Below are 127,642 nucleotides of genomic sequence, written 5' to 3'. Positions count from 1 at the left end.
AAATAAGCTTCTTTAAGATGAAAACTTCCCTAGAGAGTAAAAAAAAGGTTGTTGTTTGTGTTTGATTATTTCAGGGATAACGAAGAAAGGTTTATATGACAAAAGAACAGATCCTGTCCTATTACAGAAAAAAGGAAAAACAGATACAATTACAGTTACAGAACACTGACACTGGAGACTCCTTCCATACATTATAAATAAATATAAACATAAAACACCACAATATCAGGCATTATGCTTTTTATTGTTATTAATTATTTTCTGGAGGCCTAGTGGCGCAGGTTAGCACTGTTGCCTTGCATCTCTAGGGACAAGGGTTCTAGTCCCGCCTGGGGGCTGTGCATGTTTTCCCCATGTTTCCTCTGGGTACTCTGGTTTCCTTCCACAGTCCAAAAACATACATGGTAGACTTATTGGCAATTCCAAATTCCAGTACTTGTGTGCCCTGCAATGAATTGGCACCCTGTCCTGGGTGTACCCCATCTAGTGCCCTGAGTCCCCTGAGACAGGCTCCATATATTTTTTTTGACATTGCATACTTTTCAGTTTTCCTCGGAAAATCTTTAAATCAATAACAAAATGCAAGTTCGTTCCCGCCTTTCCGCTTCTGTTAGTCATCAAATAATAAATCATATATAGATTATACACGTCAACGAAAAATAATAGTCATTTGTCATAATAACTATAATTGTAAAAGACAATAATAGTATTAATAATTAACATTAAAAAGCAAAAGACAGCAAGTGCGTACAAAATCATCATAGTTTACTTGATGTCCAGCCAAGCAAGTTGTAGCTAAATGCTTAATCACAAACAGCGTAAACCACAGCGAAGAATCCTGTTCAGTGAATCACGGACGATTAAATCAAAACAAAGTGTCACCCAGCTGGTCGAACTGGTCTATTAGGATAAAAAAATGTATAAATATATTTTTTCCATGTAATAGGTGTCCCGTGACCCTTTTTTGATCCCTGTCTCTCTCTCTCTTTCTCTCTCTCTCTCTCACGCACACACACTCACACATGTAGATACACACACAACTTTGATAACTGTCTTGATAGTCAGCGTCTGTATGGGAATCTTGATGTGCCATTCAAATGTGTTCTCGTCCGCGGCTTTTCCTCATCCAGCCGTCTGTCATAACAAGTAGCACAAGCGCCTTTTTCACTGCTCCCCTCCGCTGCTCTTTATGCAAATGACATTTGCATGAAACCCTGTAGCCTCGCGGGCCCTTCCTGTCCTGAGGAACACTTGGCAGTTTATGAGGCTACACACACACACACACACTGAGGCTACAGATTGGACGCAGGCCTAAATACTGAGAGTGAATGGGAGCTGCGACCGCTGCTGGAAATGAATCCCACATGTCCGGTTTGTCATCTCAAACCCGAGCAAATCGCATGTCATCATTATTCGTGTTATAGCAGGAATAATGTGATGATAAGTTGGGGTAAAAAAAGGTTAACCTAACTCCAATTCTTGTCCATATGATTTTATCAATATAGTGCCGAACAACTGATCAACATGAGACCTGGACTGTACTGTTGTTTACATCGCAATCTCTCTTCACTGTTTCTGTTTCTTAGCACCAGATATCGCAAATTTAATCACTGTCTTTAAACAGGAACAAAGAAGTCTGGCGAAGGAATCATACTTATCGGGTCTTTTGTGAGAATCATACAAGGATGTAGTGTATAGACAATGCAGTTAGGAGAAAATGTCAAGAAATGAGGACGTTTAAGTGTCAAGGGGTTCGAGAAAATTTGTGAATAAGTGAAATATTATATCTGGTATCTCTTAAGCAGCTGACTAAAAGATCGAGCATCTTCCCTGAACCAGACTAAATACAATACCATTCCTCCTCCCGACATTAATCTGCCACTAAGGTGACTGTGCGTGGCAAGAAATGTGATTTAAAAGCCTACGGTGGAAAAAATAACATCCAATTTAATATGATAATAAAAGAGCAGGGCATAGCATTGAAAGATAAGATAATGCTGCAAGGTCTAGACAAATCTGTGTCTGTAAAAGCAAGCTTTAGTTCATTTAGATAAACCTTACGTCAGTGCAGCAGTGACTGCATCGAAGTGACATGACATATATGGAAGATTTTACAGCTAAGAAGCAGACTGGCCAAACATTAATCTCCTTCTCTCTCTCTCTCTCTCTCTCTGGCATGTCCGCTTCTGAGTCAGAATGCTTAATCCCTGAAGTGCTACAGTGGAGCATGTTTGTCTGTCTGTGTGTGTGTGCGCGTGTGTGTGTGTGTGTGCATGTAGCTTCTTGATGGCTTTTAAAGTTAACACAGACAGTAATACCGGAATGAAGAAAGTCCAGGAGGCTTCACTCTAAATAACTCCAGCACCGGTTTGAAGACGACATACTTCATACTTCATCATATACTCCCCAATATGATTTCCTGCTCTGTTCTACTTGACAAGTTGGAGTTTGTTAAATGCAACTCACATGGCAAGGCTAATACAGTGAAAAAATAAATATTTACAGTACATTAAGCCTTCATAACTTCATAACAACATTCATGATTTTACACAATAGTATTGATTATGTAATGCTGAAAAAGTTATTAAGATAAGTGCTGGTTTATTATGAATAGACGGGAGTTAATATCTAATATCGCTCTATGATTCGATAGTAAAACTATTATATTAGACTTGAGCAATGTGTTGTATGCGTATGTAGCTCTCATTAGAAATGTAATAAAAATAACACAGAGTTTTATACACACACACACACACACACACAGATGCCTTTATCACGAGCATACCTCATTATACAGGTACATCTGAACAGTTGATGATTGACGGCCTTGCTAAAGGGCCCATCAGTGGCAACTTGGTGGTGCTGGGGTTTGACAACAAGTTAACCCCTGTGCTATGTACACAGGCACACGCATACAATTTTCCTAAATAGACAGCTTTTATTATTAGTTGTACTAGTTGTACTTTTATTGTAAAGTGTGCACCTAGAATATTTTTAAAGGCATTCTAGGAGAAAAAGAAATAATGGATCAAATAACCCACTTTATTCATGCTATTTAGGAAATAAAATCATTCTAGCCCATTTCTACCAGCCACTCTAACTTATGTCAAAACTTGTGACATGAACTGTCTTCAATAGGAAAAGAAACCAAAATTTTAATTTCCATTTATTACCAAGGTGAAACGGTGGCTTAGTGGTTAGCACTGTTGCCTTGCACCTCCAGGTTCTGGGTTTGATTTCCACCTCAGGTTTGTGTGCATGGAGTTTGCATGTTCTCCCCGTGCTTGTTGGGTTTCCTCACACAGTCCAAAGACATGCAGATTAAGCTACTCTAATTGCCATTCCCAAACTCTAATTGCCATTTCCTGTAGTGTGTGTCCTGCGATCAACCTGTCCAGGGTGTACCCCACCTTGAAAGTGAATACCCCACCAGAAAGTGAATACAGTGGAACCGTGGATTACAAGCATAACTTGTTCCAGAAGCAGGATCGTATTCCTTGTATATACTCGTAAATCAAAGCAAATTTTCCCATTAGAAATAATGAAAACTCAAATTATTCGTTCCACAGCCCCCCAAAAAATTTATATATAAAAATAATTAATACAAAATATAAAGGAAAAATAAAACAAATTAACCTGCACTTTACCTTAAAGTAAATTAAACCCGACAGATAAGTGTTACTGTTTATGCGCGCAGGTGCTGTGTGTGTGTTTGTGTATGTGTGATGTGAGAAAGAAATAGCCCCCCCTGTCTCTTCCTTCTCATCTTACACAGTTAACCCTTCTTCTTTTTTATTTGAATTTCACACACACACACACACACACACATTAACAGAAAGACTGTTTTGTCGGAAAATTGACACTCGTGTGAGTGCATACTAATGGAATCACTGCTGTAAAGTAAAACAAACAAACAAATGAACCTGCACTTTATCTTCAAAAAAAATCGCGACAGAGCAGCGTTTCTGTGTAGAGCAGAGAGAGTGTGTGTGTGGTTGTCTGAAGCCGGTGGGGGGGGGGGGGGGGGGGGGGGGGGGGGACGGGTGTATAGGCGAGAGTGTGTGTGTGAAGGGGCACGGTGTCAAATTAGGCGCGCGTGCACACATAACAGAGAGGGAGAAAATGGATCTTTAAACGCTCTAATGAGACTTTCTTTTGCTTTACACCACGCACATGTGTTATAAGAAACAGTACACGCACACACATGGCCACAGTGTTATAGTAAACAATACACGCGTGCGCGGATGTTGGTTATACCAGTAAGAGACGCGCATATAGAAGATGGTGGCCCGGTTTGATGAATTATGTTTCGTTTCAATCATGCAGATGTCTATGCGTGTGTGCATGCTATAAATACGTTTAATTAATCCAGTGCATGCAATTTTGTGTATGGTACCGTATTTGTACCATATTGTGCTATACATGCCTGGTGAAGGTCAATTTTAAATAAAGTGTTACTTAAAAACCTTTGTCACTGTGTGAGTGACCAATAGAGTGACTGAATATAAATGTCATTTTGTAATGTTTTAAATTATTGTAAGAAAATTGTCTAAAGCATAATCTGAGTTTTTCCTGCAAAAACTTTAAATTATAACACTATCAAAATCTTGATACGACTGTTTGTTATAAGAAACAAACATGTTAGTGGGACTAGAGATTTGAAACTGAATGAAATGATATGTGCATCCTGATTGCTTGAAGAGTTGCAGCTTGAGGGGTTCATTTACTTTACAACAAAGCATGCTCTGACAGTGTCTGAGATCTTCTGCGGGAGATATTACTTCTCATTATTAGTTTGTAATTGTGTAGTTATGGGTCATACAGTAAAAAAATATGATGATATACTTGCAGCACAAATTGATGAAAAAGAAGTAAATGCTGTTTATCTTAGCATGGTATCAGGACACACTGCAATAAAGTTTGCTGTGTATTTGGTTTAGCAGGCAAAGAGTTCAAGGTTGGTGACTCAGCCTTCAAATTCCCCAGAACTCAATCCGATCGAGCATCCATGGAATGTGCTGGACAAACAAGTCTCATCCATTGAGGCCACACCTTGCAACTTAAAGGATCTGCTGATAATGTCCTGGTGCCAGTTCACACAGCACACCATCAGAAGTCTTGTGGAGTCATGCCTTAAGGGGTCGGAGCTGTTTTGGTGACACAATGGGAACCTACACAATCCTGGGTTTAAGTTTTTTTTTTTTTTAATGGTTTTAATGTTATGGCTGATTGTGTATTTTGTGCCCCGTCCTGTTCCTATTTCTGCTCATGCCCAGTTCAGACTTACATGATTTTTTCTATGAATTGGTTTACATTTCATGGATTGCTGTGGCTCTGACATGCTCTGACATCATTAGCTATGGAATACCATGGCTATGAAAGAGTGCTACAGCAGAGCTAAGGTGAAATAAAGTGGCATCATGGAAAAGCACAAAAAAGGCAAGAATTAGTTATGGAAATACCATGGATAAAGGATTAACTTTAACATGTGCTATGATAGTGCTATGGCTCTCTGTGGCAAGACCTACAATAACAGATTAAATGTGTATTTGTCACAATCCTGGCACTTCACTGTAACATAAGAGCCAATTTATAGCACTCTGTAGCTGTTGCTTACCCTAGCTAATCGTAGTATGCTGTAGGTGCTACTGTAGCTCCCATAATTGCGACCACGATTACACCGCAGCTCTGCCTTCACCCTGCCATAGGTCTCTGTGGGTTTCTGTAACCGTTTGGCTGTCTACGAATGCCTATGTCTGGTTATAGAAGGCCATAAATGACCATGAATAGGCCTATAGAAACATATACTGGACCTATTCCTCGCATGGAGGCCTCTGGCTTGCTCCAGAGGATTCCCCTCCATGTGTTCTGCTTGAGATGTGTGTGGTTACTGGGGACGGTTCCACTTGACCATAAAGATAGTCTCGACTGATGCAGGCAGTTTTTCTGCAATTGCTTAATAGTTTAGGGCTGAAATCCCCAACAGCAATTTGGACCTGAGCCTCTATATTAATATAAACACTTTTCCTGTTATACTGAAAATGTATGAACTTCCACCCTAACACACAGTATGACTGCAGATCAATCCCTGCTATCTGTTATCACTTAAATAAAAATAGTTCCCTGTTGAGTCTGGTTCCTCTCAAGGTTTCTTACTATTGCCATCTCAGGAAGTTTTTCCTTGCCACTGTCACAACTTGCTTGTTTATCAGGGACAAGATGATAATTATAATTTATACATATTTCCTCAAGGTTGGCACGATTCCTGCCTTGGGTCTGTGTGCATGGAGTTTGCATGTTCCATGTTGGTGCATGTTGGTGGGTTTCCTCCAGGTATTCAGGTTTCTTTCAACAGTCCAAAGACATGCAGATTAGACTAAGTGGCATTCTCAAAATTGTCTGCAGGTGTGCGCATGTGTGCCCTGTGATAGATTGGCACCCTATCCAGGGTGTACCCTACCATGTGCCTAAAGTTTCCTGGGATAGAGATAGGCTCCAGGCTTTCTGTGACCATGAATGAATAAATGTTAAAAAAGATAAACTTATTTCCTTACACTTTTAGAATGACTATTGTTTAAAAGCACTATATAAATAAAATTGAATTAAATATAAGAGTTATAAAAAGTTGTAGCTGTGCAACAAAATTTTTGAGCATGCAAAAAAAAAAAAAAAAAGTAGACCAAGCTGCCAAGCTACGAAGCTTCCAAGACTTAAAGCTGACACACCCAGGGAAGCCATAAACATGCTGTATGACTAACCATAACTTGTTCATTTGTTGCGAGTCATAGCAAAAATTATGAAATTGGTAACTGGGCATCATGTCTAGTTTTCCTGGGATCCCCTGCCACCTTGGACAGGATAAAGTGTTTGCCAAAATGAATAAATTTTATTTTGCTTGCATCACTTTTAATGTGTTGAAACCAGTTAAAACCAGTGCTGAATTAGTGCTTTCTAACATTTTTAGATGGGAGTTTAATATAGCAGTCCAAAACTGTGTGCGTGTTCATTAAACGTTTCAGTAGATTATTCAGTTTTACAGAATGCTTTTCAAACCGTGCACGCACTTCGCTGTGTGGATTCATTTTGATTATTCCCTCTTTGGTTGAACAGGACACTGACTGGCTGTGGAAGAAACTTCCCTCCTCTACAGCTTGTTGAGAACTCATGAATAATGAAGCAGCTCATTAGCATATTCAGCAGCTCGTGCGTAGCAGGCTGTCCCGAGCAGAGAGAGAGAGAGAGCGAGCGAGCGAGCGAGCAGAAAGCGGGGCAGGCGCGCGCGGGTGCTGCACGAGCCCACGGGAGGAGGATATCGCGCGACTGGGTTTTTCTATGGAAACGCGTTGAAAACACCACCAGCAACAATTCACCTTCACCACCAGCAGCAACACCAGCACCAGCACGGAGGCGCTTGTCTTTAATTCCTCGTCGTTTTGTCACCTTGTTCGGGGAACGTTCGGGAAGCGCGGCTCGGTGTGCGGTCTTGTTTTGGTTGGAGAAAAACAAAAGCGGAAAACCCACGGGGAAAGGTGCTCGGCGCGGTCGAGGCAGCGCGGCATGAACGCGCCCGCTCGCCGGCCCTGCTGTGGGTGAGAGCGGAGCGCGCGTTCCGATTTTTGCGCCGATAAACAAAGACGCGGATACCTACTCTAGTTTCGTGTCCGTTAACTCGCCCCCAGATTGAACTCTTAAAAAAAAAAAACGGAAGGATACGGATACGGTGGGAGCGGTTTAGTCTCCGGAGCTGCCCTGCAGCAACCGTAAACATAACAAAAATAAATAAAAAGCCACGATGATGATGATGATAATGATGCACGCGCTCGCCGTCCGGATCCTCGTTCTCGGCTTGTGCGTGCGCGGCGCCGCGGCTCAAGCAGCGTCCACTCCGGCCGTGTGCGCGCCCGCGTGCCGCTGCGACGGAGACGGCGGCGCTGACTGCTCCGGGAGAGGGCTGAGCTCCGTGCCGAGCGGCCTCAGCGCCTTCACCTACTACCTGTGAGTCACCGCTCTCTCTCTCTCTCTCTCTCTCTCTCTCCGCTTCATGTGTCATGGTCCGGTTAAAGTTTTACACACTTAACCCCAAATCTCACGGATGACCACCGAGTTAAAATAAAGTGTCCGGTGCAGAATGTTACAGTCGGCTGAACTACAGCAGGCTTGATAGACTTATTAATTAATTCTTAGTCGTGGGTTCACTCTGTTACAGTCGAGAATGAACCAAAGCTCTGTTAAACTTAAATTAACTCTCAATACTTGCATTAAGTTTTGCATTAACTTCTTACCGTCTTGAATTAACTCTAGTAATTAATTAACTCAGAGTTTAGAAATGACCTTAATACTAGTGAATTAGTTGCACTTTTAAATGTACTCTTTAGCAGTGGATTCAACTTTCTTATAGTCTTTCTTGTGAATCTTATTATGAATAAACATTTAGGTGGGAATTAAACCTCCATACACTCACGGATTAACTCTTACAGTGTTGGATTAACTCTGTTACCATCATAAGGTAAAATTTAATAAGGAATTAAACCATTGTACTCATGCGGATTAACTCTTTAGTGGGAAATTAACACAGTTATGGGGTTAAATTAACACTTGGTTGTGAATGAATGTTGTTAATGTTTAGAAGTAACTCTATAGTGCTGAATTAAACCTTCCTTGATACCCTTGTGAATTTACTCTTAGTGGCGAATTATTAATTAACAGTTCTACAGTCTTAAACGAATACTTAGTTGTAAATAAAATCGGCCTGCTCTTGAATTAACTCTATATAGTCTTAATTACCCTTTAGTTAATTGATTAACGTTTAGTAAAGGATTAACAGTGGTAAACTCTGCAGTGGCGAATTAACACAGTTCCGGTGTCGGATTAACACTTAGTTGTGAATTAATTTAGTTGAAGAGCTGAATTAACCCTGTTACAGTTTAGAATGAACTATATGAAGCTTAATTAAAGCTTAATACACATGTGAGTTAACTCCAGTAACAGTGCTGGATTAGTTATTTAGTTCTGAATTAGCTCTGCCACAGTCTTGAATTACACCTGATGATGAATTAAGTTTGTTATAGTGTATAATAAATTCTTCAGTGCTGAATTAAACCTTCCTTGATACTCTTGTGAATTTACTCTTAGTGGCAAATTACCTCTAGTGCTTTATTAACAGTACCACAGTGTTAAATTAGCACTTAGTTGTAAATAAACTTGGCATGCTCTTGAATTAACCAGTAGAGTTAAATTAACATTTGGTAAGGAATTCAACCATGACACTGTTGCGATGCTGAATTAACAGTTAAATTAACACTTAGTTGTAAATGCATTTTGTTACAGTGTAGAATTAACTCTATACTGCTGAATTAAACCTTGATAGACAAGTAAATTTACTCTCTTAGTGGGAAATTATTTCTAGTGCTTAATTAACTGTTACTGTGTTGAATTAATATTTAGTTGTAAATGAACTCGGCATGCTCCTAAATCAGCTCTGTAGAGGTGAAATAACTCTGTTACAGTTTGGAATGAACTCTATGGTGCTGAATTAAACCTTAATACACTTGTTAGTTGGTAATTAATTTTGTTACAGTGTTGAATTATGTATATAACACAATAACAGGCTGGATTGAGTCTATAATCCATATGAGCTTTGTATCAGCACTGAATTAACATATGGTGATGAATTTAGTTTTGTTATACCTGTAATGTTGAATTAACTCTATAGTCCTGAATCAAACCTTCCTTTGGTTCACTTGTGATTTTCCTCTTAGTGGCAAATTACCTTTAGGGCCTAATTAACTGTGCTATAGTGTGTAATTAGCATAAACTCATCAGACTCACAAATTAACTCTTAGTGGTGAATTAACGATGTTAAGCCTATATTGACAGATTAATTTGTTTACAGTCGTCGGATTAACTCTGTAGTTGTGCATTACCTCTGTCACAGTTTTAAACTTAAGATAACAGCGGTGAATTATCCTGTACAGTATTTTAGTAACTTTCAGAGATAAAGTAACTCAGTGTTAAATTAAACTAAATTAAAGTCTTATGGTTGTGCATTCAAGTTTGCTGTTTCCCTAGTTGATGGTTAATATGAAACATATTGCTCGTCCTAAATGTCACACATTAAAACTAAACACCTCCTGCATGCAGCACAGCCTGAAGCACCATGTCATGTTTCTGTGACAGGACCAGTGTTTTCTTTGGACAGAAACTGGAACGAGTGACTCCCCTGGCCAATAACCAGTGCAAACAGCCATTTCCCTAAGTGGAGCAGGGGTGTGTGTGTGTGTGTGTTTTGTGTGGAGGGGAGGGATGGGGGGTGGTGGGTGAACCAAAGTGTGCAGTACTATTCCCGCTTTATTAAACACCTCTCAGACTGGCTGCTGAACTTGAGCAACCCGAGACAGGGCTTTTTATGTGCCTCGGACCGATTCTCAACTTTTTTTTCCTTTTTTTTTTCTTTTCTTTTTTCTTTTCCCAGAGCATTCCACACACTCGCGCAGGAGGGGATTGTTGCACCGTTGGGTGTCGGGGTTACACAAGACCCGTAGTGTAAAAGGTTTTCTCCTGCTTGTCCTAGTATACGTTTTGTTTAAAATTACGGGTTTTTAGCTCGGCTCGGGTACGAGACAAAAAGCCTTTGCTTTATCTAAAACCATCAATTTTGAAATGACTACAGTTAAAGTTTATAACCTTTTTACAAGTGCATGCAAGGAGGGACTGAGTTAGAGATCGATAAGCATGTTAAAGTCAATTGGTGCAGCTTGTTAAAAAGCACCCCTGATGATGATGATGATGCAACTGGTCAACATTCATGCAGTTAAAATGTTTTTTGTTTTTATTTTGTTTTGTAGTTAAATGACGGGATTCCTGCAGTAACATTAAACTGACATGAATTTCTCAGTACATATAATATTCTAGGGGAGTGTGCCTGATTTTCATACAACAAGCTGTAAAATGAGGATAACCCCCAAACTCGTCTTCTTCATGAAAGCCACCAGTCATAACCATTTTTAAATATGAGGTTACAAAAAGGACACAACTCTCCTTGTGTAGCTTAGCAGAAAAACAATTAACATAATTAATAAAGTGGCTTATTATCAATAACAGCATGTCCCGAAGTGTTTTATTCCTCTTATACCATAGCAATTTGCCAAATATTGCAGTGATCAAATTTTTTAAAGCCCTGCGCTTGGTGGTTTACCTTCAGGTACTCAAGTTTCTGAAAACATGCAGTGTAGGCCGATTGACATTTTTAAAATTGCTTGTAGCATATGAACTGGTATTATGAGTGTGTGTGCGTGTTTGTGCCCCGCAGTGCTTTGGCGCCCTTCAACAGGGTGTACGTAAGTTCCCTGGGCTAGGCTCCAGGCCCTGGCGACCCTACCCAGAATAAGCGCTATAGATGATGGATGGGTGGATCGGGTTACGTCCACAATACAATTTAGTCCCCCCTGTGTCACTTATCAAATTATAGCAGGGATTAACTGTTGTTCCCTCACGAGCTTCTCTCTCCTTTAAGAATGTGATAAGACAAAAAATGTAAGATTGTCATATTAACAGAAAAAAGCAGAAATTTTTCTGTAGCAGTTAAAACCTAGTTACCTGTTTGAGTCGAGTGTCAATAGCAGCATTCAATATTATTGGAACATGACCACCTTTGCTTTTTTCTTTCTTTCTAAGAGTTACTAGATGACATTTGACTCATATTTTCACACACTTCTCTCCTGTCAAGCCGACGGTCTTGCATATCACCAAAGCCCCCCTGCTCGTTAAAGCCCACTTCTCTTTATTACCTCCCCACTCCACTTCCATGAAGTAGCTCTGCTCTGCGTCTTTCCCAGCCTGGCTGTTTTGAAAGCAGCCTGTCTAAGCTCTAGAAATATCTATGCCAAGCAGCCGAGTGTAACCCAACGCCAGGCTAAGTCCAGTTAGCGGAAGTGATAAGGCCAGAAATAAATAAGCCAAAGTGTTAACACTCACCCCGGCAGTGGCCATCTTAGATATAGCAGCGTGATACCGAGTGGCCGTGCACTCGGGTGACCTGTGCAGACCAAGCAGCGTTAGTTTCAGCCAATTCAGCTGGGCTTGGCATGCTACCTGAACCACATTTTACCAGAGCTGACTCGGACACGTTTACCTATCAGAAAGGAGTAATGATCGGTTTCAGTTTTGTTGCCGCTTGGCGCAATTGATTTGTACGGTGCCCAGGAATGATTGCGCCACCCCACACCCTCCTACCCCCTTTCCCGCTCTTTCACTGCCCGTCGTTCACATTGTTATTGGTCTTCATTTCAGGTATGCTTACGTATTTACACTCTCCGATATAGCAGGTGGCACCTACTTGGTTTGTGAGCCGCCACTGTAGATCAGAGGATGGAATTGGAGCATGCTATGCACACACTGAGATTTCGGAGGAGACAGACAAGCACTTCTATTCCCAGGAACAGTCTGCTTTCATATCTGATTTAATCCAAGCACGGAACGATTGTGTTCTCATTGACCAAAAACGAACCAGACTTTGTGGTCAAGTTTTTTTTCGGAAACTTATTTTGGAAAAAAAAAAAAAAAAAACGCCCTAAAAGCCAACAGGCCCTATAAGGTTTGGCTTACTTTTTGACTCATGCATGAGGCACATGACTAATCCGACAATACTCAGACTTGTGAATATGGTATAACTTCCATGCCGTATATTTTCAGTTTCAGTTACGGCAGCTCTAGTGTTTCTCCAAACTTTTCAAATACAAGTGTGTAGGTGGATTGGTTATGGTAAACCGCTCCTAGGTTGTGAATGAGTGTCTGGTATTATAGTGTATTGTGCCCTGTAATAGCCTGGTTAACGCTTGATTCCCACATTCCAGCCAGCCATTATTCCTGGAGCGATTTCAGAATAGTTTGACTTACATTCTGCCACCTAGTTATTATAATTACCTCTATGAAAAAAGGTATTGATTTTGATCAGCAATATATTTGCAGTCATTACCAACTTTCCTGATTTAGTTTTACAAATCCATACATACGGTTTAATAATACTGACTGAAAACAAAATAAAAGCAGTTAAAAAAATATTGCTGTATTGCTTAAGTGTCAGCCAAAAAAAAAAAAAAAAAAATACAGTCATGGCAGGGTTTGTCATGATTTGAGAAATGCCCTGGTGCACAGCCGGCTCGCTTGCGCTGCATGCCTTATTGCATTTCTGGTATTTATTTATGTAATTGATAATAGTAGGGCACCTCTCGGTGTCTCCGTGCCGAATTGCCTGCTGTTGCCGCCATTGTGTCTGTCCGTGCAAAGAGAACTGGATACGATCGGAGCAGAAAAATGAAACAGGAGAACAGAAAGGAAAGAGTCAGGTTCATGCAACAGGGAAAGTAAAAGGAGATAAGTGCATATGAGTGTGTGTGTGTGTGTGTGTGAATCTATTTGATGATTACCACCCCCCCCCCGTCCCACTGTGCAGATAGCAGCTCCCAGGCTTGTGTAGTTAATAAAGTTTGCACAGTTTCAACAGGTCGTTGCGCAACGCCTCAGGTTAATGATCCACCACGCGAGGCAGGGCAGCAACGGCCGCGGCTCACTGACGCAGAACTCCTCCAGCTTCAAGGAGCAAATATGCACAGCCGTCACCTCGGCACACAATCGAAAACCTTGACCTTGAACTCGGATAAAAAAAGGCCGTAACCTATTACAGAGCATGTGTGACCTGCCCTCTGCAGATAACGCGTACAAAGCATGCATTGTGCGCTCAGAACGTGATATATGGAGTTTTACTGATACAGATACAGTGGATTCATTTCCAAGAAGATTGGTCCCAAGATTATATGAATTATATTGCTGTAGCGGTTCACTTCGATTTCAAGCCGTTTGACCCTCACCGCTTTGATGCCATCTTATCTTTTTCCTTCTCGTCCTTTTTAGCGCAGACTGTCTGGACTGCGTTAAGCCGAGACGTCCCCTCCCTCATCGGTCTGTCCACGTGCCATTAGCAGCCCCTTGTTTTCAGACTCACTTGAGCAATTCCTCATCCAGAGTGAGGAATGCGTCTTTGTATCGCGTAAGCAAACAGAGGCGCCACTTCTTTCTCCGTGTCTTAAGCGCACAAAGTATGGGATTGTGGTTGCGTCCAACCAGACAGAACACACACCTTGCATGCATGCACGCAGGGCTTTCAGGGGACTTCTCATAGAAGACTTGGGGACAAAAGTGTGTTTATGCACGAATCACAGCCAAGACTGCAGGACTAATGCACTTTTATGAGGACTTACAGGAGTTGCGATAGGAACGAGTCTGAAGGTCAGAGAAGTGAAGCGTTGAGGTTTTCTAACCAGTTTCCTCAAACCTTGGGCTTGGTTTTATACAGGATGTATAGTTTATGGTCTGCTTTATTGATTCCTCAGAAATTCAGGATTGGGTCCAAGCATCGGGGACCAGTGGTGGGGGTGGAAGTGTGACTTTCCAGGCGCTAGTTTGATTTGTACCATTACTGTGGAACACACAGGAAAACGGGTGTTCAGTTCTCAATTACAGAACGGTCTTTCTTTTGGTCTTTCAAACTGCTTAAGTATTTACTTTTGTTTATAAATATAAATAAAATAGCGGGGATTCGGAACCATCAGGGACCAGGTAATACGATATTATCGCGATACCCACATGTCGATTAGATTTTTATTGTGACGATCACGATTTTATAAATGATACTAACTATTATTATTTATTTATTTATTTTATGTTGTTATTATTTTTTATTTTGTTTCAATTATAAATAAACAGCAAAAATTCCCTCCTAACACACATTTTGCCGCCTCAAATGCAAACATGTATGAATTACCTTTTTTTTTTTTTTTTTATCGATTCATGAGTCAATGTGGCGATGCACGAATTGCAACAATAAAGAATCATAAAACATTTCTGAATCTATATTTTTTTTATCGTTTCTAGTGGTATTTATAAACAGGAAAAAATCACAAACATGAACGATCAGTATCCCAGGACAAGAGGTGTCACGTCGGCTGTCAGGTCGGGATCAGAGTGCAGTGAGTGGATTTGGAGGGAGGACCTGAGCTTTATCTAACCTTTGGCAAAATGCTTCATCTTTAACAATTCTGTTGAAATGTTCTTACTCCTAGCCACTGACACTGGAGTCTTCTTTCATGAAGAGTAAATAAATGTTCTCGTAACTGAAAAGGAAAAAATCACCTTAATAAAAATTTGTTACCTATTAACACTTAAAAAAAAAATGTGACCATGCATGTCCATGTGAAACATTGTTACTATAGAGATGATAACAATAACAGTGAGATTGAAATAAACCTGTGAATTGCCTCGCAGCCATAACTGCAGTTATACAGATTTAATCAGACTTAATCTCCTAGCCAATCACAATCAACAATCTAATCATGTAGTGGTATGAAAAGAATGTCACTTTTACAATGGCAGTATTTTATGATAATTATGTTTTATTATCTTTGTATTATCAGTTGTATTATACCGGGATCTCTTTTTTTTTATTATCTACACCAACGGCTGCTGCACAGGTACAAGTTTGTAGGAAATTTACACATTCTGGATTTCTTTTCTCTGCTTAAAGATATAGGTTTTTTTTTTTTTGAACAACTGCTTTTAGCGCGGCTGCCCAGAAGTCTGGATCCAGAGGCAAACCAGCAAATTCTGTTAAATTGAGCAGCACAGTCTCTTCCTGAAAAATCCTCTCGTGCGACCTGGACGAGGACGAGCAAATTATAATTAATGCGACTTTTTGCCCTTTGTGCATCTGTAGGGCGTTGACGTCATCAGTCAGTCCCGCCAGCAACAAGATTTCATATCAGTGCTAGTAATATCTGCTTACACAGCTAAATCGATGTGTCTGGCTTTCTTCCTTCTTCCTTCCTTCTGGACATCAATCAACAAATACAAGATTGAAGATTCCAAGGTGCTTTATTGGCATGACAAATATTAACATTCTTAGACGCGCCCTGTACACACAGACACATACAGACACAAAATAAAATACATTTTACCTGCACACACGTGGTCACAGTATTATAGTAAACAGTACACGCGTGCACGGTTGTTAATTATACCAGTAAGAGACGAGCACTAAGACCCAGCAGGGGAAATGATTACCCACAATTACGCAGCACAAGAAAGAGAAAAAACATTGGCTCAAAACAAGAAGCGCATGTGTGATACGTGATACTCGTAAACCAAGACTTGTTCGTTTTTCAAGTCAAAATTGATTAAAAATCTTTGCTCATCTTGCGGAACACTCGCAACACTCGTTATTCGCAATCTGAGGTTTCACTGTAAAAATAAAAAGCATATATATATTAATAGTAGTAGTAACAATAATAATAGTTATAATGATAATAATGGTACTAGTAATATTCAATTTGATTTGATTTATATAGCGCTTAATGGTCATTGTCTCAAAGCAGCTTCACAAAATGAAAAGAAAATGTATAGAAGTGTGTATGAGTGAGAGAAAAAAATGTGTTTAGATAATAATAAGATGAGCAAGCCGAAGGTGTTGGCGACGGTGGAAGGGAAAACTCCCTGAGATGGCAATAGGAAGAAACCTTGAGAAGAACCAGACTCTACAGGGAACCCATCCTCATTTGGGTGATAACGAATAGCAGGAATTATATACCGACATCATGGGTGTTAGGCTGCTTGAAGTTCAATATAACAGAAGTTCAATATAACAGAAGTTGTCTAAGTTATCATGTAGTCCAGTTCAGCACAGGGATGATCCAGCAGGTGCAGAGGGCAGGATCAATGGGAGCTCAGGAGCAGCATGTGTGGATCCTTCTCTGGATGCCTAAAGACCCTCGCAGAGTTGGCCTCTGCCTACTGGAGCAGGCATAATCTCCAAATGCCTTGGGATGGGTAGAGAAATAAAGAAAGAAAATTTATATTAATTAGGGCTGGGCGATATGGCTGAAAACTGTATCACGATATCAGTGTTTCATATCGGTCGATATCGATAATTATTGATATTTTATGACCCATTAAAATAAGGACCAGGAGAAAAATATATTACATTTAAACATTTTTATTTTAAACTCAACCTTCCTCTGATCATAGTCCTCTCAGTTAACAAGACAGAAATGTCAATAACCATGGAAAACTCAAATAATTAAAATTTAAACATAAGTCTAAAGTCACAATGAACACTTAACAATTATCTCTTAACATTTAAGGTGCAAAATAAAAGAAAATGTAAGAAATGCTTAATAAAGTGTAATAAAATAAGTGCATTTTCTGCTTTTGAAGAGGAATCCAGCAGACTAGCATGAGACAACGACATGGCGCAACCCAACCCTGTTACATGATTAACGTTAGTGTATCACTCCCTACGTTGCTAGGTTACCAGGGAGCGAGTGCCTTTTTTAATCCAACTGTCAAGTGGCAACCGGAAGCAGACCAGAAGACGAGCAGTTAGCCCTTGTACCGTGGACGGTAAATCCAACCGCGGAAATAGCGCGAACAGGCAGGATAACCACGCGAGTCGTTGTAAAAACTCTCTCACGCCGAGAGCAAGAGTTTACACAATTATACCCATTTTTGCGGGAGAGAAGTTGATTCTACGGCAGCTGTTTACGGGCGTGTAGTCCAGTGCAGGCAATGCTTTGTGGGTAATGCAGTCCAATGTGCGTAAACGCGGAAATGTGAGATGAGCTGGAATATAGAGCCTGAACCGGTTTTCTTTTAGTAGTTTTTGGTTTGATTTAAGTACGGAATCCACCCGGAAGTTTGTAATATCGCCTGACATCGCAAAAATAAAAGAATGGACATGCATCGACTCGTTTGTCTTTCCCATCACTGCATGGGCATGAATCAACAGGCTGTTGCGCTGCCGCGAGAAACGACAAAATAAAGGGGAGAAGCTAGCACCGCATTCTAGCAACACACATTCAATCAGGAATTGGACCCCAAATCACATAAGATCCGGCGAAGCGTCGGAAACGGCATGGGCAGACGCAATGACTGAGCAATGTGAAGCGCCATCTTGTCTCTTTTTATACTTCCTGAATTGCGACCGTACTACTCTAGGGTCCTAGTGCCGGTCGCGGAGGGAGTGCGCATGACAGCAACCAAACTAGCTTCGCGACCTCTGTTTTCTTCCGACAAACAATAAAAATTATTGAACGTTTTATCGAACACATTTTTTATTGATATCGATCACATGTCTATCGTGATACATATCGTTATTGTTTTATCGCCCAGCCCTAATAGTAATAATAATAATAATAATAGTAATAATAGTAATGATAAAAGTACTACTAATAATAACAGTGATCAGTGTGTATTTGTTTGTGTGTGTGTGTACGCGATAAGGTGGTGTGGTGTGGTCACTCTCTGCCCCTTACTTGGTGACAGATGTGTGTGTGTGTGTGTGTGAATGTGTGTGTGTGTTTGTGTGGTGAGCTGCTAGTGTGCAGCTCTCCCTGTGCTTCCCAAGTATATGAGGCAGTTTGATTTTATTGAATTTGGTGAAGAATTGTGGTGAAGAATGTGGTGACATTTCAGGAACTCAGCTCTGTCTCTGTCGTATCGAGCCTGCAGCCGAATAACTTCTTGTCGTGCTTTAGAGCAAAATCTCATGCGTTTTTTCTCACCAAAATTGCATCAATTGTTTAAAATGAATGAGCACTCTTACAACTCAAATGTGACACATTTTATCCCAGGTGGCGTTGTTTGAGACTTGGGAATAAAAAATTTAAATACAGCTGTGTCTACATTAGAGTAAGATAAATGGTTACTTGTTATAAATGATAAATGCAAATCGTGATGACATGATTATTTAATCTGACCAGAAAAACAGAATTAAACAATGTGGCTTGTAATGTGAGCGTAGCCGTGTTTAAAACTGTGGAACAAAAACATGAGGATAACCTTGTAAGATATAGTTATAAGACAAGCAAACGATGCTGCTCGTCAGTGGCGGCAATTCGGAGAGAGAGTATGATGAGAGACTGGCACAGAAGTCCTGGTCTGATGTTTGAGCCTATAATCATTTAGAAACAGTAATTACTGCTGCACTTTTTACCTTTTAAATTCATGTTCAACCCTTGTAAATGCTTGATTTGTTGCGATTACTTTAATCGCTCGTGGAGTCTAATTGTAGGACTCATTAAAGTCGCCCAAACCTCATTTTTTGCATTGGAAAAGCGTTCGTAATCTTCTTTTTTATGTTTTGTTAGGGTCTGGTGCAAAATATTAAAAATGATCTAATGCTTTTTTTTTCCTTAACACACCAAATCCCAGAGTTAAATAAAAACGTGAAATTGGATTTCATTGTAATTACTCAGATTACTGATGCGATGTTCATTTGTAAGCAGAACCAGCTGTAAGGTTTGCGAAAGAAACATTAGCTTTTTTTTTTTTTTTTAAAGTAGTTTTATAAAACTTCCCAGATTGCCACATCAAAAAAAACTAACAGAATAAAAAAACATTCAGTCTGGGGAGATGATTTGGAAAGTTTCTGATTATCTCGGGATTACTCTTAGCCTTTTAAAAAAAAAACCTAAATGCTTTAGGTAATCTAAGAATAAACCTGTGTCTCAGTGTGATGAATTCTTTAGGACAGACACTGTAGAATCAGCACTTTCATTTTCCAGCGCATGAGAGCCGTGAAAGCATGAGGTGTGGTGCAAAACCAGTTGGGCGTAACAAACCACAGTGTACGTTAACACAGCCATAAATCACAAAGCAGGTTTTAATTATAGACGTTTCCTTGTTGTTGATTAGATAAAACCGGCGAACCGCTTAATACTTAAGACTCAAACTTGCCCTTTAATATCGTCATTTTGTCTCTTAGTTCAGTTTGATTTGAAGCTTTTAAAATTAACTTTAATATGAACATTAATATTTTAAACAATAAATACATTTTAGGAAAAAAGTGGAGTGTCACAAATGCATGATTTTTACCAGAATGTAAATCAGGATTTTTCTTCATGGGAATTGAGATCACGATTCTCTCACACAATTCCCATTTTTATAACCAAAACATTTATTGCACTCAAAAAAACAAACAAAAAAACAGGACTTTCTGGACAACTAAATATTTCCTTATTTTAGAACCGTAAAGTAAATAACTTAAAAAGGTATGAAATAGTGATAAAGGTTTACAATAATAAATAAAAATAACTTTTTTAATTAATTACAGTACTTTATTATCACATTATCATTAGTTTATATAATTATTATTTTTATCAGCATAAAGTGTCACAGAGTTTGTTAGGTAGTTTGTAATTAAACACATAGTTTCCTCTAGCTTTAGTCTGTTCTCTGTCTAACATCTAGAATCAAAATTTCAAGTTTAATTAACGATTACAGTAAGCTAGAACTGTATGTAACAGTATGTTTGTTTTGTGTGCGTATTGTCCCTCCTCTGGTCTCTAATTGCCTGGAATTAATTGGAAAATATTGGAACGCTGTAAACGAGGAAGAAGGAGAGAATTGATTGAGTTTTGTCGCTAATCTCTGGTGTGATTGGGGAATTAATAGTGTTTCGAGTTAAACTGTGTGAGTGACTGTTACAGCCCTCATCCCCCTAAAAAAACATCCATTTATACTAGGGATGCACCGAAATTTCGGCCACCGAAACGTAAGAAAGCGCCGAAAATAAAAGCCGAAATTGTCGCCACGCCTCTCCCATCTTCCCGTCTCGTTCGCGCTGTCATTACGCATCAAACACGGAGTATGTCGGCAGTTTGGAAGCACTTCAAAGTTTCAGATGAGGACAGCAAAGTTGCAATATGCAACATTTTTTTAATACAAACAAAAAGAAAATATTTTAAACATGTTTTTTAATGAAGCCATTTTCGGTTTCGGTATCGGTTTTCGGCCAAGTGCATCCAAAAATTTCGGTTTCGTTTTCGGCCCAGAATTTTCATTTCGGTGCATCCCTAATTTATACAACAAGAAGTTTCTAACAGGGTTTAGAATTCCCGATCGGAGACTGTGACGGATATAAGATCTTCCTGCACACAACGCTTGTATCTCAATTCCTTAGAATTAAGAAACATAACTGTGAGTTGCGTCTTACTGCCCAGATTACTTTACTGTTTATTAACTAGTGCCAACAGCATGTGGTCCAGTGGTGATCACATACTGTAGTGACTGGGGTTCGAGCCCTGCTCAAGACATCATTTTGGAATTAATGTTGTTTTGAAGTAATTGTGTCTGGGGCATTCATTCAAGGTTATCCTATCATGATGTAGTCATCAGAGTAACTCTAACTTTTAAAAACAACCTAATACCAACATTGGGAAACCAAAGTGAACCCACCAGGCAAAGGTACATAGATCATACAAACTCCACGCACACCGACCCCAAGGCACAAAACGACTCCTCGACCCTGGAGTCCGCGGTGCTAACCGCTACGCCGGCGTGCTGCGCTGTGCCGCTCCCTTTTTATAAACCCTCGCCAGAAAATCAGAAGACATTCAAATGTTTAGGACGTCCTTGTATGCTGTAGGCGTAATAATTTCCTTTCGCTGGAGCGAAGAGGCCCAAATGCGTTCCAGCATGACAGTGTGCTCTTATGCACAGTGTGAGCTCCATGAAGACACAGTTTGCCAAAGTTGGAATAAAGGTTCTGCACAGACCCATGATCTCACCCACAGTTTTGGGATAAACTGGAACATCGACCGCACCCCAGATATCCTGACCTCACAAATCCCCACAGCCCAGCTCCAAAGCCTTATCAGAAGACTGGAGGTTATCATAACAGTAAAAGGAAAGGGGGTGAGGGTGGAGGGGTGGTGGTGGTACGACTAAATATCTAGAGAGGCACAGGACGGAAATCAAAATGATGATTTATGTTAAGTTACAGTAACAGCTTCACGTTCTAAATCTAAAAACAGCACAGCCCTAAATGGACTGCCGTAAGAGTGGACCATGTGTATGAAAGGGTTATTGTCTGCTTTATGAGAACTGTGTTGCACTAATGAGTAAGGCTTTACGAGGTCACGGAGAGACCGCAAGCGTCACTACGAGGCGCCTGTCGTCCCTGCTGTCGTCTCTGCTACCAGACCGGGGGAGAGCGCAGTGGAGTGCAGTGCAGTGCACGCATGGTGTGTGTAGAGTGGATTAATGGACTCACTGTGTTAAAGTGAGCCTCCGGGCTGTTCTGACGCCCTGACATGTTATCAGCATTGTAATGGGCCCGGTCTTGACAGTTTTTAGGATATAATCCTAAACCGTTAATCATAGCTCTCTGTTCAGGTGCTCCATAATAAATCCTAAACATAAGACAGTTGGTGTCTGGAAAATATTTTTCTCCTTCTGCGTCAGTTCGTACACGGACAATTTCTTACCCAAGACCCTCTTCAGCTTATCGATACTGCCAGCTCGAGAAGGATTCCAACCGCGATTCATGGGAAATGCCTGGGCTCCGAGTATTTCATCATCACCAAAGAAAGGCGGCCTTTCTTTGGCTTAAAAGCTTAATGACAGTTAGGATACACCTCAATAACTCTCAGCAGTATCAGTTTTCTCCTGCTAGCTGTTGCACAAGCCCAGCGTCCCCGCACCAGGTGCTTACATGCACTCGACGAGAAGAGCGTCTTCTCTTAATCAACTACACACTCGATGATTAACGACCGAACATGCCGAGAAATGATAAACGAGGCTCATATTCGCACCAGAGCCCTCACGAAATTCCACAGTCTCGGTAAACCAGGTCATAAAAACCCAGCACGCTTGCATCTATATCACAGCGCTACTGAATTCTAATAATAAAAAGTATCGATTAACATCTCATCTCCTCTTCATATCGAATAACAGGACTGTGTTAACACACTCGTTTTAATAAGTTGACCCGCCGTGTGCTGTCCTTTATTTAAGTGCAGCCTCTTAGCACAGCTGTAAATCATTGGTAGACTGTTGATTTAATACAATTTTTAGGAATTGCGCTCATTATTACAGCTAGTCTCTGACTTATGAACATTCGAGTTACAAATTATTGCAGACCTCAATGCTACGAACATTCGTAGATGCGAACAAATCACAAAAGTAGCTCGTGTATTGTACAAAAAATATACACTGCAGTGGACCAGACATCAATATTTATTATTATATACAATATTGTCAGTGTCTGTAAGTGAATGTATAAAATGTCTAAAGTCCGGTATAATGTGTGTGTGTGTGTGTGTGTGTGTGAGACAAATGAGTCGACCTCACCCGTTTCAATGAATCAGCCCGGGAACACGCGATGGAAAATATTTGTCCTGTAAAGCTGTCCTGATGGTAAATAATCCTAATTTTGAGAAATCCTCAACAAAACAGAGTTCACAGCCCAATACAGTGGAAAACAGTTCTGAGACAAAATGGTGTCCGGGATTCCCCTCACGATATTAAGGCGCAGAAACAACACTGTTAGATTTTATTTCCTTAGGCACGGTTACGGTGGTATACTTTTGATTGTGTATCCGTGTCAATGGCATGTCTTACTTAAGAACAAATCCGACTTATGAACATCCTCCTATAACGGAACTCGTTTGTAAGTCGGGGACTACCTGTGTTTTAATTTTATCTTCTGCTTCACACTCCAGTCCTGTAGGTGGCAGTATTACATCAAAGGTCCATGAAATAAATAGAAGAAGCAAAAACTGTTTTTTTATGCACAAGCTGTGGTATAATATTAAGGAATTTATTAATCAGTTTTACATTTTAACAGTTTAGACCCTTTAACATTCATCTAAACAATTTAAAAACTTTTAATTGAAAACTGACAGACAAAAGAAGGACTGAATCACACAGCTCTACTAGCTAACTTACTGGAGAAGTATGTTGTAGTGATGGGAAGTTTAAATCATTTTAGTGACTCAGTTCTTTGAGTCATTTAGTTCATTTCATTCTTTTGATCAGAAATAAAATGAAATGTTAAGATTTTAGTAGACAGACCCACAACGTGTCTACAGACATAAAATTTTGGCTATAGTTCCATTAATAAAAATATCACAATGCAGCTAAGGACATATTATAATAAACAGAATGAGCAGCTCACCTCTCATATCTTCTGGTCTGAATCCTTCGTTCTTTTGTCACGTGACTCCCATAGACGCTATGCACTGCATTACACAGGAAACTGAATCAGGCGGTTCTTCTCATATGAGTCTTCTAGTCCGAATCGTTCGTTCTTTTGAATCTATTGCACTGCATAGTGTCTATGGGAGTCACGTGACAAAAGAACGAACGATTCAGACCAAAAGACTCAACAGTAAATACTCGTTTTTGTTTCCTGTACATAACCTACGTGGGTTTTGCAATGCTTTGCGCATGCGCGCCCAGTAAAAAAATGAACAAATCACTCTCTGGGACTACTCGTTCTTCTGGGTCACGTTAAAGACTTGTTCAAAAAGAACGAATAGATTTATGAGCGACTCATTACTAGTATGTTGGATTTAATACCTGGGAATGCATTTGGTTTTAAATTGACTCGAATATAGGAAGTTTAGTTAACATCCATCCATAATTTTTTTTTATGAATACATTTTTTTTTAAACGTTACTCTATAACTTTAAACGATAAAGAATGTTGTCACGTTTCACGTTCTAGCAGCACCAGATATCTTCCCGCTTCCCAGACACAAAATGCCACTAAAGTTCAGCTTGCTTCCTGGCTTCCTAGCTTCGTGTTCGAAACTAAAACGTGTAGTGAGGCATTTGAGAAGCAGCCTGCTTTGGTTCCTGCGACAGGACTTCATTAAGGCAGGAAATAACAGTGATCTGAGACGGAAACGTCTCTTCAGAGTGCACGGCTCAGTGAGCAGTGTTTAGCGGAGTGTCCTGCTGGGGACACAGAGTCTCCACAACTCAAACACACTGCCACAGGAGACTGCGTGTGCTGGAGAGCTCAGCTATTCATTTTTACCCCAAGCTTGTGAATATGTGTGTGTGTTTGTGTGTGTGTGTGTGTGTGTGTGTGGGGAATGGACAGTTGGGGCTCTTTGGATAGCCATAACAGGTTTTACTTTCCGTGGCTTTCAATAGAGCTCTGTGTGGCACCTTTACACTTCCTGTACATGCAGACGTGTGTGTGTTTGTGTGTGTGTGTGTGTGTGTGTGTGTCTGTGTTTGTGTTTGCATGTGTACAGTGGAGGGTTGTGTTTTGGGAAGATGTACAGGCGGTCTTCCCAGTATTTGATTTGTCTTATATATATATATATATATATGTGTATATAAATGTGTGTGTGTGTGTGTGTGTGTACGTGAGTGTGTATGTGTGTGGTCTTACGTAGTGCCACTTGTCTGGCATTTCCTGTCTGTCCACTGTGTATGATACACAGAGACTCTGCACCATGTCATGGCACGAAACACACACAACTCCCAAGACCTTTTGCGTTTGTGCGTGTGTGTGTGTGTGTGTGTTGGATTTATTTAAATTACACTGAAAGGCACACTGTTAAATAAACAGTCTCTCCTAGTTCATCTTTTTCTTCCACTCACTCATTGCAGGTTTCCACAGTGAGGTTTATTTAACTTTCATGCCTCATCTTTCCTGAGCTTCCTAAAGAAGACTTGACAGACAGAACGAGCTGGTGTGTGTGTGTGTGTGTAAGTAACTTTGGTAAAGTTATAGGTAAAGCCATGTCACAAGGTTTATTTTATGATTATTTACTTAAAACTGGCGTTCATGTTGTTTTGGTGTTAAATAGCTTTCATTATAGGCTCATGAGTTTTTTTTTGTTGTTGCTTTTGTTTTTTTGTGTTTTACCCAGAATGCCACGTACATCCTTCTGGTTTTACGCTCTTGATCCCCCACAGTATTTATTACGTAGGGGTGGATAAATCATTAGCCCGGGTGCCAGGGACAAGCAGATTACACATCTGGGTGGTCAGATTTTTTTCTTTCCTTTTTCTGGATGGACTCAGGTGACCCTGGTGGTCTCCAACCTTTTTTTTTTTTTTCAAGGGAACCATGCTCTGATTAAAGAAGATGAACCTTGTAAAAAATATATATAGCTAAACAAGTCAGGATTAAAGTTTTTTATATTTTTTATTTTTGTCTTGACTCACCCAGTATGATTTGGTTTACAACTAGCGGTATTTACACAGACTTGGAATACTAATCTTACAAAAATAAGCTCACACTTTGGCAACCACTTTATTATATGTTTTTAACGGACAATAGTACAGAAATTAAACTTGGTTATACTTTAGATTAGTCAATGTGCAGCTTGTATAGCAGTACAGATTAACTGTCCTCTAAAAATAACTCAACACGCAGACTTTATTGTCTAAATAACTGGCAACGGAAATAAGTACTCCCTAGGTGAACATGTCAAAACTGTGTCCAAAGTGTCAGTGTTTTGTCTATGGTTATCTAGTATGGCTTTAATCCTCCTGGGCCTGGGATTCACCAGAGCTGCACATGTTGTTGCTGGGATCCTCTTCCACTTCTCCATAATGATGTCACGGAGCTGCTGGATGTCAGACACGTGGCGCTTCGCTACCTTACGCTTGAGGAAATGCTGATGGAGTAACTCGTCCTGTACTGTATACACAGGTACAGTACAACTCAACATACACTACCAGTCAAAAGTTTGGACAAACCTTCTAACTCTATGGTCTTTAATCCGAGCTGCTGTTTGTTAATTGGTGATTTCCAAGAATCCTGATGGATCGGTTCTGAGAACACTCAACCCCAAACTCTGATTTATTTTGATCAGTGGGAACACAATCATTCCGCACTTGGGAACCGTGCCCAAGTCTGCTGGAAACAGGTGGAATACAGCATACCTGCGCACGGATCGAATCAGATACGAAAGCCGAACCGTACCTTAAAAGGGGAGTGGACGCGACTTCATTAGATTGTTCATTAGCATGTGACAATCTCATCCTCTGTCTTACACAGCCATAGCTGATAAAGTAGAAAGACACATGAGAAAAATGTCTTCGCCTTTTTTTCCCCCAAAATATTAGCACCAAAGTTAACTTCCTTGTTACAGTATCTTCCCCTTTGGTGTTTATTGGCGGCTCAAAAACCAAGACGGTGCATACTGTCTTCAAGTAAGAACTGATTGTTGTTGTTTTTTAAAATCTCTAGTATTAATGAAAAAAAAAAGAAAACATTGAATTAGAAGGTGTGTGCAAACTTTTGACCGGTACTGTACAAGACAGGAAGAACGCCAAAACTGAGGGAAAAAAAAAATATATATATATATATATATATATATATATATATTTATCAGTTTCAGCGTTCTTCCTGAGATGGCACATATTTCATCACAGTATTTTGTGTATGCTGTAAAGACCCCTTTATCATTCATACGAGCACTGAAATGCACTCAAGGTCAGCGTGAATCAGTGCACTAGCTCTCAATGAAGCCCAAAGAGTTGCAGTGAGTTCCCTAATACTTGGCTTTTTTCCTCATGCAGTGTTTGCCTTAGAGAGAAAAAGAGAGAGAGACAGAGAGAGAGAGATTTATATGATCGATTGTAAATAGTGTTGTTGTGTCTCGGCCCTGTTGCCATGGCTCGTAATGAGGTTAGAGAATACAAGCTTCTTGGCGACGTTGTGAGCAAAGCAAGTCGGAATATTAACACAGCCTGCCATGTCCCATCACACCGACTTTTACTAACACACACCAGGCCAAGCAGCGGCCCGAGAGATGGGCCCTGAAATCAGAACGGCAGAATGAAAAGCGAGAGAGCGAGAGAGAGAGATAGGCTGACTATCAAGGACAGGAAAAACACTATAAGACATACATGCCGACGCTCATCTACATAAATGGGTGCAGGTTTGCCACAGACATGTCTCTATACAGCCACACACACACACACACACACACACATACACAACACAAACACACACACACTCTTACTGGAAGGTGGTGAGACTCTCAGCTTTTGGTGGAATGTGAAACAGCTTCCCAGAAAACCGGGTTTGTTTGGGTTCAATACACACTGAATGCCAGTGTGACACACACACACACACACACACACACACACACAGTGTACTGAAAATTTTGTGAAATAGGACTTATTAGTATGTTTATTAATATTACTAATAATATTGAGGATAAATCCTCGTGTCTAAGCACACTTTTAATTGTCTGCCCCTAGTGGCCAGATTATATATATATTTTTTTTGCGAAGCCACAACGCTTTAGATTATTACAAGGATGATAAATAAACATGGGGTGCGTTCTGATCAGCCTAACGTACTCTAGGAAGTACACTACAGCCGCGTTATGTGTGATTCCAAATCTTAGGGAGGGAAAATGTTCAGTTCAAAGGTAACTGCGCAGGGTGTAGGGAACAAGTAAACAATAGGTCTTCACTTCATCGGAAAAGTAATTTTGGAACAATTTTTTTGGAACAACTCTCGCTGGAGAGTGAAAAAAATGGAGCTCAAAAAAGGATTTATTTAATTTATTATCGAGGACGACATCATATTAAAAGGATAAAATTTTTTTTATTTTAAAGTAATCAATAAATCCTTAGTATTATGAAGACTAGTAATTTGTAAAAAAAAAAATAATAATAAATCTGAGTGCGTCTTTAATCAATTATTATTATTATTATTATTATTATTATTAATTAATAAATTATTATATTTGTTTCAATTATTAAAAAAATTATAACGGTATCAGTTTTTGTTTTAATGAATATTCAACATTTAAGTCTGTAGTGTGAAATTTCCACAGCAGCAGCGACATGTATCCGAGTTGTTTATGTTACCATGGTAACTTCACAGCGTGTTCCGAATGGTGGAGTTTTGTCGAGGGAAGTTTCCCTCAAGGAGCAGGGCGTAGGGAGCACCCTGTGAAGTCCGCTTCGGAATGGAACGCAGCTCTAGCGTTTAGGTTTTGTAACAACGGCTCACTGGTACCCCTGTGAATGTCACAGCCATATCTTATATATTTTTTGTTTTATAACAATCCGGTCCTCGTTTGGCAAAAGGTTGGGAAGCGTGTTATTCATTATCATCTAATGATGCGATCCACGCGTCAAGAATTCTAACCCGTATACTGGAAAACCATCATACCCATCATTGTTAACTCCAAACACACCCAGGTTAATGACACACGAAGCAGAGTCCAGAGTATTAGAAGATTATCATCTATCTATCTATCTATCTATCTATCTATCTATCTATCTATCTATCTATCTATCGATCTCGCTTGCCGAAGGTAACTTTACAATAAGCAATGCCAACGCATGGCACACAATAAAATACTCAGCTTGTCAGGAACCTGTTCTGAAATGTATCACTGTGGAATGTGCCAACACCCATAAATGTGCGCGGTTACTATACGCAGATGAGATACAAGACGGTGCGTGCCGTGCAGCACACGAGACGTGCAGGTTAGCGTTCATGATTAATTGAAGCTCTTGACACCGAGGTATGTGAAACCCCAGTCACGTAGCATAAACTAATCGAGAAATAGATCGATCTACTCCAGTGTGAAGCGATCACGTTGCCGCTCTCTAAACTTGAAGTGTTTTATTCCTCTTATACAACATATTTGATCTCGAATTACCCGTTTGATTTTACAGTGAGCGTTGTGCGTTTTAAACCATTTAACAAGCATGAAAAGGCAACTCGGGTTCCTTTTATCACTTATGTTATAGCAGCCGTACCTCTCGTCTCATGACGGTAATACACAGCTTGTCATGACGTGTTATGAGTATAGGCCGGTCCTGTTAATGTTAAACATGTACTAACAGAAATCTTCACTATTTCTCTTTGTTGAATTTAATTACATTCATTATCAGGTAGAGATTATGTGGAGGATGTGCTGTAAAAGGCTTTGGGGTTAGCTCGGTCACCTCGCTGCTCCAGGGTTCAGGGTTTCCTCCAGGTATTTCCAGTTTCCTCCGACAGTCCGAAGACAAGTGTATAATAGAGGATGTGTGGTTGTGCATCCTGTGATGACTTGGCACCAGATACAGGGTGTAGTTCCTTAAAGATAGGCTCCAGGCTCGACAACATTACACGGGATAAACAATATGAAATTAAAAAAATCTTAAATAAGTAGAAAAGAATAAGTCTTGACTCCCCCTCTTTTCCCTCCAAAGAGCCAGACTTTCTTGTATTTTTACTCCAGACTTTAGGAATCAATCACCAGACTTTTATTTTCAGTCCAGTCCCTGTAATTGAGCGGTTTCAGAGGAATGATTTTTGTTTGTTAACCCACACAGTGAACTATGAATCATTGAAAAAAAAAAAAAACATTAAAAAACTAATATACCTTAAGGCATGAGCCAGTGTAAAACAGGTGCAGATAATCAGGACGGTGATAAGTACAGTAAATAAACCTTGGATCGAGAGCATAATTTGTTCTTGTATATCAAAGCACTCATCTATCAAAGAAATACTGGAAACTCAGATGATTTGTTCCACAAGCTAAAAATATTTATATAAAAATAATTAACATATAGTAAAAATAAGACGAATTAACCTGCACTTTACCTTTACAAGGAATCGTGTGAGTGAAAGGAAAGGGTGGAGGAGGGTTTCTCATGTAGGACGACTTTCTCTCTCTCTCTCTCTCACACACACACTTGTCTCTCTGCTGGAATTTTTTTCGTGTGACTTTAACAGGGAACCTTTACAATAACACTTTATTTTGCTTCCTTTTGAGAACTCCACGGAAATTTAGTGTTGCGTTGTCGTTAAACAGATTCCCCTCCCACACTGCTACAGCTTTTTTAACCTTTTTTGTTTTTTTTATCATGGAGGCCGTTGTTGCAGTACAGTTACTAAAAAACAATCAGTACACTTGGACACACATTAATAAAAAAAAATGCTTTACATGTGCGCACACGCTTGTTATAGTAAACATTGTGACAACCAAGGTATGGTGACGACGGTATGTGTGACGCACACGCACTGAGACTAAGCACGGGAGACGATTACCAACAATCCCACAGTGTGAGAGCGAAAGAACGAGAGAGAGGAACTATCGGCTCAGTTGTGTTGTGATCGCTTGACGCTCGGCGGATACAGCATATGCATATTGCAAGACCTTGCTCGTTTATTAAGTTAAAATTTATTAATCTTTTTATTAAAATTTATTAATGTTAAAATTGTTCATCTTGCAAAACACTCACAATCCAAGGTTCCACTGTATACTGGTGGTGCTGAAAGCTGAACGCTCAGTGATAGATAGGGGCAATTCAAAATAAGAAAAAGAGACGAAATGTGCAAATTGTCAGCGTATGTACAGTATGTGTGCGTAAGGTGACAGTGAGTATTGTCATTGGAATAGATGAGAAAGGAAATGAGGTTGCTGCTGAAGTTGTTACATAACAAACTTTTTTTTGGTATTTTAGGCACTTTGCAGCCTGGCGCAGTAAAATATTTGTTCATGTCTCTTTATACTAATCAACACCATTTCATTTAATTCAATACGGAAAAGCAAAGGAGGGGTCAAAACTTTTGTGCAGTACCGTATGTGATAGTAAACGAGACGTCACTATAATAACACAATGCATCAGAGTGATACTGTATATGCACACTCATGAGTGTTGTTCTTGGCAGAGGGTTTTATGTTTACTTGCAACCCCGAACTCGCTGAACCTGCTCAGCATTCGTGTTTCTGCCCGAGTGAAATAAATCATAAATCTGAAAACAAACAAAAAAAAAAAAACAGCATGGCCAATGTCATGGAAAATGCGATGCAGTAAAATATAATCGAGGTTCATGGAGTAAGAAAGGGAGGTGGAGCGACAGCAGATTCCTTCAAACTTAGGCGAAGACTAAACTCCATCTGTTTCTTTTTCGTTTTTAAAGTCTGTCAGACCTGTTTGAGGCACCGCACCACCATCATTGTCCGTTTGATAAAACAGTTTATTTAGACAATTTGTTCTGTGGTTTGTTTAATTGCATTGAAATTGTTTATGTTTGTTTTTATTATTTATAAAAAAAAATTGTTGTATTAAACTTGTTTAAACCAGTTAGTATGAAGACTTTTCTGCACTTGTGTTTTAAATCGCGTTAGCATGAACGTGTGCACATCTGGGTACGCACTGCGATATTTAATGTTTCTTTCCAAAATGTAGATATTTGTGATTAAAAATTGCTTGCTTTATTGCTTTTTATCCCTGGCTTTATTGTCCATGGTAGCATTAATGTGTGTGTGAGTGTGTGTGTGTGTGTGTGTGTGTGTGTTTATCCTGCTTGTGTCAGGTGGCAGTGTGTCTGGCCTTGTTTCTTATCTCAATTAAGATACTGTATCTACAGAACCAGAACACTGTGTGTATGTGTGTGTGTATGTGTGTGTGAGATCACAAAAAGTAACCTCATAGCAGTTCGTCTTGGTCTCTTTCTGCTTCTTTTTCTTTTCTTCAAACACTCAGACTCAGCACATGTTTCAATAACACTTTTGTTCTTGGCCACTGGCGGGTTAAAATGCCTGTCTGTCTCTTTCTGTTTCTCTCATTTTCTCTCTGTGTCTCACACTGTAACTGCTTTCTCTGATTTCTTCCGATTCTTGCGGTTTGTCTTGTAAAGTCTTGGACGCCTGTACTGTATATCTCACCTCCTGTCTTACTCCAGACACTTGTCTACTGCCGTTTTTGCTTTTTGCTCATACAGATGTTAAATACTGCAGCGTCGGGAGCTGATTGATGCTGGAATGTGCTGGGGTGAACTTCTAGACTCGGGCCCAATTTGCGGTGTGTGATGTGTTGATAAGTTCACTCACCGTAATCTCACTGCCATGCTCCTCCCAGGCATCTCCCGGACGCTGGCGAACACAGCTGAAGCTTCTGACTCATTCGTTGAGCTCCTGCTCGGAAATGTTTTAATTTCATCGTAACGCTTTTTATTCTCCGCGCATCTGTCAGCACGTCCGCTTTAGGCAGCTTGTCAATCATCCAACTGTTGGCACTCCGACCGGTGGGCGTTTTGTGGGCAGCGGCGAGTGGCGCGAGTCCCTGCCGTGGTCACGCTGGGGTCCCTTTGGGTTTCGCGGGCAGACGCCAGAAGGAAACACAAAAGCCCTGCCAATTTCTAGAGCAGTTGTATTTGAGAAAAGCCGCATTTTAATGTTTCCCCTTAACATGCCATTTAAACTATTAAAAAGAAGCCGTGTAATAAAATATCCTGATTAGTACGTAGAGTTACGTGACGTTCTGTTATAAGCAAATAATCCTCAACAGGGTGGTCCCAACATGAAGTCACTCTGAAACAGCATGTCTCGAGTGTTTTACTCTCCAATGACACAGCTATCTTCCTTATGTATTTTATTAACCGAAACATGACATGTCAAACATTTTTGTCTGTTAATAGTAGCTCGTGAAACAAGCTGTTTTTTCTCACAAGCCGTGTTTGTTTACTCTCCTGATGTTATTAAAGCTAAATAGCTGCAGGCGAGAAACCCTACAGTGCGAACTCGTCCATCCTAAAGACTTCCTGGTGTTAAAGAAAATAAATGTATTTGCAGACTGTAAGAAAAGGTGAGACTGGAGGCTCCTTCCAAAATAAACTTTTAAATATCATTATGTCAAATATTACAGTACATGCAGGTAGTCCCGGGCATAACTGATTAACTAATTAACATTCGAGTTATTCATTTTTGCAAATATGAACCGACCGCGGTTCTACTCCCGGATCAATCACAGAAGCAACTTATGTGTGTTGTACAAAAAATAGACACGGCAGTGCACCAGAAACCAATATTTACAATTATATACAAAATTCTCAGTGTCTGTAAGTAAATGTATAAATGTATAGAGTCCGGTATATTGTATGTGTGTGTATCTCTGTGTGTGTGTGTGTGTGTGTGTGGGAAAAATTAGTTGACCTTACCGGTTTCAATGAATCAGTCCTGGAGCACGATGATAGAAAATATTTGTCCTGTAAAGCTGTCCTGATGGTAAATAATCCTAATTTTGGGATATCCTTAACTAAACAGAGTTCACAGTGGAAAACAGCTCTGAGACAAAGTGGCGTTCGGGATTCCCCTTAAGATTTAAAGGCGCAGAGACAAAATTTCACTATGAGATTTATTTCCTTAGGCGCAGTTACGGTTGTGGGGAAAGGAGACAGAGGTTTAGTCGAATGGATTGGTATGCTTTAGATTGTATATTCATGTCAAAGGCGTATTAAACTCACTTTGTCGGATTTAAGAACAAATCCGACTTACGAACATGCTCCCGAAACGGAACTTGTTTGCAAGTCAGGGACTAAATGTATTTTAAAATCATTAGGAGCTGCACTTTGGTGTAGTGTTTGGCCTCACACCTCCAGGTTCCCCTTCCCGTGCTTGGTGTGGGTACTCTGAGTACTCTGGTTTCCTTTCACAGTCCAAAGACATGCAGGTTAGGTTAATTTGTGTTGTCTGTGTTAGTGCCCTGCAAGGGATCTGCACCCTGTCCATGATGTACTTCTTGCCCTAAGTCTCATGGGATAGGCTTCATCCCTCGTACACAGGATATCAGTATAAAAAAAAATTAGGTATAAATTACACTTATGTGAAGTGTAATTTTTTACGTTGTGTGTGTTTATGTGAGGATCAAGTCTATTAATATAAAGATTTAATTTCAGTTACAGGAGACATCACTGTCTGAGCTTCCTGTTATAGAGAATTAGGCAAAACCTTGGCAACAAGAAAAGCCAAACACACAGGCACGGAAAGGTTGAAGAACAAACATCGATATTTATTCGAAGAGTCTTTTTCCATTCATCATTACACAGAATGACTTCCTTTTAAATCTTTTAATCTCCCTTAAACTTTTTTTTCACTTTCTTGGTTGTAATTATGCCTTTCTTTACCTTCTCAGGTTTATGTAGGTCTATTCTTTAGGATGGAAGCGAGACTTCTTATCTCTCGGGCTAGAGAACCTGCAGCGGTGTGTAAAGGCTTTGTCGAGACTTGATGTGGTCTTGCTCTTAGACTAACAGAAGGATTTTCTTATTGTCTGTGTGTCAGCAGTGTGTTCTGGCTTTGGAGACAGCCTGTCTGTAACACTTAGGGTGGTCCTTGCTCATCTCGTGAAGGTAGTCATTTAAAGATAAAGCTGTGACACGGTGTCATTTCTTTCACAGAGCTCTCAGCACCTTGACGTGTAGCTCGCTCGACTAACACAAGGTGTTATTTGTTAGGGATTTAAGGGCAGTTCGTCAGGACCCGAGGACCGTTTAAAGGCCTGCTGACACCGTCAGCACGCAGCTGCTTCTTCTCTCGCGTGCACTGGGACTTGTATTTATTTTTATTTTTTAATGAGGAAGCAGAGTTTTTAATTTTGTCTACTGTTTGTTAGAGAAGTGATCGTTTTCCTGATGAGCTTTGACAGCTCGCAACGCTTTCTCCCATTATCTCAGTGCCGAGGTCTTCAGCTCTTGATTGCATTTGTTTCCAGGCCATGACAAACGAGGGCCTGAAGAGTCGTGTGTTTACAGCTGTAATCAGCGCATTTAAGGACTGTTATGGGTTCATTCAGTTGGATTCAGTGGATCGTGCATACGGCTTCATCTGGAATTTGTTGCTCAAGCCCATGATTATAACACAGGAGTAAGATTTCATAATCATATGAAAAAGTCTAAAGTTTGGACACAATTTTGGACATTCTTAAACAACACTGGTTTTTCCCTCCCAAAACTACTGTAGGAAATAACAAAAATGGCACTAGATAATTAAGTAACAGTCAGTTGTTACTTTAAGACATAAAGGTGCATTTACAAAAACCCATCAAACACTATGACAAGACCATCACAGAAACGCAAGCCCCAAACGTACCTCTGCTGCAGAGGAGAAGTTCATTTAGAGTTACCAGCCTCAGAAATCACCAATTAACCTCAAACAGCACCTCAGATTAGATCTGTTATGAAGGATTTACAGTTCAAAAGCAGCAGACACATCTCAATATCAACTGTTTAAAGGAGATAAAAGCATCTTTTGGATGCCTTCAGTATTGTTTTACAATGCAGAAAGAAATATAAATCAGGAAACACCCCGGAATTAAAATGTGTGTCCAAATTTTTGACTGGTAGTGTATACACAGAGAAGCCTTAAATATGTACACAAACTTCTAAAGTTGTTATCTCTACCCTTTTTATAGATTTAAGTTGAGTTATAGCAGCCGTGTGTGGTATTATTTTTCCTCTAAAGATGTTAGTAGTCGCACTACTATTGATGCGATCGTGATTGTGAGAGGAGAAGTACTGTATATACTGTATTTTACATGCTGGATGGGAATCATGCCATCAAGTCATGCCATAAAATGCATTTACGTTGCATTTCTGCGTTCGGTACAGAATCATTGATTGGTCATGGCCAATTAGACTGAAAACTAGTTAATTCTGGTCATCTTTAATACATATACAGAACCATGTGTACCTTAACCAGAATCCTTATTTCAAGATCTTACTGTAAGCTTTTCTGAAAAGTTGGCAGCCCTGTTTTTATTATTATTGCTATTATTATTATGGTTATTATTATGATATTTTATTGTAATTGTTTCCTTAAGCACTACTAATCCGTATATGGAAAATAAATATAAAATAAACACGAAGGAGAGATCATGAGTCGGTGCATGGCCTTTACATCTACTCCCTTTTGAGTGACTGATGCAGCCCAAAGTCCCTGATGAGGAAAACGGCTTTAGGTGTCCAGATATCGCATTCACAGACTCTCTATCTTACACACACACACACACACACACACACACGTGAATGCATGCACAGCTAGAAACAGGTTCTTCACATCTTGCCCCGGGCATCTCCGCCAGCTTGGTAATAACAGTGATAGCAGTCTGGCCCCGGGCTGCGGGTTTAGAAGTGTGTGTCTGTGTGTGTGTGTGTGTGGGTGTGTGGGTGAGGGACGAAGTGTTGGGGGGGGGTACACAAATTGTGTATAACACATAATGTATCCAATGGACCACCAGGAGTGCAGCACAAATAAGGGCCCAGGGAAGCCACCAAGAGAAAGAAGGGAAACGGAGGGAAAGAGATGAGGAGGAGAAGAGATAAACCCAATGCCACATGGTCCACTGAAGGTTTATTATTGTGGACCTGTGTGTGTGAAGAAAAGGACAGGGAGCCTGAGCAGGGGTCATGCCTCTGAGGGGGATGGGGAGGCCCCTTTCAGCAGCCACGTTTTGTGTTCATGTGAGTGTGTGTGAGTGAGTGAGTGAGTGTGTGTAGGGGGTAGGGGGGGTAACCTGATCCTCAGTGGGGTCCAGAGGCCCCTTGTGCACATACACACTTTCAAAACCTTAAGAGAGGCCTGTCAGGGAAATCCAAGATGGCGACTCGCCTCTTTTCCTCTCGTCTCTGTTTTCTTCCTGCAGTCCATTCAGCAGGGGATTCGGCTCATTAGCTATCGTAGGATGTTTGTTCAGGTCTGTTGTGCCCCGGTTTCCACGTCTACAGTCCGGCGTTTGTGCTGAATGGATTCGTAATCAAGATCTAGGGCCCAGCAGTGCACAGCGCCGCTGAGATCTCTTCAATGCGCCCACATTGTTAGATTGTTAGAGTGTACAGGAAGCTGATGGAAAATGATGTCATTTTTTTAATTTTTTTTTTTTTTTCAAATGTAACAATGTACGAATCAACAGTGTGGACATAGAAACTGCGATAACAAACAGCATGTTTTTGTTTTGTTTAACTGTCTTTCCCTGATGTTATTGTTCTCATTGGTAATGTTTACATGCACAAGATTTTGATCAGTTGAAATAAATGTATTTATGCTGGGTGTATACTAACTTCAGATGAGACAAAAGTATTTGGAATATCAACATTTACCTCTGACGTGTTGGGAAATTGTTACGAAAAGACACTATATGTGTAGGAACTGTTAAAGCTAGCAGTACATGATCTGCAAAACTTCCAAATTAGTGGGATTTAAAAAAAAAATATATATATATATTTACTTTAAACACAGATATATTATAAATTATATTTGCATTTATTGATATTTATTTTCTATATTTTATTTCCTATTTAATTACATATTTATTTCCTATTAATAATCTTTTTATTTTTAAGATCACGGGCGGTCATTTAAACATTTCCCTGCATGTATGACTTGTGTATGTGACAAATAAAATTTGTATTTGAATTTGAGATCTGTTTAAACACATTACCGGTTCTCAAGTTAATACCCAAACCCATGTCTTGTCAGAGTGTAGCTAATGGCTAGTTTTAGTTATGGCTAGCATGTTACCTGATGTTGTTGTACAATTTTATAATATTTTAATTTAAAGGCGATTAAAGGGGAGTCTCTTAATGTTAAAGTTAAAGTCCATTGCTTACAGCAGCACACAAATAGAATAGTATGATGGATGATGAAGACATGCTGCAGGTTTCCTGCTCCCGTATTGCTATTATCAGAACAAATCATGAAAGTTCATGGTTTTTCTCCAGTGAGTGTTAAGTCAGGCATCATGTTATTTAAAACTCCTGGCCCTGACACATCATCACTCAACCCAGGACATCTGTAGGGGAGTTGAAGTCTGCCTTATTTATAATATTAACCTCGTTTTTTCCCCCAAGCCGCATTTCTGTGACCATGCCTCGCAGCTGCAGTTTACATGTAACTGTTAATTACTTTTTCGTTCTTTCTGTTTTTTTTAAGAATGATCTGATTGTGATTAGAAAGACTGCTGTGAGTAATAAAAAGTGAACTTACCAGTATCCATTCCAGGCTATTATTATAGCATATATATATATATATATATATATAAATATGTTCACATCCAGCCCTCCAGCTTGTTCCACCTGCTTATATAGCTAAGCAGAAAAGCGAAGTGGCACTAAAAGAAACTAAGAGAAATTGTAGACTCAGTGTAAAGTGACACAGGATGATTGAAGTAAGATAAAGGACACAGTCTGGAGAAAAAGTGATGCTACGGATAGAAAAAAGAATAATAAAAAATAAATCGATATTACTCATGTATCTTAGTGCTGGGATTGTACGAAATGTTTGTGTTATGTGTCTAATACTGTTTGTTAGATTGCTGATCTTTTATGGATAAAGGGTCTTCAACTAAAGCCGTATGTTAACAGGACAAAGTTATGAGAGTTTAAAACTCCCTTTATTTCTCTATATAATCCCCTGCTACACTAATGCACTTATTCTAATGTTTCATTATTAATAATAATAATAATAATAATAATAATAATACATTTTATTTATAATTCACTTTATTTCTACAGAAAATTGCAAAGTGCTACAAATTATTTCTACTTAAAAGCTCTGATAAAAAGAATAAGTTTAAAGACCAGTGGTTGAATATCATTAGTTCTTGGATATCATCAAGATAAAAAGTTTTCTCAGTAAAGTTTACTTCCTGTTTCACGTCTGAAACCCCGGCCTCCCAGGAACTCCTTTAATCCCGGCTTCCTAGGAACTCCTTTTAACATGTAAAAATGGTTTAAAGTAATGTCAGGGATGTATGGGGGATGAGGGGCAATAACTCCCAGCATGCGTGATACATGATACTCAGTACTCGTAAACCAAGACTTGTTCGTTTTACAAGTCAAAATTTCTTTAAAATCTTTGCTTGTCTTGCGGGACACTCGCAAATCGTGTTACTCCCAATCCGAGGTTTCACTGTTCCTTTTATTTTGTCTGAGTCTGTATTTGTTTTAAATTTGTCAATATTAGAGGAAGCAAAATCAACAGGGAGACATTAAATGAAACCGAAATGTGGGTGGAAAATCAGAGAGATGAACAGAAGAGATGCATGAATAATAGAGAGACAAACAATAAGAATATATATAAAACTGTAGGGGGAAAAGTTCATAAGTTAAAAGGATAGCAAGACGGGGGACGAGCAGTCCTGTTTTAAAGAAGGAGAAAGACTTTGAGAGAGAAAATTGTAGGGAAACAGATACAAACGTAAACCATGGGAAATAGAAAGTTTAAAAAAAAGAGAATAGAAATAGAGGAAGAGAGTAATTAGCAGTTATAAGAAAGAGAGAGAGAGAGAGAATGCGAAAAGGAAAGACACCTCTACATTTTTGTCATGCTGCTACATGCTGTACCACCTACAAGCTGTGCGTCTCTTCTCAGAGCCTCAAAGAGAGAAAGAGTTACAAAGAGAGAGAGAGAAGGAGATGGGGGAGGTGCATGTGGATCTCACGGCCTTTGTCAGGGGTGTATTTTTGGTTTGTGTAGACCCTCGAGTTAGTGCAGGCTCTTTTGAAACGCGTGAGCTGCATTCGAAACGGACAGAGGGAAACCAGAGCGATGTGTAACGCCTGAGCACTTCTGATGTCATACTTGCATGACAAGAAAAAGTAGATGATCGTGGTACAGTATCACGGAGCAGCTCAGTGCCAGCGATCACGTCTCCGATAAGCTCTCGTTTAGGATTCCTTTCTATTATTGTGGCATGGCTTCTTCATCTCAGCCGCTGATCTGGAATCAGGACTTATCTGTGCTTCCGAGCATAACCCTCTTCAACATGTGAATCAGCTACATCAGCTTGAGGAGGCAGGCTGGCCTGGAGCTGTATCTGATACAAATGGATCAGATGGGATGGGAGTGGGGGATAGAGCATGCACACCCACACACACACACACAAAAAAAAACATGATTGAAGCAGTGATTAGACATATGCACATCGGTGTCAAATGTTATGCTTGAGATTTACCGAGAGGTGTGAAAGAGCAGAGAGTAGACCTTAAACATGCCTATCCTAGTTTTCTTGCTTAGAGCGACCGCCATCTGATTTTACTCACATATCTGATCTTTTGCTTGACGTCTAAACACCAAAGCAATTACATCTAACTTGTTTTTTTTCCCTGCTGGATTTGGAAGAGAATCAAATACAGATGCAAGCATGTAAACAAGACATTGCCTACTGAATGTTACATTAAACAAGTGGAAAAAATAAATTGTTGAGTTGCAGTAAATACTGTACATACATAAATACTGTGTTACATGAGTAAACTTTTACAGACAACTGACCATTACAACTGTAGGTTTTTTCCCCCCCAGATTATATTCTTTGTATGATGTAGACATTACAAATTTCCGGCACTGGAACTTAGAGGCCCGAGGTTGCTCCATAATGTCAGTGACCCTGTGCATGAAGTGAGCTGCACAAAGACATAACTTGTCAAGGCTGGAGTGGAAAAGCTCCGCAGAACACCATTGAGATGACCTGAAACATTGACTATTCTTCTCATCTAACATAAGTGCCTGACTTCAATAATGCTCTTGAGAATTTAAATGGACAGAAATTCCCAAATCCACTAGTTGGGAAAAAAAAAACTAGTGGAAAGTCTTATTAGAGAAGCAGAGCTTGTTATAACAGCAACTGGAAAAGAATGTTTAAAAAGCTCATACGTATGTAACAGTCATGTGGCCATATAAAGGTAGTCCCCGACCTACGGGCATTTAAGTTACGAATTTCGGCAAATATGGACAGACCGTGGTTCTACTTCTGGTCCAATCACTAAGGTAGCTCACGTGTATTGTACAAAAAAACGACACTGCAGTGCACCAGATACCGATATTTACAAATATACACAATATTTTTGGTGTATGAAATGTCCAAAGTCCGGTATATTGTATGTATGTGCGTGTGGGGGTGATGATTGTTATAGAAAATGACTGTCTTATAAAGCTGTTCTGATACTGAATAATTTCTAATTTCAGAAAATTCAGTAAGAGTTTACAGTCCAACACAGTGGAAAACAGCTTAAAATAAAGAGAAAACAAAATGGAAAACAGAGATGAAATGGCATTTGGGATTCCCAAATAGAATTACATTCTATATTTATGTCATAAGTCACTTACCAGACATAAGAACGAATCCGACTTATGAACATGCTCCCAGAACAGAACTTGTTTGTAAGTCAGGGTCTATCTGTAGTGTGTTAATTTCAAAGCACTGGTAAAGTCTTGATTCTGATTAGTCAGATACTATTTAAGTTCTACAACATGATATGATTGATAATTTAGCTATGTTGAGAATCTGGGTTAGGCCTAGTATCAGTGCGTGAATGATAATGGCACATTCATTCATTTTTTATACCGCCTCTTCTGTGTAGGTTCGTAGGAAGAACATGTAAGTCCACACACGCTGGGATTTGACCCTCGACCCTGGATAATGAGACAATAAAGAAATAACCCCTTGTTCTGTGGCATTTATTTACTAGACCTTTATATTCAAGAATTTTCCTCCTACAGAAAATATACTGTGGTATGATAATTATCTAAAACTTTTTGTATCATGTAAATATTGCTTTATATAAAAATATAGATTTTTATATAAGTCACGAGGGGAATCCCAAATGCCACTTTATCTCTGTTTTCCATTTTGTTTTCTCTTTATTTTGAGCTGTTTTCCACTGTATTGGACTGTAAACTCTGGATTTTCTGAAATTAGAAATTATTCACCATCAGGACAAGACAGCTTTATAAGACAGCCATTTTCTATCATCATCATCATCATCATCGCCACCATACACATGTACATACAATATACCAGACTTGGGACATTTCATACATTTACTTCACACACTGAAAATAGGTATGTTGCAGTTAAATTTGAGACATTTGTTTGTTTGACATTTGTTGAGCTTTAAAACCAATGAGGAAACTTTGAGACCTGTCCCAAGGCAATGCTTTATAAATAAAGGGCACCTATTATGCAAAATTCACATTTTATGATAAATTTTAGACATTTAGATGGATCCCCAGTGCGCACGTAGAAGCAAAAAATAATAAATTAGACAAATAATCTCTGCTTTTTGTCTTTTTTCTATTTTTGGGTAGGCCTGCAGCCTAAACAAGTCAGTTACATTTGTCCCCTACTGTGACCTCATACGAGAACTGTGACCCCTCCCTCTGATTCGTTGGTCATCTCTTTTGTTCTCTTCAGTGGGCGTGGCTCATTTACATCATCACTGAAACAATTAATTTGGTGGAGTGTAGTGTAGTGGTGAATTTGAAGTATGAAAAAATATGGGGTATTTAAGCAGGAGCATTAACACACACACACACACACACACACACACACACACTTTAGGGAGCTCTAAGACCTGTGGTAACTTTAAAGTAATTGTAAAAAAATTGAGAATCATAAGAGTTTTGTCTGAAATTAAATCATAACTTGAAATTCCAGACGAGCTTAAAATGAGTTAAAGTGTCTGAGTATTAAAATAGATTAAATAATTATCTTTGTTTTTTTTGTAAATGGATCTAAAAAGTTTTTACTTGTCAAGGAATTATACAGTATTTAGAGCAGTGTAGCTCTCTCAGGTCTCCACCGTCCTCAAATTATAATCCCCAGGTTGCGATCAGTAAATGGAAACAACTGCAGTTCTGCAACTAAGTGTTTTTTTCTTTTTTTCCCCTTCCTGTAGTGACCTCAGCATGAACAACATCACTGAGCTGCCTGTGAATGTATTTAAGAACCTGCCGTACCTAGAGGAACTGTAAGTTCATCATGAAATATGTTTTTCCATCTTTCTTTTCTCTTTATCACGTGGAATTAAAAACCTTATTTAGTTTATTTTAATATATCAATAATAAAAATCTATTATTTTATTCTTTTACTATACTCATACTATTGTTATATATAAACATGAGAAATATTTCGATATGTAATATACAGTATGTAATAATAATCTGTATATAATAATATAATATTAGTTTAAATGTTTGCATTCTCTTTGTTAGGGGCAAATAAACACATATCAGAGATTTCTATTTAATTTTATTTATTTAATTTAGCATAAAGTTTTGGACTGTGTCTAGTTACCAGACACTCTCATTTTTGCATGGAGCTTAGAATGCATTTAATTTAGGATTTAAAAAAAATAGTGGCATAGATCAAGTTTTTAAACACAATGGGAATGCAAACCTTTGCATTCAGCTGTATTTGTTATCTGGTTACTATGGTAACTGTAAACAAAATGAACAGTAAGCTCTTGAAGTGTTTACATCTGAATGGCTTTGACATGGGCTACATTGTGACGTCTAAACAACTGGATCAGAGCGTTTCCACAAAGGAGGAAGCTCTTGCGGTGTGTCCCTGGGATGCACCAGTCAGGAACAACCAAAAGTGTCCTAAAGAAAGGACAGCAGGTGAAACAGAGACAGGGTTATCCATCTGGGATAAGGCTATCTGGCCCAGGGACTACAGTATCTGACCATTTTAATTCGAAGACCCTCACTTTCTATACAAACTTAAATAATTCTTTTGATTGTGTAAAGCTGCTTTGCAACAACGACGATTGTTAAAAGCGCTATACAAATTAAATTGAGAATAATTACTGTAGCAAGTACGACATCATGGCAGCGGTATTCCCTGATTTCACTGCCCTCCTTCAGTAGGATAATGCACTCTGACATGCTGCAACAACTGTTTAAGGACATGATAAAGAACTCACTTGGCCTCCAAACTCCCCAGATATCAAGCCAATCGAGCATCTGCAGGATGTGCTGGACAAACAAGTCTGATCACAACGTAGGTTATGCTGCTAATGTTTTGGAGCCAAAGACCAAAGTGCACAATAATACATGCAATCACTCAAAGGGGGCCTGAAGCCTATCCCAGGAGATACTCTGGACGCACACTCATAAACTCATTCACACACTACAGGCAATTAGGGAACGCCAGGTAGCCTAATCTGCATGTCTTCGAACTGTGGGAGGAAACCAGAGTACCTGGAGGAAAAACCCACCACTTTCATGCGCACAGGGCGGGGAATTGAACCTGGACCCTGGAGGTGCAAGGCGACAGTGCTAAACACTAAACCACAATAATACAAATAAAGTAAAATTGTCTATGATATAATAAAAGGTTTTATGAAAGAAAAAGTTGATATTTTAAGAATAAATGTTTTTAAATAAAAGATTGTAATAGCAAAAAGAACAAAAACTGCAATAATGATAATCCATTTTAATAATATGAGAAAATTTTTAAATAATGCCATTCTAAAAAGAAAACAGAAATTGTGTATTTTACGGTTGTCGAGAAGTGCAAAACAAAATAACAAAACTGAAAACAAAATAACTAGACCGAAAAACAAAACAACAAATCAGAAAACAGATCGACATAACATCTGTTACTCAAAATATATAGGAAGTACTGCAGCCTCACGGACATTTAAATGTATTTTTATTTATGGATTAATTTCAGTATTTTGGGATTATACAGCACTTTGGTCAACTAAACAGTGTTAAATGTGCTTTAAAAATAAATTTGACTTCCCTTGACAGTACTTATCGTATGTTTTGAGTGATGTCTCTTCCAATCAGCGCTAAGAATTTATTTTGTGAATTATACCTACCTTTTTCCGGTTTGAGTGTATCGTCGTTGTGTTTTCTAATTTGGTATTTTGTTTCTGGATATGACTTGTTATATTGTTTCCGGTTTTGTTGTTTTGTTTTCAGTTTTGTTATTTCTTTTTTTAATTTGTTACTTTGTTTTCGGTATTGTTATTTTATTTTTGAATTCGTTTAGGTTTAGTTTTTTTTTTTTTTGGTTTCGTTATTTTGTTTTTCGCTTCTTGGCCACCATAGTATTTACTTAAGAGAAAGTATTTTTAGATAAGCATTTGCTGAATTACTGATATTTGTAAAAGAACGCTTTCTCACTTTGTGATAAAATGTTTAAAATATAACTGGTTTATTTAAGCGAATTTTTCCCCTACTTGAATGATACCCCCCCCCCCCCCCCAAAAAAAACAACAACATTAATTCTAAAGTTTTTTTTTTCTCCCCACGTGTATGCTCTGACGCACACTCGTGAACTTTGCACTGATGTGTGTGTTTGTTGAGAGCATGTGCTGATGCGTCTGAAAGTGCACCGGCTAGATGAGTCTAATCTCCCAGCATGCATTTGGCTCTCCCAGTCGCTCTGCGTCTGTCCATCTGCGCCAGCCGTGTGGGAAGCGCGCAGATATCATCTGTCTACCTGATAGCAGGTAGCGGCACTCCCAGACGGCCCTGATGACCAGCTCCTAAAAGCCGCCGCATTGTTATCCTTCGCTTTTTCTTCCCCTCCCCTTTTCAGAACAGGAGTGTGTTTTCTTACGCCCGCTCACGTCTGTCAGCCACCCCAATCTCTGCTTCTTCTTTCCCAAACACGAGGCCTTCAAGCGCTTTGTCACAGAGCAATTTACTTTTCAGCGCTTTGTGCCGAGGAATGTGAGGCAGGAAGGAAGAGGGCAAAACAATGGTTCCTGGGACAGACGGAGTTCAGGAGGACAGGGTTTTCTTTTTCTTTTTTTTTTAATACATACATTCGTTTTCAGTTATCTTCGGTTCAGCGGGTCCTAAAGGGCTCGGCAATCCTGGGTCAGAAGTTCACGATCGTTCTTCTACAGCGCTGGATTAGTGAAAGACAGACCGGTTTAATGAGAGAAAGATGTATGAGGAGCCTGTGCGTTTAAAGAGTCCTTTCTGGCGTTTCATTAGTGTAGTCATTAGTGCAACACTCATTATATTATTGTGTGTGTGTGTGTGTGTGTGTGTGTGTGTGTGTGTGTGTATGAGACCTGAGGCTGGTGTCCTCCAGGCAGACTTAATAAGAGGGAGGGACAAACACTCAGCACCACAGAAAAACATTCCCTACCTCAGAGACATGCAACACACACACACACACACACACACACATACACACACACACGTGTCCCACTTGCAGCACATTCAGCCATTCAGCCTGACAGATACATATATAAAGCTGTCAGGTACTAATCCTCCCCAGATGTGTGTGTGTGTGTGTGTGTGTGTGTGTGTGTGTGTGTATATAACTACTAGGTTTTAGTATTTGTCTTGGAGCAATAAATCAAAGTACTAGTCAACTAGTCATTTTTTCCTGAGTGAAGTTAAAGCAACAACTGAAGCAAAGAACTTGTGCTTCAAACAGCTAAAAAAGCCCTTTAATGCCTCCTAAGCCCTGCTGTTCACAACAACAGTAAATGTGCAAATCGTGCAAGAAATGTGCATTAATAACCTGTTTATAACTCATACCGAATATTTACATCTTGCATGGATGAACTGCCGAATTCACTGAAATCACTGAACCTCATAACCCGAGTGCAATGTGCTGTGAACCTGCGACTTTTACAGCACTTCATCACGCATCATGCTTACAATTCGATTTAGCTTCGAAGGACAGCGGAAAAGACCTGAAGCAGAATTAATAAACACACACACTCGTGCACATGCTGTTCCACTTCATACTATTAAAGTCATGACTAGAGGCATGCGATTTAATCGATTATGCAATTTCATCGATCTTTTGCTGAATCGTTAATTGAATTGATGCGTCGGTTTGTTTGATTCAGAATCAATTTAATTTGGTTTTTGAACTAATTAGATAAACTTTCAACTTTCTTAAAAATATTCACGGTGTATGCAGAAACCGGAAACTGCTTTCATCTTCCACGTTCTAGTGATACATCTTTCAATTTTAAGTGTAGTGCTGGTTGGTGCAATTCTGCCACCTACTGGTTCGGAGAGTGGCGGTATTTTAACAAACAGCGTTTTTTTGTTTTGTTTTGTTTTTCATGGTACGCATATATTTTTACATTTGTTATGATACCATCGGATAGGTGTGTGTGTGTGTAATACCAGTCAAAAGTTTGGGCACAAGTTTGAATTTATTTCCCACATTCTGGAATTCAATTCAATTCAATTTTATTTGTATAGCGCTTTTAACAATTGTCATTGTCGCAAAGCAGCTTTACACAATTAAAAGAATTATTTAAGTTTGTATGGAATGTGAATGTGTATAAATCAGAATGATCACATTGAACAATAGAACAATACTGTTTTTTTTTGAAAAACTTTAAAATAGCACATATGGAACTATGTAATTAAGTAACATCAACAACGACAACAACAGTTTGTGGTTATTTTAGGACACGAAGATCAGCTGTTCTGGAACAAAGTGCATTTGCTAAACCCATCAAACACCATGAAAAAATTCGCTTTCATGAAGACCATCCCAGGAAAGCAAGACCAAAATGTACCTCTGCTGCAGAGGAGAAGTTAATTTAGAGTTACCAGCATCAGAAATGACCAGTTGATCTTAAACAGCACCTCAGATTAGAGCCGTTATAAAGGCTTTACACAGCATAAGTAGCAGATACACCTCAATATCAACTTTACAAAGGAGATTATTGCGTATTTTGGACGCTTTTAGCATTTGAATTAAAAGGTCTGTCCAAAATGTAGACTAATATTTATAAAAGCGTAAGTCTTACACAATCTCAATACAAATAGAACGACCACCCAGGCATCGTGATAACGTCGTATCGGGTGGCTCCTCATGATTCCTATCCCTCGCATATACAAGTATCACAAACGCAGGAACACAAAAGTCTCATGCATTTTAATTTTAAGCAGCAGTTGAAATTAAAATCCATGACACTTTTGCGTTCTTGCTTTTCAAGTAAATTCCATTCAAGAGTAAACTTTATTAGCATTTATGTGAGAAGTGTCATGCGGCCCTTCAGTCTGAACCACAGCTGCATCGTTATTTCTACCCAAATATGTAATATGATTCTACAGACGACTTTAATACACAGCAGAACAGAGAACTCAGTGTTCATGAATATTAATTACAGTACTGTCTTTACCACAAGAAACAGACTCGGGCTGTGTAAAAAAAAAAAAAAGAGAGAGAGAAAAAAAGTAATTATTTGGAAACAGCTGTAATTTGCCATGTTCAGAATTCTGCACTGTGAAATTTCATGCTATTTTTAAACCCCTTTCTTTTGAAAGTCTGCTGCACTAGTTTAGGAGCGAAGTGTGATTTGCTCGCAGAGTTTCCCCGGCGCTGACTTACTGCACAGCTGTTTCCGAGGACGGCCTGTACAGCTGAGCCCTGCGACCGCAGAACCCAGATTACATGTGCCGGAGGCAAATAAAGATCAGGGATGTCGTCTCCAGAGCCCAGAGAATCCGACCGCTCTGCACTGTGGAGCGTGTGTGCACGCGCATGTGTGTGTGTGTGTGTGTGTGTGTGTATGACCCTAAGTGGTGGCTTTGAGACTCAGCCAAACCAGAACGAGAGTGAAAGGCCGTGAGTTGTGTTGTTGTGTAGCTCATGTGTATAGAGAGAAATACTCAGGACTACCAGATGTGTAAGCGCTCGCTGCACATTTACTCCCACATACATAAACAACAGCTTTCAGGCTTTCATGGAAAGCAAATTGGAAAGTAAATGTGCATTTGATTGAGGAATCTCTCCACGGTCTTGGTTCTGTGTATAAGCGCGTGTGTGGTACTCCGTGCCTCACTGCTGTAGATCTGCACCCCTATGATCGTCCCGGCTGATAAGATGCTCCTGTCATGTTCTCAGCCTCAAAGTTTAACTCTACTTTTCGCTCTCTTTCTTCTCATTTTAACCTCCTCTCTCTCTCTCTCTCTCTCTCTCTCTCCCTCTGTCCATGTGAGTGTGTCTCTGTCTCCTTAGCTGCAGATGGAAATGAGGCTTAAAGGAAGGAAGGACTGATTTTTATGCTCTGTTAAGAAAAAGTAGCTCAAGCGAATAATACTGTGCGTTAAGCCCCAAGCATCACTTTAACGCTCGGAAAAGTCTCCCGAACACCCGAGTTGGACTTTTTAAATGTAAGAATTAGTCACACACATATTATATTAGTATGCATGTACTGTACACCGCAAAAAAAAGGCATCTTAGCAATTGAAATAAATATGAATCTAGCCATACATACCTATGTGTAATTTCTTTAAAATAAGTTTACAAGAAACCAAATATATTAATTTATTATATAAAAATCTATTTAATTTCTATTAAAATGTTTCTAAAATTGTAAGCGTTAAATCTTTTTTGTTTATTTGGATGATAATTTTGCTTCTTTCAAAAAGAAATAATAAAAACTAGCACAATTATCTCCTAACATAACAACTTTTTCTAAGATCTATTTATTATAATACATTTTGCATGTGAAACACAGCTTACACAGGAAGTCAGTGATCGTGTCCTTACAGGTCTTTATGCTTCGGTTACAAGCTTTATTGAACATCCTCATAGTCTTCAGGTTTAATAATTTGGGTTTTCTTACATGCCAGAACAACAACAACACCAAAAAAACCCCCACAGATTTATGGTATTGCACCATCTGTGTGTAAATTCGCTTTAAGCCCAGTTTTGGCAACCTTGTGTTACAACATGTGCAGCAGTAAATGGTACTGTGCTAACAATGCAACCATGCATTTCCACACAATCATTAGTTTTACAACTAGTTCCAGGAATGGCACGAAAAATACAAAGTGATCAAAGTAAATGACTGATTTGCATATTAGACCAAATTTCTGAAAATTATAGAATATAGCATAATATAGAATATCGGTTTGATAGCTGAGCTCTTATCTGTTCAGTTTCGCACAAGAACTGAACTTCACATTCCCTAGAGCAGATGCTAACGGCTAGTATGGCAGCGGCATTTTCCAGTGCTTTGCCAGGATGTAAGCAGTTTGTTTAAGCGTGTACAGACTTTTAAAAGTAAAAAAAAAAAAAAAAGGTAGATTTTTCACTACTGTCTCGCTGTAAGTTGAGGTACGCGACCGTTTGGAGATTAATAATGCAAGCATTTCCGGTTTACTATCAGCACTCGCTACATCATAAATCACACTGCACTTCATTCATAACAGAATATACGTCGTAAACAACACTAATTAGACCTACACAAGATAAATCATAACTTCTGTGACGTATAATAATAGGAAAGGTTTATAATGATTGCCTTATTTATAGATCCCGTGTTAAAATAAGTGATCCGGGCATGAGCCTTTCTAAGAGAAACACACACTTATTCATAGATTTGATGTAAAAAAAATTAATGTCAGTAAGAAACAAAGCTGTGTACAAGGTTTTCTTTAATATATATTATAAAAATAAAAATAAATCACTATATGAGCACCAGACTCTTTTATTAATTCTTGCCACTTATTTCTTTTTAAATTATATAATGTATTATAATTATTAGTATTGGTAGTATTATATATGGAAAATATATCTTTTATGAAATAATCCTGAAAATAAATACATAAATATTAATAAAAGTCTTTATGCTAATCATATATACATATACACAGTATATATCTGCGCCCCACTAGGCTGAGTTGTGTTAGGACTCCATTTGTCTCTGGGCACAGCTGGCATTCAGACACGGAGCTCCACATGGCTTCTCCAAACACACTACACCCTCAGGGCTGGGAAGTGTGTACAGCATAACATGGAGATATGATACGGAGTCTTCAAGTCTGGAGCCCCAAGAACTTCTTCCTATCACGCAGAGGAAGGAAGGAGAGAGGGGGCGGGCAGGTGCACTGAATAAAGAGAAGTGGCTCAAATAAGTGGCTCATAAAAAGAAAAGCTCGAATATTTAAGTTAACATATTGTAGATCTTAGAAATCCCACAACGTGTGTCTGCTCCACCTGAAATACCTCAAAGATAATCCATACCTAAACCTCTTCCAGTTTCCAATCACACTGTTTTAGTGTTTACGTAAACGAGAGAACAGTTGTGGGGTTGAGAAGAGGTTGGTGGAGCTCAGTGACGAGCTGAGGGAGGATGTTTTCTCCTATGAGGTCACATTGAGGAGAGAATCCATTTGGCTTATTGAAATCCTGGCCAGTACAGGGAATGTTTTTGATAAAAAAAAATTTGGCTTGTTTGAGTCAAACCGGGACTTTTGATTGTAAAGAAAACCAGAAGACGGTTATGCGAGTAAAATCTCCCTTTAATGCTTTATATACAGTATGATCCGCTATTACGCTAATGCACTTATCCCAGTTTTCACTAGTGCTTGGATACCATCAAGGTCGAAAGTTTTCTCAGTACTCTGGAGTCATGATCGGACTGCCTGGGTCACGTCTGAAACGCTGGCCTCGCAGGAACTCCTTTAATGGCACAAATGCCTTGGAGCTAGGTCAGGACTGTACGGGGGATGTGGCAGTAACTCCCAGCTGAGTTTCTGTAATATGCAAGTGGTGTTTGTGAGTAATTGTGTGTACAGTGCTCACAAACAGATGCATCACTTCTGGAAGCTTGTGACAAGATATCCATCAATTTACAAAGATCAGGCATTCCAATCTCATCACCGTGCTGTGCTTGAAGTCTTCTGTAAATGCCAGTAAATGTTTTTTACACCTTCGTTCTTCTCATGAGTCCTGGTTTGACTTGAATCCCCCTCATACATGCACACTGGAGATCTATTTGAATGCCTAAAAATTATAATGAATGTTTCTCTTTAAAACATGATTGAATTGCTTCGTGCTAAATTTAATTTAAAAAGGTTTTTAATTAATAGAGGTTCACATGGTTTTAACACGATCCAATTACCGCTATGAAATCTCATCAGGGTGTTAACGCTGATTGGATCGCTTATATTCAAGTGAACTTAATTAAAACATATCACGGTGGGAACTGATCCAGTGTCACAGGTTCCATCCTCAGCTCATCCTCAACCATGACTTTGGTTTTATCCAGGGCGTTCAAATGACGCACAAAAGCAAACGTTGCTCTATTTAATCCCATGGAACTAATGTATGCAGTATTTGGTTGTAACACCGATCACAGACGGCATTATTATATTTCAGGCTGCGCATCCTTAAATTCTTTAACCACAAAAAAAAAAGCTTTGAGAACTTATAAGTGGAGATAGACGAGAGAATTCCTCTTGTCACACTCCCACTGTGATTAGCAGGTGTTGCTGCGTGCGTGCATGCGAGCACACGTTTCTGTAGGTGTGCGAGACGAGAGGGATTTTATAAGCTGGCAGCTTTTTGGCCTTCAACATGTCTGCTCGCACCGATCCACCACAATCTGCCACCTCGGAAGGTATTTTGGTTCAAGCAGAGAGCTTATCGTCCACACAACCGCTTCCAGACACACACGTATTACACAGACGCTGACAGCAAAGGCCTGATAACGGGCATGGAGGCTCAGCGCAGAACAAAATGTATATCGGAGCAGACCAGGGGCTGATGCTGGTGTTTGCTTTTCATGTGTTATCTGCCTCTCTTATGGTGTGTTTGATCTCCTGATCATAATTATTTTATGTTAAATCCTCTGGGATGGATGTTTCTGATTATGTGGACTGTTTTTTGGATGAGATTTAGGAACATAAAAACAAATATATCCTTACTATAATAATAACTTTTTCCCTCTCTCTCACTCTTTGTCTCTGTAGGAGATTGGCAGGTAATGATCTTACTTTCATCCACCCTGAAGCTCTGGCCGGTCTGCACCAGCTCAAAGTACTGTAAGTGTTCTAGTCTCACACACACACACACACACACACACACACACACACCTTAAAAGCTTGTTATTCGTAGTGACAGACCGAGCGAGTCTCGGCATTGATGGAGACGTGTTCCCCGGCTCTACGTCTCTGCCCGCTCATCACAGGCTGCAGGTCGAGTGTTGAGTTCGCTAATAGCTCGGAGCGACTAACAGGAATCTGTCCACTACAGTATGTTCAGACTGTCAGCGGGATGTAGAATGGCATCCCAGCATGCCTCAGTGCAGATTATGGCTAGACTTCAGGACAGGCTCTATCTGTCTATCTGAATCTATCTATCTATCTGCTTTTTCTCTTTATCTCCCTCGTTCCTGTCCTCGCGCTGCGCTCTGGTATGTGTCTGTAATGATGTAACGGCTTTGTACTTGAGGTGTTTTGAGATCCAGTTCTGTCGAAGCTTATCGCCTCTGCCTGTCGCCTCGGCTCTGCTTTGCATAAAACTCTCTTTCCGCCTCCCCGTCCTCCTCACTGACCCCGTGATGCACCCAGACGCTGACCCCGCCCACAGTCATACCCGTCTAATCACCTCAGGTAAACCCACTAGTTTTACAACAGCTTCGGCATCAGGAAGGATTTCGCCTTGGAGCTAAGGCAAGAACGATTAGTCTGATTAGTCACAGGAAGAAACCCGTGAATCGCTGCTTAGGAGTATTTGCAGAAAATGACTGGTGTTTACTTTCGTAAACGGCGGACAATGAAAATTGGGAAACATAGGGAACAAGTAATCTTTGCTTTGAAGAGCTTGGATCAAGTTGGTGAAAAAGAGGGAATCTATGTGTAATAACTACTGAGAGCAGTGAATCAGGGGTAGACTGTGGTTTCAACTGAATTGGATTTTTGGGTGCTAATACTAATGGGCGTCTGATTAAATTCAGTAGTACTGTACTTATGTTTACTCTCCGATTTCTACCAAGTGGCTATATTTCTTATGGATGTGTATAATTAAGAACTATTGTTATTAACTATGCAAAATATTAAAAATTCTGATGTTGATTGTTGAAACGTCATTTATTGTACGAACCGATAATCTTCTCCTCAACACCCCAATCCAGTAGGTGGCAGTAAGAAACCAACCGCCCATAAACATTTACATTTCATTTAGGTATTTGGGAGACGCCCTTATCCAGACGACTTACATTTTTATCTCATTTTATACATCTGAGCATTTGAGGGTTAAGAACCTTGCTCAAGGGCCCAGCAGTGGTAACTTGGCGGGCGGGGGGTGAGAACCTGGGACCTTCCGAACCGTAGTCCAATGCCTCTAATTTAATGTTTTTTATTTTTGTAAGAGGTAATTAGATAATTATGTAACAACAACAACAACAACAGTCAGTTGTTATTTTAAGACACGAAGGTCAGCTGATCTGGAACAGTTCTTACAATAACAATATCGTCATAAAACTGGCTCTCATGAAGACCTTCCCAGGAAAGCAAGACCAGGACTTACTGTACTGTAGGTCTGCTGCATGTAGAGTTACCAGCCTTAGAAATAACAAATTAACAAACAGCACCTCAGATTAGAGCCGTTATGAAGGGTTTACAGCTCATAAGCAGCAGACGCATTTTATTATCAACTGTTCAAAAAAGATTATTGCAAATTGTGGACGCTGTCAGCTTTGCTTTACAATTTAAAAAGAATTTTAAAAAATCTGGATTAGAAATGTGTCCAGAATTTGACTTGTGGTGTATGTTGATTGGTGGACCAGGTACTCAAGTGTGAATGACTGTGAGTGTGTGTAATGGGATTGGAGTGTATTTTCTGGCATAGTCTCCAGACCCATGTGTCCCTCTGAAGGGGATAAAAACACTTGCTGAATTTGTATGAATGATAAGTTGTAAAAGAGATGCAAACTTTTGCACTCAGCTGTGTACGATGTACGCTTTTGCTTCAAATGTCGCCGCGTTATCTGGGATTACAATCTCAAGTCCTGAGAGCATTTGGAATGATGTTTAATTGAATGAAGACATAACAAAATACAGCAGGATGTAGAATCGAGTTTGCTTCAGGCAAAGTGCTTTTTGTTAGCGTGAGTCTTTCAGGGTAAAAGGTTTTGTGCTCGCGGCCTGTGGCACTTAAGTGAGGCTGAAGTGGGCTGTTAATATGAGAAAGGAAGAGAGATGTGGACTCTGATTAGGACATTCTGTACAAACACACGCACATTCCTATCCGATGATTCTACAGCTATGCTTTATTACATATTTGATAATCGTGTTTTTCACATACGGATCCAAATCACGTTTATTCCATAACACGGAGTTTTGACTGTATAGAAAATAATATGATTTAATCCACTTTTTGGTGCACGTCAGGATTTATGTGGCACATGATGCATTCATGCGTCCATTCATCATTGACTTGTGTTTTACAGACCATGGAAAGTAATTGGGTTAGCAGGATTTTTCAAATAAAAAAAATAATCTCTTGTTGTGTTTTTTTTTCTTTTACTTTTTTTTCCAGCATGCTTCAAAATAACCAGCTGAAGACGGTTCCTAGTGCTGCTCTCAAGAGTCTCCATGCACTGCAGTCTCTGTAAGTAATATACACACACCTAAACGTGCACGAGTTGTGTATTTTAACATGTGGGTTCTCTGTGTCAGTATTTACTTTTATGGATTCAGGTGTGTTTGACTATGAGAGCTGGGACAGCTGTGCGTTTCGGGGGAAGAAATAGCTCTTTCTGCTGTTATCACCTCTCCAGATCCCACCCCCATTCCCTTCTTCCTTCACTTGTTTTTTTTTGCAGCTGTGTGTCCCCGCGGGGCTGGGGCCAGTGCACCGGACCTGAAGTAATGCATTCTGGCACAGACACTTGGCCCGCTTCTTAGATCAAAATTCTCCAAACAATCTGTACATCAACACGCCTTCTGCCCTTAAGCACGATCTAGTCTGGGTGAAAGGATAGACGGATAGACAGACAGAGCTATACGTTCATAAATTCATCTCTACATGGCTGTCAGAATTGCTGTTCAAATACCTTTTTTTTTCCGTATACTGTTAAGTAAAAAAACATTCAAATGTTTAAATTCCTATGATTGTTTAATCACTTAAAGGTGCAGCAGGTAAGATTCGTAGTCATTGTTGTTGTAGTCGTTTTCCCAGGATTAGGTTTCTAACAGTTAGGTGGGTTTGACAGTTGAATGTTTCCCGTCTATGTACAGGAAGCTCTGCCCCCAGGTGCTTAGGTGTCCCTTGGTTGTCCCGAAATCTGCGGAGCATGCTCAGTCACCTAGGCCAATTTCTGTGTCCTAGACCAATATCTCGACTCCCAACCACATTGTCTGGGTGTCCTAGTCTGACGTTCGATTTAAAACTATTTTTAGTTGGACCAACATGTTTATATGTTTTTTAAAATTAGTCAGATTGACACAACGTGTGTAAACATACTGACTAAATCAGATACATAAATTTAAGACTCGCTGCTAACTACCTTGTTTGTCAGGTGTTTGTTGTGTGTGACAAACTAGGTTTATCCAGGTCTGATAAGCTGAAAAGGCAGCAAATCGCCACCTACTGTAGTGGAGACGGACATACTTCAGCAAATAAATCACTTGTGCTTGTGTAATAGGACAAGAACAGTAGTCCAATTAAATGTCCTAGTCGAGCTATAGCCATAACTCGACTTTACTGCGCTTGTAAATATATTGAGTGTCTATAAAATGACTGACAGAAAAAACAAAAACAAACAAGCAAAACTGTTTCTTTAAACTGATTCTCTCATGACTTTGTACATTTTTGGTATGGCCACAGTTTAATCAACATTAAATTTTTTTAAATCATGCTTTACATATCTTACACATTATTTTCACAATTTATTTAATTTTGTTAAAAAAAAAATTAAACTATTGCACCTTTAACGCACATCTGTTAAAATAGGTTTCTTAAACTTAATCACGGAACCCAAATTCTAAATATGAATAGATTTTATATTATATGTCATACTGTATATGTATTTTTCACGTATCTGAGAAATAAAGCCATACGTTTCAGGCCACAATCACATGAAGTGACTCATTTTAATTTTTTTATACTGTACAACTTGAATTTGCTTAAGATTATGATTTTTTTTTACATATTAAAGAAAAATACATTATACTTTCATCCTTGTATAGTTGTAATAAAGGAACCTTTACAAGCAAGGAGTGACATTCTTGTCACTTACAGCAAACAGTCATTCCCTTATCCCACATTTTCTCTCTTTTTTAAAGTTAATAAGACAAAAATGGAGCTTGTCATTTTACAGAGAAACTGCAAAGCCCTCAGTCAAGTTTTAGAATAATCCTCAAAGTATAAAAGCAGTGACACTAAAAACTCTTTCCTAATCTCACTTCAATTACCGTATTAACAATCGTTTGTATGGAGTCCTGGTGTATATTACTATAGAAACAGTAATGTATTAGAACATGCCAATTAATGCAAACTTAGCAGACTGACTCTAAAGTAAAGTGTTTGTTTCGGATTGTTGTGGTGGGATTTTTTTTTTTTGTAAATCATTTGTAAAATAGACTTTTTTATTTATTTATTTGAAACAAACTTTGGAGGAATGATCAATTGTGTCATTGATTTAAAAGCTAAATAAATCATATTAAGATAGATTTTGCAACACAAAAAAGTTAAATTTAATATTGAAAGTGATGATAAATAGATAAATGGATAAATTGACGGTGGTCAATTTTTGAATGGTGGTATGGTGGCTTAGTGTTTAGGGTCCTGGGTTTGATTCCCTTGTCGGGTCTGTGTGCATGGAGTTTGCATGTTCTCTTCGTGCTTGGTGGGTTTCCTCCCACAGTCCAAAAACAATTTGACGTTCCCAAATTGCTCGTAGTATAAGAATGAGTGTGTGAAAGTTGACTGAAGGTCCTACCACAGTCGAACAAATGGATAAAAATACAATGGTTTTCATTGGCTTCCACTGCATCTAGTTGGACTACAGAGGTTCCTAGATGGATGGATGAAAATGGTTGGATGAACAGAATAGATGAATAGATGAATGGATCAGGCTGGTAAATAGATGGGTGGATGGATGAAGAATTGAAGGTGGGTGGTTGGATGAAAGAAGAGTGGATCGATATGTAGGTAAATAGATGAATGGATGGGTAGTTGGGTTGGTGGGTGGATAAATGGTGGGTAAATGCATGGATGGATGAGTAGGTGCCGGGTCAAATGGATGGGTGGGTGTTTGGATGGATAAGTTGGTGGATGAGTGGGTGAATGGATTAATGGATGGATGAGTGAATGGACTTCCCCCAGGAGGAAAGAAGTGGAAAAGTGAAGTAGAATGTTATTAGAGATGGACAGAAAAGTCCTACAGGAATGTCTTTCCCCTGCAGGTTGGTTGCTGTAATCAGGCCGCTTCCTAATTACAGCGGCATCAGCGCAGCCTGCAGCGTTCATATACACTCAGAAAACAGAGGAAGCTCACTACACTACTTTCTTCCAATCCCACTCTCAATTCATTCTTTCTGCTTAAATCAGCAACACGCGAGGGTCCGACGCACTTCAAAGGTTCCTACCGGGCTTCTGCGAACACGCCGAAAGGGCTCCTGCGCTACTGCAGGGGAAGTTCGCCAGCCGTTTGAAGCCACTCGCTGGTCTGGGCGCTGACAGCTTTCTAAACCACAGCCCTAATTATGCAGCCAGCTGTACTTTGAAATTGTTGCACATGTCACAAAGCATGAAGTGAAGATCTGTTGCCCAGAAAGTCAATATTGTGACAAGAAGGCAATTACGCTGTATCATATCCTGTTAATTGCCTCTGTATATGTGGCTATATGACAGTCATGTCAGTTGAAGTAATAGCCGTTAGGGGTGATGAAAAAAATTGATGAAAGGAAAGTGCAATTTCTGAGAGAATGTGCCTTCGGTTATTTCGTCTTCCTGTCAAACGAGTGCATATGTAAGTGTGTTTATGATGTTTGTGTGTGTGTGACCCTAAAATAGGACATGTCTAGATCTGTTTTTTCTGCACAGACTGCTTATCCAGCTGGTGCTACCTGATGTTCATCTCTACTACAAATCTAAATTAGATTCAGTTTTTTCTTTCAGGTTTGCATAACTGTAACCACAGTTACATAAAATACAGAAATACCGGCTTTCTCAAGTAACGCCCAAGGCTACTAGTAGTTTACTGTATTCATCAACCCTAAACAAGCTGCGCTGGATTTGTACTGTCCTACATGTGAGGCATGTGCCTCGGGTTAGAAAGCGAGCGAGAGTTCATGTCCAGTGCAAATGTCACCGAGATCATTTCCCACACAAGATAACAAATGTCTCAGAGAAGTTCTGTCGAAAAGCATGCATTAATCAAACATGCGCCTCGACACCAGACGAGCGCACCTGTGTGCGCGTACTTTCTTTGGCGCTCATCTTGTTTTGAGTCGTCCTTTCCCAGAATGCTTAGGGTGAGCAGGAGAATGTGTTTAACCAAGGTTAGTACATGGCTCTATAAAGGTCTCTTAACAAGTGCAGGTTGTATTTGTGTTTACTCAGAGTAGGAAGTGGATACTGATTAGGTTAAAAGCCTTAAGGGTTGTACACTCTACTTCTTGATAACATTCAGGAGCGAGGAGTGGAGTGTGGACTACATTGTGGGAACATTTGACTCAACTCCTACTGTAGATATCATAGATATACACGATCTAAACAACATGATTGAAATGTAAACACAGTCCAAATCCCAGCCCAATTCATGTGCAGGTAGCCAGAAAAACATGTAAACATTTCAGTCTGTTGAGTTTGCTTTAAAATGTTACAGTTAGACAAAAACTGCCAAAGCTCTGAAACACCTTGAATAAATGTTAAACAAACATCCAACTCAAAAGAAGTTCCACCATATCGTCTACTGTGTTTAATTTTCGTATAAGAGTGCCAGGACATTTATTAATCCATGTATTATTAGGTTTAGATTAAGTCAAACATGCATCATACAAGTCCCTGTAATTGCGCTGTTACTATAGAAACTTACTAAAACACAAACCTGTTACTTGTATAACAGCCAGAACTATCGCCAAAGTCGCTGTTATTGAAAATGAATCAGCACCAGGTTCAAAGTTTCAGCAGTGATGCAGTAGAAGTTATAATAACATTGAGGGGCAAATTATTATTTCAGCAGATGTTTTCAGAACATTGTAGGAATGTTATTTTTGGAATTTCACAGCCTAACCTTCCTTAAGTTCCTATTTTTCTTACTTTCTTTTCTTCTTCCTGTTTTTATTATGTGGCGGCAGGCACGAAATTGAGGTCAGATCATGGGATTATATGTTCCCTGTATTTTTCTAAAATGTGGGAACTGTTAAAATATATTCATTCAGTGCCCCTGAGTGTGTCTGGTGCCCACGAGGTTGCCGTATCATATGAAGATCACAAGTTTGAATGCAGTAGCTTTTGTGGCCTACTGCACTCTGGGTCCTGGAGAAAGACAACTGGCTAAAGAGCCACTCACTGATAGCTCGTTATTGGCTCAATCATTGTGAGCCAATCTGTGAGCTCATGCAAGCCAAAGGGACACTCCTCCTCCAAGCAGTTTAAAAATATGGGGTTGGTTGGCGCCATGTAGTTCCTTGTTTTAGGAAAAAAAAAATCTGGAACATCAAGTTCAAACCAAGCATCAGAATGGGAAAGAAAGTGATGGTTGTTGGTGCCAAACATGCTGGTCTGAGTATTTCCGATACTGCTGATCTACTGGGATTTTAACTCACAACCGTCTCTAGGGTTTTCAGAGAACGGTCTGAAAAAAATAAGAAATGATTCAGTGAGCAGCAGTTCCCTTGGTGAAAATGCTCTGTCGATGCTAAAGGTCAAAGAAGAATGACCAGACTGGTTCAAACTGATAAAAAGAGTAACAGTAAGTCAAATAACATCTCGTTACGACTGTTTATGCGAAAGAGCATCTCTGAATACCCTAAGCAGATGGGTATCCACAGCAGTGGAAGACCACAACAGGTACCACTATTGTCAGCTAAGGACAGGAAACCAAGGCTATAATTCAGATTGGCTGTAAAATTGCACAATAAAAGATTGGAAAACATTGCCTGGTCTGTTAAGTTCAAGTCTAGTTTGGATGGCAGGGTCAGAATCTGGCTTAAACAACATGAAAGCATGGATCCATCCTGTCTTGGAGCAAAGGTTCAGGTTGGTGATGGTGTTGCTGTATAGTGGTGTAGGCGATACAGTATATTCGTGGCTCATTTTGGTCCCCTATTTACTAATTAAACATCATTTAAATTGCCATGCGCTACCCGAGTAATGTTGCTGACCATGTCCATTCCTTTATCACCACGCGATAACGCGCCATGTCACATCTCAGATTGCTTTCTTGAACAAGGTAATGTTTAGGAACTGTACATAAACGTCTTCCAAAGAAACCAGATCTCCATCCAATAGAGCAGCTTCAGTATGGGATGGAACTGGAGACAAATCTGCAGCAACTGACATGTCAATATGGACCAACTTCTTCAAGGGATATTTCATTCCAGCACCTTGTTGAATCTATTCCAGCACCTTGTTGAATACTAGTTGGGTCCAACTTAGTATTAGCAATGTGTGCCTAATAAAATGGCCAGTGAGAACATTTAATTAAGAATAATATGGTGCAGTAATATCTGATCTTCATCAAGTCATCTTTTTTTCCATTCAGCTCTTCCCTATTTACATAATGATGTACAGTTAGATTACAGATGCAAAGGTATAACTGACTGGCTGACCGAAGTCCAATTGTGTTTTCTGTCTACCGGTTCTACTGTTTAAAAGGTAAAAAGGTAGACACACATGCCAAAAGTTTGATACATATAAGTGCAAGCAAACAATCCCTAATCCAAAATCGAACAGCACCACCAGCATTAGATCAACGTTGGCATGAGACTAGAGCTATAGATCTCTGAGCTTTCCTTCAACCTGACATGTTTTTGAAGTTGGTTTTAGAGCTGGGTGTAGATCCATCTAGTAGTATTACCTATAGACGTCCAAGGAAATCCCCCATAAGGATAGCGTGTGTATGTGTGTGTTATGGACTAGCAGTGGCGCTCATACAGGATGATGGATGTCAGCTAAAATCCTGTCTGAACACAACCCTTTGGCTCAATCCTGCACTGTTCATCCTTCCACACCAACCACGTAATCATCCAGACCGAAATTCACTGTCATTCATAAACAGGATGTTCCCACCCTCTATTCTAACCCATCTCCCATCATCTCCGTCGATCTGCAGCGTCCGTGTCCATTCACAGGTTACCACTGAAGGGAGATTGTGTGTCAAGAACACTTAGGAATTACATCATATATCTGACACTAGTAACAATATTGTAGCACAAGGTCTCCTTCGCAGCAGAACAAAAACGAACAGATCTTAACACTCGACGCTTTGATTTCATTATCAGAGCGGAGGTTTAATCAGCACTTTAAAAATTCCCGTAAACATTTTTCTTCGTATAGCTAATGTTTTACATGCACTCCCCCCCTTTTTTTCCTGAACACATTCTTCACCTCTTAGCTCAAAACCTCCCGTGTGTGCCAGCGAATACACAAACAGTGACTCAGATCTGTTAAGTGGCTGCAGTATTTGGCGTATACTGTAGCATAGCTCGCTTTGGACCCATGATCTCCAAGGTGTGGCCTCAGACCCCTCATAAGGCATGTGTGCAAAGTGTAGGATTAAGAAGCAACATACATGTGATGATGTTAGAGCGAGTTCGAATCTTTTTCGCTTTTTGTAGCTTAGCAGCTGGGCAGGTGTTTTTTTGTGTTTGTTCTCACTTGATGCTGTGTGTGATGGGTGTGTGAGGTAATGCAGAAGTGCGTGTATTTGTGGTGTGTGCACTTGCAGGTTGTGTTTACTTTTCATGTTCTTGTATGGCTTGAGTTCATCCATCAGTCAAGACACCAGTGAGAAACCGGTGTTACCATGTGCAGTGACTAGCCAAAGCATTGAGACTCCTTCTGTTGTCGCATACTTTGTGTTATAGATTTATCAAAACGGATTACGTTAAAAAATGTTTTGTTGTTTTAGACATTTTGGAGGGAATCAGGTTTTATTATGTGCCTTTCTGACACTTCTGTATTTCACTCTTTATCCATTTTTCCATAACATTTATCTTTCCCTTCATAACTAACCCGACATAGCATAATGCTGCCACCCCCATGCTTTACCTATAGGGATGGTTTTAACCAGGTGATAAGCAGTATTGTTCTTTTTTTCAGCCCAAAATGATGTTGATTTGGATTATTGAATGTCTCACACTCTCTCATCCACTCATTTTCTATATCGCTAATCATGCACAGGGCCACAGGAGGGCATGTAGCAGGGGACTCAGGGCACGAGGCAGGGTACACTTGGCGGGGTCCATTGTTGGGCACAAGCATGCACATAATCACACACTAAGGTCCAGTTGAAAAAGCCTGTTAGCTTAATTTGCATGTTTTTGGACGGTGGGACGAAACCGGAATATGCAGAGGAAACCCACGAAGAATGGGGAGAACATGCAAACTCCATATGTATATTGGGAGAAAGAGAAAGAGAGAGAGTGGCTGTCTTGTGCCTTAAGTAACCTGAGAAAGGCTTAAGGCCCCAGCCATCCTACACAGAATAAGTGGTTTAGGCAGTAGATAGATCAGTGTGTGTGTATGCGTGTGTATGTGTGTTTTGGATAAAAGTCTTACCAATGTTTATGGCTTTTCTTCAACGTATTAGTTTTCCAGTGTCTTAAGGTACAAAAAAAACATTCAAAAACAGCATTGTGAAGGAGAATCTTGTCTAGTGGACAAGAAAGTAGACGTCTTAAATTAAAATAACACATGTCCACTTGTAAATGACCTGGGCTAATTTCCCATCTCTCTGTTTTGCTTCCACTTTATCCCATGGTGTGACTAGAGTACAGCTGCAGTGTGGAGATTTCACAGTTTGAATATTATTCAAAGTTGAATTCATAATGTTTACATATTCAGAGGCAAAAAAGTACATATTCAAATATTTTAGGTTCAGCATTCTATGTTTGCTTTCCCATTATAAGGTCAAGTAGTTTTTTCAAAGTGGTTAATTTAATAAACGGGACTTACATGAATCACTCTTTTTCTTGGAATATTGTCCAGTGCCTTGATTAAAGGACTTGTTATGCACAATTAACTTTTAAGTGATTTTTAGACATTCAGATGGGTGTATTAAAATACAAATAAAAAGCGTGAGGAGAAAAAAAAAAGCATTATATGCCTATTTGTTTTTTTTATTATCAGTCAGGGTTTAAACAAGCCACTTTCCCTGTTGTGACCTCATATGAGATGATACCCCGGCTTGTTGTCCAGCTCCGCTGTTCTCTGGTGAGGGCGTGACTGAGCAGTAGTTCATTTAAATGAATTAAAATAATACGGGTTTGTTGTGTGGAAAAAAATATCCGAGGGACATTTCAGCTGGAGCATTACCAGATCCACTTTGGGAACACTTTATGGAAATAGTAAAACATGGGACCTTTAAGTTCTTTAATACCTTTATGTTAACTCCTACGTGCTAAGCATATATAGTTAAATAAATAAGCAGCCAGTAAGTACAGCTAATAAAATATAGCTAAATATCTGCAAGACAAAAACATTACTCTGGCTTAATAAACCAAGCTACATGTAATGTAATGTCTTATGATAAATGCTGATATTGCCTTTTGTCGTATTCATTTATCATTTTATTTTTCTTCGTCATTTACATGATGTAAGTCTAGTTAATGGTTGGAATGGTAGGCTCTGTAGTATATCAATACATTTTTTGTAAAAGAATTAAAATGTCATTTTAAAGGAAGTTGTTACATCCCATAGCTTCCATGCCCTCATAATATTTCCTCCTCTTGTATTCATGTATTTAGATAAGATGGCAGTAACGGTAGATTTGACTTGAACCTCTTTTTCTCTCTCTCTCCTATCTCTAGGCGCTTGGATGCGAACCACATCACAGTGGTGCCTGAGGACAGTTTCCAGGGCTTGCAGCAGCTCAGACACCTGTGGCTGGACGATAACAGTCTGACCGAGGTTCCAGTCGTGCCTCTGCAGCATCAGGCAAACCTGCAGGCACTCACGCTGGCACTCAACCGCATTGGCCACATCCCGGACAATGCCTTCGCCAACCTCTCCAGCCTGGTGGTGTTGTGAGTGCAGTTTGTTTTTCCAAAACTTTACTGTGGCTTTTTTACATTTGGTGTAAATGATATAAATGTTGCGATACAGTTTTGCAAAAAAAATAAATAATAATAATAATAATAATAATAAATAAAAGGAGTAGCACAAACTCTCTTAGAGTAGGATGTCAACACTGTTTCTACTTTGCGATAAAATTGGTTACAACAAATTATAGTTATTTTAATGAACCCAAAATGTAGATCTACTTTGTGACCATGCTTCCCAGCTGTTGTTTTTGTTTTTGACTGGCATCAGGAATGCAAATAATTACTTTAGATGTTCCATGATTACTTATCAGTTATCAGTGTATTTCAACTTTTGGCATGCCAAGATAGATTAATAAAACTAATTTATAGAATATTAGCTTATAATTTAATTTACAGTATTATGTAAACCAGATGTGGAAGCTTTGGTGGAAAATCCCTTGTCATACGTATATCTAACGATCTGTAATCCATGTAAATTTGTCAGTAATATAATATTAACTCAAAATAGGTCAAAATAATGACACATTACGTGAGCGTTTTTAAATTGAGGTTCAGGGACTGTGTATATTTCACCACACACTTAAAATTGCCATTGGCGTGGCTGCTTTATTTCCTCAGGAATCAGTCACTCTTGGACATTTCTTGATTGTCCTCTGACTGTGTTTACATCAGCTAAATCTATCAGCTTCCTGGACCAATACGGGGCCTTGGCAGCTCAGGAGCTCAGGAAAAGACCACATGCTTACACACAAACACACACATACATGCACAGGTACACTCTGTGTTGACAGGGAGTTTTGAAAACAGTAAAAGCAGAATCCCAAATGTACCCAAGTGTCTTGCAATCTCCAAAGGAACGCAGAGTCTCCGCATCTGTTTCTCTCTCTGTCGCTCTCCATCTCCCTAAGCATTTCTTGGTGACTCTGATTTACCAGTTCCGTTCCTGCTTCTGGAAAATATTTGTCTAAGGAGTGTAGGCCAATTAGTCCGTTAAATAGGCTGAACCAACAGGCAGACGTGCCTGGAGCCTGATGAGTTCTCCGCTCCGAGCCGGCCCGAGTGTTTGGATTGCTCCGCTGAACCGTGCCTCTTTTTAATGACTGGAAATGTACAGGAAGGACTGCCATGTGAGTTATCTCAGAGATAATAAATTAGATACATGGATTTTACAGCACAGGGTAGGGCTGACATTTTTCCTATATCAGATGTAATTCCTGAGAGCAGTGTTGTCATTAAACACACATGCGAATGCGCTTACAGTATTTTCTAGAAATGCAGAGCAGCTCAGTGTGGTGGATTTGGTGTTTAGAGCTAGCTGTATGTACTCTTATGCAGTTGACACGTTTGTAGGCTTTCAGGTACCTTTGTGCAGTCAGGGAACCGCTAATAATAGTTATTTAAAAAAAATTAAAAAGGATTATCTAAATCCAAAATGTTCTATTATCTCTATGTATCTGGAATTTATATACAAAAATGTGTTCAGAATGTCAGAACACAGTTATAAGAGTACAAACTACCTTTATTCCCCAATGTGGTCCTCTGCTACACTAATGCACTTACCCCATCAAGGTAGAAAGTTTTCTCAGAGCCAGGATTGGACTACCTGCTTCACGTCTGAAATGCTGGCCTCCCAGGAACTCCTTAAATGTCTCAAACATGGGAAAATGGCTTGGAGCGGAGTAAGGACTGTACATGCAATATAAGTCCTGTTATGTGAAGTGGTATTTGTGAGTGATTCTATGAACAGTTCCCACAGACAGATGCGTCTCTTCTGTTGGCAACAAATTATTCACTAATTTACAAGGATCAGATGTTCCGCTTGCTGAATGTTCACAGGAACGACTACAGTGGGCTCTGAGTCACTTCAGAAAGGATCTTTATTCACGGACGTACAGCCTTCTTTAAAACTTTGCACCATTTAAATGTTTTTCTGCGGCTAAAAGTCTCATCACCATACTGTGCTTGAAGTCTTTTGTTATGGACATTTAGTTTTGCTACTTCATTGACCACAAGTCCCTTTTGCTTTGTGACAGTGATTTTTGTTGAAAGCACTATATAAATCAAATTTAATCGATTCGAAATACAGATGTATTTAAAAAATGTGTACTTTCTTAGTAACTTTAATAAAAATGGATTTCTACTATGATGATAATGGTGGTTTAACTGTAACACCCTGGACTTTAAACCCTGGGTTTAAAGAGGTCACTAGTCATGCAGTACACATCTCTATGTGTAGAACATGAAAATTTCTATTTTTTCTAAATTATGTATTTGTCTGGCCAAATTTGTATGCAACTATGCAGCCAGAGGTATCTTCATGGTTTAGTCTATTCCACACACACATTCACAACACTGGTCATTTCATGTTTAAAATTAAAACAAGCCACAATCCTGGGACTACACGTCTAAACATCGTGGTTATACCGCATAAGATATTTTTAACTAAATGTTGCAGGTAGACAAACATGTATATGATTATGTGAACAGGCTGATGCTGACAAGTAGCTGTTAGCTTTGGCTAATTCTTCTGTTGGTATGCTAATTCCTTTTTAATTTGTTTGTAGTTATTATTTTTTTTTAGACTTATGGTTAATGTTGTTTAATATTAATGTTTAATATCAAAGCATTTTAAATTATAAACTGTTAGTAATGCTTTTTTTGTACGAAATATATTGTTAATGATTGATGCTAGTTATGCTAGTTTTTGCTGTTACTTTATTCCCACTGGTTTGCAATGCCTAACCTTTTTGTAGCCTTATGCTAAAGATAGAGGAAAAATAGATTCAGTTATGTATCAAGATTCTTTTGTGTGGCATGTTTTAAAAAAAAATGTTTTTCGTTTAGTTTGCATTTAAGGCTGCAATATGTTGCAGTTCCTCTAGAATCCTACAGGTGGTGCACTCTAAACAGGCCAGCACAGCATGCTGTGTAGTAGGAGCAAATTATGTGCTTAGTTTGTTTAGCATTGTAATAATATCTAAAAACATTTAATATAGAATCAGGATATTTATAAAATTATGATACCCACAGAACCGCAATACAAATTAAATCGGCACATACAGTAGGTAACGTGGCAATAATGTATCGGTTGGTTGGTCTGTCCCTACTTATAATAATCCTTTTGGAGTTCATACACTAAAAGTAAACACATTTTTAGTCATAAGAGACTGAAAGTACATTTACATCATCCATCCTCCATCCCAAGAGGGTTAGCAAGAGAAAGGAAGATGGCATGTGTGGTCAAGAAGGAGGCATATACTGTATAGTTTACCTATTACTGTGCATTTTTAAAATACTTTAATATGGATGTAATAATTTCTATGTTATGGTGTATACTAATTATTATTATTATAAATTTTTTTTACATATTTGGCTGCTGTGGCAATTTAAATTTCCCTTCGAGGATCAATAGAGTTATCGTATCTCACCTTATCAAATAAATTACATCCTGTACACTGTCTATATATTCTTATGCAATCTGTGCGGACTGTAAGGTATAATTCTTTCACTGTCAACTATAAAATTGATCACAAATTAAGAGAATCACTGAGGAGAAATCGCAGCATGCACAACAGTACAGTGGAAGTTAAAGTTGAGAGGGATAGAAAGTCATAAGTTAAATTAAACAACAGGTGACAAAGCAATTTTAAAAAACTTAAGTGTGGTGATATTACACATCTATTTGTTCTTGCCAAATAATAAACTGGAGGTTATGTATTAAGCATGGTTCTTCCTACCCACGATGATGCATAGTTTTGGCCTTAAAATATCATCTTGTGGCATTCGTACAACAACTCTTTAAATGTACAGGTTTCATATGGGTTTTGTAGTTTTCCCCACCTGAAAAATTTTTATCGGCTACACTAAATTTCCCCGGGGGTATATATGCATATGCATATATACCCCACTGGTGCACTGTGCAGAATTGGCAACCCATCCAGATCCACCATGACTCTAACCTGGACTGAGTAGTTACTCAATGTAAATAAATTGATTGATTGATTGATTGATTGATTAATTGCTTCATAATTTATTGACCCAGTGTAGTAGTTTTTGTTTCTTACATCCTGTATTTGAATTAGTCATGTTATCTGCATCAGGTATATGCATTAATCACCTCACTAATGCTGTCAATGTAACTCTTTTTTCAGGCATCTGCACAATAACAGGATTGGGGAGATTGGGAAGAACTGTTTCAGTGGCCTGGACAATTTAGAAACACTGTGAGTTTCCAAATCATACATCATGACAAACAATAATTTCCTACTTAGCTTTTTTAATCACACATTTTGTAAACAGACACGGAAGTCTACTCAATCCTAAATCCAGGTTACTGGATAACTTGATAACTTGACTGTTTGAAGCGGCGTAATGAATTCGCTGCTGTTGCTCCGGCGCCCTCTACAGCCACATACCAGAAGGTTCTAACCTTATAGATGGACACAAAAATTTCACAAACTTACTAGGCTTAAACAAAGTAATAAAATAAGCATGACAACTGACTTAAGTGCTCATAGAGAGTAGAAATGCAGACATTTTGGAGGAAACACTGCTACATGCTCAGACTATCCCAGTGCGGCAAGCATTTATTGGTCTAGTCTGTGATTTATCATTTTTAAAAGCACCAGCGTTGACACATTCTGTTTACCTCGGTCCAGCCAACAGAGCGTCATTTGTATATGTTTCTGGTCATGCTACTTGTTTTGTGTATATAAGGTAAAAGCTGTGCTTACACTGATGTCGGGGTTAGTTAGTTTACCATACAGCCATTCGCTCGTCTGTATGTGTCTCATTCGCCATGTCCTACTCTGTGTCGAAGAGACGCCTCCTGTTTTTTTCCCTTGCTCCCTCCGATGGTCTTAGCTGGAAGGGGCTTGGTTTAACCTTTTGTCTATTCATTAACTTGAGAGACCAAGAATGCTAGCGGAGACCGGAGGAAGTTTATGCTGGGACTCGTTCCTCATCTCTGTCTCTCTCTCTCTCTCTCTTTCTTCCTGTCTTGCCCTCAGCAAGTGGAGGAAGAGGGGAAGGCAGATAGCTATCGCTGAGTCGACTTTATTTACTCTGGCCGCAGTTAGGACAGGAAGAGGGCAAGCCAACATCCTCCATCCCCTTGGGAGTAGCAAGAGAAGGGAAGAGGGCATAAGTGGTCAAAAAGGCAAATTGCCAGCGAGCATCATGTGGCAATTACAGCAAATAAGCGGAAATAAACACTACCCGTATTTTTTTTTCCAGCGTTACCTGATGTGCAAGGTTTCCAACCTGTGTGTTGCAACAGCTGTAGACAAGAAACTGTGTTAGATTTAATATCACTCATGTGCAAATGAAACCCCGGATATAAACCTGTAATTGTGTGGTTAAGCTATGCTGACGCTGTCCTTCCGCACTCTCCTTGAATTATATGAAACATTCAGGAAACCAAAAGGTGTTTCATGTTTAAATTTACAAACCACATCCCATCCACTGGTGTCTGGGCTAGCTGGTCTGATATTTTTTTTTATCTGCTATTGAAGGCCCGGCTTTCTTCATTCATGGTCAGGCCATAAATTCAGAAAAAACGTGACAGGGTCTGTTGCTAATACGTAGCTACGCAGTGAGCGGTGTGCCGTATGGTGTGGAACACAACAAGAGATTTGCAAATAAAAGGAAAAGTATTCCAGATAAAGTTAAAATTACCGTTAAATGTGAAATTGCAAAATGTTTTTAGACTTAAAGCGTAATTTTTTGTTGTTAAAAATAAAGCTGCACAGGTCATAGGAAGCTCACAGCAGCACTCACCCTGCTTTAATGACGGTATTGCCAACTCGACTTTAGTCATAGTGTATCCACATTTTTAAACAGCTGCAACAATAATAAAAAGGATGAACTCAAATCCGATAACCTGGTGGAAAAGATCACCTCACTTCAGCTTTGACTTGTTACTGCACAATCCCCATGCAAGTCCTGTGAGCCAGTAGAAAATAGCCGGGCATGACCATGTTTTATTTTAATTGATATAAAAAAAGGAAGAGCTGCTTATTTTTTTGTAGCGCCCACAAAAAATTCATAATTCCATATAAGCTTAAACACCCCTCCTGTTATACTGAACTTCCAGCCCCCTAACACACAGTAGTTGCCATCTCAAGGAGTTTTTCCCTATCACCAGCTTGCTCATCAGGGACACAAAGATAATTATGATATACAGATATAATATACATAAATACACATATTTCCTCACACTTTTTCAAAGTCAATTCATCAAAATCAATCTTAGGGCTGTGTCTTATTTTAACGATTGATTAATGTGTATTCTCTTTCCCCCTGATGATGGTGATTTTTACACAAGCTGTATGAAAAATACATCTATGTTGAGAAAAATATTTTTAACTACAGTACGTCATTGATTCAAACGGATTTGCATCTTTGTGATGTTAAGTGACAGGGAATCTCCATAATGTGGATCTAATCCATAACAAACATTGCTTATTATCAGATTTTATTAATTATTGGTTGGTTTTTGTGAGCCTCTTGGAAATTGTCGTACATAAAGTTTGCAGAAGGTAATTTCCATTAAAATCATGTCATTGACTTTAACTTGAACTATTAGAAATGAACATCAAATCTTCTTTTTGTCTTATTTTGTTTTAAAAAAAAATTTTCCTTAGAGATCTGAACTACAACAACCTGAAAAGCTTCCCTGAAGCCATCCAGACTCTCCCCAAGCTGAAAGAGCTGTAAGTAAAATCATCACTCTTTCTTCCTCTCTCATTCTACTTTCTTTCTTCTATCTCTCTCTCTCTCTCTCTCTGTTCATTTTTAAAGACATTATAGAGTGAGGGGTTGGACCTATTACCTCACAGATCAAAAGCAAGCACCTTTTCTTCACTTCCCCCTGACGAGAGACAAAAGACTAAAGAAACTAAATCGAAGTACGCACCAGGTGTGAGTTTACTCAGGCCAGGTGCATGAGCCCCGCCCACCTTTTCACAACCTGTCAATCATGCAGAAACTAGAGGAGACTCTGTATTTTTAGTTTTATATATCTGAACCTGCTCCTGGAGCACATCGGAATTGCATTTTTTCTGCTTTTATGATTTGATTGAAATAATCAGCTAATGAGAAGAGATTTTCTGACTCGGTGTGTCGACTCATAGGAAGACACATTTGATACGTATTACTGATTACTAAAAATATTGCACACTCCTTCCCATTTTATACAATTTTAAATTTCATCATAATCATAAAGCATTTTTATTTCACTGACTTTTGCTGTCATAAATTCAGAATATTTATTTATGTTCGTATTATCTTTTCAATATTAGTGATTTTTATATAGCATATTCATGTTAAGTTAAAAAAAATTATATATACAAATAAAAAAATAACAAATTTAAAGTGTAAAAATATGTTTACATTTTTAAATTGTGAGTTGTGAAAAGTGTGAATTGTGAGGAATTGGGACATGCTTTTAACAAGATCAAAGACTCTATAGCTAATATAATTACCTTAAAGTTTCTTTATGGTTTGTACAATACAACAGGTGAAACAGATTTACGGTAATTTCATCATGTCTTATTGGAGATGCCTTTTTGGTACTTTCATTCCTCCTCAAATTCTCTTCAAATTCTTTCTGAAGTTTGCGTTAACATTTTGTTGTACACATGCAGTGTTTTTCATTAGGCCTATTTGATAGGAACAAATACTTCTGTGGGTACAGTATACTCATAGGTAATATTACAGATGAAAAAAAGTCTAAATGTTTAAAGCTGAAATAAATTAAATGTACAGTGTACAGTTTTTTTTCTGCATTCCAGAACGGTACTGAGATATGAAATAACACATAACAGTCAGTTGTTATCTTAAGACACGAAGGTCAGCTGTTCTGTAATACTTTTTGCAAGAACAGTATTGTCAAGTGCCTTTGCAAACCCATCAAGCACCAGGATGAACCTGGCTCTCATGAAGATCTTCCCAGGAAAGCAAGAACAAAACTTACCTCTGCTGCAGAGATATAGAGATTAAATAATAAAATGTGCAGGGTCATATACTGATGCAAAGAATGTCATAAGGAGTATTTTTTTTACTTTAAACTTGCAAAATTATTCAGGTACAGTGCTGGGCAACATCGCAGTCTAATATCGATAGTATAAATAAATTGTCAGTACAACTGAGATATTGCAGACATCGCAGTATATATTTATAACATTACTTAGTTGCTTTTAACAGTTACAAACTCTTACAATTGGATTTTAAACCTGTGAGCTTTTTTGAAACGTTACAAAGTTTTACAAACAATTTATTTTTTTACATTATTCCTTCAATATAATTTTACATACTTCCTTCATGGAAAAATATTTCTAATTTTCAGTGTGGCATTGATTTTTCATCAACAACACGTGTAGAAATCTCTATATGTATCATAATATGCTAGTTTTGTCACATAAAAGCTATGTTATAGTATGTTATGTTGTGGTATACTGCAAACTATTACTTGGTAACAAATTAGTAAATAATTTTAATCCCTAAAATTGAGTTAGTCTTTATTATAAACGTTTTTTCAGTGCAAAAATATGAAACTTTTGTTCTTGTAGAAGTTAAGTTGCTTAACAGACAGTACAGTACAGAGTGGTTGTCAGTTTTGAATCGGAGTGCCATCTTGTGGTCAGACTCAGCATTGCTGCATGACTCATCACTATATTGTATATGAAGGGTTTGTGTGTGCCAAAAGGATTAAGGATTAAAAAAAATATATTAAGTAACATTAATTAATTTTGTGCTTTTTTCCCACAGTGGCTTTCACAGTAATAATATCGCTGTCATACCTGAAGGAGCTTTCTATAAGAATCCACTGCTACGCACCATGTGAGTGCACTGTAACACAGCTTTATTATACTCTCTCTCTCTCTCTCTCTCTCTCTTTCTCTTTCTTTCTTTTTTTCTCTCTCTCTCTATCATTCACATAAATGCTTATGCACACTGCTAGAGAAAAATATATTTTATTTAGATCTTTTTGTTATTCATGACTGGTCTGAAGAGCAACAGCTTTAACAATGTTTCTGTGTGTGTGTGTGTGTGTGTGTGTACGCAGTCATCTCTATGACAACCCTCTCTCCTTCGTGGGAAGGTCGGCTTTCCAGAACCTATCAGACCTGCACTCTCTGTGAGTTTGACTGTATTTAACTGAAGATCATGCACTGTGTCTCTTCCAGCACTAACAAGAAATATTCTGAAGATTAGTCCTTGATTAATCTTAACAATCTGCGGTTTCTACAGTTATAAAATGCTTTTTCTTTTATCTTGAAACAGTTATTAAGCTTGTCAGTGATCACAGAGACTTGGTGGAGTGACTAATCCAGGTTGTGAAATACATAAGTGGATAATAAAATTGGTATTAAATAAATTAAAATCTTAAAAAAAGTCTTTATACATGAAGGACATTTCTAATTGTTATTTATTTTGCTCTTGATTGCAAATATTTGTAGATCTGTTCCTGTTATTATATTGTCATCTAATTAAGGCTGCACCACATTACTGTTGACTTATTACTTCTAATTAGTCAGATGATGTTGATTAATTATTAGTATTAAAAAGCAATATCGACATATAAAAGTGATGTCACTTTTATACAACTGTTTTGTGAACCATAAGTTAATATCCGGTCGTGATTTTTATTTGTTGTTGTTGTTGGTCTTTTCGGCTGCTCTTTGTAATGAGAAAAAAATATATAAAGATTATAAAAAAGAGTTTTTTGATATCTTCCTGGTCTAACATCATTGCCTGACCTCACTATTGTGGCTAAATGACCTCAGATCCCTCAAATTTCACAATTTGGTGGAAAGCCCTCCCAGATGTGGGGAGTTAATTATACTGTTGAAGCGAAGGGGAATAAATCTGGGATAAAATGTTTAAAAAGCACATACTATACAGGTTAACATAGGTTTGTCTTTTAGAGTATTTAATTCCTAGAGTAAATTAAAAAGCTTTTATGAGAGTAAGATTAAGTGGTTATGTTACTGTATTTTTAAACAATAATAATTCTTTATGTGTGTGTTTGTGTTAGGATGCTGCGTGGTGCAACTATGATACAGGACTTCCCAAGTCTGAGTGGAACAGGGAGTCTCGAGAGCCTGTGAGTTTTTCACTCGAACATGTACACAGACAATACAGCGCGATATAAAAATAATAAATGAGAGACGCATTTATTATTTGTAATCGGGCTGGTTTTAAGAATAGGTTATTCTTGCAGATGTTACAATGCAGCTGGATTTTTAACTTTAGCACACTCAGTCTCTTATTTTTATTCTCTTCTCAGTCTAGCACCAGCCAATCAGAGGTCAGAAATGAATAGGGCTTTGGTATTGATTATTAAAAAATAAATAAATAAATAAATAACTGAGCAGACAAAGCAGGGCTTAGTGTGTATTCATGTACCTACTACCTACCTACCTAATACTGACTTATGCGATTACGTTACAGTAATAAAGGAAGTCTGTCAGCACATTTTTATTCACTATATATAGTGTTTGATATAAAAGTGTCAGAGATTTAGTGTTTTTTTTTTTCCATTTTCCCTCTCTCTCTCTCTCTCTCTCTCTCTGTCTGTCTCTGTTCCTCCAGCACCATAACAGGCACCAAAATCAGAGCCGTACCTGCAGATCTATGTGAGGACCTCGCTGTTCTTCGGACTTTGTAAGTTACATTACAATTCCACATTATTTGTGTGTGTGTGTGTGTACTTTATGTATGTATACAATATGTATGTATACACTAAGCTTGTTCCTGTCATGCTCTTCTGTACTTTATATTAAACAAACTGATTTACTAGCTAACACACAACCATGGACACACACACTCTCTGTTAGTACTTCAATGACATAAAATGACACAACATAAGAAAACCAATCACAGACACACTGATCCAGTGATTATCACTTGCAGAACAAGACAGAGCAGAAAACATATAAACGTGTCAGTCAGACTGCCGAGGTGTATAATTAAACATGACTCAGTAGTGACACATAATGGCTATGTGAGGAATGACACGCTTGGAGGCGTGCTCTTATAAGAAGTGAATCAACGATGGGGTGCTGTGGCGATGCAGCGTGAGCCAAAGAGAGTTTGTTCTGCCTCTTTTCTAATAACGCAACAATATGCTAATGATTACAGTTTCATACAGAGAAAAGGTTTCCCTCTTATTGTGTGTTAAAGAGTGAAAAATAACGAATCAATACGCAGAGAAACTGGAAAGTGCAGTTGTTAATGAATCAAAGGTGTGGTGTGATGTGTTGCTCAGGACTGACGCAGTTAAGGACATGATTTAATTGAAAAAATAATCAGCATTAGGGGGTAACGGTAACTCCACTTTATGTCAGCTTGCATTAAAAAACTAATAATGTCTTCTTTCTGTTAATATTGATGAAGAAGGTCTGATAATCACAACCATTCTTCAACCAAGAGACGGCACCTGGCATTGATTTAGCCTTACATGACAACCTCCTGATTATCTGTTACATAAAAATAAATGTCCTAAAAGAATACACAATATGAGCCGATTATTCTACGAAACTCTTAAGCACTCATTAAGCCATACAGTAACCCGACACCGCAAAACACACTGCCAAGTCCACAATCAGGAAGAAAGATTACTCGGGCCAAGTCACTTTTCCAATTTTTATTTAATCATGCCCTTAACTGCCTGCTAATACGTTTGAAGCTTTTTCCCTCAAAAAAAAACCTTGTTAAAGATTCTGCCAGTGGATCACAGACTTCAAGTCATTATAACATGCGTTTAAGGAATTTAATTTAAGAATACAATATTTTAGAGCTATCATGTTCTACTTATTTCATCTGAGACGCAGTATGCGTTTAGCTATATGCATATTTATGCAATGAGCACAGCAGGAAGATCATTTTAGGAGTTCACTAAAACAGCCTAACAGACTCGAAACCACTGATTAGGTTTTTAAAACACTGCAATCGACACTGCGGAATCGACCGCTGATTTTATCATGAGGAAGAAGAGAAGAAAAATAACTGAGGTGCCCCAGGATTACTGGAAAGCTACGCTACAGTACTTTCACCTGGACAATATTTCTTTAAGCTGACTGAAATTATTCAGAGACATTTACACAGATGCTGATCCGTTTAAGACTTTTCATCAGAATATAACTTTTTTTTGACCTGTGCTTACTGTGAAGCAGTTAATCCGACAGAAATTTAAAAGAAGCAGGGGTAGGGTTTTCTCAAGCATAGGCTTCTCGTACTTTTTTCCTGACAAATCCCGCCTTTTGTGTCCGGATTGGTTGCAAGAATTATCCTTGTCTATGATTGGTTTGATGCTTTACTTCGTATCAGAGATACATCAGAGCACTTCCTCAGTGGATGAAAGTAAAGACAGGTGTTAGAGAGTTGTTCTCACTGTTTGGGGAGGGAAGCAAAATTCAGACTGAATCAAAAAAGGTTGTAAAATTAAACCCTGATATGTAGTCACTTCTATAATAAGTATAGCAGATAAAAATAATTTAAAAACTGCAGCAAAGACTTCAGCTCATGATACAACTTAACTTAAATTGAATTGAATTGTCTTTGTCCCATGTCCAGCTGTCCAGTTTAAGTGGGTCTGTGTCCACTGTAGCATCTGATCCCTGTTCTTAGCTGATAAAAGTAGAACCTGATGTGGTCTTCTGCTGTTGTAGCTCTTCCACCTTAAGAATTTTTGTTAAAAAAAGGTTGTTGCTTCTTAGACGCTTATCCGCTTACCATGGTTGTAACGAGCGCTTATTTCAATTACTGCATCAGCTTCATTTTTACAATTGCTTTATGAACATGTTTCTGCCTATAGTACACCCCCATGTGTCAAATGGCCATCCGGCCCAGATTATTGTTAAGTCACATGTTCAAACCACTCTGGACATGTCGTAAATAAATTTTTGTAGGATTTCTATAAAATGGAATACATTTTGGAACTGATTCAAATAGGATCAAATAAGTTTTCATGACGATATTATAAAGTCGAGTATAATTTATATTTTTTTAAGCTTGTATATTAATATTAAGAAAGAACAAAGTTGTTGAGATCATCCATGTCATGTCCAGGTTTTATTAGAAAGTAAGATATTAAGATATATATAATAAGATATTGCTAATTAAATCATGAAGACTTCCTAAAGACGACTTTAGTATGAGGACTTTAGTAAATTAGTCCGTTGTTAGGGCTTTAATGGATCCTGAGGACGTCCTGCAGTCCTACCTGTGCCCACTGGGTTCGTTTCATTACTGTTGAGAATGATGGGGTTGCATTGAGAGGAAAATAAAACCCTCATGACCAAAATTACCTTCAGGGATAAAAAAAAAAAAAGAATGAAGGAATAAAATCCACTTGTCTAAAAATAACCAAAACTAAACAAATAAAGAAAATACAACTCACTGGATGTCTCACACAGATCCCATCAGCCTGGAAGGCACTGTGTATGTCAAATGTGTAATCAAACCCTCTGCTTGTGTGTTGAGTTGAAAATCTTCATATTTACACACACACCGTTGGAGAACGTCACTATAATGGGCAGTGTGTAGTGTGTTCTGCTGTAAGACGGTTAAAATTTCAGGTCTAATGATCTCCCTGAGGAGCTACAGTCAGAGCTAGGCACCCACACACAAACACACACACACACACACACACACACACACACACACACACACAGTGTGAGAAAGACACACACACACATGCTCTTCTGTTTTGTTTTTATGAAATGTTTAAGCTGACACATGAACTGTGTGTAATTGCGTATAATACAAGAGAGATTAATTTTGACATTATAAACTCTGTGTGTGTGTGTGTGTGTGTGTGTGTGTCTTTCTAACAGGGATCTTTCCTACAACGAGATTGAAAAGCTGCCTTCCTTTCAGGGCTGTGTGAGTCTTCAGGACATGTGAGAATCTCTCTCTTTCTCAACTTTTTCTTTTTTTAATTGAAAGAGTTTTGATGAACAGCATAATTTATCTTCTGTCTGTCTGTCTGTCTGTCTGTCCGTGCAGAACCCTACAGCAGAACCACATCCAGCAGATCGAGCAAGACACCTTCCATGGCCTGACAAACCTTCGCATTCTGTAATTATCCTTCAAACGAACATTTCTCAGAATATTCACAGGCAGGACGAGCTCTTCAGCTTCGTGACGCTTGTTTTTGTTTCTTCGACTCGTACGACTCACAGCTTAGTGACTAATGTGTCGAGTACTGCTGAGGAGTAACGCTCTATCCAATCCTCATGTTGAGCCAGATTTTTTGTGATAATTACTCGATGTGAACATAATACATACGAGTGTGTAGGTGGAATCTGGCTCAGATGAGGATGAATCAACCTGTTGTTGCAGGTTTCTATTATTGTTTTCATAGTTTTTTAATTATTTTAAAGTTTTAAGAATTATGACCAGGCCGCATGGTAGCGTAGTGGTTAGCATCATGCATGTGCATGGAGTTTACATGTTCTTTCTTTGCTTGGTGGGTTTCCTCGCCCAGTTTAAAAACATGCAGTGTAGGCTAATTGCTGTTTTCAAATTTCCAGTAAATGTGAATATATTTCACTAAAGCGATTCGCAATGATGTATTTTTAGTCGTGCTGTAATTTTTTTCTAGGCTCTAATTCCCTCTCTCACTGAAAACGCTGCATCAAACACAGCGGTTAAAAGCAGTCTGCCCAAAGATGGCGAAAAATCTTTCTAGTGAGATTTAATCATATATAAATAACGGCTATGTTTACATGGACAATATTTCTTTAATCCAGTGTAACAGCTTAACTGTTTATGCTGATCTGATAAGATGTGTGCTTACATGCTCAGAGCATTTAATCAGAATATAACTTCTTTGACATCTGCTGTGAAGTGTTTAATCTCCTGCAAAATAACAGAAGAAGAGAAAGAGGTTTTTTTTTTCTTTGACTTTAAGATTAGGTCAGGCCTCATGTCTTTTCTAATAAATCCCTTTTTAATCATGTCAGACTCTTCTGATTGCGGTGTTTCCATTATGCATTTTTCCGTGATTGGGTTATTATTTCCATTATTACTGAAATATTAGGGCAACTTATGCCATGCTTTGCTTAAGTGATTATAGAGTTCCATGATGGAGCAGAATGGTTATACCTTAAGACCCTGTTCATGCCAGGTGTTAACATCCATTTCAAGTGATTTAATCACAAGACATTAGACACAAGACACAGCAGAATACTAGACTAGAAGCACAGCTTGATGGGAAATAATTGCACTTTAGGAATTCAGTGATGTGCAGTGGCTCCATCTAAGAGTTTCCGGCTAGGGTCAATCAATCAATTAATCTTACCATTAGACACTGGATGAAACTTTCATCAATATAGTTTTACTTATGGTTGAGATGCATTCAAAAAAAATTATCTTTCAGTTTAGTAAAGCATGTAGGTTTCAGAAATATTTGTAGAAAATATAAGTTTAAGCAAAATGTTTATGTTAAAGTGAGTCGACATAGGCGGCAGTGGATAAGTGCAAAGTCAAGAAACATGTATTAAGAAATGGAGAAAAGAAATAAAAAGACACTTTGGCCTTGAGTCTACATTAAGAGGGGTGAAGAGATCTTGCAAGACTGTTGCCTAAGCACCAACTGGCACTTTTGGACTGAAAACCTGGAAATAAAAGGATTTGAAAAGACCGCAGCATTGGTAGATTTTAAATGTCACGCTCCGTGTTGAACCTCTCCGCCTACTTATGTTTATTTGCAACCGTGAAATTTTTTACCAACAGTAAAAACAACTAAGCAACATGCCAACGTTGCACAAACAAGTTATGCATGACAGTTTCCTGGTACAGCCGTTGCTTAGACTTGGATTGTATTTAACTGTATGTATGTGTTTATGAATATCAAAATCACTTTGGGTAAAGAGTCTGCTCAGTGAATTAAATGTATTTAAAGGGATAATTCCTAATGTCATGCTGTTCATTTAACTTTCCTTAGAGACCTGAGCAGAAACGAGCTGAAGTTCATCCATCCTGATGCTTTACACTCTCTCAGTGCCTTGACCAGCCTGTGAGTCAGAAAACCTTCTCTCACTTACTGTAGTGCCAGTGCTAAACTAAAATTAGAGGCATGCCAAATAACATAAAAACAAATTTATTAAGGTATCATGGTCATCTCTGTCACTCATGATGAACATCTGGTTTTGGTGCATATAATCGCGAGTTTTGATTGTGACAGTATGAAATATTTTAGAAGATTCGTTGCTAAACAAATTACCTTCCTTATGTACAGAGATTTTTGCAACACCCTGCAGTACTAAAATAAAACCTTTATTATTTATGAAGCAAGCAAGATTTTCGATTTTCTATGCAAATATGTGAGTGTGCATGAAAATGAGGATCTGTTTGCTTTGTCCAGGGATCTGAGCATGAATCTTTTAGCCAGCGTACCTACAGCTGGATTAAACGCCCTAAACCAGCTTAAACTGTCCGGCAATGTGGACATAAGGAGCAGCCTGAGTGCTGTCGGCCTTCCCAAGCTCAGGTGAGCCGAGCCGAATGACCGTGACTGATTGCAGGTCTCTGCAGGGCTCTTCAGCGCCCCACTTCAGTTAGTTTGAATAATGTGTTGATAATTTTACCTTCATCAGAGGTTAGCTTTTATTACACTAGCGATACACGTAGAAGGACAATTTTAATATTTAAACTTCAGGTTAAGGTCAGTCCTTATTCTCTCTCTCTCTTTCTCTCTCTCTCTCTCTCTCTCTCTCTCTCTCTTTCTCTCTGTAGGTCTATATCAGTGCCATATGCATATCAGTGCTGTGCTTTCATTGCCTGTGATGGCGCACTGACTTCCCTTGAAAGAGAGGACAAGAGGAAAGGCATCGGTACGACACACTCCTGATGCACACCATTACTTTTATCTCTTTTTATTTCTGATTAAATGCCTCACCGCCTCATGTGCGCAGTGGACAGATTTGTCCTTCTGAATGACAGAAAGTTGATGTTTACATTTCAGGAGGTGTCTGTAAGGGCTTTAAAATGATATTGGCTTTTCTGTGTTTGTGTCTGTGTGTTGTGTAGGTGTGGATGAGGAGATGGAGAGGCCCCTCCTGCTTATGCATTGTTCCCCTTCCCCAGGTCAGTACACAGACTCTAAAGTAATTTACCAAGCGAACATCTATTCCACACTAATATTGATCTTGTTTTTTTCAGCCTGTGAGCTTGTATGCTAATTATATGTCACCTAAGGTACAGTTTATAAATAATGTACTAAGAGAGCGATAATGAGAGCTAGGACAGTACGCACAGGCACAAAAGAGGGAACATGAATTCGTTTTGTATTTTTGTACATTTTTATTAGACGTTATTCATCACTGTTTCTTATTATTTATATGATCAGTCCATGGAAAAGGTTGTTCAGGCGTAAGGAAAACACAATCAATATTTATAATGTCTATAACGATAATATATGTAAATATAAAAGAAAAAACAAGTGTACATTTAGCTATACTATGTGCCGAACATGTACAAATATTACTATAAATATAATAATTATATCCCAAAGTCATATGTAAATTTAAGCTTATAGATAAGTTCAACAGACACACAAAACTATTTTAAATCTATGGATGAAGACAGGAAAAATAATTCATAACTTAAACTAGATAAATGTATTCACTTTGACTAAAAACATGGTTAAAATAAGACTAAGCAATGGTTTGTTTATATAAAAAAAAACTAAATAAAATAAGTGTTTAAAAAAAAAAAATCACTGATATAACTATCGAGTTAATCATGATTGTTTGCGGTACTTTCAATCAGATGAAAAATTGATGATCGAGCAATAATTAAAAAAATAATGTAAACTCGAATTATTTTAAAGAACCTAAGTAATCCTCATCAACTTGAATAATTAATGTCAGCTCAAATAATTGCGATCAAACTAAATAGTGATGTTTGAGTCAATTAGAGTCATCTCAATCAATCAAGGTCAACCCAAATAATCAAATGAAATAAAGGAGATGGGATGGCAGATGCCGAGTCTCCGGTATGACTCAAACTCAACTCAAAAGGGTCATGTCAAATAATCCTGACAAACTCAAACAATTCTGACCAACTTAAATGATGGCTTTGAATAATTATTATGCAGAAATTCAAAAAGAAATTTAAAAGTTATAACTTCTTTGTTAGTGTTTAAAAAGTTTAGAGAATTTAGTTAGAATTAATGACAGTACTAGCTCTTTTTTTTTTTTACCCCTTTTGACCTCTCTCTGGTAGAAAAATACACATTTATCCAATAAAACCAATGTCAGACAAAATTATTTTTTTAATACCTTTGAATTATGTCGAGTGAAATGAAATGTGGGTCAAGAAAAAAGGTGGTTCTTAAAATGGCATCTAAAAGATGGAGCAGCACCTAATATATAATTATAAACTCTTCAACAGCTTGGTTAAATAAAAAATGAGTGATGGCCCAGTGTTGCAGATACTTTCACCTGCCCCATGTACCCCTGTGGGATGATGGCAATGAACTCTAAATTGGGCTTCTAGAAAAGCAGCCACAGTTCAATCTTGATAAATTGTATCACAAACACGTTGGACCACTGGTGGCTGTATTATGACTATTATGACTATAAACGCTACAAAAATGTGACCACTGGAGTTTTTTTTATTATGACTATAAACGCTACAAAAATGTGACCACTGGAGTTTTTTTTTTTCTTTGACATATGATGTGCTTACTTTCACCTCGATTGACCTTTAGGGACATAATTTGAGTGAGAACAATGTTTTCCGATGGTTTACACACACACACACACACACACACACATACATACCAATGCAATGTAAAAATTACACAAAATGACACAATCTACATTAATCCATTATTATAAACCTTACTGGCAAGTAAAAGTGCTGCCCATCTTTTGGTTGACTGGAAATCTAGTTGACTCTAATAAAAAACGGTAGTTAACATAACGTATAATACTATAAACCAGTGATGTGTGACCTTTTTGCACCACAGGCCAGTTTTATGTGAGGCAATTTTCCACGGACTGAGCATCGTGCTCGTAACAAAGCATAATAAAATGCACAATAACTACAAAACATCATAACGGAGCAATGAGCTAGTTTTTCCATCTGGGAGTGATGGTAGACAATCACACCGGAAGCGTATTCCTAATGTCCAGTCTGTTCCATAATTTCACTTGTTGGAAATCATCAGAGTAGAAGTTGCCTTAAACATATTTATAAGGCCGCATCTTTTATAAGAGTGGGTTTGCAGCATGTGAATCACCTGTTGTGATAAACCTACAAGGATTTTTTTGTTAGCAGTCTCAGAGTCTGATCTGCTGTCTCAACATTTGGGTATTTTATCTTTTTCCAAGAGTGCTCCAAAGACGTTTAAAATTTGTTTGTTTTTTTACTCATTTTAGATAGTTAGCTTGTAACATTCATTAGCCTAATTTTGTCAAGCTTCAAAACTGATATAGAGAGAAGTGTGGGAAAGAGGTTGCGGATGAGAGATAATCTGATCGTTTTTCAAAATAAAGCAAAATGCAGACTCAATGCAGAGTCAAAAAAACTGAAATAAAATAAATATATATACATATTTAAATTCTGTATGTGCGGCCCGTTACCAAATCACCCACGGTCCGGTAGAGGTCTGTGCTCCGTGGGTTGTGGACCACTGCTAAAAAGTGTTTATGTTTAAGTGAAAGGTAATGGATTGTGTTTTAGCAGAAGGGGTAATATGACATATTTATGCTGAGTTTTATGATCCAGCACTAAAAATTCAAGGGAAGGTCACATCAAGCTTTGATTTTGACTAACCATTGTGCCAGATACCAACCACAGCTTGTAAAGCATAGCCTTGTGTGCTGAAATTTCATACCATGTTCCAAATTTGTTCGGGTTTAGTTCACTGAGCCATAGCTAACATGAAGTTCTGCTTTCTTTCTCTTTCTCTCTGTCTCTCTTAGGAGCATTTAAACCGTGTGCCCACCTACTTGGCAGCTGGATGATTCGACTGACTATATGGTTCATCTGCCTGGTGGCTCTCCTGTTTAACATCCTCGTCCTGGCTGCCACGCTTTCTCCACGCAGCTGCCCGCTGTCACCCACTCGCCTACTTGTGTCCGTCCTGGCGTCCTCTAACCTGCTGACAGGACTCTACGTGACTGCGCTGGTAGTCTTGGATGCTGCCACCTGGGGCTCGTTCGGATCCTATGGCGTGTGGTGGGAGACAAGTGCTGGGTGCCAGGCACTCAGTGTGCTGGCCGTGTTCTCGTCCGAGTGGGCCGTTCTGGTGTTGCCTCTGGCCGCTGTGGAGCGCAGCCTGGCTGTCCAGGCGCTGATGGGTAAAGCCGGGGCGCTAAGGAGCTGTGATCGGAGGGGACAAAGACGGAAATTTGGACTAGCTGCAGGACTTCTGGGTGTATTGGCAGCTGGGGTGGCATTTTTAAGTTTGTATCAAGGAGCAGTAGAGGGTTCTCCGCTGTGCCTACCCTTCTCTGGAGGTTTGACACCTGAGCTGGGTGTAACGGTGGCACTAGTGCTACTGAACACCCTCGCATACCTGTTGAGCGCCGTGATATACACCAGGCTTTACTGTGGGCTGGGCCGAGCGCAGCTCGCCGATCCAGAGCAGGCAGGTTCCGTGCGGCACGTCGCGTGGCTTATTTTTACCAACTGCATCTTTTTCTGCCCTGTGGCAGCGTTCTCCTTCGCCCCACTGTTGACAGGAATGGGTAGCGCAGCTGGAAGTCCAGACATGGCCAAATCAGTTACTCTGATCTTCTTCCCTCTGTCTGCTTGCCTAAACCCGGTGTTGTACGTCTGCTTCAGCCCCGCCTTCCGGCACGACTGGCTCCGCCTCAGGGGGCGGATCAGACTCGGGAGAGACATGAAAGCAATCGGGACCGGTTCAGCGGGCATCACCGGGACAAGTGAGGTCGGGGTTTCCAGCGAACTGGGCTACGAATGTGGAATGTGCGAACGGTGCGAGGCAGCTCTTCTAGCCAGGGCATCTTCATCATCTGCCTCCTCGTCCTCCTCCTGCACGTGCAGGCATTTAATAAAGTGGCACAGTTGCCCGGCGCTGACAGCAGGTGAGGTTCCGTGCTCGCGTCCCGAGGGCGACTGGGCAGACTGCGGCACTCTGTCCACGCACTCAGAATACGCAGACGAGGGAGACTCGTTTGTCTCGGACAGCTCGGAGCAGGCGCAGGCCTGCGGACGTGCGTGTTTCTGCCAGAGTCGTGGTTTACCTTTAGTTCATTACTCTTACAACGTGCCTGGCATTAAAGACTGAGAATGAGTCACTACACACACACATACACTCACACATTCACACCTCTGCTCATTCACTTCAGAGTGTCTGCTCACAAGACACACACTAAAGCACATTATGCAGGGAACAGTGGGTGATTTGAGACACACCCTGAAGCCAGAGATGTTCGACTGATCTGGAAGCACTTTTTTTTTTTCAGACTCATCAGTGCGTGCGTAGTCGCACGTGAAACAATGCCGACACCTCGTCTGTAAATTACAAGAGGAACTGACGATCCGTAAAAAGACTCACTGAGCCAAATTTCAGCAGGACCCGACCCGTTTCTCTTCGCATTTTATTCCTGTCCGCATGGCTGCAACAAGCTAACTAACTTCTTTAATCCTTAAAGAACGAAATCCGCGCGCCCTGGCCCGCCCCTCACTCTTCGACAGGACACGACTTCAGTTTGCAAAGATTTTTGCTCAGCAGGGATACACGTCTCCAAGTCGAGAATATTTTCGTCTTGATTTTGTTCTTCAGCGTTGGCATTCCTTGTTCCGTTGACCTCAGTGTGTGAGACGGAAGTGTGGGATCTTTTTTTTCCCATGTAGCTGCATTCATGTGTGTGTATGTGTGTGTGTGTTAGTCAAGGGGAATGTAACGTAACAGAAACTTTGAAAGAGCGAGTCTATTTTTCACTGCCTCTTTTCCTGGAAATTCTGCTAATATTTAGCACTGGCCAGCAGCCATTCCCTCACACTGTTCAGCGCCGTGCAGAAGCCTTCGGCGTGAAATAGTGGTTTGAAGGCACAAAAGATAAGACGTGAGCTCCAGTTCTGTTTGCCGCTCTCGTTAAGATGTAAGAAGCGTTGTTTCGACAGTAGCAGTGGCTTTATCATACACACGGTGCCCTAATTTATAAACAGAAATGTTATGTAAAGTTGTTTCGATTATAGATTGATGTAAATAGTTCAGAGGTTATGGTACTGTATATGAAACATGCTTGGACCTTTGTATTATAAGTTCTTTAGTGTCATACTATCATCACTTAGAAACTCAGGCTCTAATTTACTAAATACAAAACAAAAAAACAAAACAAAGAAATATCACGTTTAATCAGGTTTGTATGTAGATTCTACACATGTTTAGTAAATATGGAATAGCAAATCATAATGCATCCCATATGTCATGATTTTTTTTTAATAATAAGAAAAGTGAGGAATAAAACGTAACAGGGTGCGCTGTTATTGGAAAACATTCAAAGCCTAAATGATGGATATTTCAATAGCGCCTGCCTAGAAGTGTTTTATTTCTTTTATCTGATGTCAGTTGAATAACAATTACATTGTATTATGTACAATTACACAATTTTATTCATGTTTTTGGTTTAATGTTAAACATCAACAAGAAGTTGCCACTTACATTCTAGCAGTTATAAACAGTTATCTCGTTCACTCACCAGCACTCTGTTGCGGTTAATAAGACATGACTAAGAAACAGCACTGACACTGAAGACTCCTTCCATACATGTTAAATAAGCATCTGTGTAAAGGAAGCTGCACTGTAATCAATAGAAATGTGTAGTAAAGAACATTCTCCTAAACCATATCCCCATGATCAATATTGATTATAAGCACATCCAATTTCTTTCTATTTTTAATGCTCTACAATCTGTTATATCCACAGCATTGACTTATTAAACTAACAATGCCATCTTAAGTTACAGTTTCTCACTCCTGGAAGCTGTTTTAATCCAAACTCCTCGCCCCCGCTAAACATTTACAATTTAAAATAAAAATTTCATGTTGTTATTACATTATTTGTACAGTAAATCACCCACGAACTCTGAGGGTGAGTTAAAAATGATCCGCACTCTGGCTGTAGAATTTATATAAATAGTTATTTTTTTGATGCAATCTGCTTGCTTTTCAATGCCACCTTGTCTATCTATCAACAAGTTTTGGTATTCCCTCATAAAAAAAATTAATCAAAATGCTCCACAAATCATGGCTTTATCAGAAGGGAATCTTTATCCACGTAGGGCTGCTTTTAGGGGGGAACCAAACAGGTGAAAGTCTGATGGTGCAAGATCAGGACTAGAGGAAGGATGCTTTAAAACTTCAATATGAAGTGTGTTAACAGGCTAGGGATAGCAGTACTCTGCGTTTAATCCAAAGTTTGGGCTTCAGCTCTTCAATAAGTATCTCCGTGTCACAAGCACTGTTGATTGTTGAACCTTTCTCCTGATAATCTTCCAATACTAGCTCTGAAGAATCCCAGAAAACTTTAAGCATCAATTTTTTCGAGTTTCTTGCTTTGCATTAGGTTTCCTTTTGTTTAGTCTCAGGCTCGTAGTGATAAATCCATGTCTCGTACCGCAGTTGCAAATGAACTGAAGTAATATCTTCTGATAATACAACAGAAGTTTTAATACAACTGGCTGCGGATCATTTTTGACTCGTACATAAGGAATTTATCTATTTATTTTATTCAAATCAAGAGCTTATAAGACTAAGGTCATCACGAACATGAGCAATTTTGATGTGTCAGATTGCCTCACTCTATCCCCAAAAATCACAACAATTTTTTTCTTTTTTATACCAGTGTTATTACTATAATCCACATATTTACTGTACATTCTTCCACCACTAACCGGTCCAAAAAGCAAACCTGTATATGAAATTCATTTGTATGTTTTTTACCCTGTAATTTTAAGCTGTTTTTCTTTGAAGCTTATGTATATCGAGACATCACACACAGTCAATGAACAGAAAAGCTTCCACCTCACTTTCACTTTCTCTCCTGCAGAACGACTACCGTCAGCGTTTTTATTTTAATTTTTTTAAGTTTGCATCCGAGCTGATTTTAATTTATATCGCCGTCAAATAAGCTTCCACCAGCTGATGTTTAAAGTAATCTCCTAAAATGAGGTAGCATTTAATGTCGCTAACAAATTCCAGATGTTTAAGTGTTTCAGCTGTGATTCTGTCTTTTTACGTTTGTCTGTAAGTGTTGTAAATTATTTGTATAATCAAGAAATGGGATGCATCGTCTAACCATGGAAGCTACCTCTTTAACTGTAGCGGCTGCCGTTAGTGTGCAGTGTGTATGTGTGACAGAGTGGTTGCTCTTGTGTTTTTATGTTTTTCATTTTCCGTGTCCACTGTATGATTACCCGAACTGTAAATACTGTACATCTAGTTTGTACTGTCACTGAATGAAAGTCACATTTAAATTGATATCATTGTGGGAGGAAATTGTGTACGGTATATAGTAAAATTTTGTAAAGCAAACTATATAAAGTCAATTACTTAAAGTCTGAGGCTGGTTTCTATTTTCCTTTCTTCTTTATTTCATTTAATACTCTACCTTTATTGGAGTAACGGCTGTGCCAGCATGACATGTCTATATAAATAAATCCCCAACAGACGTCTTTTCGCTTATTGCCTAGTTAAAGGGCAGAAACCAGGATTAGCCCCATTTAACCTCCTAATAAGAGGTAGAGCTGTGTTCAAGATGTTAAACAGGATTCGATATGCAGGATAAGCCTCCAACCTTATTTCATTTTATTCCCATATGTATTACTGTCCAGTGTTAGAGTACATAGACTACTTTTTTGATGTAACGAGTAATCTAACACATTAGGTCATTTAAATACTCAGTTATTTAGTTACTTTTTCAAAAAGGTAATCCGTTATTCAATTTATGTAATCTGTGATCCAGACGGCAATCATTCCCAATTCGTTAGTGTGTCTGTGTGTGTGTGAAAGTCCTCCTACAAGCCCCGCCCCAGATAACCCGCCCCGCTTTGTTATTCCTGCTGTTATACCCCTATCTCACCTACTGTATGCAGTTTGACTATGCGGGAACCGACGCACGGAAAGATGGAAACCTAATCACAGAAACAGTTTTCGTAGTTTTTTCATTTTAAAATCGTTTCCTATTCATTCATCTCCTGTAAATGTACCATAATACCCTTTAAAAAAGGTTTATTAAAAGTTAGTTAACTCTTAATTTACAACTAAGGGTGAGCAATTTGGCAAAATGATCATATCATGATACATATTTTTCACAATATGTGATATTGATCATGGGATGTACAGAAAGTTTGGCAAGAAATATTCAACATAATAGTCATGTTCTGTTAAATTAAACTGAGAAAACATTGAATTAATAATACTTTAAGTTAATAACTAAAAATGTTGAATTATTTTAATATTGTATTATTTATCTCTGTACATGCGAAAACCCTCCAATGTGCCTGAAATAAAACAATTCTGCATATAACCAGTACAGTACATAGTAGAACCGAATCAGAACGGAGAATTCGGTGCCTCACTTCGGTGCCAATTAAATTCCACAGTGATCGATTGAATATTTGTCCTCTGGTTCTCTGAAACGGATGTAAGCATCACCCTCACCGCACGTGAAAAAGAATTTCCTGACTAAGAAAATTAACAAGAACGCAAGCTCATAATACAAATCTAACTAATGTTTGACCTTTGGTGAGCACGTACATGCAGTAATCACACTTTTTTTGAATTTTTATAAAAATCTGTTCTTTAAATGTTATTCACCACTTTTTGTGTTTTTTATTTTTTATTTTTTAAAAAGTTGATTTGGCACCGGTATCGTAAAAAACTAAAACGATACCTATGGAAAAGCGGGCCAAAATTCCTCCACAGCGATGTGAAAGACTTATTGCCAGGTATCGCAAACACTTGATTGCAGTCGTTACCACCAAGAGTGGAGCAACCAGTTATTTTTTTCCCCTGAATAAATGGAATTATTATTTAAGAAATTGCATTTTGTATTTACTTGAGTTATCTTATGTATAAAATCTTAAAAATTGTTTAATGATCTCAAACATTTAACTGACAAATATGCAAAGAGAAAAAGCAGGGGGTAAATACTTTTTCATGGCATTGTATGAATCTAAATGAATTTTATATAAATTTTTTATATTCTTGTTATATGCTTATATTTTAATATTTTTTTTGTTTTGCGCATTAGAATAACATTATACTCTAATGCGCAAAAAAAATCATTTTATTACAATATCAAGGTTATACAGTAGGCTTATAGTGATATATTGCCCAGATCTACTATAGACTGCTGCTTTAATCATAAACACTATCACTGGTGTTCATCCCAGGACTCGTATTAACAGCCCCATCATGATTCTACTTTCTCTCACGGTTTATTAGAGAAATGATCTTTTTCTTATCCTTCATCAAGAATCTGATTCCAGTTGTTTTTTTGCGATAATGTCTATATGAACGTACAATATGCATTTATACGGATGTAAAACTGCTTGGCTTTACAGGCCACGTCACCAACATAAAAAATAAAGGTCCAATTTTGTACCTCCTACCACAGATCTGGACTAAGAGACTAGAACCCAGCGGATGTTGTGTCTTTTCCCAGAGACCAATGTTCCCTACACCACAGGCTCTCTTCAGCGTTGAAGTAAAAGCATGACCCTGTGCAAGCATGGAGGCTTCAGACACCGCCTCCAGGAGATTGAGGGTTTTCTAATAAAGCCTTGAAATGTACCTCTTTCCTTTTTTTTTTTTTTTTCTTCTTCACCTTATCAAACCCCTGACGCATTACCCCTGGGATGGGGAAATTTAAAGAACAACGCCTGCAGCTCGGCCCAGTCTGGAGATCGGATCTCTGCAGGAATCCTCCTCTCCCCTAACTTAAACAGAGCCCCGTTCAACTAGGCAAAAAGTGCTTTGTCACCACTGCACTGGTTAATGGCAGTAAAATCCTTCTTTATAAGAAGCCTGTAATGGATCACTGAAGCTGCAGAAATGAGGACGGAGCCTTCATTTGTCACCATGAACCCCTTTGGATCCATCCAGCGTTTATGGTCTGTTCCATCAGGTGATGACTGCGGCGCTTGAATCTTGGATCTCCGTGACAGGAGGGAATTATCTGTCTTGTCGAAAGCATACTAAACAATCACTCTGGGTGTAGACCCTGCTGTCGGTGGAGGATGAATGGCTTTGATTAGGCGGAGGGAGAAGCCGAATGGGCTGCCAGGGTTCCGTGTTACCTTAATGCTCTCAGGGGGGAACGTCAGGCTGTTCGCACTGCCTTTCAGCGCCGTCCAGGAAGAGACTGATTACTAAGACTAATGTGATCATCAGTGCAACTCAATGTAGGGCTCGTGACAGGCGATACAACATGTAATTAGTGATTCTGACAAGGGAGGGAACGCAGAGAGGATTTCAATCCACTCAAGTTCGAGCTACTTTGATGTCGGGGCACTAGGTGGCAGCGGTGCTCAGATGGTTAGGACGCTCCTGCAGGTCTGTGCTCTCTCTCTCTCTCTCTCTCTCTCTCTCTCCACAGCAGGCCTACCAGTGATGCTCACTACACACAGCATATGTTTCCCACAGGGATGGGAAAATAATCAATTCGTAGACGCAGGGTTAGAACGTGCTGTCGTAACGTTCTACTCTAATGCGCAAAACTGAATTTTACACTTAAAAAAACTTGACAGCGACCAACTTCACTGATGACAAATAAACTTTATGTCATATGAGTGATGGCTCTTCACATGGCCAAGTTCGTATATTTTCTGTGATTAGTACACACATCTGTATTATAAGCTCTCCAAAAGTGAAAAATAAAGAGAAACACATTCAAAGACTCGGATTCCACTGAAAGACGCCAAAACAGTTTGTCTAAAAATCACTGCTGTTTTTTTATTTTTAGCATAAAAACTGTCTTTATATCTGGCTGATTTCAGCGCCTACTGTACAACTGACTTTGACTATCCTTATCTACCGAACGTGAGTTTTAAAAGTCCCGTAAATCATTCCTACATCAATTAGATTCATTATATTTATGATTTCCTAAAATAGAAGTGTCAAACCATGTTCACTGCAGGACAAAAAACGATTTCGTTTTAAACCATTTTTGGTAATATTTGGCTAGTTTGTTAGACGTCGTCCAGAGCAACATCTATCAGGTTTTCCCAGACCATCACATTCACAAGTATTCACCCTCTTGATTGTTTCTACATTCTGTAGTGCAACAGTCTGGAATTGAAAATGGACTTATTTGGAGCTACTGTACAGACTTATTTGCAAAAGCCTTGAGTCACCCCATTTCTTTATATTAAAAGGAAATAAAATGATGTAGATCAAATGTAAAAAATCTGATTAAAAAAAAAAATGCAACAAGCAGCAAAGTGCCTAAAGATACAATTTCAAAATTGGTTGTTTATGTAACAACCTCAGCAGCGACCTCATTTCCCCTCTCATCTGTTCATCATCACAAGTATACTAATCACCGGTCTGATCATCTGTCATCATCATCTGCAATGGTTTCTTACTGGTTCATGCCTTAAATTAGATGTTTTTATATATATATATATATATATATATATATATATATATATATATATATATATATACTCGAATGATTCATAGGTCACAAAAAAAATAAAAATCCTCTGAAGCTGCTCAGGTGCAGAGACTGGACTGAAAATAAGCACCACAAAGTCGAAGAACCGTTCCTCAAGTTCTCTGCGGGTTTCAAGACTTTTGTATAGTCCAGTACACTATATGTCAAGGATCTACACAAAACCACCTACATATTTAAAGGAAAAGTTTGCAAAATTATTGACAAATCTAAAATTGGTCATTGCATGAATAATCACGCCTTGTTCTTTTGGCTGCTCCTGTTAAAGCGGTTACCACAGCAGACCATCTGATCCACACGTTTGACTTGGCACTGGATTTATACCGGATGTCCTTCCTGACGCAACACTCACATTTTTATCCAGGCTTGGGGCCAAGACTAAGGGTGCCCTGCATCCAGTGGCTAGATTTAGAGCATTTGCTGGGAATCGAACCCAAGCCTTCGGCATGGGAGACGAGAATCCTACCACTGAGCCACGATGCCCTAATAACCCTCATTACTGTGAAACCCTGTGAAAAGTTAGTTTCACTGCAACCAATTCTCATAATAATGTTAACGGTGTTGACCAGTGTGCAATTAAAGCCTCTCATGATTCCTAAATGTCCTTTTTTCTTTTGAGAGAGAGCGAGAGAGAGAACATGCCTAAAACCAGCTTAATGAAGACCCAGGTAAAAATAAAACAAGTCTAGGACAAAGTTTTAAAAAAGTATTATTCACCGTTTATCTCAAACTTTAAACATCCCAAGAAGCATCGTTAAATCCATTCTTTTAAAAATAGAAAAACTATGGCACATAGAGAATCTGCCTTGAGGAGGCTGTCAACCAAAATCCAGTGGCTGAGTAAGGAGGGGATTAGTCAGACAAGCAAAGTGGATTGGCTGATTGAACACATTCCCAGTGTGTGAATGGTGCTGTGTAATTGACTGGCATTCCACCCAAGCTGTATTTCCTCCTCCCTGGATGGTGGGCACCGTTGCCCCGACCCGGATAAAGCATTCACTGAAGACGAACGAATTAATCAGATAGGAAGGGTCCAAGAGATTCCCATCCTTAATACACCAAGTACCCCAACCTACAGTACAGTATGTGTCGTTGGTCTCCTGTTCATGTGTACAGTATGCTTTCACAAAGAGCTGATGAATGCACTGTACTGAGAAAAACATACAGTAGATGCTTAATAGATGCTCCATCATTTTCACACCTAACCCCTCAGTATACTGATATAACAGAAGGTGGCGATATAAATGATCCCGGTGACAGTGTGTATTTTGTGCATAGTCAGAATCCTCATCGATTTCAGATGTACAGTAGATGTTTGCGACAAATCATTCACACGAGGCGATAAATGATGTGTTGCAAGGCATATTTTTGTTGGAGGATGACAAATGTAACAATGGAGGATTTCGTCTATAACGTGCACTCACCAAGCTGTTTATCAGGAATGTCAGATTTTCAGCCCTTGATATGAAATGATGCAAAAGACAAACATTTGTGCTTATTCTTGTTTAAACATCCCTGCTGTTGAATTCTTGAATCGGATACCAAATAACATGTTGATTAGTTTGCGATTCCAGTATTCAAATAGCAGGTGTGTATTAATGCACTCTTTCTAATACATCACACACACTTGATAAGGTGAACCCTTCCTTTCCAGATTCCTCTTTCCGAGGAAAGAGGAATCTGAATCAGTCCTGGGATGCCCTATGCCAGAAATGTAACCATCCACTCATTATGTATACTGCTTATCCTGCGTAGGGTCGCTGGAGGCTTGGAGCCTATGCCAGGAAACTTAGTGCACAAGGCGGGGTACATCCTGGATGGAGTGCCAACTCGTGGCAGGGCACAAGCACACACTCGCACACACTCGATCACATCCTACAGGCAATTTGGAAACATCAGTCAGCCTGCGTTGGATATCTGTGGACAGTGGGGGGAACGGAAATACCCGGGAGAACATGCACACGCATAGCACGGTCAAACCTCCCTTAACCCTTAACTGATTAAGTCACATAAATGTAATTATAAAAAGAATAAGAGCATGTAATTCGATTTGTCGTTCACTAATAAATAAAATAAAATTTAATTGTTGATACTGAAATAAAGAACGTTGATCATTTTCCAGTAAGAACGATCCCTTTGATGTTTTATTCCTTACATAGTATATGCAGCTGATCTATTTGCAGTATGTGAAGGATGTGTTTTGATGGAGAGTTAAGGGAGGTGAAGGATATGATGCAATTCTTAAAAAATAACCCACAGATTACAGTACTGTGCACTTTGTATTCAATTAAATTACATGCAATAAAATGATGTAGATTAATTTAAAATAATGACAATAAATGTTTTACTGTGGCAGACGGTAGACGCTTTAAAACTTTAGCAGCACTCTCATTTCCCCTCTCAACTCAGCATTCAGCATGACCGGTATACTAATCACCATCCTGATCATCTGTTGTTAAAATTGATTATATTATTTTATTGATTGATATATTATTTTTATGCTTGAGTGATTCATACTGTAGGTTAAATGTCGTTTAATAAACAAACAAAAAAACATTCCTTTGAAACTACCCAGGTACAGCGACTGGAAAAAAAAAAGCCCATGCCACCAGGAAAAACGAATATTTCTGGCATAATCTGGTCATTCAGTTCACTGAGGTCGTCAACTGACTTCATTTTATTGCCACATTACGTTGCTGATTCTAGACCGGACCAGCTGAATTAACCCCAGATCATAACACTACCTAGAGATTCTTGTACAGTGGGCACAATGCATGATGGCTGCCTCGCTTCATGCACTTCTCTTCTTACTCTGATGCATACAGTACACACGTCCCTCTGGGATAGGGTCAATCTGGACTCATCAGATCACATGACCTTTTTTCCCATTGATCCAAAATCCAATCTTTATGTTCCTGAGCAAATTGAAACCTTAATCTGATTAGTCCCCCAAACAAGTGGTTTTCTTACGGACACACTGCGGTTTAGTGCCAGTCCTGGGAGTTCTTGTCGCACTGTGTGTGTATGGGAATGCTCGTATGTACTTTCACTATTAAACATGGCTGTCATTTCCACTGTTGTTGTTTTTTTTTCGTCTTACAAGTCAACAAGTCATTTCAAATCATCACAGTCTTTCTTGGAATTGTTTCCACAGTTGACGGGTTAGCATTGTCCTTACAGGTTTTAATGATGCACTGGACCCAGTTGGATTCTTAACCTAAATCCAGTCATTTTAACGTAGTCTTTGTTTGATGCAGAAAAATTTGACACTTTGCGGAATGGTAACTTCATTCTTCTGGCCAGGCAGCATGCAGTAGTAGAGTTTAGCCTAACTGCCCATAAAAAGGTCTTTAGCGTAAGCTTTTTCACCCTTCCTTCTCATTACATGACCTTACAGAACATTTCTTCTAACCGCAGCTAATAATATCCTGTAATTTTAACACAGACATTGTTCAATACTCTGTTCTATTCTCAGTAAAAAGCCAGCTGTTAGAAACTATCTGGCGCCTCTGAGGAAGAATTTTTGGCGTTTCCGTTCGCAAATCAGCATGACCGCGGCACTCTTAAGTGGGTGCTGATTTGATTAACCTACTTCATGAGTACTGGATTAAAAAGCCTACGTCATACACTGTAGAAAGTAACTCTCAGCTGTTTTTTCCTTTCCAGCTTGTAGCCGTCAAACGCTTCTACATTGCTAATGATGTTGGGCGTAGTGGTGCATAGATTCTCATGCAGCAGCAGCAAAAGTGGCAAATTAAACCCCAGACAAAAAGGATGAAGTGTTCGGAAACCCGACAGCACTGATTTGTCATAGACCTCAAAAAAAAGCTTCTGCGTAATTATGTGCATTTTAATTATCATACTCATTCACTGTTTATTAAATCTATGATTTATATGGAAACACAGTCTAAATGAAGCGTTAAAGATGGGTGGGTGGGGGGGGGGGGCACACTAAAGCAGGCAGAGATACTGCTTCAAACTTAACTGGATTATAAGTCTGCAAAGCCATAATTTGGGGTTCCACTATACCATGGACTTTTACAAGGATTCAATAAAAGGATTATTAACATGCAAAAAGAAAAAAAAAATCAAAAAAGGAAATCATTTAAGGAACAATAGCAGAGGATCAGGTCCAACACAAATCTCTACTACAGTGTCTGGGCGAAGTATGGCGTGGCATACAGGGTAGCTGGAGCCAGGGAATTAAACAAAGAAAAACCATTAGCATTCAGAAAGCCACAGTTTTTCATCTTGGTTAAAGAAATTATGGCATTAAAGAAGTATGCTCGCCGGAGATTAACTAGGAGGCACCGTGCCCACAAGCCAAGTGCTTAAAAGTCTGCCTACTTTCTGTTCTTCTCACTGCACCAAAAGATTGTGTCCATACATTATAGATGCGCTGAGACGGAGAGCAGGATTCTTTAAATATGCTTCTGGTCAATATCACAGTAACTATTTAAGTTCTGGCAGATATAGGAATGTATTGTGTCAAAATAATAATTAAACTGCCTAAAACGTGGTGTTTTTTTTTTTTTTAAAGAGAATTTACAGCAGACGTGTAGCAGTAGTGCCTTCCAAAAGTATTCACCCCTTTGAGCTTTCATACATTTTGCAACTTGAAAATAAAAAATAATATTGATTTAATTGGGATTGTACTTCATGACTCTATACAAAATAGGCAAAATATTGAAATGACAATACTTTTAAAAATATTTACATAAATAATTGATTTTATTAAAAATTAAAGTTTATGTTGAATTCAAATTGTGGTCCCCTTTTTGTTTGGATAAGTTTTTGGGTTCCCCTTGTGCCACTGGGGCGGATCTGGGCCTTTGGGGCATGGTTCCGCAGGGCCTTTGGGGGTGTGCTATAGGGTGTGGCATCAAGACATTGGCAGCAGATCCTTTGGGTGCTGTGGCTGTGAGGTGAGGCTCCCGTGGATCGGAACTGTTTGTCTGGTGCACCCCATAGCTGCTCATTGGATTGGGATCGGAGGAGTTTGGAGCCTGGGTCGGAAGCCTTGGGCTCTGCCTACTGGGTCCTGTGTGTGGCAGGCTGTGATGCACTGTGATGTTCTGGTGCCTTTCTATCATGGCTAAAATAGACTTTTTTTGGCTGCATTGCCTTTTATGTGGGATCTGTCTGGATGGGATATGTGTGTGTATATATATATTACAAAAAATGTAGTCAAAATGTGCCTAATGGCCCCTTTACAATAGCATTCATTGCCTGCTGCACCACCAACATCAGCTTTACTAGCTAGATACGTTTATGCCCAATGATGAAATAAAATCTTTACCAAATCAGGAAAACAATGTGTAATGTGTAAAATATCATGCTGCATTGGACCCCTTTATAATAAAGAATAATAAATATAGCAACACACAGTAATCTCTTTAATGGAAACTGTATACTCATTTGTGTCTGTGATAACGCAGTTAACTAGCTAATTAGCTTGCCATGCTTTCTTTCTAAAGATCAAATTTTAATAAAGGTAGTTATGTAGCAGCCTTTGCAGCCACAACCTGTGACTGAACAGGACATTAAAGCATTGCCCAGCTAATGAAATTATAATTTTTGCATCCCTTATCGTCTAACCTGTCTCAAAGTAAAGTTATGGTCAAAAAAATATTCAACTGTGCCTAAAATTCTACTTGAACAATCAACAGTATTTCAAATTCAACCTTCAGCAGGGAACCAGTCCAGCCTTTAAAACTGTTAGCATTAGTTAAAGTTTCCAAATCTATTTTAAGTTTCATAACCACTCCATCCTTCCTCCTGCGCATTATCATCTAAAACACACTTAACCCCTAACGGAAGACATGAGCGGGGAAAGGAAATATTAAGCAAGTCTGTGCTAGCAGATTAGCGTTAGCTAAAGTTATGCGCTAATTCGCAGTGGCAGATCTGCCATCTTGATTGTTTGCACTGAGAGCAAGCGGCTAATTATGCCAAGGCTCATGGAGCAGCTGAAGGTGAGAGCTGCCTCACGGGGGGAAACACTCCAGCTCAGTCGCTTCCTGCTCGCTGTCAAACCTCTGCTGCTCTAACGTGAGACATTTTACTGAGAGCTGGTTTTGAAGGACGTGGTGATAAGGACCTTATTTGAGACAGGAAAGTGTGGGCTGTTAGTGCTGTTCTTTATGAGAATGAGCGAACATTAATGGGGAGCAAATATTGCTACTCTTGTAAATGTGCTGCACAACGGTGAGATAGCATCTCGCTAATGAAAAATCTATTCCCGTAGCAAGTAACAGAGGCACGTTGCACGCGATCCGGTTTAGATTTCAGCAGTGGTGCTTATACAGTACACAGCTTGGCAAATAAAAGTTACCCTTTCTGTGGTGGGAAGAAATTAGGAACACTTGGTGCTGTTGTATGGGCAAGGAAATAAAATTAACAGTAAAAAACCATAGTTATTTTTAATACTGAGGCTAAAAGCATTTCCATACGCACACAATGCCATGAGAACTCACAGGCTGCATGGGCATGAGAAACCCACTTGTTAGTGAGGCTAATCAGAAAAAAGGCTTCAATTTGATAGGAAAATGGAAAAAGGTCATGTGGTCTGATTGACCCTATTCCAGAGTGATCGCGGTAAGAAGAAAATGAAGCAATCCACTCATCATGCATAGTGGCCACTATACAAGGCTTAGGAGGCAGCGTTATGATCTGAGGTTGCGTCAGTTGGTCAGATGAAGTCAGCTGATGACCTGAATGTTACTTGAGTTTTTCCTCTCTGATGGCACAGGGCATATTCCACGACTCAAACTGTAAAAGACGCATTGTGTGCTGTAATTAAAGCTAAAAATGATTGAATGACATCTTAGTCTGTGACTTGTTTTTTGGCCAGGCAGTGTATAATAAAGGGCGTGGCATGACTAATATTATCAGTTAGCGAAATCATGCACTGCAGCTGTGAGCTACTTTAAAATGCATTGGAGAAATTATTGAAAAAATAAATATAAACATTAATTCATCTATTTTTATTTATTTATTTTTTTGCAAGAGAGAGCAAATGCTAGCGTTAGCAGTAGCACTAAATTCACTTTGTGTAGACATTGGAAAGTTGCTCCTTCCATGAGGACATTCATCGCCAGCTTTGTATAATTATGCAAAAGCAGCAGTAACACTAAAGTGGCATTGCTTACATCCTGGCCTGGACATCTGGTGAATTAAAAGTAACATCCCAAGATGGTCCATCAGAGCTGAAATGTCCCTGACTCTCGGCAAGGTTAAGCACACTGACGAGCTCTGTCTGTTTTTTTTTATTCTTAAAACCCTCTCTGTCGTCATGAGCTGCATCATGAATCAAACTAACATTTAAAAAGTATTTGCTGGTCTCAAAAAAACCTGGAACGCTCATACAAAAAAAGATATTTTGGTAGCCTAGAATTCAACATAAGAGTTTATTTATTTATTTATTTTTGAGGGGGGTTCTAGCCATTTCCACACACGCGAGCCATTAAAGGAGTTCCTGGGAGGCCAGCATTTCATACATGAAACAGACCAATCATGGCTTCAGCATACTGAGAAAATTTTTTATTATTTTTAATTGAATTTAATTGATTTATCTTTATTTAAATTTAGTGTAAAATAAAAACATTATTCCTACAGTATATAATTAATTCAAAATAAAACAACAAACTGTATCTCAGTAAATGTAACAAAGTAAATATTAACTGTTCCTTCAGTATTACATAATAGTTTCATTAAACATTCTTTTGGTAGTTTTCCTTAGAAATACAGTATAATAATTACATTTCCTTGGGATATTTGATAATATAGGGGTACTGTATATGTACAGGTACAAGCCTTTAGAACATAAAAAGCGCCCTTCAGGGAATTAGATTCCACTTAAAGTTTTCTGATTTTGGGCCCTAACCTAATCCTAATTGTTGTTGCTACAGCACAGTGGTTTACTCCTTACTGCTTGCACCTCCAGGGTTGAGGGGTCGATTCCCACCTTGGGTATGTGTGCTTGGAGTTTGCATGTTCTCCCCATGCTTGGTGAGTTTCCTTCGGGTTTTCCGCAGTCCAAAGACATGCAGATTAGACTAAGTGTTTCCAAATTGCCTATATTGTGTGTGAATGAGAGTGTGTGTGGTGTGTGCATGTGCTCCCCGTGATGAATGGGCACCCTGTCCAGGGCATACCTTGCATTGTGCCTGAAGTTTCCTGGGATGGGGTCCAGAGTCCTTGTGACCCTGTATAGAATAAACAGTTTTGAAGATGAATAAATAAACAAGAAATGTTTTTACCACGTTATTTTTTTTACATGGATGAAAAATATCTTTAGATTAGATGAGATAAGATTAGATTAGATTCAATCTTATTGTTATATTTTAAAAGTCCATGTACAGAGCCAATGAAATGCAGTCGCTTTGCAGTATATAACAGCGCTGGCCATCAAACAACCCTGGATCTATTTTCTAGAAGCTGAGGTTTTACAAGGTTCCAGGAAGAAGCTTTTATTTGACGTTTGTCTCATAAGCTCCTTATCCAGTGATCACATGATCCTGCAGGGCTATAACAGGTGCGTTTATGGCAGGTGCAGTGTGGTGGAGTAAAAAATAAAAGTACATACACTCTGTTCCCGCAGACGCTTCTGCTATGCCATGCCACAGCGATGCCATGCCTGGCACTGAGTCCAGGGGAAACTGCTCACTGATGTGTTTGAGGTCGGAAGATTAACTGCAATTTCCCCTTACAGGACATAAATCATACAGCAGGATCAACGAGTCACTCTGTAAAACTGTGTCCTGAGTTCAGTTGGGCTCAGGATTGACGTACTAATATATATATTTATATAATGAAGAAGTATTTTTAGGGTTAGATAAGAATAAGTGCCTATGGGTTTGTGTCTGCAATATTTGTGGAACTGTGTTCTTCACCCTATACCCCTGTGAGTATGGGTTGTTATGGTTTCTATGGAGACAGTGGTGAGCAAGAGTGTTGTGAAATCAGTGGTGAGCTGGTGACAGGTGCATAGCGCTGCCACTCAAGCATGTGATCATCCAGGGACAGTCACTGTGGTCCATTTTAATGCTTGTGTACATGTGTGTGTGTGTGTTTGTTAAACTGCAATTTGATCACTGGCTTATTTTAAGTTATTTTATGTCCCATCCAAGTCCAACCACAAAATGCTTTCTATCTATCTATTATTATTTTTTTTTTTACACTTTTACAAAATTACAATATTACAAAATAATGTTATTGTTCTGATTAACCCCTTTAAATTTTTGAGTGAAACTGTAGCTCACCAGCCACTGTTTAAAAATTTAGTAGAATTTGCACCAACCATCTTTAGTCTCTGCTTTGTCCCAGTCAGTACTGTGATGGATCTGGAGCCTATCCCAGTAACACAGGGCATCAGCTTGGAAAATCGCCTGGACAGCATGCCAATCCATCACAGTCATTATGCACACAGACGTTCTCGCCCTTAGAGCAGTTTGTGGAGTCCAGTCCACCAACTGACATGTTTTTAGGAGGAAACCCATGCAGAAATAGGAAAAAAAATTAATAAAACTAAACTGTAACCTGGATCAGGATCCTGTATTGTAGCTGTGAGGCAAAACTGCTACCTGCTGTGCCACCTGTAGTCAAAACATTAGCCTCCCTAATGTAATGCATTATTTATTTATTTATTTATTTATTTATTTATTTATTTATTTTGTGTTGTAGGAACAAACATAAAAGCAGTGAGGATAATAATAATAATAATAATAATAATAATAATAATAATAATAATATAGTTACTTATATATGTTAGAATCAATTTTGTATGATTTTGCAAAATGCTATAATTCCACCTTTAATAGTTTTGTCACAATGAATAAATCAGCCTGCAGTTGTGTTTCATGATTAAGTTTTATAAATAAATAAAAATGCCAAGCTTATGGTTTGATTCAGTTTTTACACTGTGTTACTAGAAATATCTTGGTACAAAAAACGTGTTAAGTTTTGTTGCACACAAAACCTTTTAATTACAAAGTTACTGCAGGTTCACTTTTTATAGTCGTGCATTATCACATGCGTATAAATCCGTAAGGTTTTAGTAAAGTTCAGAAATTCTGAATGTACTGTGACATTCTCTGTCCGTTAATTTTTCTTTTGACAATATTACCATTATGTGCATCATGGTGCCCAAATAAAGCAAAACCAGCCCTAGAGAAGAAAAGAAGTTGTGATTTGGAAGTGAAACAGATTGTTGCAAATTTAAGTATAAAATCTGGAGTCACACAACAATTAAACAAAATAATGTCCTATTTCACAAAATGTTTAGTAAACATTAAGCAACACGTACATGTAGTCCATGAATGCTGGGGTAACTGCGATGGCGAAACAGAGTGAAAATATCTTTTCTTTTACTATAACATTCTCCAAATATCATTTGAATGCATTTAGTTTACTCATTAAGGCTTCACTGATCAAGTGATTTTCCTATCAAGACATGCTGTGTTTTGCTTTTTTCATGTGGCTGTTTTATGTTGCTGTTTACCTAAAACATGAAAGAAAAAGATATACTGTACAGTATACATAGTAGCTTTAAAGTACACTTTTTTGTTATAGACAACCTTGTGCTAGATTTTTTTTACCAGGATGAGTAAGAGTAAAAAAAATAAATAAATAAAAAAGTTTAGCGCATTTTACATTGTGTCCAAGATGGCATTTGGCCAAGCATATAAAAACTCTTTTTATTGAACTTCAGATACATCACGCTTGCTGAACTGGGAGAGAGGGACATGCACTCGTCAAGTGTGTCAAGATATATGCCTGTGGATATTTCAAATAACGGTTCTTCCTTTAGTTAATTAATTAATTTAAACTTAACCTTTAATAGGATCATTACTGTGATTAATTCTTTTAAGCTGGCAACAGTTTTTTAAAACTAACTAATGTGTAGCCTCTCATTTCTAAAACCAGTCATAAGACTGTTCCTGTGCTTGTGAAAAAGATACAGTATTACTTTGTTTAAAAGAGCCTGCATCAATGAAAAAAAAAGAAAAAAAATTATAAGGATAGTAATAAATGATCAACTTTGGGGAAGAAATGTGGTCGTAAAAAATGACCGTGATCAGAGATGACTTACATGCCTGGTGAAATTGCAGCAAAAAAGTAAATGACATAGAGATCAGTGTTACGTTTAATAGTGAAGGTAAGAGCATTTTTATCTCACAGGATTGTGTGGCCATAAGAAAACTACTAATCACTTGACTAATCAGAAAAAAGGCTTCGATTTACTAGGGAGCATAAAGATTAGACTTTGGATCAATGGAAAAAGTCATGTGGTCTGATGAGGCCAGATTGACCCTATTCCAGAGGGGTGTGTGTGTGTCTGGGGAAGACGTGAAGTGCACGAAGCCTATCCCCTATACTGTACAAGCCTCTAGAGTTATGGTCTGGGGTTGCTTCATTTGGTCAGGTCTAGACTCAGCAAAGTTATGTGGCAAAAAAATGAAGTCAGCTGATGACCTGAGTGTGATCACATCTATGGATTTTCTCTTTCCTGATGAGATGGGTGCATTCCAAACATGCATGACCTAATACCAAGGCTGATGCATTCATTAAAAACAAACCCATTTGTTTTATTCAGTGTAACTACAATCGTTTTCATTTCTACTGGGTACCAACTGCACTTTAAGTTGACTTTTTTTTCTTTTCTTTTCTTTTTTTTTTGACAAAATGATTAATCCAGAATGACGGTTTACTTTCTAAACAACTTTTATTCACTTACTGAAATACACATACACACATGCATGCACGCACGCGCACACACACGCACACAGTGTGAAATGTGGAAGTGCAGCAGATTACCACTTGGGTCTGTATGCAGTCTTCTGTTTATCATAATTGAACAAGTGTAATCCTAATTGTATTTAAATGCTGTATGAAATGTGTGGCTTTTCAAATAGGCTGCCATTCCAAGCAGCTTAAGATCCGCTCTGGCAATAAATGACAGTGTGTGTGTGTGTGAGAGAGAGAAAGAGAGAGAGAGATCAAGCAATGGAAAAAGAGAGAGAAAAAAAGAATGAGAGGCTGTAGAGCTAATAGGCTGAGAAATAGAAAGAGACAGAGGAAAGACAAAAGAAAGTCACAGAGTGTAATTCCTAACTGCTGACAAAACGGTTTTTCACCAGGAGTAGTACTCTACATTATGTAATAAGCATTCTCGCGTTGTAAATGTGAGAGTGAATATCAAGTATAAAATCACCTTCCATGCTCAGATCGCACATCATTCGAAGGAACAGTTCAGTAACACGAATCTATCAGGATCATATTCGTCATTACTTTAAATCAGATTCAATTGAAACCAGCATCTCTTAGAAGTGTGCGCTTGAATGTTTGTCAGAGTATTTTTTATGTGGATTAAGTTATACAGTACACCGAAACCCTGAAATGTACTGTACAAGCCAAAATACTACAAGGAATTGATGTGTATCATATTCTCAGGACTTAGGCTGAGGCACGTACTGTATTTCTCAGCTGTCACCGTAGGGAATATTATAGCCTGGTTTACACCGTGTGATTTTAGGCCTGATTTTGCTGTTATTGACAAAAACTTGCACATCATAAAATAATTCTTTGGCAGACTTAGAGAACATAATGCAAGTCAATGTACTGTAGTGTCTTCGCAGCTGAAGCCGGCCAAAAACGCATTCCGCAGTGGTAGCGTCAACATGGATGGTAATATTTCACTTAGAATGGGAATAAAAGCTCAATCGGAATGAAAATGCATCATGCGAACACCTCAAACAGAACAATCTGACATGATCCAATGATCAGTATGTATTTTCAGTCATAATGAGAGGAGTGGTGTAAACCTTAGATTTATAGATAAATACTGTGTTAGTTAATGTTTCCCTCTTGTCTTGTTATCTAACATAAGGTGATGTTTGGGAAGTGTTGTGTAGTTGAATTGAATGCTTTAATTTAAGATACACTTTTTAAAAATCATATGCTTCGAGGAGTTTACATTAATTTTAGTATAAAATATTAAGAAATATGATTAATTAGCATTTTTTATTATTATTGTTTGCAGTATAATGTAAAAAAAAATGGTCATATTAAATCATCTCTTCAAAATGGCTGAAGTTAGCAACTTGAAATTATTAAGGAAACAAGATTTGCCACTTCCATGTTGCATAAACTTTAGCTTTACACAGATTTTCTGTATTTTATATATATATAAACATTACAAAAAATAATAAAATCAGCACCAATACTGTATTCTGGTCATCTTATTTTTTTTATTATATTCCTTTCAGATTAAACACTTCACAGTAAAATAATCCACAGGGGTCGGACAATGAAACTGAAACACTGGCCAGTTTAGTGTTGGAGGTTTCATGGCTAAATTCGATCAACCGGGTGGCCAGTCTTCACTGATTGCACATTCCATCAGTAAGAGCAGAGTGTGAAGGTTTAATTAGTAGAGTAATAGCACAGTTTTGCTTAAAATATTGCAATGCACACAACATTATGGGTGACATAACAGAGTTCAAAACAGGACAGATTTTTGGTGCGCGTCTCGCTGGCGCATCTGTGACCAAGACAGCAAGTCTTTGTGATGTACAGTATCAAGATCCACGGTATCCGGGGTGATGTCAGCATACCACCAGTGGTGTCAAAAGTATTTACATTCATTACTTGAGTAGAAGTATAGATACTAGGGTTTAAAAAGACTTCTTTAGAAGTTGAAGTATCAACTCAAGCTTTTTACTCAAGTAAAAGTGTAAAAGTACTGGTTTCAAAACTGTTTAAAGTATAAAAGTAAAAGTAACGTGAGGGGGAAAAAAGCATTAGGAATAAAAGCTAAGGCTGTGCCACGGGCCTATATACTGCACTAACACCTCATAAAAAAAATTTAAAAAAAATTGTTTTTTTGGTGTATTTTTTAACGACCATAGTGATTTGGGATACTGTATACAGTATGGCAATTGAAAAAGAATGCATTTTAGTACAATGCAAATACATTAAAGAAAGATATATGTGTACTAAAATGCATTAACATGTTTTATGGAGAAGAAGATATGATAACTAGTTGCCTATAAGTATTTAAATGGTGCAAAAAGTCAAATTTCTGAGGCATGTCATCGGTAACCTTTATTGGAATGTAAATGTACAAAAAAATATATATGTTTGTGTATTTATATAACCATTCCATTATTCATATATATATATATATATATATATATATATATATATATATATATATAAATCTATAATATATATACCATTGAAACTGACGATTGGCATTGGCACAAGTGACCAAAGATCACTCATGCCAAAGATATATATATATATATATATATATATATATATATATATATATATATATATATATATATATATATATATATATATTTGGCACGAGTGATCTTTGGTCACTTGTGCCAATGCCAATCGTCAGTTTCAATGGTGCCAGCAGCGAACATCTTGGGCTGTGGACAATGTGAAACATGTGCAGTATTGTTCTCTGATGAGTCCACCTTCACTGTCTTTCCCACATCTGGGAGAGTTACGATGTGGAGAAGCCCCAAAGAAGCGTACCACCCAGACTATTGCATTGGGGTGGATCAGTGATAGTCTAAGCTGCAATATCATGGCATTCCCTAGGTCCAATACTTGTGCTACTGTAGATGGGTGCGTCGCTGCCAAGGACTTCTGAACCATTCTGGAGGACCACACGTACCCAATGGTTTAAATATTGTATCATGAAGGTAGTGCCATGTACTGTATCAGGATGATAATGCACTAATACACACAGCAAGACTGGTGACAAAGGGTTTGATGAACATGAAAGTGAAGTTAAACATCTCCCATGGCCTGCACGGTCACCAGATCTAAATATTATGTACCACTTTGGGGTGTTTTGGAGCAAATCAGGAAACGTTTTCTCCACCAGCATTACGTAGTGACCTGGCCACTATTCTGCAAGAAGAATGTCTCACACTGCACGTCAAATGACAAATGATTGGACCAAAAATTGGCCTAACTGTTAAATCAGACTGATTCAGGGACGAAAGTGTCTCGTGCATGTACATGGTGAAAATGCAGATTTGGTGCATATAATGAACACTCAGAGATCAAACACAAAATATACAGTTACCATAAAAGAAAAAAAAACTTTAATTGTAGCAATGGAAAACACTGAGACAACAAAAGGAGAACCCCTGAGAGGATTTAAAAAATAAAGCCATCATCTTCAGGGATGTGGGATTATACTGTACGCAGACATCAACACCACTGCCAGGTGACATGAACAGCACTGATCACCAACAATACACCAGTAAACTTATGATAGAATCATGGGCACCCAGTGTTCACCCATACCCTTGAAGATCACACGCCAACCTACCTGGTTTGATCCTATAAAAGAAATAATAAAAAATGAACAGCTTTGTGGTTCTGTATACTTTCATATTGTAAATCAAGAACACCCAGTGCACCAGAGACCAATACGCATGGGGTCCAGCAAGTGACATCCCAGGGCTGCTGACCTGACATCCAAACTCTCCAGATGCTGGACGAGCAAGTCCATGTAGATCACACCAACAGAGGTCCTCAGAAGCCACATCTGTACTGTAGGTGCCAGATGTGGTACCAGGAGAATCCAAAACCTAGGTGGTAATGTTAATGGTTTGAATGTTATAGTTGCTCGGTGTAAATGACTACCGCAACAGTAAAGTCAAGTGTGTTAAAATGATGTTGAGTATGAACAGGTTGTACAGTAATTAGTCTTGTGATAAACACAGGAGAGTTTTATTATTCCAGCTGCAGCTTTTACGAGGGGCCGTCATAAAATTGCTATTATTGCTAAGAAAAATAATGTTATGAAAATGAACGTTGGTCGAGAGCTTGGTCTTATTCTACATATCCTCCACCTACTGTAAGGCGACACACTTGAAACCTTTGAAGACGCCTTTGTTTTGGTTCCGAAGGAAAAGTTCCATCTGGTAATAACCTCGTCGTCGTCAAACGCCTGCCATAAGGTGATTTTCTTCAAGTGATGGAGGAGGAAAAAGTCAACGGGGGAGTAGGGGGGATGAGGCAGAATTCCCTACCCCAATCCCGTTTCGTGAGCTGAATGGACTGGCATGTTGGCATGAAGGCACCAAGGGCGGCATTTTGGTTTTACCCTCTAACGGCATTGTGAGGAACTGGAGTGTTTTAAACAAGAGCCAATGTTCACAAGCGTACTCATTTCTGGAGACTTAATTCGGGCAAATATATATATATATATTTTTGTATAATAATACAAATTTTATGACCACCCCTTGTTTTTTTGAGTACGCCAGCCTTTAAGGGGTTACTGTACATAGCAGATTTCTCTAGAGCTAGTTAAATAGTGGTGCAGATCATAAGATTCCTTTCAAGGAAAACTGTTCAACATTCCAAAAAAAAACAAACATGTTGGATCACAGATTTGTTCTGTGGCCCAATTCACCAATCAATCACAGTGACATAAAGACGCCACCGGTCAACTTCCTGCTGCTGTGAACCACCATGTACAGTAGATTGATAGAGAAAATAACCAAGGTATGTAAATAGTAAGTGCACGGTGTCAGTGGGAATGTGTGTGCATGTCTGAGAGGTGCACTAATGTGTGTGTGTGTGTGTGTGTGTGTGTGTACATACGTACAGTACATACACAGTATATATTTATTTATTTGTCTTTGTGTGCTGTGTGTCACCATGCCAGGAGACAGATAGAGCGCTTGCAGGGTGGAACGTGTCCGTTCTCATTTGTCATCTCAGACAACAAGGCGTGTGTATGTGTGTGTGTGTGTGTGTGTGTGTGTGCGTGCATAAGCCTGTCAGAGCATGCATGTGCTTTCCTGACTCCATCTACAAGACTGAAGAGGGCAAGAGACAGGAATTGAGGGGATCACGATTGTCCTCCCCATCTAACAATGACACACACACACACACACACACATACAGAGCTGCTGTACATAACTACGCACATACAGTACATAACACGCGTGATCAGACATGCACGTTTTCACATGGTTAGGCTGGACAACTCATCAGGATGACGCTTTTATAAATAAGCAATGCCATAAATAAACACACACACGCATGTGCTCTCAGTGGTATGAGGCAAGGGTTAGAGCTAAATTCAGCTAAATTCAGGCAGGCTTGTCCCTCTGGGCCAGTTCTTTCTTTCCACATGAGAGTACATTCTTCTCTCCTCTCTCTCCTCCTGCTCCCGCGTAAGCACCAAGCACACCATAACACACCACAACGCGGCGCGTTAATCGTCCATCAGAGTGATGGGTTCACTGCAGCCTCCTCAAACCGTCTCCCACGTTCCAGTTATATAAAAACAAAGACGATTTGCTGTCTTGGTCTTTACTGCTTATTTAACCAAGTCTTTATTGTCTGTGAATCAGATCGGAGTTAAAGCACTGGGCCATACCGTATACTGTACATCAGCATTCACATTCATATCATAAGTGCCTGAAAGGATCTGAGTGAGTGTTTACTGTATACAGACAGAACGCCAGCCTTGGATCAACAGAACCCCTAAAACTCAAAAACTTCCAATCCAGTCATATTAACAAATCACATTACACTCCATTGTACCCAGTATTAAAGCTATTTCTCTAAGTTGTCCTTTCAACAACTCCCTAAAACGGTCTTGTGCTGTTTCAGAGCAAAATTCAAAAAACAGACGCCAGAATTAATGGCGCTCTGTATGAAACTTAAACTAAAATGAATCAAATGCCGTTAGTGTTCTTTTGAGCCGCTACACCATGTGCTTCCGTGAAAAAAATTATTTTCTTTGTGCAGTGATGGTTCTACAGAGTATTTTATCATTCTGGAATAAATTGCAATACATACACGAGTTAAATTGGACTGTATTGATTGGGTTTACAGTACACATAGTATATATTATATTATATTATATTATATTATATTATATTATATTATATTATATTATATTATATTATATTATATTATATTATATTATATTATATTATACGGTCATCGGGGCGTGGCCCTGCAGGGCCGTGAGGTGTTCTGTAGTGTCTGGCAATAGGATGTTATTTAAAAAAACTTTACTTGGGTCAATTTAATGCACTCAGAGTAGAGTAAAAAGAAAAAAGGAAGCCATCAGTGCGAATACTATATATAATAAAATAACATTAATAAAGTACGACGTTTGGAATGGTGATAAATGGAATTAGCCTCTTAGTGCAAAACGCTTAAATAAACATCTGTATAACATCTGTAACAGTGAGTATCTGTATAAAATACTTCAATATTTCTTTTGCTTAATAACCAAAATAAAGTAAGGAAAAGAAGACAATTTTAATTAGGTAAAATGAGTGGATGAATATACTAATTAATAAATTAAACCTAAAGTGAGTTGTGCACCTTGGTATGCCGCAACAACATTAGGGTTATTGTCACCGAGCCGGGACTCTCTACGTGAATGTTATTTTTTAGGTTGCTGTAGGTTGTGGGGTGTGGCCTCCATGGATCAGACATGGGATCTGCAAAGTTTGTAACCCATGTCGACAGTCTTGGGCTCTTTACTTACTGGGAGCCAGACACAGCAGGCTGTGGTGCACTGGGTGTTCTGGTGCCTTTCTATGTTGGCCAGCATTGACTTTTTTTCAGCAAATTTGTGCCGCATCAGCTTTTCTGTGGGCTAGCCATTAATCCCCCCGCGGGCATGGGTGAGACTTGGGTGCACATGATCCTGTGACCAGTTTACTGGTTAACTACAGTATAAAGTTGATCAGTGTTAATGTGTTAAATGGTGTTAATGTTATGACTGTGATTGTGATGATTCTCTATTTATAAGTGTGTAATGTGTAAACTGTGTAATGTATTACTTTTTAAACGATGATATTAATCTATATAATTTAATACAATTGTATTAACATGCTTCTATACTGTATGATTTAATATACTGTAATTTGCTATAGTGTGCCGTGGACACAAGTCAGTTTTAGCACTAAGTAGCATATACATAGTAGAATAAAGCATGAGATTATAAAACTACTTAAAGATTAATCTGCTGGATTTAATGCAAAGAAAAACCCTGTTTGGGTTCTCGTTGAGTCATTCTGCATACAGTGCCTCAAATAGTAAGAAAAACACAATGCTTTGTTAAAACGACTGTACACCATTGTAGAATATTGTATATTACTGTACTGTACACCATGTCCTTATACTAAGTAAATCATATATTTGTTAATGAATTATGGCATGTTTTTGTTGTTTAAAGTTTTGCATTTGATTTCTGTAAGTATGAGACTACAACCAAGAACTACACTCTTCCAAAATAAAAAAATAAAAAATCCAAACCACGTCATATGATCAGTCACCTGACCCATATTCCCTTCACAGCTGCTGAACTGGTAATGAGTTCCACCTGTTCACAATCACACACAGGTCTTTAAATACCGCTTACAACCTGCAGCTCTTTAGGAAATGTCATGTTTGGTTTCAATGGTGTCACTGAGGTTTAGTTTTATGAGCAAGGTTTATGCTTTGATTTTTTACGACTAATTTTTCTTTTTGCATTTTTTTTAATTAAGTGTAACTTGACAAAAGAAATGCATCAGAACAGTAAATCCCTATAACTGAGATTCAGCAGCAGCAGCCGAGGAAACAGCTGAATTCTGAAAAACAGCCAAATATGATCAAAAATTTTGTTTTCTTGCCCATAATTTATTCTGTCTCTCTTTTTTTTAAAACCAAATTAAATAATTTTTTTTACAAAACTGGCATGACAATCTTTCTCTTTAGGCTACTTTCCGATGTTTCCTTGGTTATCCCAAAACTAAGTGTCATAACAATTAAACCAACACAGTGACTTCAAAGCAGTTTGAGTGTCTAAAGTTGTTTTGATTTGTGCACTGATAAAGCTTTGATGATTACATAAAATATAAATGACATAAAAAAAATTATCTAACAGATCTGACTGACTTTATACTGTCTATCTATCTAGGAACTTCTGTAGTCCACTTAGGGGTTGTGGAGTCTAATAGTGACCATTGTATTTATTCCCTTTTTTGGAAAGTTATGGCCAATTTGGAAACACCAATTAGTCTGCATGCAAATTAAACCCCGGACCCTTGAGGTGCAAGGCGACAGTGCTAAGCCACTTTTACCCAGTGGTTTCAAATTCAAACTTTAAAATTCTAAAATTTTTTCCTTACATACTGCACACAGTCACACACAGTATGATATGAAGTAAAATGTTTATACGATTGCTGTCGACTTCAATATTGCAAATGAAAGTGTTAGTTAGTGTAAATAAGAGAATATAAAAACTTTTACCTTTACAGGGTTTGATGGAGTGTTTCAGGAAAATTTACTAATAAATCTAATGATTCTCTTTAACAGATTTTAATACAGTAGAGATGAGTACTTGTGATTGAGGTTTGTGCAAATGTGAAACATATTTCAGTCCAGAAAATTCTCTAGTTTCATGAATGAGAGATACAGTATTAAAAAATTTGACATTTTAAGATCATAAGATTATATTTTCCAGGCTAAAACATGCAAATAGCAACTAGTAAATCAAAAATTCAATAAGTTCCATGTGGGGATTCGTCCTCATTTAGGCACAAGATTGTTAACAAGGTCAGAGGTCAGAGGTCTTCCGCGCTAACCTTGTCAAATCATGTCTTCATGAAGCTCGTTTTGTGTACAGGAGCATTGGAACAACTGAACAGGTCTCTTGGGTCTCTTAGTTCCAGTGAAGGGGAATTGTACTGTTAATGCAGCAGCATTTAAAGACATTCTATACAAATGTGTAATTCTAAATGTGTGGCAAAGATTTGGAGAAGTGATGTTCACCCATTCACATAATTTACATTTAGCCATATAGTGTAGGTTCAAGCTTAGTCTTTTTATTCCTCTATATTAGCATAGGAATAATCTATTGAATGTTCAAAGGGTAAAGCCGTCGCCTTTCACCTCCAGGGTCCGGGTTCGATTCTCGCCTCTGTGTGCATTGAGTTTGCATCTTCTCCCCCTGCTTGGTGGGTTTCCTCTCACAGTCCAAAGACACACGGATAAGGCTAATTGGCGTTCCCAAGTTTGCCTTTAGTGTGTAAATGAGTGTGTACGTGTGTCCTGCCTCGTGCTGGGATAGGCTCCAGGCCCCCCGCGACCCTGTATACAGAATAAGGCGGTATAGATGATGAGTGAGTGAAACGTTCAAAAATTTCATCTCCTGAACAATTTACTGTAGCCAGGTCTTCTATTCGTCTGCTTAGCAATTTAACCTCTTGATTTGATCTGTTCGATAGACCTGTTTTTGCACGCAGCCCTGCTAGAGCCTGGAAATAGACTTCTACGAATTTTAAAAGTATTACTGGGAAAACCTTTTTGTCTTGGGTAATTATTAGAATTACATCAAATGCTGATGTTAATTTTATAAGGATTGCAATGAGATCATTAAATTAAGCTTTGTTTTGCAGAATAAACGCCGTTTCATGGCATTCCTCTTCAGCTCCATTTTTGGAGACGATTTGGCGTCTGACCTGCACAGATGTGGATGGACTCTTGCCATGCATTCCTCTCTCTTTCTCTCTCTCTCTCTCTCTCTCTCTCATGCACGCTCTCTTTCTCGCTCTCTCGCTCTGTCTCTCGCTCGCCGCTGGGGGCAGGAGGAGGAGGAACCCACATAAAGTATCTGGTGTAATTATGGTACCAGATGCACAGTGGTATCAGTCCTCAAGAATCAGAACTCATTTCATAGCCCGTAAACTCCCCCCCTCTCTCTCTCTCTTTCACTCTCAATCACACACACACATGCACACAAACTTTCTTTTTGTCCCTCTTTCCATCCATTTGGGAGTAATTTAGGAAAAAATGTTATTTTGTGAATGCCACAGTTCTCTTGATTCAGACACATCCATCACCGTAACACAGAAGAACAAGATTAATGCACAATGCCTGGCACACACACACACTCACACACACACACACACTGGAGCATTCCCTCACACACACCCTCACGTCAGAGACAAGCTATTCCACACACACGCTCAACAGTCATTCTGGAATAAGTCCTTGATATTTTTTCTGTAGGATTGTTTTATTTATTTATTTATTTATTTATTTTTACATGTTTCCAGTCACAAAATCCATGCTTACATCATATATCTGTAAAATGTTCCGCAGTCTCGTTCCTGAATTACGAGTGCTGATTTGGTAGACTTGCACCAGTTTGCATCATAGCTTCCCTGATGTCACTCCTCAGTCTAGATTCAAAAATGGGTTCTTCAGCTGTCACTGGTGTGCTCTGTGTCATGCGACTGAGTCTGACTGACTGACTGACTGACTGAGCGAACGCTCGCATTATTACTGATTCCCACTCACCGACCCTCACAGGATGTTACGTACGAACATGTAGCGTGCATCGGTCTGTCAGGGTCTTTTAGGTGTGTGTTTAATGTCTGACAGGAAAGAAAGTAAGACATGTTACCTGATGAAATTCCAGAGTAGCTAGCACATGGTTAGCAGCGCCATGCTCTGTGCACCATTACATCATTTACCTTCAGGACATCTGATGACAAAACACAAACTTTCAGACTGGAGCCCCTCTCTCGTTCTCTCACGCTCATAATGAATCGCCTTCCTTAGATTCGAATTCCAGGAATGATGTCGTAATGTCTATCTCGTAACCAGTGTTGGGGGACGTTACTTGTTAAAGTAACTAATTACATTACAAAATTACTGTCTTTAAATAGTAATCAGTTACATTACAGTGTTACTTTCTGATGAAAGTAACTAGTTCGAGTGCTTTTTAATTGCAGAAAATAAAAACTCCTTTGTGATTCCTCATGCATGTTGTTTTAGTCGAGACCTTTATAATTATTCTACCATCATCACTCAGCCAAGTTCGGCCCATAATCTGTTAACTACTAATACCCCTATTTCAGCTACGCGGTTTCGCGCAGTAGCCGTAAGTACGGTTCATCATGATTCTCCACGAGTTTTGCCGCCGTGATTAGGTTTCCATCTTTCCATAGGTGAGATAGAGGTATAACAGGAGGAATAACGGGGGGGGGGCCCTTAAATGGCGGCCCTAAAGTGTTAGATTACACGTTACATCAAAAAGGCCATCCAAGTACTTTGTAACACGTTACACCCAACACTGCTCACAATTATAAAAGGAATAAAACACTACATGCTGTTATAGGACAATAACCGACATGAATTATTCCCCAATAACAGGACATCTTACAAAGCAATTTTCCAACAATTACAATTTAAAATTATTTAGTCGATGATACATTATCCATTTTATTTATTTATGATTAAAGGTGACCTATTATGCAAAATTCACTCATTTTCGAATTTTTAGATGTGTGTGTGTGTGTGTGTGTGTGTGTGTGTGTGTGTATACAAACAAACAAAATGAGAAAAAAAAAACCTTAGCTGTAGCTCAGAAGTCGTAAAATAGGGGGCCTTTTAATTTGTATGTCAAAAATGCATGTTAGTTCCTGGGTTTTTGATTGTACATAAAAAAACATGAGAAGTCATGAGTGTAAAAACTTCCCTTATTTCTCTATATAATCTCCTGCTACTCTAATGCACTTATCCCAGTATTTCACTAGTTTTTAGGTTTTTTATGAAAGTAGAACGTTTTCGCAGTCATGATCAGACTGCCTGCTTCGTGTCTAAAACGCTGGCCTTCCAGGAATTCCTTTAAAGGCCTAATGTAAAAATGGATTGCAGTGAGGTCAGAGCTGTACGGGGATGTGGCAATAACTCCCAGCCGAGTTCCTATAATGTGCAAGTGGTGTAAGTGAGTGTACAGTGTGTACAGTACAGTTCCCACAGACGGATGTGTCTCTTCCGCAAGTTGGTGACAAGTTATCTGTTGGTTTCCAAGGGTTAGGCGTTCCACTCGCTGAACGTTCACATAAACGACTGCAGCGGGCTCTGTCCCACCGCGACCCGGGATCGTCATTCACGGATATACGGCCTTCTTTAAAATGTTTTACTGCGGCTGAGAGTCTCATTACCGTACTGTGCTTGAAGTCTTCTTTAAATGTCAGTTTAATTAATTACATTAATCTGACCTGAAGACTTTCCCATCAAGAACAACTTGCTGACTGTAACAAAACCCTGACACCGGCACTCCTTTCACAAATGTTCAAAATGTCTTCTTAAAGACAAACTTGCCATAACAATGATCGTAGGTTATTGACATTATATTGACAACATTTATATGACAACACCATTTAAAAAAATCTTCAGTGTGTGTGTGTATTTATTAATATTTTACCACAGAAGTATGAAAGTGTAAATTTTAATTACAAAATAACTAACAAACCAAAACAACCTTGTAAATAGGTAAATGATGAACTTTTTTTAGGGTCAAATTAAGTGTTTTTTCTTTCTATAGCAGGAATGGTACGATCCATCCAGAAACATCTGAAGTCCAACTAGGGACTATGGAGGCAGATGGTGACTATTGTGTTTATTCCCCTTTTTACGACTGTGTTAGGACCTCTAGTTAACGTTCATACACTTTTAGCTATTTGTGAACGGCAAATAGCCTAATTTGGATGTGGGAGGAACCCGGAGTACCCAGAGGAAACAAACCCACCCAGTATGGGGGAAATTTGCAAACTTCATGCACACGGACCCCGAGGCTGGAATCGAACCCGGACCCTGGAGGTGCTAAGGACACTGACTACTGTCACCACTGACTACTGACTTGTGTACCTAACCAAAATGTACAGCTTGGAAATGCGTTGGTGAGGTAGCTAATGTTTCATTCATGATCATTCTGGGCATTAACGATGATTGGTTGATGGTTTTATTCTGTAAAGAAATAAAAGTTCTTGCATGGCTTTAAACTAACATCCTTTCACTTAGTGTTGACGTAAAATAGGTTGGAGATGCTAGAACTCAGACCCTTAATAGTGTGATTTACCATTAAAGTGGAAATGGTGGGAGAATGTTATTAAGTAATTCTACTTCTCACACTTTCTAAGAGAGAGTTTTGATTGGGAACGCTGTAATTTTTGAAAACATAATGCAGCATATCATTAACATTACATAAAAGTTGGTTTCCTGTGTGACCTTTTAAAGAAGGCTTTTAATACGCATACATTTGTTAAGCTGTTGTGAATCCAAATGAAATGGAACGCCGTGTTGTGTTTTTTAGCACAAAGGCATTGAACAGTGATGGGTTCGTTTTCTTTAAAAGCTAATTTAAGAATTAAATTGCAGCGTTATGATGCTGTCTATGGGGAAAGTTTTATGATGGATATGAATGCTGTGGAAAATATGAAGAGAAGTCCATCAGAATCGTTAGCATAATATTGTTTGATGAATGCAGTGGGTTTTTTTTCCCACTCTTTGGGAAAAAAAGCTACAGACTGTGTGTGTGTGTATTAAAGACAAGTTTAGATTTGTTGCATTGGAAATCCTTTTCTGATTGATTTTAAAATATTCACATTTTTGAAAAACTTGATTTTTGATCTTCATGAACTGCGAGCTGTAATTATCAAACTTTAATCAAAAGGGCTTTGAAAATGGCACTTTACATGTAATGAATCTAGAATATAGATACTGTACTTGTTTGAAATGCATGACGCACTGTGTATATACAGAGTCAGCCAAAACAATGTATACACACTTCAGAAAAAGAAAAAGCGTACTCTGTACATTATATTATTATAATAAATATATAACATTTTGTATTAAAATATTTATACATATTTTTTTTCCTGAAGTGTGTATACATTTTTTGTTCCACGCATACAGTATGTTCCATTCCACACATTGAGGCTGTGATGCACTGGGTGTCTGCGTTAACGTTTTTCAGTTTTTAATTTGTGCTGCATTGGCTTTTCTATGGGATCAAACCAGATGCAAAGTTGAGCCTTGAGTACCCGTGATAGTGTCACACAAAGAATGGTACAAAGACATAAACAGAAGTTTCTTTAAAAGAAACGTCTGATAATCATACAAGAACAGTTTGGTGATGAACAATGTCATTTTCAGCACAATGGAGCTCCCTGCCATAAGACAAATGTGAGAACTAAGTGGAAACAAAACATCAAAATTTCAGGTCCATGGCCAGGACAGTCCCTAGACCTTAATCCCATTGAGAACTCGTCAATCTTCAAGAGGGCAGGTAAGCATTGATTGTGCAGGTACTGCAGCTGTCAGTCAGAGGTTGATTGACAGCATGCCAGAGTAAATTGATAAAGAAGGGTAAACCGGACTGACTTTCTTGACACTTATGAAATGATTGTAATTATACTTCACTATACCAGAGTAACATCTGACAAAAAGTTCTAAAAGCCCTGAAGCAGCATACTTTTTTATTTGTGTCATTCTCAAAATGTTTGGCCTCAGCTGTAGGTTTACGCACACACACGAAGCAGTTAATATCAGATACCAGAGGATTATAAAATGTCCAGCAAAAGTTCATGTTTACAAAAAATACATGAAACTGTCCCGAAAAAAGATACTTGCAAAGTTGAAGCATATTTATCATCTTTTAGTTTTAGTGGAAAAACAAGATCACCATGCTTCACGTGCATCTCTAATGTACAGGCATTATCCATTTCTTGAGTCCCCTTTTCCTCTTTATCTCACAATAATGGTCCAATAATAGACACAACATTTGTTTTGACTTTGTTTGCAAAAATGTATTAGATTTTATTCAGATTATTTCCCATTAAATATAATATCGATGTCTGCAGAGTATTTCTAAACCGACCCAAATTGATTTAAAAGCACATTTGTCCTGTTATTAGCTGTCTCCTTGTTATTTCTGCTCTACAGAAGTGAACATGGGGCACTGAGATTTAAAAAAAAAATCTTTTGTCATTAAAGACTTAACTAATATTTCAATGTAATTTAAAATGCATGGAGTTGTGAATGCCCCTGTGGACAAGCGTCCTTTGATACACATGCTGTTTGTATATGGTTTAAAGAAACAGTAATAAGTCATTGTAAATTATTAAAAGCTAACTTGGAGCTTTTCTGTACCATAATTCTTCACTGTGCCAAAACCCAAGCGAAAGACAAACAATACTACATGTACTTTTTTGTGCTAATGTTGCCGCGCTATTAGTGTGAGTGAAGGATGAAAGAAGGCTGCTTTGTGTGGACCAGCATCAAAAGTTGTGTCAAACACCCACGCAGGCTTTGCTAGTCAGCCCAAATACAATCCTGATATCATATTCTAACATACGGGTCATGACTCAGAACAGGACTGTCTTTTTATATAGTCATCTGTTTATATGCTCAGGCTGGGACACAGATGGAGGCAGCAGGATAAATTTGATTTCTTCTGAGACAGAACATTCCAGAGCCACGGTTTCTTATCATTTTACTAGGAACTCTCACAATTATTGTTAAAACGTGGCATCATCAAAACAATGTCTATAAATATCAAGGATGATGCCATGTGCTGTCATGGGTTCTCAGAGTTTACATCAAGAATTGTTAAGGTTATCAGTCATAATGTTTGATGTTATGAGATTTTATGCCACATGCAGAATTAATAATTTTATCAGGATCTGTCTTATGAAACATACTTTTCAAATTAAATACACAGTATGATATGCAGTGAAATGTTCTTAACAACTGCTCTTAACCTAAAAATTAAAAGAAAAAGAAAGTAATTTAAATAAAGAATATGAATTAAGAATATACAGTAATAATAAAAAAAATTAAGTATGAAAATAAAATATGCAAATAAGAAATACAAAATATGAAATAAGAATATAATAAAAAATACATTATACAATAAAAAAAAAAAGTTTTGACTGTAAAATGTACATTATAAACAAGTACAAGTAATAATAAAAAAAATAGAATTAAGATGAAATTAAAGTGAAACGTCCAATCATGAGCATGGCAGTCACTTTGTGGAAATGTCTGATGTAATGCCAAGATCACAGAACATAGCCAGTCTAATGGTAAGGTTTTACTAAAAAGAGTGCATAATGACAGTCCTTAGGATAGAACAATCACATGATACAGCTAGACTACCTATGTCACTGTTCCGATGTAGCTTTAAACAAAAGAACACCAAGCTGCTGATTTTATTATAGCTCTTTTATGATTTTTAACATAATATTAACAATATATCAAGCGCTTAGAGCCAGAGGCCTAAGATTTAACTTAAACCTGAAATTCAACTTAAAAAAAATATATATATATATATATATATATATATATATATATATATATATATATATATATATATAATGTAATAATTATTAAAAGTTTCAGCTTTTCTTTACACATACCAAAAAGCTATAATAATAACAATTTATCATATTAAAATCTACCTACAACTACCAGAAGTACATGAATCTGTAGACAGCTTTAGTATGGTGTGATGGCATTTTTTTTTTTAGAAATTGCATTTCAGCAATAGTATTTTGTTCCTCTTATGTATGTATATCACAGCAGTTTGGAAATTATATATATTTTTTTATTTAAAAAATTACACTTGTGTTTCATATTAATGTTGTGGAACATTAAAACTCTCAAGACTTTCCTGCTGAGGAAAACTTTAAAGTTTGTCTTATCTCTCATTGTTGCAAATCACAGACTCTGGAGACTCCTTCCCGAAATGCTAAAGAAACATATTCTCACAAAACAGTTCACTATTCAAGTCTGTTTCTGTGCAGTGCCTGCTATATAACTGATCAGGCTGGATGTTACTATGGAAACAACCTTGCGGCCAGAACTATTGTCATTTACATGTTGGTACTATATAAGGATAAAAAAAACTTAAAAAAAAAAAAAAAAAAACTGGCCAAATAAATAAAACCTGAAACAGTCAGACGTCTGTAAGGTCAAAGTTTGTTTAAGCTTGGTTTTAAGCCCACATGACCTCATTCCGTTTGTGGCATTACAATGTGGGAAAACACACAAACCACTGCATACTTTTTTTAATGAGATATCAGATTACACTGTATGGAGGCATTATTACTCTCCATGTTACATCTCTGCTTTCCTTTTGTAAGAACCAGAAGCGGTATCTGACCTGTAGTCACCCATATCTCTGGCATGTTTATTTGTACTTGTAGCGCAGCATTGACCCGACTTGTCTCTACCCTGACCCCATGTTCTTTCACAGAAAATGATGCTTGTGGAGTAGGATTTGTATGGCGCACACGTTTTTGCTCATAACGCCAAAATAAGCTCATGACTGAGACTATTTTAGGTGCTAGCTTGACCTGCAAGACCCTAGAGTCTATATAGAATAGTTAAGAGATACTACTTTTAGTATATACTTCTAGCCTAGACAGTGACATAAGGACTTAACAAACTAAATAAGAAAAATATGTGGTAAGGAAGCATTTTTTGACGGTTTATATATATATATATATATATATATATATATATATATATATATATATTTATATGAGCCAAAAAAGCTGTATATATATATATATATATATATATATATATGTATATATACATATTTATATATGTGTGCATGTATATATACCCCCTTTAGTGGAGCGCTAAAGCTACTTGTTCAAACAGGCCACATTGGCAGCAGACTTTAAAGCGACAATTGCATCTAATGATAAATACACGTGGATAAATAAATAATAACTAAACATCAATACATGGATTACATTAATTAAGAGCTAGCCTATATCAAACATTTTTACACCACTGTTCAAAAAATTCTTCATTGGTATGATTTCTTTCTATTATTTTTGAGTAATATCGAATACTTTACCACTACAATTGTTTTTACCTATTTACAAAAATGAATTATCTTTCCAATGTGCTTTCTACATTCTATGCAGAAGGCTTTTTGTAAAATCCTTCCTAAAAGCTCTTTTACTTCTGCTGCTTACAATATTAAATTTAAAAAAAAAGGTAATTGTTTGGAGGACACAATTTAATTTAAAGGAATTTATCTTACTTAAATATATTTTAATTCATAAATAAATATTATATTTTATTGACTGAATCATAAGAGTTCATAAGACCGATCTAGTGTGTCCAAATTTTAATTTCCAATGCATCTAAATCAGATGTTCTTTAGTCGAGAAACAGTAAAAGATAAGTTTCATTGTTATGCTTCATTTCATCTAAAAACAACAACAACAACAACAAAAAAATGCAACAACAATGAAACAAAACACATCTGACTGAAACACTGCTGCCAGATTATAATACATTTCCAGATTGTTCCACTGGCTAAGCAGAGATCATTTGTGTTCAGTGTAGTTTGAGTGAAGATTAATTAGAAATTTTCAAGCAAACGGAACAGAGTTCTACCCTGACTAACTTTAAATTGATAGCCTAATGATATTTTAATCACATGTCTTTTAGAAAAAATGTTTCACCGATATTGCCAGTTATAATCTATAATAAAGAAATCCATAAATCCCTCAATAAAAAGTCATTTTCGTGCCATGTGTCAGAATGACGCATGTGCTTTTTCATCCATAAAAGATTTAAACATCAGATTTCTTCACATCTCTTTCCACATGAATATATACATCAGTCCTCACAAGTAGGAATTCTGGAGGTTTTTGTTTTCTTTTCACATGTCGTTAAAAAGTAACTTTATACAGGCGATGATGGAGAAATGGATCCTACAGCATTACGCAGTCCTCATGCTGCATGCACATACTGTATACTGTACAAACCACAAACTGCCTGGTGTTAACACTGGGGCCAAAGCTCCACCCGCTCTGCCAGGAAACCTTTACCCAATTCCTGCACCTCAATGAGTTTATCTAAAATGTTCCACAGGCACGTCTTCTTTTAACAGCCTGCAGAGTTTGGTGTTAACTAAGAAAGAAAGAGCAGCACATCTGGTCCTTATTAAAACCAGACACGATACGAACTAAAGCCAACAAGATCGGACAATAATACAGATTGGTTGAGACTTACTGTAAAAGTTCATGTGCGTCATCATTATATGTAAAGTTAGGAGAGCCTTGTTAGGTGAGGCCATGGAAATTTAAATAACGGTATTACGGTATGAAGTCTGAGTTTGAAGGTTAATACTCAGGATGAGCAATAAAATAAGAAGAGGAAAAAGTTCATAGTCACGAGAACAAGGAATGCATGAAAAGTCAAGTTTAAACTTGCAGTAGTTGATTTAAGTAAATGTCATTTAAAAGTACAATACTGTGCAAAAGTTTTGACTCCCCAACTTTTATTCATATTTTGCTTCCAAAGAGTCAGACTTTCTTGTATTTTTAATGTAGTCTTGAGAAATAGTTCTCCAGGCTTGCTGAAGGACTTTTTTGGCTCATTTTTTTTTTTTTTTTTAGTCTAGAGTCTAAGTGCAGGATACTGTATGAGAGATGATCAGGCAAGTGATTAGTATACTGGTGATGCTGATGGGAGGGGAAATGAGGTTGCTGCTGAAGTTGTTACATAACCAACCAATTTTTAAATTATATTTTAGTACAAGTAAAAAATTTGTTCTTGTTTCTTTGAATAATTGAATTTAATATATTTTTATTTAATATGAAGTAATGGGTGGAGCTCAAGTCTTTGCACAGCACTGTATTGTATGTAGGACACAAGATCTATGTGCTGGAATCAGCATAAGTGTTTCATATGTCTGAACTGCTTATTTGGGTTTGGGTAGCTACTTAGTCAGTCATTTTGCAGACACTCTCAAACCACCTATTCACTCCATCCACATCTTATTCTGAAATCAGCAAGTGCCCAGTGCAGACAGATCAATCTGCTTTGAGCAAAGAAAAGTCACTCATGCTTGTGAATTCAAAGCAAACATAAAGCACAGTAAAACCAGAATACACACAAGCAGTGCTTTTTTATCAGCAATTTCTGTAACTGCAATCTGTATAAACTCTGAATTGCTTGAATGCCAGCTTTATATAATAAATCTAGTACATGCATTTTTTTTTTTTTACAAAGAAAAAAAAATCTTTTTAAAACATTTGAAAACATCCTTTTGAGACATTTTTTAAATTTTGGTTCTAGAGCGGAGCTTTAGATGATGGAAAGAGGTCCAGCTTAAGACTTGCAGATTAGACTAATTAGTGTTCCCAAATTGCCCGTGGTATGTGAATGAACGTGTGTGTGTGTGTGTGTGTGTGTGTGTGTGTGTGTGTGTGTGTGTGTGTGTGTGTGTGTGTGTGTGTGTGTGTGTGTTAGTAGTATACCCTTGATTGAATCGACATTCTGGCCTTCAGTAAACATTATATACATTTAACTTTAATAATGCGTGTGTGCCACTGTAACTAAATTATAAACTCTCAGGTCTCTTGGCTGATCCCCAGGGCCAGGTTCTCCAGAGCCCGCTTTGAGGGCCATGGCATGATGAGATCCTACAGTATAAAATTCATTACTGTTTATTGGCACTATAAAGCTTAATAAACAGTAATTAATGAAACACTTTGATTAATGAACACATTGATGCCCCTTTAGTCTCAGGTACAATTTGTGGTGTTTTATAAGGAAATTATCTACAAATTAGCTACTGAGCATCCTGCAGAACTGGAATTTAAATGTTGCACCTGTTTCTTTTTTGCATGCAAAACCCAGCAGCTTTGTTTTTAGTTTTTTTATTAGGTGTATGTATGTGTGTGTATATATATATATACATACGGTGCCTAGGATGGAATGACGGATGGACAGGCAAACTTCTCAATCAGATTTCATTGAGGTGAAAAACACACTGACCTCTAACATTAGATGAGTGCTAGTAATAATATGGCATGTCAATTCCATAAAATAATGTGTTTACGCCTTTATGGTAGCTAGAGTCTAGTTATATTGAACAGAAGATTTATTTTCCCTGACTCTCGATGTAGGTCATACCTAACACAGCTGCTAAAGTGATTTAAAATTTTCCACACTGCATGGCTTCTCAGACTGTCTACAGGACGTGTGTTTGCTCAAGGAAATGTTACCCTGATGAGATGAATGAGCACTTTTGTGCACAAAACTGCACAACAAGCTTTAACACTCAGACATAATGAATACCTTTGGAGAAATTATGTCTTTTCTGTTTACATGAAGGGACTTAGACAAGACTAGGTCTTAACCTGTGTACTATAGGAAGACTTAGAGGGTATGTTGATCTGACATGGTGTTTAATATAAGGGTATGTACAGTACAGTAGTTTGGGAAAGAGGATGAGACTTCACTCTTACTGACTTACTGACTGATCACACTGTTACAGTTTACTGCAGTTCAGAATGTTGCTTACAGTCAGACTTGTTTTATTGCAGTAGGCTTTTGGCTCCTTTTCAGAAGCGCAGTGTAAAAATTGTACAACTCCATGTGTTGAATTTTAGAATAAACAAGGTTTAAGATCGCGTTTATTAAGTAGATTTCAATTGCACACCTGTATAAGCACATATAAAAAATTTTTACAGCACCTGTTGAATTTTAAGATGAACTAATGATTTTTTTTAAGTTTGATTTATTTATTTATTTAGTATAATATAAGGCTGTTTTTCATTAAAATTTTAAAGTTACATACTGTATCTTTTTCTCCAGTGGGTCGATTGTAATTAATCAAAGCCTATATGTTACCTCAAGCTCGGCCATATACGTACACCTGTGAAAACCGCATTAAAATTCCTTTAGTAGTTTTTACGTGATGCGTGCACAAACAAACAGATAAACAAAAATAAATAGAAAAGCACCTTGCTGAGTCCTAT

The 127,642-nt window shown here is 38.4% G+C and overlaps 1 protein-coding gene across 1 annotated transcript; it reads left to right on the top strand.

Annotated features, from left to right (window-relative positions):
* Window positions 1–7,261: 7,261 nt before the first annotated feature.
* lgr4 (leucine-rich repeat containing G protein-coupled receptor 4) lies at window positions 7,262–89,883 on the top strand. Its single transcript, XM_053492766.1, has 18 exons — window positions 7,262–7,995; window positions 43,273–43,344; window positions 53,084–53,155; window positions 55,653–55,724; window positions 65,096–65,311; window positions 69,481–69,552; window positions 71,974–72,042; window positions 74,099–74,170; window positions 74,397–74,468; window positions 75,369–75,437; window positions 75,926–75,997; window positions 79,171–79,236; window positions 79,343–79,414; window positions 81,285–81,356; window positions 81,705–81,830; window positions 82,076–82,173; window positions 82,370–82,426; window positions 85,273–89,883. The coding sequence occupies exons 1-18, from the start codon at window positions 7,793–7,795 to the stop codon at window positions 86,601–86,603; spliced, it is 2,883 nt and encodes a 960-aa protein (XP_053348741.1). The 5' UTR covers window positions 7,262–7,792; the 3' UTR covers window positions 86,604–89,883.
* The last annotated feature ends 37,759 nt before the right edge of the window (window positions 89,884–127,642 follow it).

This window comes from Clarias gariepinus, chromosome 3, assembly GCF_024256425.1.
Source record: "Clarias gariepinus isolate MV-2021 ecotype Netherlands chromosome 3, CGAR_prim_01v2, whole genome shotgun sequence".
In the NCBI taxonomy this organism is placed as follows: domain Eukaryota; kingdom Metazoa; phylum Chordata; class Actinopteri; order Siluriformes; family Clariidae; genus Clarias; species Clarias gariepinus.
The sequence above is the reverse complement of the archived record's forward strand: the minus strand, read 5'-3'. Positions and strand labels throughout refer to the sequence as shown.

Bases quoted from the DNA above. Each gene is read 5' to 3' on its own strand.
- lgr4 (XM_053492766.1), top strand. From the start codon at position 7,793: ATGATGATGATGATAATGATGCACGCGCTCGCCGTCCGGATCCTCGTT. The intron at 74,469-75,368 runs GTGAGTTTGACT...TGTTTGTGTTAG, and splicing joins CTATCAGACCTGCACTCTCT to GATGCTGCGTGGTGCAACTA. The intron at 82,174-82,369 runs GTACGACACACT...TGTGTTGTGTAG, and splicing joins GGACAAGAGGAAAGGCATCG to GTGTGGATGAGGAGATGGAG.